At 43.7% G+C, this 142,500-nt stretch overlaps 1 protein-coding gene across 5 annotated transcripts; it reads right to left on the bottom strand.

Annotated features, from left to right (window-relative positions):
- Positions 1–39,112: 39,112 nt before the first annotated feature.
- Positions 39,113–97,512, bottom strand: LOC143300441 (retinoblastoma-like protein 1). Of its 5 annotated transcripts, XR_013057652.1 has the most exons (25): positions 97,034–97,512; positions 96,730–96,863; positions 89,538–89,738; positions 88,191–88,255; positions 87,233–87,358; positions 84,673–84,833; positions 83,853–83,917; positions 82,105–82,276; positions 79,103–79,272; positions 75,697–75,778; positions 73,345–73,503; positions 72,538–72,620; positions 71,146–71,266; positions 70,186–70,281; positions 68,708–68,843; positions 67,656–67,906; positions 65,737–65,865; positions 58,486–58,737; positions 55,776–55,902; positions 53,627–53,784; positions 53,206–53,265; positions 52,769–52,930; positions 42,290–49,965; positions 41,653–41,703; positions 39,113–41,597 (listed from the first exon to the last, which is right to left on the bottom strand). XR_013057652.1 is itself a non-coding variant. In XM_076614101.1 (23 exons), exons 1-23 carry the CDS (start codon positions 97,169–97,171, stop codon positions 49,771–49,773), a joined length of 3,243 nt encoding a protein of 1,080 aa, XP_076470216.1. In that variant the 5' UTR covers positions 97,172–97,512; the 3' UTR covers positions 39,113–49,770. The 5 variants fall into 5 exon arrangements, 1 of the variants encoding a protein (XP_076470216.1); XR_013057651.1 differs by having other exon boundaries at positions 41,653–49,965; XR_013057649.1 differs by having other exon boundaries at positions 39,113–41,703.
- Positions 97,513–142,500: the final 44,988 nt, after the last annotated feature.

Genomic DNA, 142,500 nt, shown 5'->3' with positions numbered 1-142,500 from the left:
CAGATGGCAAACTTTTTAACTTGTGGCGACTCCATCCCAGGTCCAGGGTGTTTGAGGCACTGTTGAGAGAGTTCCTCTTCGCTAATGACTGCGCGCTTGCTGCACACACCCATGAAGACATGCAGTTCATTATGGACAGGTTCTCAACCTCCTGCAGGCGCTTTGGACTCACCATCAGCCTCAGCAAGACCGAGTCCGTGTACCAACCAGCTAGCTCACAGAACGCCAGTGCCTCCCCCCGCCCCCCCCCCTCGCCCCCCCTCCCCCACCAGAGATGCCTACGAAAGATAAAGTGGCAAGACAGGGTCTCCAACTTCCAGGTCCTAGAGAGGAGCAGCCTGCCCAGCATCGAAAGCCTACTGATCCAGTGCCAGCTACGCTTGACATGACACGTTGTCCGCATGACAGACAGCAGGATCCCGAAGATCCTTTTGCATAGCCAGCTGAAGGAAGGCCACCGTGAATTTGGAAGACGCCGCTTCAAGGACACCTTGAAGACAAACCTCAAAGACTGTGACATAGAAAGCGCTTCCTGGGAAACTGATGCCTTTTACCGCTGTCGCTGGAGGATGCTGTGCTCTAGTGGCATAAAGACGTTTGAAAACAAGAGAACGTTGGCCATTAAGGAGAAGCGTGAGCGAAGGAAGCAGGGCGCAACTTCTGGAGACGTTTTCCTTTGCAACACCTGTGGGAAGCGCCTCCCATCCAGAATTGGCCTCTTCTCCCATATGAGGACACACACCGACAGATAAGCCTGCCTGCCTACTCATCCGTCGGACCGACGGGAGACTCCATCGGGGGCGTAGGGGGCAGGGGGGTTAACGCGCGCGCGCATGTGTGTGTGTGTGTGTGTGTGTGTGTGTGTGTGTGCACGGTTTCGCGTACCTGAATGCGCGCGTGCGCATACATATGCCCGTGCGTGACTTTACCTGTCTTCCTACAATATGGACTTCATAATTCAAAACCCACTGAGTGAACTAAGGCAACAACAACGACCAACAAAAAAAAAAAAAAAAATCGCGTATTGTTCATAACCCCTCCAACCTCCCTCCTCCCCTTCTCTACATGGAAGAAACCAATCTTCTTACCTGCGTGAATTTTTCCCATCCTTTCTAAGCTTCCTGGATGTAAAGACATACATAATGGATAATAAAAGATATATATATATATATATATATATATATATATATATATATTAAAAACCCGAAGAAACAACAATGAAAAGGACTGGTTTATTTCAAAATACATATTTTTACCAAATTAGCCTATCCCACCTTATCTTGCTTTACCCTACCCTGCCTCATCCTGCCCTGCCTTACCAAGCCATTCCCTACCCTTCCCTGCCTTGTCCTGCCCTGCCTTACCAAGCCATTCCCTACCCTTCCTTGCCTTGTCCTGCCCTGCCTTACCAAGCCATTCCTTATCCTACCCTGCCTTGTCCTGCCCTGCCTTACCAAGCCATTCCCTACCCTTCCCTGCCTTACCAAGCCATTCCCTACCCTACCCTGCCTTACCAAGCCATTCCTTATCCTACCCTGCCTTGTCCTGCCCTGCCTTACCAAGCCATTCCCTACCTTACCCTGCCCTGTCATGCATTACCCTGTCTTGCATTTCCCTGCTTTTGTCATACATTACCAGCCCCATCTACCCTGCCCTGTCATACATTACCCTTCCTCGTCATATATTACCCTGCCCCGTCGTTCATTACGGTGATTATCCTCCTTGTCGTATATCAAACCTGCCCTGTCTTCCCCTACCCTGTCAATCACTACCCTGTCCTGTCTGGTCCTGTACTTTGCTCTCCGAATGGCACTATCTTTTTGATAAATGTTTTGAACGGACCGGAAGTATGAAGTGTTTCCATGCTGGAAACTGCCCACAGGTCGACTGGGCAAAATACAGCATGGTCTGAACTGCGTAAAGGCAACTGGAGGAGGAGGAGGAGGAGGAGGAGAGGAAGAACGAGGAGGAGGTCGACAACAACGATAAAGACAATGATGAGGATTATCACGGTGATGACGACGATGTCAGGAACCATGATGCTGATGATGGTGATGATGATGACATCGTGTTTTATTTATTTATTTTAAAAAGAAAATGGACTGTCACAAATTCCTTGCTGATATTTGTGACTTTGGATGTTTTGCGAATCTATATGTGCGTGTGTAGCATGCCATCTCTCTCTCTCTCTCTCTCTCTCTCTCTCCCCCAAAATATTCAAAATTACAATGCCTTTCCCTGTTACTCCCTGCCTCTTTCTCTCAGTCACTCACGCGATCAATGCACACACTGGTGCACATAAACGCACACACACACACACACACACACACACACGCACGCACACACACACACACACACACACACACACACACACACACACACACACACACACAAACACACACACCTGCCTCTCAGTGTATGAACTAATCTCTCTGTCTGTCTGCCTGTCTGCTTGTCCTCTCTCTCCTTGTCTCTCTAAAAAAAAGACATTTTGAGTGTCAGGTTTGAGTTTCCTCAAGGCGGGCTCTGCAATGCTGAGTCCATGTTCAAATCCATTTTCCATATTTCCGCTTGCAAATGGCGCTATCCGCTTTAAATGCAACGTTTCGTTACTTTTTAATGAATCAGTAATATAATTCTTACTGCTTTACTTTCTTTCTTCTTCTATTTATGTGCAGAAAGATCTGCTTAAGGCTTTTTTTCATTTAAACACACACACACACACACACACACACACACACACACACACACGCACACACACACACACACACACACACACACACGCACACACACACACACACACACACACACACACACACAGCTGACAGACAAACAGAGACAGACAGACAGACAGAGACAGAGACCTAAACAGAGAGAGAGAGAGAGTTTGCATGTTAATGAGGGAGTTAGAGGGAGACAGCGAGAGACAGAGAGACAGACAGACAGACAGGCAGACAATATAGCGAAAGTCGGTGTGCTTTGTGATTTCATCACTGCGTTCTCCTTTCCGTTCAGCACTCTGCAGTAATTCGAAAGCTGTGTCCAAAACTAAAAGACACAAAAGGGACCGAAATGGAAGCCACAAACCTCCTCCACACTCCAGCAAACACGCATCAACGCAATGCGCAGAAGGTACAGAAGAGAAAGAGGACAGCTTTTGGTGTGACCAGAGATCGCTCTTCCAGAGAAAAACCAGTTCGATTAGTCCGCGCCACCCATGGCCTTCGTGAAATTCTCACAAGGGGAACGAGAGGAACGGGGAGACACACTGGGAACCTGTCAACTGGAAGCGACCATGACGGTGCTTTATAGTCTCCGACATTTCAAACAAAACAGCAGGCCTACTGTACTCGTTTAACTGAGGGGAATACGAACATGGGTTACAGCACAAAGCGATATGTGACGTCAGGCGTTCCAACATGTAGGGTCTTCTAGAAACACACAAACTCTCTCTCTCTCTCTCTCACACACACACACAACAACAACAACAACAACAACAACAAAATTTCTCGAACGTTTTCTCACTCACTACTGCATTCAACTTTTGTCCTTAAGGAGGAAAACAAACACAGAAGGAACAAGAGAAGGATGAGCAGGACGGGTAAGAAGACGGTTTAACAACCAGTGGACGGTCCAGAGACGACGTTCTGAAGACAGACAGATGAAGGACAGACAGACAGACGAAGTACAGACAGACAGACGGACAGACACAAAAACAGACAGACAGACAGAAGGACAAACAGACAGACGAAGGACAGACAGCTAGACAGACAGTCAGACAGGCGAAGGACAGACAGGCAGACAGACAGCGGGACATCATACAGCTAAACAGACAGACAGACTGAAGAAGGACAGACAGACAAAGGTCAGACAGACTGACAGACAGACAGACAGACAGACAGACAGACAGAAAAGCATTCACGAACTGCGTTGTTCTCTGGTCAGGTAATCAGCAGACATTCGAGAGAAAGCTGAGCTACGTCATTCACCGTCTTCAAAGGGTGGACATGGCATTCTTACAAACTGTGATGCCGACGTTTTTAATCAAGAACTTCAACTACCTGCCTGACTAGGGGTGGAAATCAAGAGGGACCTCAGCAGCGCATTGTTAGCTTTGCGTTAGGAATTGCCCTAAACACATTGAATTAGCACAGACTTAGACAAAGCGCAAGCGCTTAACAAACTTAGCATCTTAGCAGCGCAGTGTTTACTTAGCGTTAGGAATTGCCCTACATGTATGAAAGCAGCACAGGCTTCGAAAAAATTGTTAGTGCTTAACAAACTTAGCATTTTAGCAGCGCAGCGTTAGCTTTGCGTAAGGAATTGCCCTACATAAATGGAATCAGCACAGGCTTTGAAAAACTGTTAGCACTAAACAAACTTAGCATCTCAGCAGCGCAGCGTTAGCTTAGCGTTAGGAATTGCCCTACATCTATGGAATCAGCACATGTTTAGAAAACTTGTTAGCGCTTAGCAGACTTAGCACCTTAAGAGCGAAGGAAAACTGTTAGCGCTTAACAAACTTAGCATCTTAGCAGCGCATTATTAGCTCAGCGTCAATAATTGCACTAAATCCATGGAATTAGCACAGACTTAGTAAACCTGTTAGCGCTAAGCAAACTTCGCAATGCTAAAATCGCTCGTGCAACCCTGCCCAGGTCATGTGTGAGTCACCCCAGCCACGGATGAATTTTTCCCTCTCTTTATTTCTTTCTTTCATTACAATCATAGCATATTCTATTCCCATAGTTCTGCCCCACAGTGATTTCCAAGCCCTTCCCCCGCCCCCACGCGCCCGCCCCCCACCCCAACACCCTCTCCCTTCCACCCCTCGCTTTCTTTGATCTTGTGGTGATGTCAGCAAGTCTGGCAACGTGTTCACAGCACGACCCCGTCTCTCGAGGTATCCCCCTCGCTTCCTCTTACATCACGCAAAGGCTCTGGCAAATCTCAAACGAAGATGTAAAAAGAAAGTACCGAGAGATCTTGGCACAGATGTCTGGATTATACTGTCATTATTTTGTGCACATACCCCGCCAACACTGCGGGATCTGATGGCGTCGTTCATTCGTCAAAGCACTTCCGGGACAGTTTACGAGAATGGGGAATAAATAGCGTGTTGTGATAATGCGGCAGACTGTGGTCTTTAAACTCATATTACATGGACGCTCGCACACATGCAAATCCATCTGCAAACGCGCACGCGCGCGCGTTCACAGTAAAAAGCGCGCGCGTGCGCACACACACACACACACACCGCATAAATGCTTACTTTACATACACACATGCCCATGTGTACATAGTCTGCTTTGCTTTTTCCTCTCTAATTGTGTGAGTCAGTGTGTCTGTGCATTTGTGTATGCGCGCGCGCTGTGTGTGTGCGTGCGTGTGTGTGTGCGCGTGAGTATGTGTGTGTGTATCTGTGTCTCTGTGCATGTGTGTGTGTGTGTGTGTGTGTGTGTGTGTGTGTGTGTGTGTGTCTGTCTGTCTGTCTTTGTCTGTGAGGGACGGTGTGTGTCTGTGTCTGTGTCATTGTGTGTGTGCGCGCGCGCGTGAGGGGGTGGGGGGGTGTGGAGGGGTGGGATGGGGGGTGCTTGCAAACCGTTGCTGCAAGCTGGGTCTCATTAATATCTTAATACATTGCTGTTTGAAGTTCAACTGCTTTTTATAAAAGGATTCCGATTTCTGGAATTGGAACAGATACGCTATAGGAACACACAATACTGCATGATGAAAACGTTAAATCTGATTTCTTAGTCAACTCTATCACACCAGCTATTTATCGACGAACTGTTGACTAAAACATCATTGCACACTCTATGTTCTAAAACTGAAAATCAAAGGATCCGGAAAAGATACTGACAGTATGAATATCGGTGAACATTTTCACTTGCTTCTTGAAAATCTCAAATGATTCAATCTTTTTTCTTCTTTTTTGAAGTGATCATAAAAGCACGGAAATATATAACGCATAACAGAAAAGAAAATGTGAGACCTGGATGATAAAAGGCGAGAAAATCACAAAGACTATTTGTGCGGATTAGCGAAAATACATTCTGTATGCAAGAAAATAGCTATAAAAGACAAAGATGACAATGCACATACAAATGTCAAACATATACATTAAGGAAGTGATTCTTTACAAGCAGTAGTTTTAGGATCGAAGAAAAAAAAAGTGCCGTGAAATATATGGAATAAATAATTGATCTTCCATTACTCTAAGCAGAAGTTTCAATGTGTTTAGAAGAAAAACAAATGTTACCATTGAAAAAAAAATAGTACAAAAACTTGGCTGGGCGGCTTTATCTACGACATTATCTTAGTGAACAAAAAGGGTGTTGTTTGATCACTAAGACAAAGAGGTGTCATACATCAGACAACGATGAGAGGATAATATGTACCTCTCTCTCTCTCTCTCTCTCTCTCTCTCTCTCTCACCCTCTATCTCTCTCATTCTCCTCCGCCCCCCTGTCTCTTTCCCTCCCCCTTCTCTCACCCTCTCTCTCTCTCTCCCTTCTCTCCCTCTCTCATTCTCCTCTGCTCCCCCCTCCTCCCATCTCTCTCTCTCTCTCGTTTGCTCTCTCTCCCTCTATCTGTCCTTCTCCTCACATTCTCTCTCTCCCCCTCTCTCTCCCTCCCCCTTTTACTATCTCCCTTCCCCTCTTACGTCCGCATCAACCCCGCCTTCTTCTCCCCTTGCCCCCCCCCCCCCTTCCTCTGTGTCAGGGAGGAGGTATCGCCCCTAAGACATAGGGATGAAAGAGATCAGTGACCTCCTAAAGGGAAGGGAAGGCAGCTGCAGTCTCGAGCCAAGTCCTAGCCAAGAGACTGACGCCATATCTGGATAACATAAGGCGAGAAAATCACACAGATTATTTGAGATTATTATAGAATATATTAATAATAGGAGTGATGACCTAGAGGTAACGCGTCCGCCTAGGTAGCTGGAGAATCTAAGCGCGCTGGTTCGAGTCACGCCCCAGCCGCCGATATTTTCTCCCCCTCCACTAGACCTTCAGTGGTGGTCTGGACGCTAGTCATTCGGATGAGACGATAAACCGAGGTCCCGTGTGCAGCATGCACTTAGCGAACGTAAAAGAACCCACGGCAACAAAAGGGTTGTTCCTGGCAAAATTCTGTAGAAAAACCCACTTTGATAGGAAAAACAAATAAAACTACATGCAGAAAAAAATACAAAAAAATGGGTGGCGCTGTAGTGTAGCGAAGCGCTCTCTCTGGGGAGAGCAGCCCGAATTTCACATCGAGAAATCTGTTGTGATAAAAAGAAATACAAATACAAAATGCAAATATATTTTCTGTGCAAGTAAATACTACAAGCATCTACTACTATTACTACTACTACACCTTCTCACACATGTTTCGTCAGGTGTTTTGTTGTTGTGGTTGTTGTTTTTTGTTTGCTACTGCTGTTGTAACATGTTGCTGTTGTTTTGTTGTTGTTTTCTTGCTTCGTTTTTACTTCTCATTCGCAGAAAGAGAGCAGTGTTAGACACACAAAGCTATGCAGGCAGACAGAGCGTTAGAGACAGAGGGTGGGGGGGGGGGGAGGCGGCGGGAGGCAAAAGAAATGACTGACAGACACACCCCAAAAAAAAAATTCAGCAGGGACAAGAGAGAGACCAGAGAAACACTGAACACTGAACTGTTTCGTTAGAGACAGAGGGGAGGGAGGGGGAGCGGGGGACGGTGGAGGGGGGGCAAAAGAAAAGACTGACAGATACACACAAAGTCAGCAAGGACAAAAGAAAGACCAGAGAAACACTGATCTGTTTTATTGTACATCGACCACAGGCCCTTACAGAAACAATGGGAGGGGGATGGGAATGGAATGGGTGTAGCAGCAATATTTGAATCATAAATATTTCAAATGTCGTCTCTTCTGTGTTTTTTCTTCTTCTTCTTCCGCTGCGACACCCATGTTCACTTATATACACGAGTGGGTTTTTACGTGTATGACCGTTTTTATCCCCTGCCAACATGGCAGTCATACTCCGTTTCGGGGGTGGGGTGGGGGTACGTGCCGGGTATGCTGCTTCCATAATCTACCGAACGCTGACATGGATTTCGGGATCTTTAACATGCGTATTTGATCTTCGAAATGCGCATTCACACGACGGAGGTTCAAGCACTAGCAGGCCTGCACATCTGTTGACCTGGGAGATGGAAAAAATCTCCACCCTTTCACCCACCTCGCGCCATGACCTGGGTTCGAACCCGGGATTCGCAAATTAAAAGTCCAACGCCTTAACCACTCAGCTGTCCCGCCCGTGAACTGTTGTCTATGAAACGTTTCCTTCTGTTCCTTGCATGAAAGAGAAATTTCGAAAAATAGTGGTAATGCTTTTCGTTTTTTCTTTTATTTGAGACTATCTCCACAGCAAGTTTGTGCAACGTATCTCTGCACTGTTCTCCTGTAATAACTGTAGTGAATAAACCATTGAAAGCGCTTCCGTTTTCATATGCTTCTGCCTGCACGGGAACCTGCTATCTTCTACTACTCCTAATCCCTCATTCCATTCCTACACCCTTATCCCCTATCCTACCTATCCCTACTCCACTCCACTCCAACACTACCCTCACCCCGACACCATCACATGAGTATAATGAGAGAAGAGAAAAAGGGACAGAGACACTGCAGGACGAACCTGCGGACACAGGGAGTCGCTCAAACAGAAATCTTCCAGCACGCGGACGTCCCTCATTTCTTTCATCACCACAACTAATATCTCCTCGGGAATGAGATGTCTCCAAGGAAATAAGGTCAACGTTCTGTTTCTCAGCACCAATGTCCGTGGAAATAACTGACCTTGTTTCCATGGTACTGGTCGTTTCCTTTGAGGGCTGGGTTTACAAAAAAAAAAAAAAAAAAAAAAAAAAAAAGAAAGAAAGAAAGAAAGAAGAAAAGACGAATAAATAAAAAAAGAAAAGCAGTTGAAACAACTCCAATGCCCTCGTGAAACAATCATTCGTTTCAATTCCCTGCACTCTCTCTCTCTCTCTGAGGAAATAAAACGAACATGCTTGCCTCTTCTTCCAGTATCACGTGCGTGAAATAATTTACCCAACAGAACGCTTTCGAAATGGACACACCAGACAATTACTGGACGAGGAAAAGAAAACGGAATTAAAACTTGATTGCTTTTCATGGAATGAGTGATCAGCCGCGCCCGCAGAGGGAAGAAACAAACACACACACACACACACACACTATATTTGTCTTTAAGCTTTAACTCACTCAGTACGGCCAGTCCTCTCTTCTCCTCTACACAGACCCCTCGGATGTCCAGTGGGTGTCTGAATGACCCAACCTTTAGCTTCCGTCGTCAGAATTGTGGTATTCTTTGTCAACATTCACCTCTTCAGTATAAGAGCCTTCCGTCTGCAATATTTTGATGATGGTAATTGGGGTGAAACGCTGTTAACGTCGTCTCTCGTCGTATGGAGAGAGTTAAGGCAGTACACTGTTGTAAATCTACGGTCCAATGCTTAATATCAAACGGCTACTGCTCAGCAACTATTCAATTTTTTTTCTATTTTCAAATGCCAGATCAGTTTGATTTCCTCTCAGCTGTCAAAGTAGTGTGCTTATTTCCGTTAATTTTTACTATTTGCGTGTTTGGTATCTACATCTGAAGAAAGGCTGTTATTGAAAAGAGCATAACTGTCAACTGAAAGCGAGCGACCTTTACCCACAGTGGAAGCGATCTCGATGTTGTCAGTGCTCACTATCTCTCTAACACATATGTGATCATTTCACGATAATGTTCTGTGATTAAGACTATGACGGAGGTTTTTTTTGTTGTTGTTGTTGTTTTTCGACTGGTTGATTCACAATCGTGAAATAATTTATCTGTGTATTCAAAACATGAAGTAAAAACTTTATTATACAGACGAATAAAAAATGTCTTCAATGGACATAAATTCTTTGTAAACTCACGTTCTGGCGAATCAAAGAATATATTTTTCTTAATTGATCTCTCCCTCTCTCCCCTTTCTGTCAGATTCTCTCATTTTCTGTCTCTCTGTCAAAGCGTCTCTGTCTCTCTCTCTCTCTCTCTCTTTCTTTAACCACGCCACCCTCTGGGTGCAGATGTGTCTCCCTCTCTCTTTGTCCAAGTTATTATCCAAATATATGTATGTATATCTTCTCTATCTACCTAGTTATCTGTAATATATATATACATACATATATTTTCTCTGTCTACCGAATTATCTGTTTTATATGTATGTACATATATATATATATATATATATGTGTGTGTGTGTGTGTGTGTGTGTGTGTGTGTGTGTGTGTGTGCGCGCGCGCGCGCGAAAGAGAGAGAGCGCTTCAGCTCTTCCATTTGCGTTTTCCGAGACATCCTAGGTATGTCATGGTTAAGATAAGGTTCCGGAAACAGAGGCATTCAAGAGCACCAGGTCCACATGTCTGGTTGTCAGTCCACAGTCAGCGACATCTCGGATCGCCAGGGGAAGGCAGGAATCCCCAAAGACCCCCTCTTCCGCCAACCTGACACTTGGTCTAGTGCTATCGGACGTCCATGCCTCCGCTACAAAGACGCGTGCAAAAGAGACAAGATCTCTTAGAAAGGGGGCGGAAGCAACAGCGAAGGTGAGAGAGAGGGTGAGAGGGACAGACAGACAGACAGACAGACAGACATAATTACAGACAGAGACAGGGACGGAAAGATTATTCCCACTCTCACGTGACAGGGGCTGAGTCACCCACCTAATACAGGGAGACATAGATACCGAGGAAACAGACACAAAAAAAACCTCATCAGAAAAGAGACTGGATGGAAAGAGAACATTTTTCATTTTTTGATATATCTTTTTCAAGTCGGCGCAGAATCCTAAAACGCGGAGATACCAAATGACCCGACCAAACGTGGTAGAAAAAAAAATGCAGCAAACACCAAAAACTCCCATCCAATCAAAACCTCTCACTCTCAGTTCATCCAACCCGACACGTTCCATTTGTGCAAACAAAGAGAACAAATAACGTTTTCCTGCTCTGTGTATATCCATTACCGTATCCGGGATCCGGAATGACGTTTTTTCGCACATGACATTCATGAAGTAAATACTGAACATTATCAACAACAGAGACAAAACAGGAGGGGAAAAAACACCACATTAATTGAATAGGTGTTCAGAACTAGAAATGAGGGAAGGGTTGATTGGAAGGTGATGATAACTGCTGAGCACCAGTGAGGCAAAGAGAGAGAGAGAGAGAGATTGGGGCAGACTTCTGCAAACAGATCAGTCTCTTTCAGAGTGATGAAGATCATAGGAGCGTACAGGTGCAAACCTAATATCCAGGAGCCAGTTGCATTGCTCGAACGGAAGAGCCTGGTATGGTCGTAACCCGCTACTAACTGTGTGTAGTATGGAACTGACCAATGGCGTAGTTCGGTCAACGTAGGCATTTAGTCACGTGTAACTGTTAAAAAGTTAGAACCAAACAATGCAACTGACTCCTGGAGAGGGAGATGTTGACCTCGTTAGCGACCCCTTAATTAAAAAACAAGTTTTGCTGGTGTGTGGTGCCTGGAGATTGGGCTGTTCGGCTGTGTCCGGTCTGTATGTCTGTGCAGTGTTGGTGGTGAATACATGCACACATGATGACACACACGCGCTCGCAAACACACAAACACACACACACACTCTCTCTGTCTCTCCCCTCTTCTTCTTCTTCTCCTCCATCTGACCATCTGAACAGCAGAGGAGGCAACTGCTGTTCCGACTATTTCGGCTAGAATTTGATTATAGTGGAGAGTGTCTTGCCCAAGTACATCCCCACTCTCTCGACCAAGAGGGTTTTAGGACAGTCGGCGTTGGGATGGTTCCCAAAGGCCAACTAGCACACAAGGCTGCAGCACTAAGAGCCAGTGCAATTTTGCCTCCTAGTTTGAGAGTCATAGTCCTTCACAAGAGACTAAGCTGTAAATGGTTTCCCATTGACTGGAGAAACCATTGATGATACAGCATACAGCTCTCACTTTGCTGTTGGCCCAAATGTAAACTTCTGTCAATCTGTGATATGAGCCGAGTGTTCGCTCGAACCCTGATCGCTGGTGAACACAGGATCAGAAGTCCAACGACAAACCGATTCTGTCACGGCGCTTTATAAAACTGTAGATAGTGGTGACTATCAATACAGAATCAAACAGAATGATGTGGGGCAGTGGAAGGGTGTAGCAGTCTTTGTTATGACCGAAACAACTGATGTGTTGTATCCAAGAGTCAAAAACCGAGATCAAGTCATGTCACACTTAACTATAATACTTGCTTCAAAGGACGCCCAGTTTCTGACACTGAAAAATTTGTTTACTGCGTTTATTTTTATTTTTTAACAAACTTAAACAAACCTATGTGGAGTGATGGCCTAGAGGAACAAAACCTAACAAACCTATGTGGAGTGATGGCCTAGAGGAAACGCATCCGCCTAGGAAGCGAGAGAATTTGAGCGTGCTGGTTCGAATCACGGCTCAGCCGCCGATATTTTCTCCCCCTTCACTAGACCTTCAGTGGTGGTCTGGACGCTAGTCATTCGGATGAGACGATAAACCGAGGTCCCGTGTGCAGCATGCACTTAGCGCACGTAAAAGAACCCACGGCAACAAAAGGGTTGTTCCTGGCAAAATTCTGAAGGAAAATCCACTTCCATAGGAAAAACAAATAAAAGTGCACGCAGGAAAAAATACAAAAAAATGGGTGGCGCTGTAATATAGCGACGCGCTCTCCCTGGGGAGAGCAGCCCGAATTTCACACAGAGAAATCTGTTGTGATAATAAGAAATACAAATACAAATAAACTAGGCTCTCAAGGCCTGAAGAGCGCATAGGGTTTATGATGGAACTGTTCCAGGACCTTACCCACAGATGGATGACCGGGACCCACACCCTGGATGAATTCAAACCCTAACGGACATCACACACATACCAACAACCAGGACTTCACCCCTTTACAGACGAACAAGACTTCCCCCTTCCAACGCTAGAACGACCAGGACTTCACCCCTTTACAGACCAACAAGACTTCCCCCTTCCAACGCTAGAAGAACGACCAGGACTTCACCCCTTTACAGACCAACAAGACTTCCCCCTTCCAACGCTAGAAGAACGACCAGGACTTCATCCCTTTACAGACCAACAAGACTTCCCCCTTCCAACGCTAGAAGAACGACCAGGACTTCACCCCTTTACAGACCAACAAGACTTCCCCCTTCCAACGCTAGAAGAACGACCAGGACTTCATCCCTTTACAGACCAACAAGACTTCCCCCTTCCAACGCTAGAAGAACAACCAGGACTCACCCCTTTACAGACCAACAAGACTTCCCCCTTCCAACGCTAGAAGAACAACCAGGACTTCACCCCTTTACAGACCAACAAGACTTCCCCCTTCCAACGCTAGAAGAACGACCAGGACTTCACCCCTTTACAGACCAGCAAGACTTCCCCCTTCCAACGCTAGAAGAACGACCAGGACTTCACCCCTTTACAGACCAACAAGACTTCCCCCTTCCAACGCTAAAAGAACCACCAGGACTTCATCCCTTTACAGACCAACAAGACTTCCCCCTTCCAACGCTAGAAGAACAACCAGGACTTCACCCCTTTACAGACCAGCAAGACTTCCCCCTTCCAACGCTAAAAGAACCACCAGGACTTCACCCCTCTTCAGACAACGAGGACTTAGCCCCTCTTCCGACAGCCAGGACTTCAGACAGCTAGGATTTCCCCTTGGAACGCCAGAAGAACAGCCAGGAATTCACCTCTCTTCAGACAGCTTGGATTTCCCCTTGGAACGCCAGAAGAACAGTCAGGAATTCACCTCTCTTCAGACAGCTTGGATTTCCCCTTGGAACGCTAGAAGAACAGCCAGGATTTCACCTCTCTTCAGACAGCTTGGATTTTCCCTTGGAACGCTAGAAGAACAGTCAGGATTTCACCTCTCTTCAGACAGCTAGGATTTCCCCTTGGAACGCCAGAAGAACAGTCAGGAATTCACCTCTCTTCAGACAGCTTGGATTTCCCCTTGGAACGCCAGAAGAACAGCCAGGAATTCACCTCTCTTCAGACAGCTTGGATTTCCCCTTGGAACGCCAGAAGAACAGCCAGGAATTCACCCCTCTTTGGACAGCTTGGATTTCCCCTTGGAACGCCAGAAGATCAGCCAGGATTTCACCCCTCTTTGGACAGCCACGAATACTCCCTATGAACACCAGAACATAGACGACTTCATACCTCTACAGACAACCATGGCTTCACCCCACACACACCCCCAGGTACGCCACACAAAAAAAAACAGCCATGACCTCAACCCTCTTCAGACAGCCATAACTCCCCACCCCCAACCCTCCTCCACCCCACCCCACGCCACCCCGCACCCCCCCCTCTCCCCCCCGGCACCCCTAGGAACGCTAGAAGGACCTCCCACCCGGACAGCCACCCAAGACTCCACCACCTCGAACAATGACATTCTCTCCAAACCAGACCGAAACCCGAGCCCCGAACAGCATGGCCTTTAGGGCGAAAACCAATTGATCGTTAACTCTTTCCATACGAACGGCGAAAGAGACGACGTTAACAGCGTTTCACCCCAGTTACCATCATCAAAATATTGCAAGCGGAAGGCTCTTATACTGAAGACGTGAATGTTGACAAAGAATACCACAAGTCTGACGACGGAAGCTAAAGGCTGGGTCATTCAGACACCCACTGGACATCCGAGGGGTCTGTGTAGAGAAGAGAGGACAGGCCGTACTGAGTGAGTTAAACTTGTCACAGGAACTGTTCAAATCCATCAGTGTGCAGTCTCTCTGCGGCAGCTGCCTGCAAACTGAAAAAGGAGTCGGATCCGAGTAAATAAATAGATAAATGAATAAATAAAGTACCCATACATACACACTTATTCATTCGGGATTTGATAATCGGATCAGGGTGATAAGAATAAAATTTTAAAAACTTACGCATACATATATTCCTTCGGGATGGATTTTTGTGAATACGGAGAGGGAGCTGCATTCTGATGAAGACTCCGTTAAAACCCGAAGAAATCTTATGTTTCCAGCAGACCATCAAACACCCCCCCCCCCCCCCCCCCCATCCCCCCTCCTCTCTCTCTCTCTCTCTCTCTCTGTGTGTGTGTGTCTCTCTCTCATAGTATATTACGCATTATTTGAAGACAGCCTTGATTTTGATTTTATCTTGCTTTCTTTAGACTCTACATGTGATACTTCCTGAGCGCAGGACAATTCGGATATTTTGTTTTATCAATTCTTGTTTTACCATTGTACTTAGACATTGTCGCAAATTGTTGTACCCTCTTATCAAAAAAAAACCTTCTAATGCAATGACAGCAAGATATCAAACTCCTCTCTCTCTCTCTCTCTCTCTCTCTCTCTATATATATATATATATATATATATATATATATATATATTATATATATATATATTATCATCACCATGCATTTGACTTTATTTAGTATTGTGTAGCGTAGACCCTATTCAGGGCGGGGACTGGATGTAAAAAAGCACATCAGTGTTTATCATCCTCGAAAATAATAATTCTTTCTAGTCTTGTCTTGCCTTGTCTCTTTCTTTCTATACATGTCTGTCTCTTTCTCAGTCCCCAGGGACCTGTTTTCTCCTTCTTTTATATAAACCTTTCTCTGAATTCTAGACCTTTGTTGTTGTTTTTTTAAATCCACAAATAGACACAATTTTTCTCGGGATCTTTTTAACATCATCCAAAATTCAAAAAAATAATTATCCTACTTTAAACGGTGTACTAACATTCAAATCGTCCTTCATTATGGGACCGTGCATTATGGCATATGTAACATTTATATTAACAGTTTCCACAAACAGGCATATTCAACACTTGCATTAACAGTTACCACGTTTATATTCAAAACGATTACAAAACGAACAGAAGGGGAACAGACATACCCGAGGAAAGCTAGCCATAGTACACCACGATACACGCAACAGTGGAAATTTCTCCTGGCGGTCTCAGGTGCCACCAAATCTTGAACCCATGGAATGTTAACTAAATAAACAGTTTCTGTCCAAAATTCTAAACTGACATCATATCACGTTTCCATGGAAAACGTTCTCCAAAACGACCAAACAAACTTCTCTTTTGCAGAAGGGGGGGGGGGGTGGATGCGGGGGAGGGGGACTTGGGGGAGCAGAGCCTGAATGAAGAGCCGTTACAAAGTGGAGGATGAGGTGGGGGGAGGGGGCACAGGGGAGGGGGGAGGGGGTCACACAACAGACCAGAAATGCATATGGCAAAAACACGGCTGAAAAAAACAAAAAAAAAAAAAAACACGTCAAGCAGCGAGTGCGGAAGAGGTAGCCTGATGTATTGAACGTGGAAATGAGACACAAAAGGAATCCTTTCAGAGGGTTCAGCTGCCTTGTGGTTCTGGGGGCTGCACATCTCGTGCCCCCCCACCCCCACCCCCCCACCCCCCGACCCCCCATCCCCTCCCATCCTCCACTTCCCCAAGCCCAGAGGTGGTTCTTGTGGTCAGACGAGCTTTAAACAGCATCAGATTGTAATGGTTCGCGTCCCAGAGCCGGAAGTCGCGGCTGTGGAAGAGGTTGGTCCAAAAGTTCTGTTCTTCCTGTTTGTGTTTTTTGATTCCGTCTAATTTGTCAAACGTGTCCAGCTCGCTGTGTGTGTCCGTGCGTGTGTGTGTGTGTGTGTGCGTGTGCGTGCGTGCGTGTGTGTGTGCGTGCGTGCGTGTGTGTGTGCGTGTGTGTGTGTGGGTGTCTCTGTGTGTGTGTGTGTGTGCGTGTGTGTGTGTGTGTGTGTGCGTGTGTGTGAGTAGTGTGTATGTGTGTGTATATGTCTGTGTGCAGTGGTTTGTGGGTATGTGTTCTCGCGTGCATGTGTGTGTGTGTGTGTGTGTGTGTGTGTGTGTGTGTGTGTTTGTAAGAGGAGGACAGAGAGAAGTAGACCCAATGCTCCACAAAAAAATGACACGCTGTAAAAACAAAAGATGTGAAAAAAAAATCACGTCCTTCCCTGACAAACGCACGCAGCGAAACAGCTTAGGAACGCGTTCCAGACAACACGCTACTCAGAAAGCATCGAACACATCTCAAGACCTTGTTTCAGATCCGAAACGGGTTTCGAATGCCCGGTGCATGGACACAACCAACTGGTGACTTTGCCCGGTGTTACATTAGCCTTGACTTCGCTATTTCCCAGACATGAGAGTGCAAAGAAGGGAGCTAACACACCGGAACAGGTGTCTAGACGGGCGAGCAATAAAAGCAATAAACCCGACTGGAACGGCTCTGAGTCCCCGAGTGTGTGTCTCCTCAAAGGGACCTCCCTGGTCATGAATGTTCCATTCCAGTCACGAAGAAAACTTTCTGTCCTGGTTAGGCGCGAAGCTGTCAGATATGTATCTTTCTTGCTACACACGTGTGTGTGCACGCGTGACCACACACACACACACACACACACACACACACACACAACGTGATGTGTTCGTGTGTGTTCATAATTTTAAGTAGAAATGTGTCCACATATGAGAGAGACAGAGAGAGAGAGGCGGGGAGAGAACAGACGGAAAACCAGAGGCATTAAGACACAAAACAGACATACTGACATAATAATGACTGAGGTGCAGACTACATAAAGACATGTCATATCTGTGCGTATCAGTGAACGGCGAGTTCGAACAAACGGATGTAATTTCCAGTAACTACAGTACCCATTTTTGTCTATCAGCATAGCACACGTGTAAACATAATTCTTAGCATGACAAGCTGCCCACACCTACAACTGGGAATGGTGTCGTAACTGTGGTTTTCAATGGACTGTTCTGGAACGCTATCGTACAGTAGAATAGTTCTAGAACTGACCAGTGCGAATTTCTGCAGTTAGTTCCGGACGATTAAATTTAAATATTGTGTCTGTCTGTCTGTGTGTGCGTACCTAAAGTGAGTCGCTGTGTGTGTTGGTCTGTCTTTGTCTGCATGCTTAAGTGTCAGCATGTGTGTGTGTGTGTGTGTGTGTCTGCGTGTGTGCCTGTCTCTGTGTATCTATCTATCTCAGTGTGCATGCCTTAGTGTCAACGTGTGTGTGCACACGCGCGCGATTTAGTATGTACGTGTGTATTCATATAGTACGTCTCTATGCCCCAAAAAGAAAAAGATGTGTGGAAATACAGACCAACACTGAAGCTACTTGGGGTTTTTCGGGTTGTCGCTCACTCCGACAGTCGCCATTCAAAGTAGGTGTTTCCTGTAACACCGAGGATTTTCTAAGGACATCACTGTCACATGCCCTCTCGCCAGAACCAACCCCTGTCTTCGTTAGTCGCAAAGGACACCACACACACTTGTACCTCATTCTAGTCTCCCAGAGCTACCGCTTTAAAGAATGATAATACTTCTACCACCACCGTCAACACCGTAACAGTTCGATGGATTTGCAGCCATTCTGATGTCTGATTCACTCTGAATATTGTCCTAGATTATGGTCATTCACACGTCATTGCAGTTGTAGAAATCCATTCCATTCATATGGCACAACCGGGTAAGTTGCGTGTTGTTTCTGTCCTTGACTGTCAATCTCAGGCGCCATGAAGCCACCACCCAGCGGAGACTCTTCACTGCTACGTAGTCGCTTCGATGGTGTCCATTGGTGCAGTATGCATTCACAGAGTACAACGGAATCTGTGTTCGAGTACAAATGAGGGAGTCCGACCCTCAAAAGCAATTGCGGTTCCCCGTGTATTGTAACGTTGCCACAATGTAAAAGCAGACGGGCAGTTAACAAGCCCTCGATTAATTTCCTCTAACTCGTTGCTGAACCCCTTGGGTGCAATTTCGGTTTTCGTTATTCATGACTTCATGCTGTTCGTAGGCAGGCCCGGCCGCTATGTGTTGCTGTGAAACAATGGCAATGTTTTCACTTCACCATAGCAAGCGCAATACTGCATGCATTGTGTGTCTGTATCCTACCTACTGCACTGGTGGTAGATGTAATTTTCTTTATTCTTTTATCAACAAACTTTCACTGCAATGTTCATGTACAGCAATGCCTCTCAAGGCCTGATTAAGCGCGTTGGGTTTCGCTGCTGGTCAGGCATCTGCTTAGCAGATGTGGTGTAGCGTATATGATTTGTCCGAACGCAGTGACGCTTCCTTGAATAACTGAACTGAACTGTACTGCACACAGGATAAAGAAACAACTAAAAGATTGTATGCAGTTTCGTGCTTCTGAATTTCAAATGTTTTCAGTTACTTGAATGAGGAGAAAGAGAAAAAAGAAAAAACTAATCAAAATAACACTACATGGGGTACCTTTTGATGCTGATATTGTGAGACTGTTGTTTCCATTCAACATTTCATACTTCAGCACTGATATGGACCATGCATAATTTCAATTGGATCTCTGTGCTTTAGAATTGGCATGATCAGCTGTACTGATTAATAGTTAACAAGGAAGTGCAAAAAAGGTAGCATGCACGTAAAGTGATAAATACATATTGATTTTGACTTAAATGTGGAAAAGAGACTAAAATTTAAAAAAAAAAAAATTCTAACATTATTGGAGCACATTATCTCCGATCGTCTTGAATCAAGCATATTTTTCTCATATAATCATGTTAAAGCTGTCATTTATCAAGATTTATGATTCATATCTGCTGTCTTGTATGTCTACCGTCTTTCCTGAACCTGAAAATATCTGAAATGTTTATGTAGATGGAATAGTTTTTTTTAGTTCAGTCATTTTAGTAACACTACGATCAAATCTGCAGGATCTGACATGCAGAAAACAAACATTTCCCCCAGATTTTATGACACTGGCATTCAGCCAATACGTGAATAACATAAACAGCCAACTTTTTTTTTTTTAAAGCTGAGGTATTCCGTGTATTATGCAGATCATATATGAAGAGTTTCGACTCCGGTAATCTGTTAGCTGCAATTCTACGCGGGTTCTAAAATGCCTTTTTGTGAGATTCGCTAAAATCGCGATTCTTTTTTTTTTTCCAATTCAAAAATCAATATCTCAAAACCTGTTTGAGGTATTGCTTTGAAATTTGGTGAGGCTTCTTACTTTTATTGCACTCTTTCATGCATATAAATATGAGGCTTCTGCTATGAGTTTGAAAGTTTGGCCGGACCTACCCAACATTCGCCTCTTTGAGTCATAAACGTCAGCAGCCGTAGTTACCAAGGACTAATGAAAGCGAGTGTGTAAGCGCAAAACCCTAGCCTCAGTCGCTTAAATGTCACAGGGCTTTTTTTTATCCATAACAGGATCATATGAAATGCTAACCCATTTTCCTGTGCCATTATAGGAACCTGAGAGGCTTTTAAACACCTGTTCTAACACTTTTTTTTTCTGGGCACAAATTTGCTAAGTTTGCTAATAATACTGAAAAATCCCCGCAAAATAAAATAAAACAGAATAAAATCAGATAAAATATTTAAAAAATCGTAACCACAGACACGGAGTCGGCGCAAAAAGACATTACGAAACCCCTCACCACTAAGACAGCATGAGAAAGAGAGGCAGAGACATACAGACATACATTCAGATAGACAACTAAGATAACACAAAACCAGATGGCCAGAGACAGGACATGAAGACAAGAGACACAGACACAGGAAAACCGAGAAAAAGAAGAAGAAAAAAATCGGCAGATATACACCACAACAGAGACGCCGGTAGACCTAAACGACATGCACTATCGTTGTATGAAACAGCTACACAGCTTTAGTGTTTTTACATCAGTGTTTTTGTTAGGGGGGCGGGGGGGGATTGTTGTTTTCTGGGTAGGCGTGGGGGGTGGGGGGTTCTGTGTGTGTGTGTGTGGGGGGGGGGGGGGGTTATTGTTGTTGTTGTCTTGGGGTTTTTTGTTTGTTTTTTGTTCTTGTTTGTCTACAGTAATATCAGACGCGGGAGACGAATGTAAACAGAATTTTGAGAGTTCAAGTGCGTGTGAGCGCGTGTAATTGTGTTTGTGTGTGTGTGTGTGTGTGTGTGTGTGTGTGTGTGTGTGTGTGTGTGTGTGTGCCGTATGCGTGCGTCAGTGCGTGCGTGTGTGTGTGCGTGCGTGCATGCGTGCGTATGTGTGCATGCGTGTGGTGTGTGTGTTTACGTGAGTGTGTGCGCGCGTGCGTGTGTGCGAACGTACGGTTGTGTTGTACAAGCAGGCTTTACACAAAAAATGAAAAGAAAGAAAGAAATGTGCTTACAGTCGGCATCACACCTTTTGGAAAGGCCTCGAAACGATCACGTACTCTGCCAAAGTAACACTATCTTCATGAAGTTCACAATTGAAACAAACAATAACAATATTGGATGTATTCACTCTCTCTCTCTCTCTCTCTCTCTCTCTCTCTCTCTCTCTCAGCTTCATGGACGGATAATGTACTTTATAAATCAAGAACCTAAGTTATGTAAGGTGAAAGAACGCTATTTTCTTGTTTGTCGTCCACATACTCTTTGACATTAAATTATCTTCTTCTTCTTCTTCTTCTTCTCTCTCTCTCTCTCTCTCTCTCTCTCACACACACACACACACACACATACACACACACTCCCTTCCCAAACTCTCCTTTTGTGTATCACTGCTAGTTAACATGAGTGAAAGCATAGCCGGCAACGCCCTACAGGGAAACAATGGTCCCGCAGGGTCGATTCACGCAAAAATCGGGATTTACACTCACTCTCCCCGGCATCCCGGGCCCCCTCCCCCCGCACCCCCCCCCCCCCCCCCCTCCACACCCACCCAATCCCAATAGGCTTTGATTCGTGATACGGGTGCTCAACTTCTGAATGATACAATAAACCATGGTCCCGCGTCAGTGCAGCATTTACGCAGCGCACCTAACAGAACCCATGGAAACAAGGGACTGGGTTGTCCCTGGGGAAAATTATGTAGAGAAACCCGCTTTGATAGGGAAACAGCATCATGCATGCAGGGAGAAGAAAAGGGTGTATGGCTCTGAACTATGGAAACGCGCACGTCCCGTGGAAAGCAGTCCGAATTTCATAATATATGATAGTCAATCGTGTCCGACTATGACCATCAGAACAGCAGAGGAGGCAACTGCTGCTCCGACTATTTGGGATAGAATTTGATTATAGTGGAGTGTGTCTTGCCCAAGTTACACTCCCACTCTCTCAGCCAAGAGGGTTTTAGGACAGTCGGCGTTGGGATGGTTCCCGAAGACCAACTAGCCCACAACGCTGCAGCACTAAGAGCCAGTGCAATTTTGCCTCCTAGTTTGAGAGTCATAGTCCTTCACAAAAGACTAAGCTGTAAATGATTTCCCATTGACTGGAGAAACCATTGATAATACAGCTCTCACTTTGCTGTTAGCCCAAATGTAAACTGAATTTCATAAACAGACATGTATATAGACAGACAAGCATACAGACAATCAGACAGGCATACAGGTAGATAGATTGATAGATAGGTTGATAGATAGATATAGAAAATGTCTATACAGTGACTGTTCAACGACTGGAGATATTGATCATGCGAAAAATATACATTCAGAATGTGTCAGTATCCCGGCTACGTTCACTGAACCTCTGTGCTGGATAGTTCACAAAGATCAAATATCGAGTTGTGACCTGATGTAGCTATTCGCTTTCTTCAATACACACTGCTTTACAGGTAATGAATGATTTGACCTATCAATGGCGTAAAGAAGATTTGAAATTAGTTTTCCTTATTTTTCAACTTCCCCCACCTCCCCCACCGCTCATTCTCACAGTGTCTCTTTTGACAAACTATTGACCAACCGATTTCAGTCTATACGAGTGAGTATTGTGGTAATGTTCAACTTTAGAATACTAAACTCAGGGGGGCTGTTTAGACGAAAAACAAAGGGTGTCTTAGGCTCACCTCGATGCGCTAAGTTGAATGGAACCCTCAGCTAAGCTGTACGACCACTACTTTCCCATGAAACTGCGACAATTTTATACACAGTAAGCTGAAGACTACCCACACAGAGATTGATGACGCGACCACCCGCGTGATTCGCAGTCAAAATGGCTTGCAGGTGGTTGCTCTGGCTGTGATCGGCTGAGCTTACTGTGGATAAAATTGTCGCAGTTTCATGGGCAAGTAGTGGTCGTACAGCTTAGCTGAGGGTTCCATTCAACTTAGCGCATCGAGGTGAGCCTAAGACACCCTTTGTTTCTCGTCTAAACAGCCCCCCTGAGTTTAGTATTCTAAAGTTGAACATTACCGAGTATTGTAATACTGTCAAACTATTGAACAGAACTTAGTGCACACGTGTGAGTATTGTAAATAGTCAAACTATTGACCAACTGAATTGAGTGCATACGAGTCAGTGGTGTATCTCTTTTCGACCGTGACCAGCCTCAGCACTTATGAAAAGATGTTAAAATCTTTGCTTTTTTTAAACAACTAAAAACTACTGAATTGAAAAGGATGCGTGTTCGTATTGTGATTAGCCGGAGGTTTTTTTGTTTTTTGTTTTGTTTTGTTTTTAAGAAGATAAATAAATAAACAAACAATAGCAGACGATCGAAACACAAAAGCCGCCTTCGAGTTTTTATACACACCACAAAAATGAAACCAAATGAAACAAATAACCCACTCACCAAATAGCCCTATAAATTCCCGATGATTCGTTCGAGCGCGTCCAGACTCCAACAAAACAATGTAGTACTCCTCGAAGCAACAGCGGTGCTGGATATTTCCATCCATGGCAGATGCGAATTTGGGAAAACGAACTGAGCGCCAAACGCCCGGATGTCGTTTGGCCTGTGGGGAAGCAGACGAGACTCCGAGGCGGAGAGGCGGTCGTGACACACACGTGCTCACCAGAAGCGCGTGAAACCGGCACGCGCGTGCAACCTGACTGGCGTTCTGAAAATAACATTTACGGGGTGGGGGGTTTTTGGACCGGGGGTAAAGAGGGGGAGGGGGGTAAATACAAGTAGTGAAAGTAAGTACAAGGCAAGCTGAGGATCTCCATTTTCTCGGTGGTAAAGAATAAGGGACGGAGTGGGTGAAGGGGAATGTTACGTGTGTGTGTGCGTGCGTGTGTGTGTGTGTGTGTGTGTGTGTGTGTGCTTCTGCGCGCGCGCGCGTTCGTTGCTGTCAGCAGTAAGGAAATATAAACTGTGATTTTTTTTTTTCATTGTGGGCTGCTTCTCAAGAATTTTCTACTGAGTTGAACGCATTATGTCATACAAAAAGAAAAAGAAAGATGCAGAAATTCGATCCCCTTTCTGTGAAAAAAACCCAATCGTTTCAGCGGGGACTACAGATAAGACAGAGATAACTTGGCGAGTGTGCCACGTGCGCGCAAGCGTGTTTTTAACATGCGTGTGTGTTTGTGTGTGTGAAGGGAGGCAGGTTGTGCTCTTGTGCATGTATACCCAGGTATTTACTTCTCTAGTAATAAAGAGTATCGTGTGTGATGCGATGCGTTGCATTCTGTTGTGTTGCGCTGTACTGCTTTTTTTTTTTTTTAATCACTTTCTTGCCAAAATAGATTTCCCCATGTGTAAATCGAGTTTTTCTCACTGAAGAATGTGAATCGCCACAGTACAACGACACGTTTTTTTAAATACACACACACACACACACACACACACACATACACACTGTCTGCGTGTTTTTTCACTGATTGATGAGGACGTTATAACAGATGTCCAAGGACAACTCCCTTGTTGCCATAGGATCCTCTAATGCACGAAATGCATGATGCACTCCTGACTTCCGTCCGACCATTAATTTCAAAAGACTAGCACCCAGGTCTTGAAGAAAGGGGAAAAGAGTAATGGAGAAAACGGTCTTTATATGACCTGACCCATTTTACCTGTATCAGACGTTAACACTATGTTTCAGTGACTTAAATCCAGGCATGATCCGCACGATGGGTTTATGCGCATGTCTGGCATCAGCCCCCCTCATCCCCACCCCAATCTTTTATCTCTTTCTTTTTTCAGGGGGTATGAATGGCAACTTGGTGCAGCGTGTATGGATCAGTCTGCACGCCTTTTGACGTCTGTTTCAGCTTGGCACTGAAACGAAACACAGAACTCTGGCCTAGCTCTTAGTCACGTCGTCTCCTCACACAGCTAACACCACGGCGCTTTATCTCCACGGTACCCTTATCTGCAAGGTGGGGTCACTCCCAGTTTGCCAAATCGATCAGATGCTGACGAACTAGGTGGCCTGCATACCTCAGTTTTTGAGTGAAACATCAATGAAACGGGCGGGCACTCCAGTCGGTGAAAACATTAATTATAAAAAAATAAAAGGCAGAGCCAATTATCAGGCACAAAGCCTCTACATCAGACAAAAACATTACTGAAGGTTTGGAAGCATGCACACCCCCGAAAACGGAGTATGGCTGCCTACATGGCGGGGTAAAAACGGTCATACACGTAAAAGCCCACTCGTGTGCATACGAGTGAACGCAGAAGAAGAAAAAGAATGAAGGTTTGGAAACTCCGCTTAGATTGAATGACCCAGAGGCGAAGGTTCCCTACCGGTGCGCGTGTTACCAGGTTGAGGGAGTCGCCCACTTCAGTGCTACCGGCCGCCTATCGATCAACCTGATTGCATTCTCTGGTCCCACCAAACCGCGCGGATTGCTGTCCCACACACGGCGACTGTCAGTTCAGCTGTTTGAAGGTATCGCAGGTAATGGCTGTCAGGCCGTTTACATCAAACAGGGATCAGACAGACACGGCGACAGAGAATGACGTGACCATGTTGTATCAAGACAGAGAGGGAGTATAGAGGGGTGGGGAGGTTGGGGGCTGGGGGGGTGGGGGGGGGGGGGGGCGAGACGGTTATGCCATGTGAAGTTTTTCCCAGCTTTTAGCTCAGTTCTCCCATTACCATGTTAGTGTGTCCAGTGGGACGATGACTGGATTTAGGTATTAAGGGCCGAAAACACTTCCCTGAGGGGGGCTTCTCTGAAGACCTTGTCTTGTCCAGCTCTCCCTAGAGTTTCTTATCCCCAGGAAAAGAAAATCTGGCTAAGTTACGGCCGTACTGAAACACCGTGGCGTTTACAATCCCATCTGATCCATCCTTAGATGACTGGAAAAAAACACAATCATATAACAATTCGAAAAGATGTAAACGAATGTCATGTCTACCTTTTTTGTTCATTTTTCAGTTGGTGAAAGTAGAGAATATTCGAAAAAGTCATCGACGTCAGAAACTTTAATCAATCAGAAACACAAAAAGAACGACAGAAAAGAAGAAATTCCAAGCACAGGAAAAAGAATTAGTCCAGAAGAAAAGGGGTATATCATATTGTAACTGAAAAAAGTTTTCTCCCCATATATCCCCACGGGGGTTAGACACAGACTTGTAGGGTTAATTTAACTCACTCAGTACGGCCAGTCCTCTCTTCTCCTCTACACAGACCCCTCGGATGTCCAGTGGGTGTCTCAATGACCCAACCTTTAGCTTCCGTCGTCAGAATTGTGGTATTCTTTGTCAACATTCACCTCTTCAGTATAAGAGCATTCCGCTTGCAATATTTTGACGATGGTAATTGGGGTGAAACGCTGTTAACGTCGTCTCTTTCGCCGTTCGTATGGAAAGAGTTAAACTACATCCACATTAAGCTCAGCCAGTTGCATTCGGCAGCTGACGGAAGGGTGGGCGAGAATTGTGCGCACGTCATTTTGCGCTTTCTCACCGAGTATGCCGGCGGTAAGTGTTCACGCTGGCCACCAGCCAGACAGATTTTTTATTTGTCGCGAGCACACAAATGACGTTTATATGTATTTGACTGTGCTTTCATACCTGTGAAACTGCATGTTTGGTGCATATCTGTTATGCATGTGTAGGTGTATGTGTGAATGTGTGTCTTCATGTTTTACATTTATTTGCTTATTTATCATCATTGTTGTCTTATTTATTTATTTATCTATTCTTTTTTTTAAAAATTATTATTTTATTATTATTCATTATTACTACTACTACCTTTTTCTATATTAGAATTATTATTTATTTATGTAAGCTTATCTATTATTTATTCCCCCTTTTTTTCTTCTCAAGGCCTGACTAAGCGCGTTGGGTTACGCTGCTGGTCAGGCATCTGCTTGGCAGATGTGGTGTAGCGTATATGGTTTTGTCCGAACGCAGTGACGCCTCCTTGAACTACTGAAACTGAAACACAAATGAGACGGATGGCTGGTCCTGGGGGCGGAACTCTTCAATAATTCTACTATCCCGATAACATTCGTTCCTTTCGTCTGAAAAGCACCTTAGCTGACGGAAACTGGTTGGGCTTAGTGTCAATACAGCCTTAGGATGATTTAGACACTGCAGGTCAGGTCGTTGGCATCTCTCTGCGAGGTGCCATGGACGAACAGTCACATTCATTGTCGTGACTTGTGATCAGCTTTCTCTGTGGGTCGAAACTGGAGTCGGTAGAACACAGAAGAGAAATCCTCTCCAAGAGGATATGTGTGAATCCCACTGTCAGCGCTCAGGCGAGCAGTGTTTAAATCTCTTCTCTTCATCCATCCCGGCCCTGAATTTCTCGGCCTCTTTTCTATCCTGTAGGGCTTTCTGTCTCACTCTTGTCTACGTGTGTGTGCGTGTATATATATATATATATATATATATATATGTGTGTGTGTGTGTGTGTGTGTGTTTTATTCCGATGCGTGCTTTCTATTGCGATGTGTGTGTTATTGCTTTGCGTATGTATGTATGTATGTATCATTGAAATGTGTGTGTGTGTGTGTGTGTGTACATGTGTATGTGTGTGTACACGTGTGTGTGTGTGTGTGCCCGCGTGTGTGTATGCGTGCGCGCGCGTGCCGGCGAATGTTATTGCGACGTGTGGTAGCATTGGAGACATTGGTGGCAGAACAATCACCAACCTGTGTTTTGTCAAATGACAATGATGGATTAGCAGGGGATGAACAAGAGCTCGTGAACCTGGTGGGATGCCATGACAAAACATCTGCAGTTTATGGCATGGAGATCAGCGCAAAGAAGATCAAACTGATGACCAACAACTCCGACGGCATCAGCACCGATTTTAGAATCAACGGTGAAAAACTGGAAACCGTCCGAAACTTCAAGTATCTCAAAGCTATTGTTTCGGACGAAGGATCCAAGCCAGAAACATTCTTCAGGATAACTAAGACAAAAACAGCGCTGACAAAACTGAGGCCCATCTGGAATGACAGCAACATCACGACCAGCCCAAAGATCAGGCCGATGAGCTCCTTTGTCATTTCCATGTTTCTGATTGCCTGCGAGACATGGACCATGACAGCCGAACTAGAAAATAAGATGCAGGCCACAGTTGCTTCCGAAAGATCCTTGGCATCACATACAGGGATCACGTCACAAACGATGAAGTGCATATTAAAAGTGTCAAGCAAACTATAGGGCCACATGATGATCTACTGACCACCGTAAATAAAAGGAATTTAAAGTGACAGGGCAACGTCTCGCTTCACAGGATTGACCAATACCTTTCTGCAGGGAAAAGTGCAGGAAGCAAGGAGAAGAGGCAGGCAGAAGAGACGGGATGACAACATCTCAAGAGTGGACAGGTCAAACCCTGAGAAAGACAGTCAGGACAGACAACCGCGAGGGAAGAAGGAAGCTGGTTTCCAATTGTGTGGTGCCCCAACTGTCTACGAGATAGGTGTGTGTGTATGTGTGTGTGTGTGTGTGGGGGGGGGGGTGATGTGTATGATAGCGATGTATGTGTGTGTGTGTGTGAAGTGTGCTTCTGCGTGTAAGGGCCCACTCGTATCCGTGTGTTTGAGCATCAATCAGCTCTGATACCACACACGTTGTTGGACTTGAATTGGTCCTGCACGTGATAAGACATGCCAAGTTCCAGTGTTTATGAAGACCCTTTCGAGCGGTAATCGTGATCTGTGATGAAAAAAAAATCACTCTCTGCCCCTCACAAATGTTGAAGTGAATCTTATGACTGCATTCTGTGGTAGTTACAGACTGTAGTTACGATAATTTCTTTACGTAACCCTCTGTAAGGATTTCTCAAGAAAACAAAAACAAAAAAAACACGTTGTTACAGTTATTCGACTAAAACTATTGCTGTTGTTTTTTTTCTATTGTTAATCTTTGTTTTCCATTTCATTTGACGACACCTTTCTTGACAATAGAAAAAGAAAAAAAACGCTGCAAATCCGTAAAACGATTTCTTAAAGAAATAAAATCGGTAAATGTACAGATACATAGACAAAAGCAAAGGGCGTGGGGACAGGGCCTTCTAACATTTAATTCAGATAAATGAACAGATAAACAGAACAAAAAAAACCCACAAAAACCACGAAAGGTACTTATTTCAGGGAGAGAGAAAAAAAAAGCTTACAAAAACTTTTTTCTTTCCGAGTTCTTGTTCTTTGATCTTCCTTTCTCTTTTCCTCTGGTCTCTCTCTCTACTTCCCCCCTTAACCCCCTCCCCACCCTAACCCTGCCCCCCAGGGGGTAGGTAATGGAGAGGAAAAAAGAGGCCTTTGCATAATTGCTTACCTCATTTCGCTGGTAAAATGAAATTTCGTTTCCTTACTCTGTCTCCCCCCCCCCTCTCTCTCTCTCTCCCCGTCTCTCCCCCTGTCCCTCTCTCTCTCTTCCCCTGTCTCTCTCTCTCTCTCCCCCTCTCTCTCTCTCTATGTCTCTCTCCAAACATTAAAGTGGGCCCCCCGCTGGACGAACGGAGGACGAAGGAGAGTGACAGCGGGGGGAGGAGAGAAGAGAAGAGGAGAGGAGGGGGGGGGGAGGAGGTGGAAGTCAAAGACAGGAGAAGAAAGGGAAGGAACCCGGGCACACAAAAAAAAGGAACTGGAACCAAAGGGGTGGACAACGTCTGACATTTTTTCACCATTACGACATCAAATGATTCGGGAGCACGCGAGAGCTTCCTCCTTTCACACGCACATGGATCGGGGTGGTACGAAGTTTCTGCAGAAAACTGTTTTTTCTCCCTTCACCCCCCCTCCCCCCCCCCCCCCTGCCCCCCCCCTCTCTCTCTCTCTCCGGACGCCTCGTGTTGAAACCCGGGCCAGATTTCCTGCCTACCCTCTCCACATCTTTCTCCGTCTGAGAACTGGTTTTGTTTGTTTTTTTGTTCCCCCCCCCCCCCCCCCCCCCGAATTTAATGGAAACCTGCTGGCGTGTATGTTACCCCGATATTTGCAGAGCATTCTCCACATTTAATATAACTGAACTGATTTTGATTTCTGGCTGAACAACACGGGGATTAAACTGTGTATGGAGGGAGTGGGGGAGATGATGCGTCTAGTGTTGGTCACACGGACTTCTAGATAGAATTGAAAACAGACTTAGAAACAGAATCAATAAGTCTGTATGGTGATCAGGAACGGAGATCAGATTTGGAAACTGATTATAGGACAACGGCAACATCGGAATCTAAGAAGCAGTCCGTAGTTCTGGTGGTGGTGGTATTGAATGCTAGTATCACAACAGTTTCAGTTTCTCAAGGAGGCGTCACTGCGCTCGAACCTACGGCAGATACCTGACCAGCAGCATACCCCAACGCGCTTTGTTAGACCTTGAGTACATGCATATATATATATATATATATATATATATATATATATGTACCTGTCCGAGTGGATTTTTTATACAGAATTTTGCCAGAGAATAGCACTCCCGTTGCCATGGGTCTTCTTCAGTGTGCTGAGTGCGCGCTGCACACGGGACCTCGGTTTATCGTTTCATCCGAACGACTAGACGCTCAGTTCGATTTTCCAGTCAAACGTGAGAGAAAGGGCGAGAGCGGGATTCGAACCCAGACCCTCACGGACACTGTATTGGCAAACGAGGGTTTTAACCAGTCTGCCACCTTCCTTCCCTCGTCACAACAGCGGAAAAAAATTACAGCAGCAGTAGTTGCTGTTGTAGAAATTGGTAGTAATGGTTGCTGTGATGCTATCATTGAATCGTCGTGTGTATGGCATTCCTGCTGACAACCACCACCACCCCACCCCCACCCCAAAAAAAAGAGAGAGAGAGGGAGAGAGAGATATATAGGGAGAGAAAGAGAGAGAGAGAAGCCTACACAGGATCGGACCGGTTGGAGTGCACTGATAAAGCAAACACACAACAGCTTTGAGAAGAACCGCCGCAGCAGCATCGCCGAGGCAAGCGAGAAGAGGACAGCAGAAGCAGAAGCGAGGAAGGCAACAGCAGCAGTGTCCAAAGCGCCCGGACAGTTTCCCTGTCCTCACTGAGGACGCACGTGCAGATCCAGACTGTGGCCACATGCGAGTCCACATGAGAACTAAACGGAAAACACCGATAAGATGTCGTCGGACGCGACAGACTACCGAAGGACGCGACGCGACTGACGCGACAGACCACCGAAGGACACGACAGACCACCGAAGGACTGACGCGACAGACTACCGAAGGACGCGACGCGACAGACTACCGAAGGACGCGACGCGACAGACTACCGAAGGACGCGACGCAACTGACGCGACAGACAACCGAAGGACACGACAGACCACCGAAGGACGCGACGCGACAGACTACCGAAGGACGCGACGCGACTGACGCAATAGACAACCGAAGGACGCGACGCGACAGACAACCGAAGAACGCGACGCAATAGACAACCGAAGGACGCGACGCGACAGACTACCGAAGGACGCGACGCGATTGACGCGACAGACTACCGAAGAACGCGAGGCGACAGACTACCGAAGGACGCGACGCGACAGACTACCGAAGAACGCGACGCGACAGACTACCGAAGGACTGACGCGACAGACTACCGAAGGACTGACGCGACAGACTACCGAAGGACGCGACGCGACAGACTACCGAAGGACGCGACAGACTACCGAAGGACGCGACTGACGCGACAGACTACCGAAAGACGCGACTGACGCGACAGACTACCGAAGGACTGACGCGACAGACTACCGAAGGACGCGACGCGACTGACGCGACAGACAACCGAAGATCGCGACGCGACAAACTACCGAAGGACGCGACGCGACTGACTACCGAAAGACGCGACGCGACAGACTACCGAAGGACGCGACGAGACAGACTACGGAAGGACTGACGCGACAGACTACCGAAGAACGCGACGCAACAGACTACCGAAGGACGCGACGCGACAGACTACCGAAGGACGCGACGCGACTGACGCGACAGACTACCGAAGAACGCGACGCGACAGACTACCGAAGGACGCGACTGACGCGACAGACTACCGAAGGACGCGACGCGACAGACTACCGAAGGACGCGACAGACTACCGAAGGACGCGACAGACTACCGAAGGGTTAGATGTCTGTACCCGCAGTTCTCCTTCCATGTGCCTCCCATTCGTTCACGTTAAAAACACGGACAAGATTAACAAACATCGTTGTCTCACTTCCGCTGAGAAAAACAACCCACTAAATGTGACAGTAAGAATGTACATGTTTTATCTTTCACTGAAATCAGTACACGAGTATTTAAATGGGTTTGAAAAGAAACCACGCTAAGGACGGCGATCTTTCCAGCATCAACCGACGGCCCGGCCCGCTGACAACGTCATTCATATAGACGAGTCACGTATGCCCACTGACAGCGTCTCTTCGGCGCACATTCCAATGGGCATAGAAGCCGAGATGGACCAAAGAAGATGTACAAGGGCTGTCTCAAGGAGAATGAACCACAAGTACTGTGGCACAGCCCCTAAAGACACTCTTGAGCCATCGCCAGCAATACACAAGACTAGCGTGCAGCACACACACACACACACACACACAGACACACAGCAGACCAAGCCTCGAGTCTGAACTCCGAAGCCGTCTCGATAATGGCAGAGCAATGGTAGGTACGGACCTGCATATCCCTATCTAGACACTCTTCTGTCGCCACCACAATGCTCTGCAAGTGCCAAGAGAACGCCATAGTCTGGGTGTTTTCAACACATCAATATTTGATAGTAAGAAGCTTCTAACGGAAGAAGATTAGGGAGGAACAGGGTGTGCAAAAGGGATTCTCTATCACCATCCCAAATGCTTTTGGTCTATTCTTGTGGCGTGAAAGGATAAAAACTTTGATTCGTGGACTGTGTCTTCTGTACAGCAAATTAAGTACTGTCACAGAGAGAGAGAGAGAGAGAGAGAGAGAGAGCAGGGGTGGGAGGGAGGAATGAGGAAGAGAGAATGGCATTCTGCAGATAACTGGGTTTGGGGAAAGCAAATGCAGGAGCTGACAAACGTTTTCCTTCAATGTCAAACTGAAGGCAGTAAATTAACTGATGCATTCATTCATCAATAACTGAGTGAACTCATTTTAACTGTGCAAACATGACATTCGGAAGAGAAGAGCGCCGGCCACGGACGGAATTATCGGTAAACTGATGATGGTCGTGTTTGAAAAAAAAAAAAGAAGAACAGACAAGATCAAGATACAACCACGTACGCGCGCGCGCGCGCACACATACACACACACACACGCACACACACACACACACAAAGGTGTGATGAAAACGGGAAAGAAGCAAGCAGAAGAAACACGAGAGAACAGATCAAAGAGAAGGGCTTGGGGGCTGTGAAGAGAGCGGCACCCACAGCTGACTGAAAGCTGTTCAAAGGACGACAATGAGGCAGAAAGTGAAACACAATGAGGAAACTGCTTTCAAGCGGAAGATGCAAGACAGGAGACAAACCAGCCCCCAGCCCCTTCAGCCCCGCCCCCTCCCCCCCACATCAAAACACAGACAACATATCAACCAATGGCTTTGAAAATACAACAGGACCAGAATCTTCTCAGTTGTTCAGGTCAACCTCTCCTGCACATAAAAAAAACACACAACAAAAACAAATAATAATAATAATAAATATATACATAAATAAAAGCAAAGACAACCCCAGGTTGAAACTGTGTATTGATCAATGTAGTGTACGGGTATCCATTTCAACACATGGACGTATAACTATGCTCTGTGTGTTTCCTATGAACGTACCCCAACACTACACAACGGAATGACGGCTGAATGCAGGCTTCAGCTTCCAACGTGTGTTCAACACTGACCATCCCCCGGGCCCCAGGTCAACAAACGGATTATATATCCAAACAGAACACTGCACAACAGGATTCGTGAACCTTCCGGTTTATAGAAACAACACGACGATTTGTATCGGAAGTGTCCCTGGTACTGCCGGGGAAATTATCATCAACTCACTCAGTACGGCCAGTCCTCTCTTCTCCTCTACACAGACCCCTCGGATGTCCAGTGGGTGTCTGAATGACCCAACCTTTAGCTTCCGTCGTCAGAATTGTGGTATTCTTTGTCACATTCACGTCTTCAGTATAAGAGCCTTCCGCTTGCAATATTTTGATGATGGTAATTGGGGTGAAACGCTGTCAACGTCGTCTCTTTCGCCGTTCGTATGGAGAGAGTTAATCTGACGTGTCAACACGCTAACAGAAACACTTGACTTCTGCGATGCCAAAACTCAATAAAAAAAAAAAATAATTAAAAAGATAAAAAGCTTAGTACGGCTAATGATGTCTTTTGACTCCGTCAAAAACAGACTGGTACGGCTAATGACTTACTTGGCTCTTCTAACGGACTGTTGCCTGGCAGACCAATCACAGTGGTACACCGGAGACTTACATCACAATATTTTACATAATATGCTTAATGGGCGAAGCTAACCGTGGTACCACTGAAGGTTTTATGTGAGCTGTGAACACAAGACGAAAGCTGTACAACACAAATACCTTAAGAGTGAGACAAAACTACCTGCAAATACGTGTGGCTGCCCTCTCCATGAACACAACCAATGATCAACGAAATATTCGAACTACTACACCCTAAGAAATTCTTAAGGATATAGAAGCTAAAACACTCACGAGGCGCCAACATTTCGTTTTGTTCATTACCTCCTATTGAATGCTTGCTTGTGCGTTTTCAGAATAAAGCGCGGTTTCAGTTGTTGTTAGTGGGGTTTTTTTTCCTGCATGTATGTTATTCACGAAATGTGGGGATCAAGCAAAACTGGTCTGCATGTGATGACTTCGGAGAAAAATACACTCTGAACAACTAAGAACCAGGCACTGAGGCGAAGATTCGAATGGTCAGTGTACGAACATTGAAGTCCAGTCCCAAAGCCTATAATCTACCTGTCCATCGTGTTGTACAACAATGCGAATATTCGTAACAAAAACATATCTTAAAAAGAAAAAGATGATCCCGTTAATGTCACATACAATAAAAAGTTATATCTGGTCTTATTTCTTTTTGCAGACTCGCCACCGACATGAAAAAGTACAGCAATCCAGCAAGCATCAAGGATTACAAAATTAACGAGGCCTTCCAGAAGTCAGACTGATGATATTGCATAACTATGATATCAGACTATTCTGACGCAGATTTGCTTGACGGGCGCAATAGCCGAGTGGTTAAAGCGTTGGACTTTCAATCTGAGGGTCCCGGGTTCGAATCTCGGTAACAGTGCCTGGTGGGTAAAGGGTGGAGATTTTTCCGATCTCCCAGGTCAACATATGTGCAGACCTGCTAGTGCCTGATCCCCCTTCGTGTGTATACGCACGCAGAAAATCAAATACGCACGTTAAAGATCCTGTAATCCATGTCAGTGTTCGGTGGGTTATGGAGACACGAAAATACCCAGCATGCATGAACCACGACAGAGTCATGGGCAAGTCAATGTTGGTCGTGTAACGGAAAGAAGAAAAAAAGGAGAAATCTCCGAAACGTCCCAGCCCTGAAGCAAGTAAAAGTCAAGTGCAGGGAATGCTTTAAAGAGACCTGCCACCCTCATCCAGCGACTCCTTCTGCCTTCTATCCCTGTTCTCATTCCACCACGAACCTTGGGTAAAAAGGCCACACACAACACAGTGACTTGGGATAAATTGAAAACGTGCGGTAGACACCGCAGAGCCGATCAACGTGGACGTGTGACGAAGAGGGTCCAAGACAAGTCTGCCTGAGAAAGGCAGAGCGAGACGGGAAAGGGTGGTGACCGCCAGATAACGTGGAACACAAGGTACAGATGGGCAGGGGAGACGAGTCGGAAGACAGAACTCAGAACTCGAAACCCATGTACATCTCCTTCTTTTTTTTTTTTTTTTTATTTCACAAGTATACAGATTTCAGGCAAGGCCTTTTAAAAAAAAATTATCTTTTACCAATATTTCTATTTTACAACATGGTCTTGTGATGTATTTCCGTGGAAGTTTACCAGACTGAATTAACCTGCTTCCCGGTCTGTCAGATCCATACTTCGCGTTTCTGTCTACAATTAACAGTGCCCCATACGGCAGATGCCACAAGGTCCCAGCCACACCCACCACACCACTTTCTTCCCTCCTTCCCTTTGGTCAGCTTTAATCTAATAGCTCTCAAGCCTGACCGCCTTGCGCAAAAAGAACAAAACGTTTGTGTTATGAGAGAGAGAGAGAGAGAGAGAGAGAGAGAGAGAGAAAACAAAGAAAAAAAGACCAAGTAATCTTCCACGTTTCCCAGAAGGGGTAAACAGCAAAACCTAGCCTGTGGTAGTGACAATCTCTCTGTCTCTTTAATCTCCTGCTTACACTGAGGCCAGTGCCTGAAGGTGTTTAATTAAAGTACAGTCATGCACGACGATGGAACTCCCAAACCAAACGTCAAACTCATCTGGACCCACCCCACTGTAGAGGAATGACTTTTCCCAAACAAGTGTCCCGGGAAATACGGCGACAGTTCTCCGCAGGTTACACGCCATGTTGGGCACTGCTGTCATACCTGTTCCATTCAATCTGACTCCACGAAGTATTCACTGTTGTTTTCTACCCAGCAAACTGCACAGGGACTTACCAGGTCTGAGTGCATTGTCACCACACACACACACACACACAATGTGTTGTTGTACATACATCATGACAACCCTCCCAAAAAAGCTGGCAATGAACTCAAACTATATGAATGAAGTGAAAAATGCAATATGCAACCCAAACCAAGTAGGCACCCCCCCATGCCCCCCCCCCCCCCCCACGCTCCACCCTCTCCCCCTCCCCCACACATACACCCCGCCTACTTCAAAATACAACCCAATAAAACTCCAATGTCCTTTGACAGACATACACCAAAAAATCCTTCCCAACATCCAATATGACAAGGGAAGAAGCTCCATGATGTGAGCCTCATAAAAATCCTATCTGCACAGGGACCTCCACATTGATCAGATTCACGTATTATCAGCCACAAACAGGACGATCCCTTTCCGCTATGTTTCACTGTGAAATAAGTTTCCACCATGTCCTGTCTTAAGTCCAAAGACAACAGCATGTCTGGTTCTACCCCTGAAATGGTCAACATCCTTCACTCGCTTACGATGGGTTATTAAAATATGCTTCTGATAACACTCTCGAAGTTGGGAAACCAAAAGTCATCTTTACCTTTTTGCCCTGTCAGCCATGATTGGGTTTTGAATCCAAAAGAAATCTAGTGCACTGATCACTCCACCTTTTTTCCCCTCACTCTCTGTCAAAGTTGAAAGGTTGTCTATGTCGTGAAGGTAGCATACAAAAACTTCAATAATGCACTTATAAGATCCCACAACATCAACAATCATCCCTCGCCAATTTTGTTTGAAAATCCACTGTGAGCAAACACTATCACAGACAACTAAAACCCAACCAACTAGCCATACACACGACGGCAACTAGCACCGCAAAGCGGGGACAGTATTCAGGCCAAATGTCACACTAAGAAATTTCTAGTGATCAGAAATCTATAAAATGCAATACCTACACAAACTGAAACGGCTAAGAAATGGAACAGTATGGCGAGACTACAAAGTACCTCTTCAAAACAGTGGCTGGAAAAGTTTGATTCCATCTGATTTCACAAGGAAGTGAGACGTGTTTTGGTTGCACCGCCTCCTTTCTGAATGCCATACAAATTGCATCCTGAACTTCATCATGGCCAGATGAGCGTCATCTAAACTTGCATATACAAACAAATGCACAAAGGACTAAAAACAAACATTTTTTTTTCTTTTTTAAAACACACCCAAACCAAAAATAAGCTCTCATGATACACTGGATCGCGCTGAATAAAAACATTCGATCTCATATCCAGACATCCAAGGACAACAAATTGATGAAAAACAGACAGATGACTGGACAGAAAGGAAGTCAAAGAATGGGAAAAGAATGACAGCAATAGGAAGACAACACACACACACACACACAAAGGAACTAGTTACTACAGATTCTTTGGATGGAAGGAATAATGGTACCAGCTGAAAGAAATACTCCAAGCATCCCAAATGAAGATTCACAGCATTCTTCACAGCGCTGAAAACTTAGTTGCAGCACACCAGCCACGTCAACAGAAACCAGTCAGACTTCACTACAGACAGCATACAGCCACCGCTTACCATACGCAGCCATCTCACAAAACACAAATCAAGGAAAGAATTTTTCATCATCATTTCTTTTCTTTTTTTCCATCCCCCTTTTTTCTTTTTTTAAAATTTGATTAAGATTGCTGTGCAGTAACATGGACTCCTAATTCATACTCTACTGTAATTATGTACACAAAGAACCTTCCTGTTTTTTGTTTTTGTTTTGTTTTTTTAATTATTAAACCTGTACAGATTATATTCATGATTTTCTCACATAAGTGGAGCACATGCATACATGAAACATTTCAACATAAATTATGTACTCTGTACAAATGCATGCATTATAATATGGCCGTGTCCAGAAAAGAAATGACAGATTCAGGAAACTTATCATAATCATTTCCCCCCATATACACAAAACTAAGAAATTGCACGTTCACACAAGCACTTCAGCAATATTGTCCAACTGAAAAGAAAAAAGAATGAGAAAAAAACAAAAACAAAAAAAAACCTGCATTTCCTGTGTTCTTATCTTTGAAAAGAAAAAAATAATAAAAAGAAACAATCTCCTGCCTTCTTTCTCGATCCATAATCACATTTCTTTGAAGAATTAAATGGCAATGTCTGTCTGCAAGACTGTAGTTTTTTCTTCTAATTTGTTTTAATCAACAAACTGGCAAACAGTTTTAATATGGCTAACATGTTGGCTTTTCTTTTCTTTCCCTTTTCTTTTTTCAATCTGAGCATGAGAAGAGTGTGAGTATCAATATATGTGAGAGAGAGAGAGAGAGAGAGAGAGAGAGAGAGAGAGAGAGAGAGAGAGAGAGAGCATGTGTACATGAAAAAACACTTCACTAATTGTAACACACTTCTGAAAGACATAATATAAATCTAATGAACAGCATATTGTTTGTAACCTTTACCGCCCTTGATAGGGACCCAAACCAACCAGAACACAACCTGTAAACTTAACTGCAAGTCACTGATCAGATCGTATGGGCATCTTCAACTATGATGACAGTAAGTCTGAACTGAATGCTCATTAACGGCTGTTCTGTGCACGTGATTGCAGAGGACACAAGAAGTCTGCACAACCACTTCTCTTCAAGCAACATCCTGGAATCTGCAGCGTTATATTCCCTGTCCAATGTGTTGATGCTTGTTACAGGAAAGGTTTTGTCACAAACAGGTTTTGTCCACACACAAAACACTCTCGACAGGTTTTGTCCACACATGAAACAATCTGTAGGAATGGGAAGATCCCTGTCAACGGAAGAGCACATAAACATAAGGCAAGGAAGCACAGTCAACCAATCATACATCAACAAACAGTAAAGAGTGGTAACTCTCTCCATTCACAAAGTACACAACTTCAAGTCAGTGCTGCTTACATTAACGATTCAGCTAGCACACAAGTAAATAAAAGGTACACTGAACAAACCCAGACACTTCCCCATTTCCCCTTTTATTTACCTGTGTGCTAGCTGAATCGGTAGCATAAGCAGCACTGACTTGAAGTTGTGTACCTTGTGAATGGAGAGAGTTACCACTCTTTACTGTTTGCTGATCGTTTCATCTCCGGCTTCATTGTTTGTTAATTAACAATCATACATCATGTTGTTTTCAGCCCAGCCATCCATAAAAACCATCTTATAACCATCAAATGTCAATACAGCACAACTTAGGAAACCACCTTCCTATCACTGAAATCAGACAGAAAACAGTCAAGAAGTAAACTATCATCTTCTGAAAGAAAAAAAAAAGTATTCAAGCCTCAAGACAGGTAAGAAAGGAAACAACAAAAGAGGAAGAAAGGAAGAAAATGAGAACTTTCTGGAAAATATACAACTGACTGCATCAGAAGATAGGAGAGAAGAAATGCAGAGAGAAGGCGACAGAAAATCAAGAAAACACTGGTAAATAAGGAAATGACCACCACAGAATCTTAAGGCCAGCTAACACATTTAACTGTGAATGCAAAAACCACTGCCAACAAATAGTCAACATTCAGGCTTGCACACAAACATGAACAAGACACAAATATTTAAACATTCCCACACTATTAAAGTATACAGAAAGACAAAAATAATTCCCATTTCTTTCAAAACACACACATACAAACAAATACGTGAAAGAACAAGATCAAATTAAGATAACCTTTCTCAATCTGCCTGGGTTTAACATTTCCAAATTTTCAATCTTCAGGTCTTCATTACTAAAACAATAAACTGAAAGACATTCAGAACAGGGACAATCTTTTTTTGGAAGAGGTGGACGCAGGTGCTAGTTCAGGTACGTTCTCATGTGACAGAACATATGATCAGTCCCAGACTATTCAATCCTGCGCTATTTCCACCATCCGACAGGTTCATTCATTCATCTTTCAAATGCAGCTGTAAATAGAGTGTAACACATCTGATGAATGTTCCTTTCACAAGCCGACACAGCACACACAGAATTCCCCTGATTACTTAAAAAAAATTGTAACCCTTCAAGGGTCTGAGATCAGAAGCACACATCTATGTCCAATAACATGCTGGAGGTGGGGGGTCTTAATTAGGAGAAGCACACCCTTTTTCAGTTTTGTCACAATCAATATTGGAAGTGATGCCATTTCTTTCACTCCTGAGTTCCCTGGTTCAGAGTTCATTCTCCATTCTGGTGACAACAGTAATCACTGAGCTCTCTCACATTACTGCCACTCTCTCCAGAAACAGGTAAAGGTACTAAGCATGTCATCTTCCTGACACTATTTCAACAAATGAATAGCTGTAAGCGGTTTACCTCTGCATTACAATAGACAGCTTGCAGGAAGCATGTACCTGTATCAACTTTTTACAGTAAGAAGCATACAAATATAGCTGTTTTATGATTTTAAAGCAATTCCAACACCAGTCTGCAGCAAATACTAAGCATCCTCATCAACTGCAATCTCAACAAATAATGGGTAACTAAGCGCCAAGCTTGGTCATCATTCTGCAGCAGTCTCATGAAGTAACTGGCTGTGATACGTTCTGCAACCTAACTGCTGCCATCTCAATAGATACACTGCTGCTAGCCATGCCTTCTTTCTGCCACGGATGACTGGGGGCAGAACCTAGGTCACCTTCCTACAAGGACAGAACTGCCAAACCCCAGACCTGCCGGTAACCACACACACACACCAGGAGGGCGGAACCACCAAACTCCTGACCTGTCAGTCATCACACACACACACACCAGGAGGGCGGAACCACCAAACTCCAGACCTGTCAGTCATCACACACACACCAGGAGGGCGGAACCACCAAACTCCTGACCTGTCAGTCATCACACACACACACACCAGGAGGGCGGAACCACCAAACTCCTGACCTGCCAGTCATCACACACACACACACACACCAGGAGGGAGGAACCACCAAACTCCTGACCTGCCAGTCATCACACACACACACACACACCAGGAGGGAGGAACCACCAAACTCCTGACCTGCCAGTCATCACACACACACACACACACACCAGGAGGGCGGAACCACCAAACTCCTGACCTGCCAGTCATCACACACACACACACACACCAGGAGGGCGGAACCACCAAACTCCTGACCTGCCAGTCATCACACACACACACACACACACCAGGAGGGCGGAACCACCAAACTCCTGACCTGCCAGTCATCACACACACACACACACCAGGAGGGCGGAACCACCAAACTCCTGACCTGCCAGTCATCACACACACACACACACCAGGAGGGCGGAACCACCAAACTCCTGACCTGCCAGTCATCACTAACACGCACACACCAGGAGGGCGGAACCACCAAACTCCTGACCTGCCAGTCATCACACACACACACACACACACCAGGAGAGCGGAACCACCAAACTCCTGACCTGCCAGTCATCACACACACACACACACACACACACCAGGAGGGCGGAACCACCAAACTCCTGACCTGCCAGTCATCACGCACACACACACACACCAGGAGGGCGGAACCACCAAACTCCTGACCTGTTAGTCACAGACCTGAAGGCGGCACTCATCTGTATGACCCCACACAGCTGGCAGAGTCTTTCAAGATATGACACTACGTCAACAACTGTACTGTCATCAACTCTGACCTAAGTTCAAGTCCACAGTAGCAAAGCCATACTTCAACTTAGCATGGTTTGAACACCATAATCTCTTCAGTTAAGCCATTCATGGACCTAATCTCCAACAACACTGAGGGCAGCATGTCCAACTTGTATCCACTGTGGGAGGATCAGTTTGCTGCTGCTGGTTCGGACTGTACTGCCCACCAACCCACATCTGTGACCCCCACTCTCTTCCCTTCTTCTCCCCCTCCCCCACAATGACACGACAAAGTGATTCTGACACTATGTCTCCCATGCTGCCCAGTTTCAGTGTCTCAGATGCCATCTCCCCTTCTGCTTTCTGTGGTATCATTCTAGAAGCATTCATCTTCACTTCCAACCCTTATCACAAACACCTGGCTTCCCCAGTCACAACCAGTTTCAGGTTTCTTGGTCCAGTACATGCACTGAAATTCCTTGAGTAATCATCAATAACAAGCCGTCACCATGGCCACTCACCTGACACCTCACAATACTGACTCAAAAGGTGCCAAGTCTGCCCCGTATCTTTCTGTTCCATTGTCCACATACACATGAACATAGTGACAGCATGAAGGTCACTTCCTCTCAGCTCCAGTCGCACACACTCTCCTCCCTCAACTCTCTCTCTCTCCCAGGTCCTGACAAAAATGACTTGAGGAAGGAATCCTACACCATCACAGAAGTGAACATGGTCAATATGAAGTTATAATCAACTGAAGGAAATAGGGTCAGAACTTTTAAGAACTTTCACAGCAATAATATGTAGAAAGACCCATTTGGAGTGCCAGTATACTTTGGGGATGTTTGTTGAGAAAAAACACACACAAAGACATGCGTGTCAAGCCTCTTGATATGGCACACTGTTCCGTGTTGTTGTGTTGGTTTCTTTGGGCAATGCACCAGTGTAGTATTAAGAGGAATAGCGTGAACAGAGAAGAAGCAGCAGTGTTTTGACTTATCCTTTCTTCTGGGTCACTCAGTGCAACCAACCTCCCCTATCTGGAGTCTTACAACCCTCTGTGTCTGACCAGTTCCCTCACTAACCCTGAAGCTCTTCCTTCTCAAATCATCTTCAATCCTGCCAGACACTTTCCTTCCCTTTCTGTCGTGACGAAGCCATCATGACCAGTATTACAAATCATAGGCTGCCAACCATTTGAATCATGTCAGAAGCGCACAAATGTTAGGACAAAAAAGTTGTCAAGGCCTTAAACTAACTCAGCTGCCAGATTTCATTTTTCACACTTGGAACTCGGCACACAAAACACACACAAACACCATTATACACTGGATAAGACAAGATATGGCCTGCTTTTAAATCTTGCTCACATCTCTACACACAAAGCTGTGGTCTCTTGGTCAACATATCCAGATCACAACCCCCAGCTACAAACCTAACATGGACAAGCATTTTCTCCCCCGTGTCACTCCCTACACACAAAATTCACATTACTCTTATTTCCAAGTACAAAAAATGCCACAGCATTAAAAAAGAAAACACCTCTTGCTAAAAAAAACAAAAAACAACCCAACAACTGTATATATGCTGCATACATTTGATAAGCTTAATTGTTTAATCTGGACGGCATCGAGTGCAATCCTCTAATTATTCACAACGATGATGAAGATGGAGAAACACCAAATGTCAAATACATGAATGGAATTTTTAAATGGTGGAGAGGTACAATCAAAAACTGCAAGCCAAAGTGACAGAAATAATGCAGGCTGAAGTGAATAATGGAGGGTTGAAAGGCTAAAGTTGAGAGAAAGCAGATGACTGAATTAATCATGTTGACTACACCAGCCATCTGCAAGGGAAGTGGGCGAGTTGCTTGTCAAGTGTGTGAGCTGGTACTGTGCACTGGCCAAATCTTGGATCACAGAAATGGACACTGTGCTTACACTGATTTGCCACTGAGTCAAATTTGGATTATTACTTTTTTATTTCTTTTTTTGTAAGTTGTTGCTTACAGGCTGGAAATTGTCACTTCACATTGATGTACAATGCAGGGGGGAAAAACATGACAGATGAGTTCACTGTCGCATTCTGCAACACTGTCTCATGAGAAAAACTTCAAAAAGCAACATGAATTCACAAAGAAACTGGTTGAGAAACAAGTGATGTAGTGCACAATAATCCATACATTCCAATCTTGCTGTCAACTACAAAAAGATGATCATGTCATTGTAAAGACACAGCATGCAGAGCAATGACCATCCCTGTCAGTGGAAGTCTAAAGACATCCAGTGTGATATTTTTCAGTGCACAGCATCAAACTGCACTTTCAAGCATTAGATCAGTGTTAAAAATATTTGTCCTTGGCTATTACTTCTAAAGGATGGTAGCATCATGCATGATGTATTTTACCAACTTAAAGCATGTCTTTCTCTCTCTCTCTCTCACCTATTTCATCACAGGTCATGCTCTACTTAAATACAATGATGATGCTCTTCAACATAATGAGAATGTGTCAATCTTACCAAAACTACTGCTAAATTTTCTGATTTGCCAGTACATGCATGCTCTCTCTATCACTGACACTGTTCTTAAAATCTGACTGGCTCTCTTTACATAGTTGAGGATTAACTCTGCCTGCCAACAGTCACAAATCAACCACTCTTCTACCCAGTCCCGTTCACAACAATCTTCATATATCATGTACTCTTGTCCAACAGGGATTGAGGGATTCCTTTCTTTCTTTAACATTTCCAAAGCCAGTTGTGTAACAAAGAAAGAAAGAAAGATAAAAAAAAAAGTCATAACCTTTCCTAGTCATTCATGTCTGGTGCAAACAGTTCTGAGGTTAGTTTTCATTACCCTAGCAATGTGAATAGTCCATGCAAGCAATTAAGTCTGCTTTCTGTGTGCAAGCCATGTTATAGAATCAGTTTCACAGAGCAAAAAAAACACATCTCCTGTGAAGACTGTTGTAGTCATATAGAACTGTTCTATTAATGAAGTCTTTCACACATCAAAAGAAAACTAGTTTGTCTAATCAAGTTTGACAGAATCAGGAAATGTAATCCTGCTTTTTTTCTTCACACTTCGTTGTTCATTAGTTATGTAAAATTGGTTGCTAATGATGTCGTTCCCAAATCTGAAGGAACATTCTGACCTGCCTCTAAATTAAAACCAGGCCTCTATAACAATAGAGAGAACTCGGCAGAGACACTGAACACAAAATGTGTGTTGAAGGTTTGCTGTAAGGTTTTGTGTGCAGGCTTAGCATTCCACACTTGTGATGTCTGGTATTTGAGACAACACTCCAACTTCTCTGACAGCACTGTAAAAGGGTGAGTCGGGGCACCAAGTCTCTCTGAACAAAGTGCACATCGCCCCTCTACTACCAAACCCAACTGCCTCTTTATATCAGTTGGATTCTTCACAATCCAAGCTGGACTGTGCAAGATTTTTTTTTTTTTTTTTTTTATTCTGACTTTTTTTTCTTTTTCTTTTTTTACCCATGTCACTTAAACATCTACCCTTTTTGTTAACATTTCACAGGATGAATGCATGCTGGGTGTGTCTGCATTTCTGCAATCAACAAAACTGATCTATGCATGCGCTAAAACTGATCTATGCATGTGCTTGTTCCATCACATCATTTTGAAAAGTAATATCAGTTCAATATCATCTTGTCATTATCTGATCTGTTCAAATCTATTCAGTTTCAATATATGTTCTTCGTAACTGAAATGCTGGAAATGTCTGTAAAACATTCTTGATCTACAGCAAAAAATTAAAAATTTTAAAAAATAAAAAAGAGACAAGCTTAAAAAGAAGCTAATATAATAAATTGTTTTTCCTGCACTTGCAATAACTGGATAAGGCAACAAACCATTTGTGATTCTATCCTATTTCCATCAATCCACTGCACAAAGGTATATGCCACCAAAGTGATCTTCATAACAAGAAATCTGCACTGGTTTTAACTGACAGCTTCCAGTTGTCCAGTCAGTGCAGCTTTATAACAGTTATGCTATTTGCACTCCACAGAAAAGTATGATGATGATGGCAGTTTCTTCGTATCCGAAGATCACTGGGAAGAAGGTCTAGTCCGGGTGAGGCAAGCCTTCTGGTGGCTGTACAGGCCAATCCTGGATTTGCATTGTCGGGAACAGCTGGCGCACGTGAAGGTTGGCTGGTCGCTGGAGGGGTAAACTTGAGATGATGCCTCCTTTCTCCGCTCGCGTTTTTCCCTGGCTGTCTGTGTCCTTTCCTTTTCAAATTTCCTGACAGCTTTCCTGGTGGAAGTTTTCCAGGCAGATCTGTTTGCTGCCAGTGTCTCCCAGCTGTGGTGGTCAATTTCGCTACGTGACATCTGCTGCTTCAGTTGGTCCTTGTAGCGTCTGCGTGGAGCTCCAACGCTGCGTTTACCTTCACGCAGTTCGCCGTAGAAGACGGCCTTTGGCATTCTGGAGTTGTCCATATGCGCTACATGACCTGCCCAGCGCAGCTGTCGAAGCATCAGCATTGACTCGATGCTTGGGAGATCAGCTTTCTCCAGGGCTTCGATGCTGGTGGTATAGTCCTGCCAATTGATGCCCATGATAAGCGTAGGCATCTCTGGTGGAAACGCTCCAGCAGCTTTATGTGTCTCCTGTAGAGGACCCAAGCTTCAGATCCATACAGCAGAGTATACACTAAACCTCCAATAAATTCTACATTTAACTCATTCTACTCTGAGTTAACTTGTACCATGATTACTTCCCCTGTGGACCAGGTACGAGTATTCTCGTATCAACACGCTATTCTAATTTCATTTATTCTTGCTTGGTACAGTTGGCATTCTCAGTTGAAGCGTTGACAGATTCTGGAAGCATGAAAACAAAGCTTTGTTCAACTGATTCTTTCAACAATTCTCCATCGATTTTCGCCGTTTTCATGAACCACCCTGTTTTTTTGTACAGTAGTCTCACACAGTGCCGATCCAAAGAAATTGTAGCAGGTATGTAGCTGTGCGGTAGAATCAGTTTAGAGCTACCATAAAATGTGTGATCTAAAATTAAAAAAAAAAAAACAACTTTGCTGTTGCACTATTGTTTTGATGTTAGTCTTAAAAGTAGTGTTTTTGATGTTTATCTTAAATACACAGGATGCAGGTTTGAAAAATTCTCCGCATAGGCGGATAGTAGTTTGCACAGGACAGGATTGTCAGACCCCTGCCAGAGTCTCCACTAGTTGGGTCACGGTTAAGTATGTTTAATTAAAGTAGTGTTTTTGATGTTTATCTTAAATACACAGGATCCAGGTTTGAATGCATCATATTTTCCAACGTTCTCATCAATCTAGTGTCTCCAAGCAAACTAAAAGCAGACAGTGAAAACACTACTTTGATCAGTCAGGTGGTCCTGAACTCAACATCACTAGTTGTTTTTCCCACTAAGAAACTTAATCAAATTATTTCCACAGACACCTCTTATCAGAAGACAGTATCACTGGACTTCTAATTATTTGCATGTTGAATTCCTTGATTTCTTGTTGATCTGAATTAAAATTTTCACATCGCACATGTCCATGCTTAAATGTATATACATCATTATCACAATGTGGTTTCATCATGCAGTCTGACAATCTGAAATTTTACAGCAATAAGAAGTCCAGTTCGAAAACATTTATCAGAGCCAGTTGTGTGTGTAAACAGAAAAGTAAGTGGTTTAATGAGTGTTTAAACATCCAGTGAGAAACGCAACAAAGTGATTCAATCAGAATCTCAAGTGACCGACCTATTTCTTTGCAGATCTTTCGCATTTTCTCATTTAGATCAAGCCGCTGATACTTGCCGCACCAGTGAATTCCATCATGGTGATACTATTCTGGAAAAAAATTCTCACTAATCAAAGATCTCTTTATATACCATGTTGTTCAAGGATATTCATCTTTGTTGCAATTCACCACACACACTCCCCACCACAAATATTACTTTTACCAAACTTTCTGACTAAAAATCACTGAAATTCCTTATCATTTCCTTGTCATTTTTAAAATTATTATTTATCTATGTTATAAGAAATCACTGACTCAAAAAGGTGCAAGGTTAGTCAAATTAGAAACATCACTGTACTTTATACTTGGTGCTGTCTGTGTCTGAATTCAACTATTCTCTGTATGCAGAGCTAAGACTGTGAACTAAAAATGTACCAACCTGTCTTTGGGGACAGCAGGTATGTTAAGCATTCTTAACATTAAATGATTATTTGGCTGTCAATAACTCACTGTTCATACTTCACCTTTCAAGCAGAATTCTTCACAGTGTGTCACTGTACCAAACTAAAATGATGAACTAACCAAAATACTTTTCAGCTCCAACAATAAGGGGAGTGAAGGCTCTATGCCAATATACTGCAATGCCTATTCCCTGGCAAGCAATAAGAAACACATCTTTTTGATTCGCACAAGTTGTTTTCCTTTCTTCACAAAGAGCAATCCTTTGTTTCCATTCAACTTTTCCAATTTTTGACAGGAGAACTGAACAATACCAAACATGAAAACACAGACAAGTCCAGTTCATTCATTCCAGGTTAAGCATATGACGCTTTATTTCTCTTTCTCTCTCTCGCTCTCTTGCATTTCAGCTGTCTCATCAACGAACATTGCACAATCACGTCAACCTTGTCTCCCACTCCCTCCTGCACCCAGCCACACACTCAAAACAGATAGAAGACATTCTGATTAAAAACACTCACAGACTATCTGAAAGACCACCAGGGGCATAGGACTTCATTCTAACTCTTATTTTCAAAAAAGGTGTTGTGATAATGATTTATAGGATAAGAGTGGCAGAGAGATACACTGGGTATATTTTTGTTACACATCATACAGCAACTTTGCTGTGAAATATTGCATCTGTGTCAAAAGTGTAGGTTCCCGCTACAGTTGTGAAGCAAAGCGGAGGACACTGAGACTCATGCTCAGAAAACTCACTGCCAATTTCACACGTATCTCCCCTTCCCCAAACACACACACTCTCCACTCTCGTCACTTCCACACTGTCAACCCAAAGTGCGGACACATCTCACATCTTCCAGCAGCAACTTTTTTCTCTCTCTCCCTTTCTTTTTTGTCTTCTTCTTCTTTTTTTTTTGTCCCTCAATCCCATATGCTGTGTGCGACTATGTACAAGTGTGCTCAAATTTCATTCATTCGTCCCCGACGATAAAGAACCCCACAAACCCCCCCCAAACTATCAGAACCAGCGTGGACAGGTGAAGAGGATTAGGGGTCAAGGGGGGGAGTGTGGGGGTGAGATTCAGGTCAGAAGGTTCTTGGCCTCCTCCCTGTCCTGGCTGAAGTCCTGCAGGCGGCGCATGAGGTGTCCTGACAGGCAGGGCGACTTGGCGGGGCTCTCCAGGGAATCCTCGTCACGGTCCACCTCCAGAGTGCGCTTCAGCGGCGTCATCTTGGGACCCCCGCTGCGGATCATCTTGTTGATGGCCAGTAGGTCCTGCCACACATACCAGGTTCCAGGTTAACTCAGCACTGTACTGCCAGCTAGCTCCCCAGACTTTCCCCATTGACGACCCATTTGTACGGGTAAGAAATAAAATTGCCAAAAAAAACACAACAAATGTTAATTTATGAACTGACAACTTCCATACTGATCAGTAACATAACAAGTTAGTTGGGGACAATATATATAACTTCCTCCCTTATTAAGCTATCATATAGTGAGATGATGAAAGTATCCATATTTTTTGCTCGAAATTTGCACAGACTGATAGAATTGTAAACGAATCCAGGAAAGCAGAGTTTGAAACTGATTAAATTCAGAACATTATATAGCTACGATAGGGCCCCTTCATCTAATTCTGTTGTCTGCCTTGTGACTGAAAAGTAACTGGGTCAGGCACCACTATTAACACACACTGTTCACATGAACCAGTCACAGCGAAAATAACTCGACTGCTCGCAAGCACAGCAACACCCTGCATTTACTGGTCGCAATGGAGAGTGGAAAGATCAGTAAAGATATTCTTAGCTAATGACATCATTATGTGAATTAGGTGCCAATCCAAAAACTCAGAACTATCAAAAGCCCCGATTGTGCTCCTTTGTCTGAAACAGAAGTGAACAGGAGGGCCTCGATCGGGGCCTTTCATCTGGAGCAAGTTAAAGGTCCAACAGCCTTCATCTGGAGCAAGTTAAAGGTCCAATAGCCTTCATCTGGAGCAAGTTAAAGGTCCAACAGCCTTCATCTGGAGCAAGTTAAAGGTCCAACAGCCTTCATCTGGAGCAAGTTAAAGGTCCAACAGCCTTCATCTGGAGCAAGTTAAAGGTCCAATAGCCTTCATCTGGAGCAAGTTAAAGGTCCAATAGCCTTCATCTGGAGCAAGTTAAAGGTCCAATAGCCTTTTACGACTTTCGGGACAGTGAGCTCTTATCCACCATGGCTATGGAACAGGAAGCCTAGGCCTAATCCTCTCAATCTGCTATTTAAACCTCTCCCGACCCAAGTCTGGTATCTGGGAGGAGTGAGGAAAATCGATGTCAAGAGCTTTTCCCATGGACACAACCACTATGCTGAAAAAAAGGCCTTTGTACCCTCATTACTGGTGATCACTGTATCAAAAGTCCAACACCTGACCGAATCTGTCATGTCTCCTCCTGCAAGGATGGGGGAAGGTCAACCATTTGGTCTCACACAACACATGGCTTCAATACAGTTCTGTGCAAGAAGTCACCATCATGTCTGACTTCATGTTTCATTGCCAAGTTAACAAGAAGTTATCATGTCCTCCAAGATTGTAATGTATTCTGGTAAGAAGAAATTGTTTGATTATAAATGCGTATTGGTTGGTGGGAAGTGGGAACCTACGGGATTGATTAAATAACTGAAAGCAGAACAGATGGTGCCTCTTGTACACTTTACATGACTGAATGTGAACAAGTGCAACGGTAAATCATGGAACAAACACAACATAGTTTTTGTTTTTATTTATCTCAAGTTATGTTCATTTCTGAAGTTCTAATAACTTAACTTTTTCACACCCAAAGGCGACTTCAGTCAAGTAGATAGTGTATCGCCACAGGCGACTTTAGTGGACATCAAGGGGTCCTGTTAACTCTTTCCATACGAACGGCGAAAGAGACGACGTTAACAGCGTTTCACCCCAATTACCATCATCAAAATATTGCAAGCGGAAGGCTCTTATACTGAAGACGTGAATGTTGACAAAGAATACCACAATTCTGACGACGGAAGCTATGGAAGCTAAAGGTTGGGTCATTCAGACACCCACTGGACATCCGAGGGGTCTGTGTAGAGGAGAAGAGAGGACTGGCCGTACTGAGTGAGTTAAAAGGACCATCTTTCACATCATAACAAAAGTTGACAGCTGAAGCCAGTTTCCCATGCAAGAGAACAATGACAAAACTTCCATCTCCTGACCCAGTTTGAAGGGAACAAGTCTACTGTGTTGTTTTCACCTGAACCGAAGCCAGTGACTGTGAGCTTCAAGTCTAAAATATTCGGCACTGGGGAGTGTTTTTCACAAAGAAACTTGGTGGTGACAGAGTTAATTCAAGTTAACATTTCTGTGGTTTTCCCATCCATCTTGTCCACCTCTCAATGACTGATAGCTCTTTTTTTTCTTTTTTTTTCCTCCCTTGTATACAAGGTTATATTTGACATTTCACGACATCAGTGTGATTCAACATTCACATAGCAAAACATTTGGTCCATCAATGATCATTAAAAAAAAATCATTAATTTGTTGAGATACAAGGGCTATTTTTCAATATGATAATACTTATAATAGTAATAATAAGATGAAGAACAATAACAAATAATAAAGAACAAGATAAACAAGATACCAAATGTCACATCATGGCATGTATTCATGTTGACATAGCTTCAAGAAGCACCAGTTTGTTGTTGTTGTTGTTTTTGTTGTTGTTTTTTATAAAGTGTTATTAAAGGATTAATATAATTATGTTATCCATTACCTGTGGCAGCTTACTTCTTTTATCAAAATTAATGTACAAACATGACTGATAGCTCTTCTCTAAAACAATATAAAAAAAAAATTTAAAAATACTTTGCAAAATTAGAACAAAATAACATTCAACTGATATGTCCACCTTTCCAGCAAAATTATAACTTCACTTGAACTTTGGCCAAAAGCAGCCACATCTCCAAACCAGTGACAGGCGTCACTCAATAGCCACAAGCCACACCCCCACACTATAGTGAAAGGTGTCACTCATCCACAAGCCTCACCCCAACCGCACTGACAGGTGCTACTCACCCTGGCTGGGGACTTGTTGATGCAGTAGGACAGCCCCTTGGGTGTGGTTTTGGTGACGGCTGTCCTGTGCGGGGAGATATACACCTCGTGGTTGTGCGACACTCGCCGCGGCGATGCTTTCTGGGAGCGAAGCTGGGGCAAGGGGGACAACTTGGGCTGGTCCTGGAAATCATTTCCCCTCACTGTCAGTACCATCAATGATAGTGTGGAAACTAATGTCACTGTCAGTACCAGTAAATAATGTGGAAACTAAAATCATGGTCAGTACCATCAGTAAATAATGTGGAAATTCACGTCACTGTCAACACCATCCGTAAATAGCATGGAAACTAACTTTACAGCCAAACAACTGTTGGCTCTGAAACTGGCAATATTCTGCACAGCTTCTTCAAAATACAAAATCATTCTAAAACCAAGGAGAAATCCAAGACACTTACCCCGGATACATTTTGCGTAGAAAATTTCATGGCAAATTTGCGCATCTGGGCTGTAAAAATCTGAAGCAGAAAAAATGTCAAGACTTGAAAAGTACAGTAGTAGGGAAGGCTGAAAACAAAAGTGACACCCACAGCTACACTGAACGTCATTACATTTCACACAAAAATATGATCCTCAACTTTATTATTTCATTCTTCAACTAATTACATCCGAAGCACACAAAAAGATGTAAACATCCATTATTTACATGCCTTCCCAAAACACACACACACTTATCTTCCTAATGAAAACAGTTCATACAAAAGCTTCCTTGCTGCCCTACATTCCTGACAGCATAAAAAGCAGTAGGTAAGTAAAGTAAAAGCTGTCAACATTTATGCAGAAGTACACACACACAACACACCAAGAAAGTCCACGTACCAAGTTATAGAACTGGATGAGATCTCCCCTTTCCTCAGGGCTGAAGTCGAAGGCTCTGCCGTTGCCCCCCAGACGTGTGGGGGTGGGCGGTTGACTGTTGGGGCATGGGACTGGGAGGGTGGAAGAGGACCTCACGTTGGCCAGGCTCTCTGTCCTCTCTGTGCACACACACACACACACACATGCACACGTCATGTTGCTGCTTTTGTTGACACATTATTTATTCACTTTCTATTTATGCAAACTGGTGATTTTCTTCAGACTTTCAGTTAGTCCCATAGCCTTTATGGTCGTTAGGGCTGTGTTCATATCCACTGTGTTGAGGGCTCAGCATAGGAAGGAGTTTCAGAGTTTGTTTATTCCCATTAACTCTTTTGAGTCATAGAGAAACAAGGAAACATGACAATAACAGGATGACGGCCACAGAGGAAGAGCGAAGATAATTTAAAAAGAAGAAACAAAAGGGGGGATAATACAAATGGGGGGAAAATAAAATGAAATATAAGGCCAAATGTAATCATCAGTCTGGTACAATGCAATAGGAATAGACAAATGCACAGATCACAACTTAGATTTACAATACGGCTCTGTATCTGACTAGTTGAGCCTGAACTGGGAACTGGGGGGTTAGGTGGAGCATAGCATTAATAATGACATGGTGTAACAAAATAAAATACACAATAATTTGCATGTTATTTTAGCACCCATTTGCCAGTAATACTGGGATTGGTTTGATATATACAAGAGAAAAAAAGACATAAATATATATCAAAGCAATCCCAGGGAGGGCCAAATCCTCTCCTGCCGTTTTAACCTTCCCTAATCAATTCTGCAACGGCAGCGATGGCCAGACTGAACAGGGTATGAAAGAGTAACATCAGATTCCACACAAAATTCCTGCTCTACAAGTCACTGGTGGTCTCCATCCTCTTATATGGATGTGAGACATGGACACTGATGGCAGAAACAGAAAGAAGAATCCAAGCATTCGAAACCAAGTGCTTGAGGAGACTACTACACATCTCCTACAAGGAGCACAAGACCAATGACTATGTGTGGAACCTGGTCAGCAACCTTGTTGGGCCCCAAGAACCACTGCTGGCGACTGTCAAACGATGGAAGATGGCATGGTTTGGTCACGTCATACGACATAACACCCTCTCCAAAACCATCCTCCAAGGGACTGTAGAGGGAGGGCGCAGACGGGGGCGGCAGAAAAAAAGCTGGTCTGACAACGTCAAGGAATGGACCAAAATGACGATGCCAGAACTCCTCACGACAGCTGCCAACAGAACGGCGTGGCGAGCTATGACATCTTCCTCATGTCCCCCCAACGACCCCAGCGGTCGAGGGAATGAGTGAGTGAGTGAGTGAATCAAGTCAAGTATCCATTCACAGCTGGGCAGAGTGCGGGTAACTGCAGTAAAATGCCTTTCCTAGGGACACAACACCATGCCCAAGGGGGCCCCTCAAACCCCGATCCCTGTTGTACACTGGATCACACAGTGGCTTCATACTTTTAAAAATTAACAAATCCAAACGCTATACTCAGCTTTTGATCTGTAAACTAAAAAATTTAGACCCAATTAAAAAAACCAAAAAAAGTAATTCCATCAGTGTAAAACTTACAGACAGATAAACCTAGACAAGGGCTGGGAAGCAAAGTATGAACTGGTTAATTCAAACCGCACAGCCAGATTCACCTTAAAGCCCGAGCTCAAGTCAGAAGGGCAAGTCACTGACATGTCATCAGAGTACCATAAACTATGCAAGTTAAACAAAAGAACATCCCCACATATACCTATGTTAATAATCACACAACTTTGGAAGAGAAAAAAAAAGTTGAAGAAGACTCACTGCCCACGCACTGCTTGCTATTCCTATTCTTGGGGTTTACAAAGAATGACTGCCTTCCTGCTGCCTGCTATTTCTTTTTCTTCACTTTAAGAAGACTGTTTACACTTCTGTTCCTTGCTTTCTCTTTCTCCTGGGTTTATGAAAACTCACTACCTGCCTTCCTACTGCTGTTTCTTATTCCCTGTTTTATGAACACTTATCACTTCCCCATTTCTTGCTATTTCTTATTCCTTGGGTTCACTGACTTTTCCACTGTTTGCTATTCCTGATCCCTCAGTTCACAAAGACTTACTGCGTTCGCGTTCCCCTTTGCTCTCCTCTTTGTCGTTGGTGGGGGATGATGAGCGACTAGTGGCACTTTCATTACTGCTGCCGGATGTATGCCGGCGACGTCCATCCAGTAGTACACTGCGATACACCTGTCAGCAACATGGAGATAGCACACCTGTCAGTAACATGGAGACAGGACACCTGTCAGCAACATGGAGACAGCACACCTGTCAGTAACATGGAGACAGGACACCTGTCAGCAACATGGAGACAGGACACCTGTCAGTAACATGGAGATAGCACACCTGTCAGTAACATGGAGACAGGACACCTGTCAGCAACATGGAGACAGGACACCTGTCAGTAACATGGAGATAGCACACCTGTCAGTAACATGGAGACAGGACACCTGTCAGCAACATGGAGACAGGACACCTGTCAGTAACATGGAGATAGCACACCTGTCAGTAACATGGAGACAGGACACCTGTCAGCAACATGGAGACAGGACACCTGTCAGTAACATGGAGATAGCACACCTGTCAGTAACATGGAGACAGGACACCTGTCAGCAACATGGAGACAGCACACCTGTCAGTAACATGGAGATAGCACACCTGTCAGTAACATGGAGACAGGACACATGTCAGCAACATGGAGACAGGACACCTGTCAGTAACATGGAGATAGCACACCTGTCAGTAACATGGAGACAGGACACCTGTCAGTAACATGGAGACAGGACACCTGTCAGTAACATGGAGATAGCACACCTGTCAGTAACATGGAGATAGCACACCTGTCAGTAACATGGAGACAGGACACCTGTCAGCAACATGGAGACAGGACACCTGTCAGTAACATCAGCAACATGGAGACAGGACACCTGTCAGCAACATGGAGACAGGACACCTGTCAGTAACATGGAGATAGCACACCTGTCAGCAACATGGAGACAGGACACCTGTCAGTAACATGGAGATAGCACACCTGTCAGTAACATGGAGACAGGACACCTGTCAGCAACATGGAGATAGCACACCTGTCAGTAACATGGAGACAGGACACCTGTCAGTAACATGGAGACAGGACACCTGTCAGCAACATGGAGACAGGACACCTGTCAGTAACATGGAGACAGGACACCTGTCAGCAACATGGAGACAGGACACCTGTCAGCAACATGGAGACAGGACACCTGTCAGTAACATGGAGATAGTACACCTGTCAGCAATGGGGAGGTGGTTCACCCATCAGTAACAGGGAGATAGTACACCTGTCAGTAACAGGGAGACAGTACACCTGTCAGAAACAGGGAGATAGTACACCCATCAGTAACAGGGAGATAGTACACCCGTCAGTAACCGGGAGACAGTTCACCTGTCAGAAACGGAGATAGTACACCTATCAGTAACAGGGAGACAGTTCACCCATCAGTAACAGGGAGACAGTTCACCCCTCTGAAACAGGGAGATAGTACACCCGTCAGAAACAGGGAGATAGTACACCTATCACCAACAGGGAGATAGTACACCTGTCCACAGATAATAAACCAACGAGAGGAAGAAACACGCATTTTACTGGTGCACTGAACCAAGTCAGAATTCTGCACTTCCTGCATGTTTTCACGTCACTGAGAAAGGAATAAAAAAAATAATGCAGCAAATAACTTTCAAATTTCTTACAAACTGCTGCAGTGCAGCAAACATACCACTGGACACAACCGTTCACTGCATGTCTACTGATATCTCACTGTTACGTTCCAAAAGAAAAAAGAAAGAGAAAAAAAAAAAAAACTACAAAGAGAAAAAAAAGAAACTTAAAAAAACTGCCAAATACCAGTTTGGAAATACTCACATCCATGATTGCAACTCAACAGATATCTGTTTACTCCCCTTTCATGAGACGAACACAACCAAGCAAAACAGCCCCCCAACCCCCCCAACTCCAGACCTACATGACCTTGTCCTGAGGCTGGAGGCAGCAGCACTTCAAGATTGCTGCACCTGTGTGCGTAGACAGTCCACTCCTTTTCTCAAACCGACACAACAAAACATATACCCACACACACACACTCACGACACAAAACATGCACTCCGGCACAAGACACCAACATGGCTTTGTGCCTGTGGCTAGACTAGAAGCAGCAGCATTTCATGACTGAAACTGTACAGTTTATTATTCCCCTGTTCTCAAACCGACACAACCAAACAAAACAGACACTCTCCCCCACCACTCCCCAACACAGACACCTACATGGCTCCGTGCCTCAGGCTGGAAGCAGCAGCACTTCATGATTGCAACTGTACAGACAATTTACTCCCCTGTTCTCAAACCAACACAACGAAACAAAACAGCACCCCCCCCCCCCCACCTCCCCCGACACAGACACCTACATGGCTCTGCGTCTGAGGCTGAAAGCGGTAGCACTTCAAGACTGCAACTGTAGTTTATTCCCCTGTTCTCAAACCAACACAACCAAACAAAACAGAATCCCCAAAAACACACTCTTCCTCCCCCCCACCAACACAGTCACCTACATGGCTCTGTGCCCGAGGCTGGAAGCAGCAGCACTTCATGACTGCAACTGTACAGACAATTTACTCCCCTGTTCTCAAAGTGACACAACCAAACAAAGCAGACAGACCCCCCGAACAGGGAGATAGTACGCCTGTCAGAAACAGGGAGACAGTACACCCCTCCCCACCCCACCCCTCGACAGAGACACCTACATGGCTCTGTGCCTGAGGCTGGAAGCGGTAGCACTTCATGATGTCCTGGAAGTTGAGGGGCTTCTCGGTGACCTTGGCCATGATGTAGACGGAGCACATAAGCAGCTGGTCCAGGTGTCGGTCACACATCAGGTGGCAGTCCTGGGTCAGGGCGTGCTCAAAACACGTCCACATCTTGCTGCGCAGCTCCTCGTCCACCACCTGCAGCTGGTCGCACAGCTCTCGCAGCCGTACGCTGGCCAGGTGGTACACCTGTCACACACACCACACACCTGTTGTCCTACACACGAAGTCGAACTATGCTGCTCATAGCACACCCAACTGAAAGGGAGGCATTTCAGGGCTGAATACCTGTCTGTTTTTAAAACCACTTAAAAATACAAAATAATATCAAGAGGACAACAAAAGATGGATAAACCCATTCAACTCTGTGGTTTACAGCCTTGGCAGTCTTCCTAGCCATACTGATGCAGGAAAAAACGCAGAAAATATACGGTTCTCCAAGTTACATCCAGAAATTCTGTAGAGGTTAGTTCTATTTTTTTTTCAGTTTATGCATATGTATGAACCATTTCAACTCTCTCCAGACAACACATAAAATGTATTTGGATTCGAACGACGGAATGGAATAGCATTTTCAAAATATATAAATCCATCACGCGCTGTACACGTGATTTTGTGATTAGCCAAGCAGAGTGCGCTATTCTCGGTCACTCCACAACCGAATGGTATGATTGGCCAGCCTGTCATGTGTGGCCTGTCTCGCACACATGCTGACAAAGTCACTGACCGGTCGCCTGCTTGCATGGCAGCCTGTTAACAAATGGCGTCTGAAGCAGGTTCTTCTCAAAATGTTGCAGAGTGAACAAAGCAGTGATGGCAACGTTTTAGTGTTGCAGAAGTACTTGAAATGCTACAAGCTGAAGGGTCGGACATCAAAGAGGTGGATGATGACGAAGGAGAAAGCGAATTAAGTGCAGAAAGCGAGCATGAATATGGTGATTCGTGGTGAAAATTTGATATCATTTTCTACATAATGACAAAACTGTAAAAATAAGATGAGAAATTTGATTTTATATATATATATATGTATATGTATATATATGTAATAGCCCCACACATAATAAACCAGTTCTGAAAGTTTCATGTTCTTTTTCAGTGTTTAGTATTTTTTGTACTTTTTTCCCAAACCCTTACAAATGGACCGTCTGTGGGGAAAAGCAAGGAAGAAAACTTGCCGTCCCGAGTGAGTTAATGAGATGAATGTTTACACCAGAGTAATGCTCAAACGCAGGGTTCAGTGAGTTAATGTTAGACCTATTCGCCTACGTCCTGCTCAGTCCAGGTAAAATAATGTACAGTAAAGAGACCATTCACCTACACGTTTCTGTCCGCTGAAGCGTTACACACTGGTCACATGGACTATGGTACAACTGTCACACAGCACATACACATCCACACACCTTGGTCACATGGTACAACTGTCACACACCACATACACATCCACACACCTTGGTCACATGGTACAACTGTCACACACCACATACACATCCACACACCTTGGTCACATGGTACAACTGTCACACACCACATACACACACCTTGGTCACATGGTACAACTGTCACACACCACATACACATCCACACACCTTGGTCACATGGTACAACTGTCACACACCACATACACATCCACACACCTTGGTCACATGGTACAACTGTCACACACCACATACACATCCACACACCTTGGTCACATGGTACAACTGTCACACACCACATACACATCCACACACCATGGTCACATGGTACAACTGTCACACATCACATACACATCCACACACCTTGGTCACATGGTACAACTGTCACACACCACATACACATCCACACACCTTGGTCACATGGTACAACTGTCACACACCACATACACATCCACACACCTTGGTCACATGGTACAACTGTCACACACCACATACACATCCACACACCTTGGTCACATGGTACAACTGTCACACACCACATACACATCCACACACCTTGGTCACATGGTACAACTGTCACACACCACATACACATCCACACACCTTGGTCACATGGTACAACTGTCACACACCACATACACATCCACACCTTGGTCACATGGTACAACTGTCACACACCACATACACATCCACACACCTTGGTCACATGGTACAACTGTCACACACCACATACACATCCACACACCTTGGTCACATGGTACAACTGTCACACACCACATACACATCCACACCTTGGTCACATGGTACAACTGTCACACACCACATACACACACCATGGTCACATGGTACAACTGTCACACACCACATACACATCCACACACTTTGATCACATGGTACAACTGTCACACACCACATACACATCCACACACCTTGATCACATGGTACAACTGTCACACACCACATACACATCCACACACCTTGGTCACATGGTACAACTGTCACACACCACATACACATCCACACACCTTGGTCACATGGTACAACTGTCACACACCACATACACATCCACACACTTTGATCACATGGTACAACTGTCACACACCACATACACATCCACACACCTTGGTCACATGGTACAACTGTCACACACCACATACACATCCACACACCTTGATCACATGGTACAACTGTCACACACCACATACACATCCACACACCTTGGTCACATGGTACAACTGTCACACACCACATACACATCCACACACCTTGGTCACATGGTACAACTGTCACACACCACATACACACACCTTGGTCACATGGTACAACTGTCACACACCACATACACATCCACACACCTTGGTCACATGGTACAACTGTCACACACCACATACACATCCACACCTTGGTCACATGGTACAACTGTCACACACCACATACACATCCACACACCTTGGTCACATGGTACAACTGTCACACACCACATACACATCCACACACCTTGGTCACATGGTACAACTCACATACCACATACACATCCACACCTTGGTCACATGGTACAACTGTCACACACCACATACACATCCACACACCTTGGTCATATGGTACAACTGTCACACACCACATACACATCCACACACCTTGGTCACATGGTACAACTGTCACACACCACATACACATCCACACACCTTGGTCACATGGTACAACTGTCACACACCACATACACATCCACACACCATGGTCACATGGTACAACTGTCACACATCACATACACATCCACACACCTTGGTCACATGGTACAACTGTCACACACCACATACACATCCACACACCTTGGTCACATGGTACAACTGTCACACACCACATACACATCCACACACCTTGGTCACATGGTACAACTGTCACACACCACATACACATCCACACACCTTGGTCACATGGTACAACTGTCACACACCACATACACATCCACACACCTTGGTCACATGGTACAACTGTCACACACCACATACACATCCACACACCTTGGTCACATGGTACAACTGTCACACACCACATACACATCCACACCTTGGTCACATGGTACAACTGTCACACACCACATACACATCCACACACCTTGGTCACATGGTACAACTGTCACACACCACATACACATCCACACACCTTGGTCACATGGTACAACTGTCACACACCACATACACATCCACACCTTGGTCACATGGTACAACTGTCACACACCACATACACACACCATGGTCACATGGTACAACTGTCACACACCACATACACATCCACACACTTTGATCACATGGTACAACTGTCACACACCACATACACATCCACACACCTTGGTCACATGGTACAACTGTCACACACCACATACACATCCACACACTTTGATCACATGGTACAACTGTCACACACCACATACACATCCACACACCTTGGTCACATGGTACAACTGTCACACACCACATACACATCCACACACCTTGATCACATGGTACAACTGTCACACACCACATACACATCCACACACCTTGGTCACATGGTACAACTGTCACACACCACATACACATCCACACACCTTGGTCACATGGTACAACTGTCACACACCACATACACACACCTTGGTCACATGGTACAACTGTCACACACCACATACACATCCACACACCTTGGTCACATGGTACAACTGTCACACACCACATACACATCCACACACCTTGGTCACATGGTACAACTCACATACCACATACACATCCACACCTTGGTCACATGGTACAACTGTCACACACCACATACACATCCACACACCTTGGTCATATGGTACAACTGTCACACACCACATACACATCCACACACCTTGGTCACATGGTACAACTGTCACACACCACATACACATCCACACACCTTGGTCACATGGTACAACTGTCACACACCACATACACATCCACACACCTTGGTCACATGGTACAACTGTCACACAGCACATACACACACCTTGGTCACATGGTACAACTGTCACACACCACATACACATCCACACACCTTGGTCACATGGTACAACTGTCACACACCACATACACATCCACACACCTTGGTCACATGGTACAACTGTCACACACCACATAAACATCCACACACCTTGGTCACATGGTACAACTGTCACACACCACATACACATCCACACACCTTGGTCACATGGTACAACTCACATACCACATACACATCCACACCTTGGTCACATGGTACAACTGTCACACACCACATACACATCCACACACCTTGGTCATATGGTACAACTGTCACACACCACATACACATCCACACACCTTGGTCACATGGTACAACTGTCACACACCACATACACATCCACACACCTTGGTCACATGGTACAACTGTCACACACCACATACACATCCACACACCTTGGTCACATGGTACAACTGTCACACACCACATACACATCCACACACCTTGGTCACATGGTACAACTGTCACACACCACATACACATCCACACACCTTGGTCACATGGTACAACTGTCACACACCACATACACATCCACACACCTTGGTCACATGGTACAACTGTCACACACCACATACACATCCACACACCTTGGTCACATGGTACAACTCACATACCACATACACATCCACACGCCTTGGTCACATGGTACAACTGTCACATACCAATACACATCCACACACCTTCTGTGACACTGTTGTGTAAAAAAAAAAAAATCACTAATCTTTTAAAACATTATTTCAAAGCTTTGAAAACACCTATCACCTAACTTATTCAACTACTGTGTCTGGAACCCAGATTAAAGGCTCAGTATCAACTTATGCCCTTTGCTTCAACTGCCTTCTGTCCTCAGCTTCACACAGATATAAATGAAGATTCCAGTCAAAAAATCCTTACATGATCAAGGTTGGTTTTTTTTTACTGGCTTTTTTTCCAGTTTACTCTTAAAAGGAAATTTTCTATCTAAAATTACGTTTAAATAACACACTTACCGTGACCCAACTAGTGCAGACTCCAGCAGGGGTCTGACATTCCTGTCCTGTGCAAACTACTATCCGCCTATGCGGAGAAAACGAAAGTACTACGGCCGATAACCTCCCGGAAGTAGGTAACCTCCCCTTTGTCCTGCTGGCTAGCGCCCTCTTTTTCCGGCAGCCATCATGACTCCTGTTCCTGTGCTCTTCATACGGCTAAGTTTTTTTTCGTATTTTCTGCCTGTCTGTCAATTCTCTGGCGTTCTTGTTTGTTGTCAAATTATGTCTCCAACCAGGTCACATGATTATGTAGCTCGATTGGGCAATCGCACTAAAATTAAGGCGCGATCGCAATCTATTCGCTGACACTCTGGGCCCTCTACTCCTGGCCCTCTCAAACTCAAATTCATGTGTGGGTTTTTTCCCCCACAAATTCTTAAAACATGAATGAACCCCGAAGGTGTGACATGGCTAATAATACAGCAGGGAACATGCGATAGAACAACATGTTGAAAATAGACTGGCTCACAATACCTATCCCACAGTTTCAGTTTCTAGGTGTCTAAACACACAGATATATGCTATATCACAACTGCTGTATTTTTAAAAAAACAACAACTTTAATTCAAATTTCAAAATAACTTATAAGTCTACAATGTGGGGACAGTGTCCTGATGAGAGGCCAAGGTGAGAAAAAAAAAATTGCCAAAACTGATCAGCATATTTTCAATTATGCTGAAGACCTCAACAGAGAATACTTTTAACTAAGTCTTATTTCAACATTAACCGCATGTGCACTTGTAACGCAATTCAAATCTGATGAAATAACTGCCATACACAGGTATATTTGTCAACTGAATTTTAGATCCGTTGCAAGCTCTACACATTTTTCACTCATACCACACATCTACTAAATACTCTTTAAGATTTAAGTGCTCTTTAAGATTATATACAAGTATCTGGCATTTGGTTATCATGTTTCTCCAAGATCTGCTTTTGCCTGTGTGCTAGACCATATACATACTGACTATTCCTGACATTTATCGGGAAGCCTAGTCTGCGGAAACAGCTAATACTTATCCATGTCAGCTTTCTATGTTGTGCTTGCAAAGAAAGTAAAGTAAGAACGCCACAGTTCTTGACCCACAACCCCTGGGCTGAGTGTAACAATGACGCTATGCAGCAGCACAAACTTCAAACACATACCATTCATTCTGCCCTGGAAACATGTCAAGCAGTACTAATGAAGAGTTCACTGTGAAGCAAAACACAAAATATTCAAAATAAATGACTGTACAATGTGTGACTGTTTTTTGGGTTGTTTCTTTCTTTCTGTAACACACACACACACAAAGATGGTACTATGTTTTTTCCTCCTATGACAAAATATACAAAATAAATGACCATACAATGTGATTTTTCTCCCTCCTATGACAAAACAAATAACTATGAACAATTTTTTTCCTCCAATGACAAAATATTCAAAATAAATGACCATACAATATGATTTTTTTTCCTCCTGTGACAAAAATAACTGTGAACAATGTTTTTTTCCTCCAATGACAAAATATTCAAAATAAATGACCATACAATATGATTTTTTTTCCTCCTATGACAAAACAAATAACTGTGCACAATGTTTTTTCCTCCCATGACAAAATATTCAAAATAAATGACCATACAGTGATTTTTTTCCCTCACACGCCAAAAAAACAAACGACTGTGCACAATGTTTTTTTCCCCTCCCACACAGAAGCCATACAGACCTTTCTGAAGAACAGGGCCAGAGATCCCGTTTTCCTGGGTTTGATGGACCTTTTGGGGGAATGTGTGACAGTGGCGGTGATGTTGGTCACTCCCCCTGTGCTCTGCAGCACGTTCATAGGGATGAGGATCTGCAACACACTTCTCCCTTTGTACATCAGCACAGGCAGCAAAGCGCACAACCAGCAGTCTGCTAACATCATGGAATATCTTTAGTATTTTGTGCTGCAAAGTATGAAAAGAGCAGTCTGCTAACATCATGAATATCTTTAGTATTTTGTGCTGCAAAGTATGAAATGAGTAGTCTGCTAACATCATGGAATATCTTTAGTATTTTGTGCTGCAAAGTAAGAAGTGAGTAGTCTGCTAACATCATGGAATATCTTTAGTATTTTGTGCTGCGAAGTATGAAATAAGCAGTCTGCTAACATCATGGAATATCTTTAGTATTTTGTGCTGCAAAGTATGAAATAAGCAGTCTGCTAACATCATGGAATATCTTTAGTGTTTTGTGCTGCAAAGTATGAAATAAGCAGTCTGCTAACATCATGGAATATCTTTAGTATTTTGTGCTGCAAAGTATGAAGTGAGTAGTCTGCTAACATCATGGAATATCTTTAGTATTTTGTGCTGCACAGTATGAAATGAGTCATCTGCTAACATCATGGAATATCTTTAGTATTTTGTGCTGCAAAGTATGAAATAAGCAGTCTGCTAACATCATGGAATATCTTTAGTATTTTGTGCTGCAAAGTATGAAGTGAGTAGTCTGCTAACATCATGGAATATCTTTAGTATTTTGTGCTGCACAGTATGAAATGAGTCGTCTGCTAACATCATGGAATATCTTAGTATTTTGTGCTGCAAAGTAGGAAGTGATTAGTCTGCTAACATCATGGAATATCTTTAGTATTTTGTGCTGCAAAGTATGAAATAAGCAGTCTGCTAACATCATGGCATATTTATAGTATACCGTGCTGCAAAGTATGAAAAGAGTAATCTGCTAACATCATGGCATATTCATAGTATACTGTGCTGCTAAAATCATGGCATATCTAAAGCATATTGTGCTGCCAACACCATGGAATATCTATAGTACACTGTGCTGCTAACATCATAGCATATTTATAGTGTATTGTGCTGCTAACATCATGGCATATTTATAGTGTACCATGCCTCAAATTAACAGGAGTCTGCTAACATCGTGGCATATCTATACTATATTCTGCTGCAAAGTACCAGAAGTCCGATTACATCATAGCATATATATAGTATATTGCGTTTCAAAGCACCAGCAGTCTGATAACATCATGGCATACCTATAATATATTGTGCTGCAAAGTACACAATGAGTAGTCAGATCATATGGCATATTTTTGTCTATTTTCATTCTGAACCCCACCCTATCCTTTTACCTGTAAACCATTTATTTCTATCATTACAGCACATTTGAAGCTACTAGTGGGTCACAGTTAAGTATGTGTTGTTTATCTGTTTTCCAACAAGAAATAAGAAAGGTTGATCAGTGTTTTTTGGGGGTTTTATTTTTGAGAGCAGCCTACAGACACATTCATCACTAATGGACCTTGATAACACATAAAATGTTTCTGACATGAAAATATTTACATCAATTTTCTTTCTTAAGTGATATGACCACTCTTCTTTGGCAGTCAATAGACATATCTGCATAACTGACAAACCTTTTGTTACCCATGAAACGTCTTTGACAACAAAGTATTTTACATTGATTTTCTTGCAACAGTGATACGATCAAGTAAGAGAGAGAGGAAAAAAAAGAGAAAAAAAAAAGAGATTAATTCAAAAAAAGTCATGAAATGTAGTTTTCTTTTTCTCTCTCATTTCCAGCAGCTGACTTGATGAGTCATGATGGACAGCTGTCAAAACCAACAGCCCTACTGACCTGCCGTCCGTCGCTGGTGACGGCCATGATGGTCTGGGTGGTGCTGGGAGGTCCCTGCTGAGCAGCGCTGCGGGTTGCCGTGGCAACAGTGTCCCCCACCCCTGTGTTGAGCTGCTTGATGAGCACGGACTCTCCGGAGGTGGGGGGCTTGGAAACAGCTGCAGTCTGGAACAGTCGTCGCTTGGCACTTCCAGGTTGAGGGGAACTAAAAATGTCAGCAGCGGAGGGTCCAGTGGGCGAAGCCAGGGGGTCTGTTGGTGAACACAGTCCTTTGCAGCTCAGGTTAATTTCATGGTCATAGGGCCCTTTTTTCTTTCATTCCCCCACCCCAACCCCACCCCCTCCATGGTCATGGGTGTACACACAATACACACGCCCACAAGTCCAAGCTCACAAGCACATACACACATACCCCACCCCCACCCCCCCTTCACCCCCCTGCTTCCTCCCCCTCCACCCTCCCCCCCTTTCCCCACTCTTCTTTTTAGGGAAAAGAAAAAAATTCCCCCTCTAAAACTATTTTTAAGAAAATTCACCTGAACAGATTTCGTCAAAAATGACTGCATAAACACACACCCACAAAAAAAAAAAAAAGAAAAAAGAAAAAAAAAAGAAAGAAAAAAAGAGGGAAAGCACTTACTGTTGAAATCATGCTCCCCCCCTCAGCAACCCAACTCAATCTCTTCACAAAACCGTGGGAAAAAATCAACAAATAAAAAACTTGCACACTAAAAGTAGACACAGTCAATGGACAGGGGCAAAAACCAGGAGTGCCTCCCGGTTTGAACATACCCAAGTCCTCCTCAAGAAAAAAGCCACCAAGACAAGTGCATGCGCACAGCTATGGTAAATGTTATCAACACCCTTCAGATAAATCACTGGACATCATCAGTTTTCATGTCAAAAAACAAGCGAACATAGCAAGACTTCTCGCTTTCATCTACCTAAATTTAGAATTTACTCTGCTGCCTTTTTACATAGTGGTGAAGACATCTTCCACGCACACACACTGTTGTGAGAAAACTCTGTGCAAGTCGAGTTTCTGTTCCTACCTTTTGGCAGAATGGAGCGTGCCTGTGGCCGAGCGGTCATACCCTCACTGACCAAGGAACGAACCCGTGGATGCTGGGCGGGAGACGTAGTCACCCTGGTCACCCGGGCCTCCGGCGGCTGGGTCAAGGGGGTCACCTGGGTAACAGCATGCGCCTTGATGCTTTGGTTCTGCTGTGCTGTGCTGTGCTGTGTGTGTGTTGTATTGTGTTGTGCTGTGCTGTGTATTTTAATGTGCTGTCCTGTGTGCTGTGCTGTGCTGTGTGTTGTGTGTTGTATTGTGTTCTGTTGTGCTGTGCTGTGTGTTGTGCTGTGTGTTGTGTTGTGCTGTGCTGTGTATTTTAATGTGCTGTCCTGTGCTGTGTGTTGTGCTGTGCTGTGCTATGCTGTGTGTTGTGCTGTGCTGTGCGTTGTATTGTGCTGTGCTATGCTGTGTGTTGTGCTGTGCTGTGCTGTGCTGTGTTGTACTATGCTGTGTATTGTGCTGTGCTGTGCTGTGTGTTGTGTTGTGCTGTGTCCTGTGTTGTGCTGTGTTGTGTTGTACTATGCTGTGTATTGTGCTGTGCTGTGCTGTGCTGTGCTGTGTGTTGTGTTGTGCTGTGTCCTGTGTGTTGTGTTGTGCTGTGTTGTACTATGCTGTGTATTGTGCTGTGCTGTGCTGTGTGTTGTGTTGTGCTGTGTCCTGTGTTGTGCTGTGTTGTGTTGTACTATGCTGTGTATTGTGCTGTGCTGTGCTGTGTTGTGCTGTGTCCTGTGTGTTGTGTTGTGCTGTGCTGTGCTGTGTTGTACTATGCTGTGTATTGTGCTGTGCTGTGCTGTGCTGTGTGTTGTGTTGTGCTGTGTCCTGTGTTGTGCTGTGCTGTGCTGTGTGTTGTGCTGAGCTGTTACTCTTTGTCACAACAGAGTTCTCTGTGTGAAATTCAAGCTATTCTCCCCAGGCAGTGCTCATCACTACAGCGCAATGCCGTCTTTTTTTTTCCTCCTTGTTAGTGTATTTGTTTTCCAACGAAAGTGGATTTTTCTACAAATTTTTTGCCTTGAACAATCCTTTTGTTGCTGTGGGTTTCTATATGTGCACAAAGTGCATGCAACACACAGGACCTTATTGTCTCATCAAAATTACTAGCACCCAGACCACCACTCAAGATCAAGTGGATGGGCAATTCAATCCCATGCACTCAAGATCCTCTCACTTCTGAAAGCGGAATGCACCATGCAGACCCATCCTCACAGGCACTGTGTCAAGACAAGTCAACACATCAGACACACTTCCTCAGACAATATGTCAACACACACACACACTTATATGAACAGATCCTCCTTTCACACACACACACACACACTTATATGAACAGATCCCCCTTTCACACCAGTTTTCTTCCCCTTCTTCTAGACCAACACTACTGACGGTGAAAAGACATGAAAGTAAAGAAAGCTGGAACCATGTCAACACAGGTGAACACATAAGGGACAGACTCACGTCTTCACAGGAAGGGACAGAGGTGCTTTCCTTGATAGCGTCCCACAGAGGGGAAGTACTGCGCCATGCCAAGCACTCCAGTATGCTCTCCTCAATCTGCACACACACACACACACACGCACACACACACACACATCACGCACACATACTCACACACACACACGCACACACACACAAAAACAATTACTTAAACCTCCGCGTCCCAGTTGGAGCATAATGCACCAACCAATCTTCTTGTCGTAATATCTGTTCCATGTAAACGACTTTATACTTTCGTTTCGCTGGTTTCCCATTTCACTGGTTTCCGGTTTTCACAGTTTTGTCACTTCCTGTCAATGGTGGACATCTTATTTAGCCGGTTCAAGGCTAAGACAGTTCCAAAACATGACACTTCTCAAATCATTTTGGTCTTGAGCGAGCCAGATCAATCTGCTCCAGGTCTTGCCTGCTGTTTTCATCTGTTCCATAGTTCTTCTCCGTACACACAAGCCACAATGTTCTACTCCATCCAAGCTGATACGGTTTTCTCCAGTTACTTCATGTAATTTTACTGCTATAAATCTCTCTCACAGCACTCAAAACTGCAGCACATACCTGACACTATAAATTTACTGTATTTTGCACACACACACACACTCATTTACACACACACATTTTTTTTCCCAGTAAAAAAACATTTTAGATTTTTCTCATCTTATGTGACAGTCTCACTTTCTACATCACATGATAAAAACATATTTTTCGAATTTTCTTTTCTTTTACCTTGCTTAACTAATGTGCTAAACCCATTTTCTTCCACTTTCCTGATCAAACTACGTTCCCTCAACTGCTGTATTTGCCTCTCTAAAAGGAGTAAAACTGCAATATTCCCAAATGAACATCATCAAGAAAAACCGCTAAAAACATTTCAAAAGAGAAAGACATAAACAAACAAAAAAACAAAAAAGCATGTGTGTTTACATGGTTGAGGTGTTTGACGACATCACGTGACAGCCCCTCCTCTGCCCGGATGATGATCTCCACCACCTTGTAGAAGTGGTAGGGAGCCAGCTCAAAGATGTCCACAATCCAGGGAAACACCCTGAAACCACAGCACACAGTCACCACCACCACCACCTGTAACCACTGTCCTTCTTGCCACTCACTTCAGCTGACTGTGACTGTTGACACAAGAGTTGTCAACTGTCCAACACTGAAACCCCCACTACACTAACATGTTATTCACTGCAGTCAAGTGTCCATCTTATCTAGATCATAACAGCAAGGATGATATTCATGATGATAAAATACACAAAGTGACAAACATCACAAGTGGAGACACTATTCATAATGAAGAAAAAAAAAAAAAAAGTGATCAATGTTGCAAGCGGAGACATTATTCAAAATGAAACAAGAGAGGCAAGGCCTTCAAGACTCACTTGTGATACACTTAAAAAAAAGATCCAAGCTTTTTATGTATTGAGCATAATTTCAAAATGTAATGTTTAAGATGAGAAAGATGAGTTTAAAGCAAATTAACTCCCCTAGCATTAATTACAGAGTAATTTCCCTTTTTTACTTATCTGCACCAATTACGTTTGCAAAATAAATAAAACTTCTATGCTTAGCAAAAGAAGTTCCTGTTTGAACAAAAAATGATAATAATGACTGCTCTTGTTGTTGGGTCAGAATATCAGATCAAAGTGCCAAGTTTAGAGAATACAAAAAATATAAATAAAACAGTAAATGCAGTTTGCATATAATTAGGCTTCATTTTTTATTTTTTTGTGCCCATCCCAGAGGTGCAATATTGTTTTAAACAAGATGACTGGAAAGAACTGAATTTTTCCTATTTTTATGCCTAATTTGGTGTCAACTGACACAGCATTTGCAGAGAAAATGTCAATGTTAAAGTTTACCACATACACACAGACACACACACACACACACAGACAACCGAACACCAGGTTAAAACATAGACTCACTTTGTTTACACAAGTGAGTCAAAAAATCAACAACAAAGTGAGAAACGCCTCAAGCTGAGACGCAACTCATGATAAAAATTTTTTTTTTAAAAACAACCAACAAAGTAACAAATGTCCCAACTTGAGAGGCTATTCATAATGAAAAAAAACACGAAAGAACACTGACAAACATCCCAAGTGGAGATGCTATTCATAATGATAAAAAAATAAATTAAAAAAACAACAACAGAGACTAATGTCCAAAGTTGAGACACTATTCGTAATGATAATGTTTTAATTTTTTTTTTTTTTAAACAGAGATAAACGTTGCAATCAAAGACACTGATGTAGTGCCAGAATCTACAGCGTGGAAGTGTGAAGACAAGAGAGGCAGAAGGGCAGCACCAACCTCTGTGAGTTGTAGGAAAAGATGACGATTTCCAGACAGCAGGCCAGCAAGGACCGGTGGAACAGGTCATGGCTCAACAATCCCTGCAACACACACACACGTCAACACTACACTGACAGAGAACATGACTTCAATGTTCAATTTTCATCACTTTTTGTTTGTTCTTTTTCTTTTTATCATGCATTATACCTTTTTTCTTGAATAGCACTGGTCAGTAGTTTCAACAGAATTCCAAACTTTTCCAGACTCTGAAAGTCAAAAATTGTTTTTCCTAGACTTTTCCAGCTCTGAAAATGGTTCTCTCATTTTTTCAAGACTTTTCTGAACTTCCGTGAGTCTGTACGAACCCTGTAATACATCCACCAATGATCATGGCAGTGCTGTGATCAATGATGCCATTTTTCAAACGTCATATACAAACAGGTCACTGTGTATCATAAAGTATACCTTGTACTGAACAGACTACATCACAGCCAACAGTTTCCCAAAAACCATTTTTTAGGTCACAGATATACATGAAATTTTGTGTGCGTGTGGTGAACACCATACCACAAACACAAATCTTATTCACCTCAATACCCAAGCAACCAATACACCACCCATCCACAAGAACTTCTACAAAAGCAAGTTCACACATACACACACACCCACACATATTCAAAAACACAAACAAAATCACAAGCACAGGAACTCACACCCACACACACGCACTCACGATACATATACTCATTCCAAATCGCTATGTCAAAGGCACAAACATTCCAACAGCAACAGCACCACCACCACAACCCCTCCACACACACATACTGTGAGGTCCACTTTCTCAGCGGAGTCTTTCCCTGAGGCCCCCAGGCGTTTCTTCTCTCCCAGCACAATGGACTCCAGCATCTTGAAGTAGAGGCTCTCCCCCAGCTGTAGTCTCTTGCGGGCAAAGTCAATGTGAGCTCCAGGATGCGAACCCAGGGGCTGCAAAGTCATGGGTAACACTGATACATGGGTCCTCTGCTGTCTGTGTCTTTTACAGGTGTGCCCCAGGGGAAAACACTGATACATGGGTCCTCTGCTGTCTGTGTCTTTTACAGGTGTGCCCCAGGGAAAACACTGATACATGGGTCCTCTGCTGTCTGTGTCTTTTACAGGTGTGCCCCAGGGGAAAACACTGATACATGGGTCCTCTGCTGTCTGTGTCTGTTACAGGTGTGCCCCAGGGGAAAACACTGATACATGGGTCCTCTGCTGTCTGTGTCTTTTACAGGTGTGCCCCAGGGGAAAACACTGATACATGGGTCTTCTGCTGTCTGTCTTTTACAGGTGTGCCCCAGGGGAAAACACTGATACATGGGTCCTCTGCTGTATGTGTCTTTTACAGGTGTGCCCCAGGGGAAAACACTGATACATGGGTCCTCTGCTGTCTGTGTCTGTTACAGGTGTGCCCCAGGGGAAAACACTGATACATGGGTCTTCTGCTGACTGTCTTTTACAGGTGTGCCCCAGGGGAAAACACTGATACATGGGTCCTCTGCTGTCTGTGTCTGTTACAGGTGTGCCCCAGGGAAAAACACTGATACATGGGTCCTCTGCTGTCTGTGTCTGTTACAGGTGTGCCCCAGGGGAAAACACTGATACATGGGTCCTCTGCTGTCTGTGTCTTTTACAGGTGTGCCCCAGGGGAAAACACTGATACATGGGTCCTCTGCTGTCTATGTCTTTTACAGGTGTGCCCCAGGGGAAAACACTGATACATGGGTCTTCTGCTGTCTGTGTCTTTTACAGGTGTGCCCCAGGGAAAACACTGATACATGGGTCCTCTGCTGTCTGTGTCTTTTACAGGTGTGCCCCAGGGGAAAACACTGATACATGGGTCCTCTGCTGTCTGTGTCTTTTACAGGTGTGCCCCAGGGAAAAACACTGATACATGGGTCCTCTGCTGTCTCTGTCTGTTACAGGTGTGCCCCAGGGGAAAACACGGATACATGGGTCCTCTGCTGTCTGTGTCTTTTACAGGTGTGCCCCAGGGGAAAACACTGATACATGGGTCCTCTGCTGTCTCTGTCTGTTACAGGTGTGCCCCAGGGGAAAACACGGATACATGGGTCCTCTGCTGTCTGTGTCTTTTACAGGTGTGCCCCAGGGGAAAACACTGATACATGGGTCCTCTACCATATGTATCATTTGTCAGGTTAACTTTAGTCAATGGGTAGATAGGTGGTATGCAAGGGCAAACGTGTGTGTGTATGTTTATGTCTCGATACAACCTTGCTTGAACAGGTATGCACATATGAGGGTGTCCGTGTATAATCAAGGGTTCTGCTTGGTTGTATGCAAGGATATGTGTACGGGTATATGGTATGTGGTTGAGAATATGAGAGTGCGTGCGAATATGTGTGCATGTGTGTGTGCAAGTGCTTGAAAGAGTGTGCTCGTGCGTCAACTGTGTGCATGCACATGCCTGCATGCATGTGCTTGCATGTGTTTTCATGTTCCGAGCTCCTTTAACTGTGAAGAACATGTTCCATTCATACACACACATATTCATGTTTTCACATTTCTGCTCATGAAAACAAATACTAACACGCAGCTGAATTTCCCATCACTGCTGATAAAGGAAAGAGAAACTGACACTCGCTGGTAGAAGCAAACCAATATATAATTCACAAAAATCCTAAGCAACTATTATTATACAAAAGCCTCTTCATCTGAGGATTTATCAGTCACTGAAACAAAGACGTAGACGGAGGAAGAATGAAATCCAAATTTAAAAAAAACAGTAACACTACCAAGATCAGAAATCTGAAATCAAGTCTCCTACACAAAATGCATCATTTTCAAACAAACAACAGAAAGTAAACAGAAAAGCACCACACTGCATAGACTGCCAATGTGGAAGCTGACAGGGTTTTGCTGTTTTTCAGCAGGATTTGTGGTAAATAATTATTTGATTTCATATACATATACTGTTATTCAGGCCTACTTTTTCTGCAGGCTTGATGCTTTTACTGAGAGTCTTGAGTGATGTGTAGTGGCGTGCAAGGATGAGTGAATGAACAGCATCACAACTATTGGTGCAATCAAGTCTCGCTGTGTGTTGTGAAGATGACCACAACAGGGCAGCTCTCCAGGTGGACCACTGACAGGGAGTAGTGGTGACCAGTCACTTACCTGTACATAGTGGCTGCAGAACGTTTTGCCCATCTCCTTCACCCGCCCCATGACGTCGTCCAGAGGGTTTTTGCTGCACGCCCTGTGCCACACACACACAGTGTTTTATGCATGGCTGGTTGTAGGGGAATGGTGTCTGTACACTGTGTGAACATGTACGCAACAGTCACACGTACCTAACACACCTGCCCACAGTGTGAAAATACATACAGTCACACATACCTAACACATCCTACACATTGTGTCAACATGTACACTAGTCACACTGACACACCTGTACACAACAGTCACACATACCTAACACACCTGCACACTGTCAACATGTACACTTCAGTCACACTGACACACCTGCACACTGCATGAACAAGTACACAGCAGTTATACATACCTAACACACCTACACACTGTGTCAACATGTATGCTACAGTCACAATGACACACCTGTACACTGTGTGAACATGTACACTACAGTCACACATACCTAACACACCTACACACTGTGTCAACATGTACGCTACAGTCACAATGACACACCTGTACACTGCGTGAACATGTACACTACAGTCACACATACCTAACACACCTACACACTGTGTCAACATGTACACTAGTCACACTGGCACACCTGTACACTGAGTGAACATGTACACAACAGTCGCACATTCCTAACACACCTACACACTGCGTGAACATGTATACAGTGACACATAACTAACACACCTGCTAACAGTGTGAACATGTACACCACAGTCACAATGACACACCTGTACACTGCGTGAACATGTACACTACAGTCACAATGACACACCTGCACACTGTGTCAACATGTACACTAGTCACAATGACACACCTGCACACTACGTAAACATGTACACTACAGTCACACAAACCTAACACACCTGCACACTGTGTCAACATGTACACTAGTCACAATGACACACCTGCACACAGCATGAACATGTACACAATAGTCACAATGACACCTGAACACTGCGTGAACATGTACACTACAGTCACACAAACCTAACACACCTGCACACTGCATGAACATGTACACTAGTCACAATGACACACCTGCACACTGTGTCAACATGTACACTACAGTCACACAAACCTAACACACCTGCACACTGCATGAACATGTACACTACAATCACATTGACACACCTGAACACTTCGTGAACAGGTACACTACAGTCACACAAACACACCTGCACACTGCGTAAACATGTACACTACAGTCACAATGACACACCTGCACACTGAGAGAAAATGTTCACTGCAGTCACAATGACACACCTGCACACTGACAGAAAATGTTCACTACAGACACAATTACACACCTGAACACTTCATGAACAGGTACACTACAGTCACAATGACACACCTGCACACTGCATGAACATGTTCACTATAGTCACAATAACACACCTGCACACTGAGAGACAATGTTCACTACAGTCACAATGACACACCTGAACACTTCATGAACAGGTACACTACAGTCACAATGACACACCTGCACACTGCATGAACATGTAAACTACAGACATAATTACACACCTGCACACTGCAGGAACATCTACACTACAGTCACAATGACACCTGCACACTGCATGAACATGTTCACTACAGTCACAATGACACACCTGCACACTGCATGAACATGTTCACTATAGTCACAATGACACACCTGCACACCCGCGTGAACAGGTACACTATAGTCACAATGACACACCTGCACACAGGGTGAACATGTTCACTATAGTCACAATGACACACCTGCACACAGCAGGAACATGTACACTACAGTCACAATGACACACCCGCACTGTGTGAACATGTACACTACAGTCACAATGACACACCTGCACACTGAGAGAAAATGTTCACTACAGTCACAATGACACACCTGCACACTGTGTCAACAAGTACACTACAGTCACAATGACACACCTGCACACAGAGAAAATGTTCACAACAGTCACAATGACACACCTGTACACTGTGTGAACATGTACACTATAGTCACAATGACACACCTGCACACTGCGTGAACATGTACACTACAGTTAAAATGACACACCTGCACTGTGTGAACATGTACACTACAGTCACAATGACACACCTGCACACTGTGTCAACATGTACACTATAGTCACAATGACACACCTGCACACTGCGTGAACATGTACACTACAGTTAAAATGACACACCTGCACACTGCGTAAACAAGTAGACCACAGTCACAATGACACACCTGTACATTGTGGGAACATGCAAACTAGTCACTAACTTGCACATTGTGTGAACATGTACACTATAGTCACAATGACACACCTGCTCACTGTGTGAACATGTACACTACAGTCACAATGACACACCTGCACACTGAGAAAATGTTCACTAGTCATAATGACACACCTGCACACTGTGAACATGCACACTACAGTCACAATGACACACCTGCACACTGTGTGAACATGTACACTATAGTGACAATGACACACCTGCACACTGCGTGAACATGTACACTACAGTTAAAATGACACACCTGCACTGTGTCAACATGTACACTACAGTCACAATGACACACCTGCACACTGTGTCAACATGTACACTATAGTCACAATGACACACCTGCACACTGCGTGAACATGTACACTACAGTTAAAATGACACACCTGCACACTGCGTAAACAAGTAGACCACAGTCACAATGACACACCTGTACATTGTGGGAACATGCAAACTAGTCACTAACTTGCACACTGTGTGAACATGTACACTATAGTCACAATGACACACCTGCTCACTGTGTGAACATGTACACTACAGTCACAATGACACACCTGCACACTGAGAAAATGTTCACTACAGTCATAATGACACACCTGCACTGTGTGAACATGTACACTACAGTCACAATGACACACCTGCACACTGTGTCAACATGTACACTACAGTCACAATGACACACCTGCACACTGCGTGAACATGTACACTACAGTTAAAATGACACACCTGCACACTGCGTAAACAAGTACCCCACAGTCACAATGACACACCTGCACATTGTGGGAACATGTAAACTACAGTCACTAACTTGACCATTCTTCAGTTCAGGCAGGAAATCATGAGTGATCTTAGCAGAGCTAAATTTGCTTTATACTAAGTATGTTTCTTTTTCTCGGGAATTAAGAGCAGATTTGGGAAAACTGTTAACGCAAAGCAACATTAACACTGTAAAGACTGCTTATGCAACTGATCCCGGGACTCTTTAAATTCAGTGACTCGTATTTTGGGAAATGATCGGTGCAAATCAATCTCAGTTCCACAAATGGCTACAAACATCTGAACTAAAAGAACATTCTCACTCCAACCCTCTTCACCCCCCCTCACGCACTTGAATTCTTCGATGAGGAAGTCCGAGGGTGAGGTCTTCCGTCCTGACAGCAGAGCCTGCAGCCGACTGACACTCTGGGTTGCCGTGGAGACAGGAGTCACATGACACTGGTCCTTGTCCTTGAGGTAGCGACGCCCTGTCAGCGGGGTCGCTGGCGCCAGACTGCGTGTCTACCGCACAACACGTCCAATCACACATGGTTAGCTGCCACTGTCCAATTTGTGTGTGGCTGAGTAATGGGGGACTTTTGAATATGCAGCATGGGAATAATGCCACTGAAATGGTGCACAATGAAAAGACTAGTGTGTGGCTGTGTAATGGGGTCTTTAAATATGTGGCAGCAGAGTAATGCCACTGAAATGGTGCAGATGAAATGACTTGTGTGTGTGTGACTGTGTAATGGGGAAGAAAAAAAAAACGTAAGTCAGCGTCTGACCTGTATTATATTATAAGGTATTGTGTTACTTTTTCTCACAAGATTCCTCTGTGAAATTTGGGCTGCTCTCCCCAGGCAGTTTGAATCACCACAGTGATGGCTCCCCCCTTTTTTTTCCTGCCTGCAATTTGCGCAAGTGCATTGGTAGTGGATTTTTCTATAGCATGTTGCCAGGAACCACAGCCATGGTTTCTTTTCTGTGCGCTAAATGCAAGCTCTTCATGGGACCTCAGTTTATTTTCTCATCCGAAAGAAAACACCCAGACAACCACTCCAGGTCTGGTGGAGACGGGATAGTGAAAATCCTGGTCCAGTGCAGGACACGAACCCCTGGACACTGGCTTCCTAGTCAGGCACATTACCACCAGGCCACCACTCCACGTCTTAGGATAATGTGTGCTACTGGATGTGTACACAATGCTAAGAGCGACTGTCTGGGTCTGGGCACAGGGCACAGTTTGCGAACAATTGCTTTAAAAGTACCACTGATTTTACCATACTCCTTCACAGCCAACAGACCAATGTTATCAAACTAAACGTTCATCCACTTTATGAATGTTTTGGTTCAGAGTTGTGGGAGGGGTAGTGACTCCAGTTCAGGTGCACATGCACACACACACACACATATACACACACACACTAACACACACAGTGTCACAGTCACACACACACACACATATCAAATACATTCTTTCACATTCCTGATTGACCTGGGGAAAAAATATTGCACAATCTTTTTCATTAATCAACATTTTTTCGACAATGGAAGAGATAACATGGCATTATCTAACACTTTTTTTTTTAAACTTCTTTCCTACAGCTCAGGTAAGAAGTCACTATCTAAAGCATCCCATCACACTGGAGACCTTCATCGCTGCAAGGACTACAGCTTTCACTGGCTGGGATGCTTGTGAAGTACCACTTTTAATACAGAGGCAGCGCTCACACTTGTTACATGTTTTTCATCCAGTGTCTGTGCTTGGTTCACAACACTTACATTATGCTACTCTGCGTGTGTGTGTGCTTGTGTGTGTGTGTGTGTGTGTGCTTTTGTGTATGTGTGCGTGGGTGCACTTGTGTGTGTGTGTGTGTGTGTGTGTGTGTGCATGTGTTGTCCATTCTTCCCACACCTACACCAATGCTCTTCACTCACCACATCATCACCAGGATTCAGACTATACCCTCCAGTCAACAAAATGACTGCCCCATCTTCTCTCTCTCTCCAAGCAACATCATATAATAATAATAATAAAAAATTTTAAAAAGAATAATCTTCTTTTTTTTTAAACCCACCTTCACTTACTCTCAGGATAAAATTTCACCATAAATCTTTCGCCCTATCAAACCATCTCCAGAGTCCACCACAACCACCACTACAACCCACCCTCCTACTGCTCTTCATAACCACAGCCCATCTTCCTCCAGCCTCCCTCCTGGCCCTCCCCTTCCTACACCCCCCCCCACCCCCCCAGCTCACTTTATCACCCCTCTATTGCTCAGTATCACCAGCACAAACGCCACTGAAGCCTCTAGTTCCTGTTTGCCCTGCTGATAACATCAGTTCAGTTCAGGGAGTGTGACTGATGTGTGTCAAGTGGGAAGGGGGTTGGGGAGCTGGGAGAGAGGGGAGGGAAGTGGGAGGGTGTTTGCATGGGGAGAGGGGGCGGGGGGGGAGAGGGGGTGCCCCGCTGAGGTGAGGTGGAAGGCAGTTTGTGGTGTGCCTGTGTGGACGGGAGGGATAGTGGAGGAGGGACGGTGCTTGTGTGTAATGTACCATGGTACATAGGGATGTTTGGTGTGGTGTGGTGTGGTGTTTGTAAATGTGAGTGTGTGTGTATCTGTGTGTGTGTGTGTGTGTTGTAAGAATTCCAGGATGAAGTGAGAAAAGGTTTGTGTTGTGTGTGCCTGTGGGGGTGGTAAGGTAGGTGTTTGAGAGTGTGTGTGTGTGTAACACAAGAGGAGTGGGGTGGTTTGTTACAGCACGCACACACACACGCACTTGCAGTAGTGCTTGTGCATGTGAACATGTCTGTTCATCTGTCTTGCCATCTTTTGCACAATAATTCAATTCTACATGTCTCTGTGTACATGGTCAGAGAACAGTAAGCACACACACACACACATCCAAACAGAAATATTTCAAAAAGCAGATAAAAATAATGGATGTTTCTATGCCTCCACATGGTGCTTATCTTCCTCTGACAGCACAGCCAGCCAGCCACCACTGATACCACCCCCTCTCCTCACTGTCACTCTGTGGCTGCCTGCTGGCTTCTTCACTTTCATCACACCAACCACCGCAAAAAAAAAAAAAAAAAAAAAAAAAAAGAAGGAAAAAAGGAGACATAGAGGATTGTGACTAAAGTGGGAAGAGAGATTAAACTAACTAAAATTCCACCCTAGCATTTGGTAAACTCTCAAGGCCAGACCAGAGCACTGGGTCACTGTGCAGGTTACTAATATGCAACTCCACCAAGTTCCTTTTTTTTTTTTTTTCCCAATGTATTTGCCGATAAGCGTCTTAACCATTCAACCACCTTCTTCAACACGCACAGCTATCCCTCACCTCCTCCACATGCTGTTTCAAGGAGCGTCGCTGCATCTCGTCTGACAGACTGGCCACCCTCTGTCCCCCCGGTGTCCCTATCTCCTCCTCTGCATCGTCCCCCAGAAAAATACGCTCGTCAAAGTCCCCTACACTCAGCACGTACTCCTCGTAGGCGTTGTTGATGCCCTTCCTGTGAGACAGCATGCCCTTTACCACCTCTTTTGTGAGAAACGTGAAGTGCTGCCTTTGTTGTACCTGCTCTACAAAATATACACCAGGGACCTGGTACTGCATCAGTGATCTTAGCAACACCAAGTTTGCTTTGCATTGACGTTTTTCCTGAGTCCATAGAAGTATATTGTATTGCACTGTTTTGTTTTGTATTGTATCCTATTGTTTCACATTGTTTTGTATTGCATCACTCTTTGCCACAACAGATTTCTAAATGTGAGACTTGGGGCACTGTCCCCAGGGACAGCATGTCCCTACAGAGCAGTGCCACCCTTATTTCTACCTGCTAGTGTATTTGTTTTCCTGTCAAAGTGAATTCTTCTACATATTATTGCCAGGGGCTACACTTCTGTTACAGCAAGTTATTTCACACACACTAAATGCATTCATGATATGGATTTGTCCGAACGCAGTGACGCCTCCTTGAGCTACTGAAACTGAAACTAAATGCATTCAACACATAGGACCTCCGCTATCATCTCATCCCAACAACTAGCATCCAGACCCCCACAAAAGGTCTAGTGGAGGGGTAGAAAATATTTACTAGTGTGGGATTCGATCCCGCGTGCTCAGATTCTCCCACTTCCTTGGCAGATGCGTTACCACTACGCCACCACTCCACCTGGCAAAGACTTTGGAAAATTTGTAAATTTAGCACTGTGATGGTTGCTCATGCAATCCAGCTCAGGTCCAACCAGCCAAGTTGTTTTGTTTTGTTTTCCTTAACTCACTCGGGACGACAAGTTTTCTCCCTTGCTTTTCTCCATAGACGGCCCATTTGTAAGGGTTTGGAAAAAAATTACAAAAAATACAAAATACTGTGTAAGAAAATGAAACTTTCAGAACTGGTTTATTACGTGTTGAGCTATTACATACAAAAAAAATCAAATTTCTCATCTTATTTTTACAGTTTTGCCATATGTAGAAAATACTGCCAATTTTTCACCCCGAATCACCATACCCATGCTCGCTTTCTGCATTAAATTCGCTTTCTTCTTCGTCATCATCCACCTCTTCAATGTCCGACCCTTCAGTTTGTAGCATTTCAAGTACTTTGGCAACCCTAAAACGTTGTCGTCACTGCCTTGTTCTCTTCACAACATTCTGAGAAGAGCCCGCTTTGCTAACAGGCTGGCACGCGAGCAGACGACCGGTCAGTGACTTTGTCAGCGTGTGTGCGAGACAGGCCACACATCCCAGGCTGACCAATCATACTGTACGATTGTGGAGTGACCCAGAATAGCGCACGCTGCTTGGCTAATCACAAAATCATGTGTACAGCGCATGATGGAATTTTACTTTCGGAGAATGCTATTCCATTCCTTCGTCCGAATCTGAATATGTTTTGTGTAGGAACGCGTGTGCATTCCTTCGTCCGGAGAGAGTTAAATGCTGGTTACATGATAGAAAAGTACCGATACATTCAATTCATAATGAGAAAGGAATGCTGAATAAATCCAGAAAACTGAACATAAATGTCATAAAAATAAGACAGAGAAAAGAGAGAGAGAAAAAAAAAAGAACCCCACACTTACACATTTGCTTCAAAGTTTCCGATTTCGAGGACAGCGGACAGGGTTTCTATCTTCCCTTTCAGCATCTGTTGATAGAAAGAAGTGAGGTGTCACTCACCGCCATCAAGCTGGTCAGTTTCTTATCAACAACACTTTGCAGGACACACACTCTCGCATACATATACAGATACACGTAAGCAACACACACAAACATTCATGTATGCATGCACACACAAACATATTAATGTGCTTGTACACTCATACACACACACATATACAAACACATGCACATACACAAGCAAAACGCTAACACAAACACACACCTGTCCCTCCCTCACCCATGACAACAAACCTGAACATTATGACACGGACCTTTTTCTCTCAAAGTCTATTGATGTCAGGTTTACACCACTATTCTTTGATGGTCTTGGCCTCCACCACACACACACACACATGCACAACACACACAACATAACACACATACAGAATCCAACGACAACACAGACCTTTCTCTCAAACAGTCTCTTGATGTGAGGCCTCCACCAATGCTCTTTGATGTCTTGGCCTCCACCACACACACACATACACACACACACACGCACAACACACACACACACACACACACAACATACACACACACAGCACACGTACACACATAGAACTCCCTGACGACACAGACCTTTCTCTCAAACAGTTTATTCAATTACTGATGTGGGGTTTCCACCATTGTTCTTTGATCTTGGCCTCCACCACACACACATGCACAACACACACACACAACACAACACAACACACACACACAACACAACACACACACACAGAACCCTATGACAACATCGACCTTTCTCTCAAACAGTCTCTTGATGTGAGGCTTCCACCAGTGCTCTTTGATGGTCTTGGCCTCTACCACCAGCCCGTCATGTTTCTCACAGAGAAGGTCCATCAGGCACGGCGCTTCCCCAGGCGCCTTCCAATCCCGACTGTTGTAGTTCTCTGGCAGACCTATACCATGCCATCATAACACTGATATATGTGTCATCATCATCATCCTGAACCATGCCATCAAAACACTGATCCATGTCATCATCATCATCCTGAACCATGCCATCATAACACTGATCCATGTCATCATCATCCTGAACCATGCCATCATTACACTGATCCATGTCATCATCATCATCATCCTGAACCATGCCATCATAACACTGATCCATGTCATCATCATCATCCTGAACCATGCCATCATAACACTGATCCATGTCATCATCATCATCATCCTGAACCATGCCATCATTACACTGATCCATGTCATCTTCATCATTCTGAACCATGCCATCATTACACTGATACATGTCATCATCATCATCATCCTGAACCATGCCATCATAACACTGATCCATGTCATCATCATCATCCTGAACCATGCCATCATAACACTGATCCGTGTCATCATCATCATCCTGAACCATGCCATCATAACACTGATCCGTGTCATCATCATCATCCTGAACCATGCCATCATAACACTGATCCATGTCATCATCATCATCCTGAACCATGCCATCATAACACTGATCCGTGTCATCATCATCATCCTGAACCATGCCATCATAACACTGATCCGTGTCATCATCATCATCCTGAACCATGCCATCATAACACTGATCCATGTCATCATCATCATCCTGAACCATGCCATCATAACACTGATCCATGTCATCATCATCATCCTGAACCATGCCATCATAACACTGATACATGTCATCATCATCATCATCCTGAACCATGCCATCATAACACTGATACATGTCATCATCATCATCATCCTGAAACACACCATCATAACACTGATACATGTCATCATCATCACCATCCTGAACCATGCCACCATAACACTGATACATGTCATCACCATCATCATCCTGAACCATGCCATCATAACACTGATCCATGTCATCATCATCCTGAACCATGCCATCATAACATTGATACATGTCATCATCATCATCATCATCATCCTGAACCATGCCATCTTAACACTGATACATGTCATCATCATCCTGAACCATGCCTTAACACTGATACATGTCATCATATCATCATCATAAAGGTACTTATTTAGTGCTAAATCATATGCGCAGACAAATCCTTTCACTACCCAACTTTACCATGCATGCAGAACTCTGAGACAAAGGGCTGGAAGACAAAACTTATAAATACATGTAGAGAAGGCTAGCGAATTATCCATCATCACCACCATCAAAATATCCAGAGTGGTGTAAGAGTGTGTAAGATGTACTTCCATGTTCTGCCCTCCTGTAATACCACAGGTCTGGGTGGGAAAAAAAACACACATATATTTGTTTATAATCTCATTACCCTGATGAAGTAAAATTTCATTTCGTTTGGTCTGTCTGTGACATCAACTCTCATCCCAAAGCTCAACGCCTTTGGGGTAGGATAAAGTGATATGTCCGCTTTTTGATAATCTATCCACAAGAAGTCCAACTTCTGCATAGTGATCATTTTCCCTGAAATCTCTGCAGGTATGAGTTGACCTGTTTTGTTTATCTGCACCCAAGAGAAATGTTTCCTTCCCACAGTTGTAGTATTTTCCATTTTCCATGAATGTTTATTAGTCACAGTTTATACCGAGACCTAAAACAAAAATGTATTAAACTATTTGAGGTACTAACAGAACAAGCCACAAACAAAACATAATATGCACATCATAACATCAGGGTAAAAAGCAGTCCCCTAACTGATGTAATATATATGCTGATCGGATGTTTTTTCTTTTTTTTTGTCTCGCATTATAGATGAGAGTTTGACGGGTAACAAATGGACAGAGGAGGGGTGTATTTTTTCCAACACACACACGCGTCCTCCCAATTCAATGTCAAAGTCAAACAAGCTTCCTTCCATTTTACAGAAATGCATAAAGTCAAGATGGAATTGAGCACACCCACACAATACCAGGGCTTCTGACCAGTTAAAATTCCTGGGGACCCAGGAACTCTTTCACCATAACTCTGGGGTCCTAGACTATCTTCAGATGGTCGCTCTAGTCCAGCACTCCCATCAATTCTCCATCGCTTTACACATTCAAAGACAGCAACACCTTCTGGTCCATCTAGGTTTCTGGACCAGGAAGTGGTTATCGGAAAGAACTCTTCCTTCTAGCACACAATCCTCGAGTCAAACTGAATCTCCCATACAGGATTTTCACACTTTTTATGTGTTCACTCTTGAAGTTTCTAAAACATACTAATGACCTAGATTCAAAGCACCCTGGAACATACCTGTGCATCATCAAAGGCCCTGCAGGCTGTATATATATATATATATATATATATATATATATATATATATATATATAAATCAATGTTTCAGACACTAACCAGCAAAGTCCGGTTTGAGCAGATCCCTGCGAGCCCCCAGAAGAGCGTTAGCAAAGAACCAGTCCACACAGCACAACAAAAGATGGTAGGAGTTGACCAGGTCATCGCTGATGGCCGGGAAGTTGCCTGCAACAAACACTCACACTGCCTCATCCTGTAGTAACTCTTTTGAGAATGATAGGCTGAGATCCTGTCTGCTGCTTGCATGTAAAAGAACCCATGGCAACGAAAGGGTTGTCCCTGGCAAAATTATGGTAGAAAAATCCAGTTTTTATTTTTAGCATATACATAACAAATACACTTGCAAACAGGAGAGAGAAAGAAAAAAAAAGAGGAAGAACAGAAAAAAAGTGGCCCTGTACTGAGGCTACACTCTCTCCTCAGGGAAAAACAGTCCAAATTCAACAAAGGAATATGTTGTGACATAAACAGGTAAAATATAATACTATCTGATCAACTTCCACCATAGCAAATGACAGTGGATTTCTATCCTCATAATTTGCATTAAAAAGTGTTTCAGTACTGCAATGTTTTGTTTTTAAATTATATATTTGAACAACTCCAACTAAACCACAATAAAAGAAACTGCTAAATAATGCTTCACTATGAATAATCTGCACAGACTTTTAAGTTCAGTGTTTCTGTCACACACATACACAACACACACACACACACACACACACACACAAGGCATCAGCTGAACATTTCAACTTTGTTATTTCTGTAACACAGATCAGGTAAGAGCTGAACTTCATATCAGAAGAAACCAAGCAAGTGGAAAAGAACACTACCAAGACAAAAGTTTCCTGTCAAAACATTTTGCTCTCCTTTTCTTCAAGATTTAGCATATGTTAAATAAGTACACCTTTTCAATTAACACTTTCTGGGAATCTTAAAAAAAAAAAAAAAAAAAAAAAATAAATTAAATTTATTATATAAAAAAAAGTTGAGCACCTACCTTTGACTTGCACAAACATGGTCCAGGCAAAACTGAAGACATCGCTGACTGTACAGGGCAAACGTCTGGAACCAGAACCACTACACCCCTCAGGTCAATCCAACAGTACATAGTTTGTTTTGTTCTATTTTGTTGTTGTTTGTTTTTTTTAATGGTACCAAATACATCACAGCATAACAATTACATCAAAACATAATTTAATCACCATCATTTTTCAGCTCACAGTGACAAGGTCACATCTGTCAGAACACTAGGACTAGTAGAAGTAATTTGAAAAGATAAAAAAAAGTGAATAAGAATAAATTAACAAATAAGCAGAAAGAAAAATTGAAAGAATAAAAAACAGAAAGAAAGAAAGAATAACACTAGAAAGATACCGATCATGTTTCTCCCTTTCCTCTCTCCATTTCTTTTCATGTTGTGACCTAGATGGGCTTCCCCCTTCCCCCCTTTCTTTTTTTAAAGTAAAAAATTAGTTTCAAATTTAGTTTTGTTCTAAAAATAACTTCAGGGGATCAAAGTTAAAAGGCAGGATTGACTGTTTTTTCCACTGCCATACTTGTCATACTCTTCTACGAACCAGGAGGTTTCTTCTCCCAGTCCCAGACACTTTGCTGTGTTAACGCCAGGGCTTCTGATAACACATGAAATGATGAATACAAGTCCTGAATTCTCTGACGCTTTGAAAATGGAAAAGGACACACTGCATTGCATTTTCATGAAGTGGGTCCATTATATCTATGATTGAGATGCTTCAGAATTTTCTAAAATAGACATACTGGGTGGAATGCTGTATGGAAGCTTCAGTCTTGACCCAACTATTGTCTGCTAGCTACAGGGAAGAGTTTTTTCCCTTCCCACTTTGCCAAGAAATCTCGACTATGAAAAGCAGGTATGCCTGTCTTTGTAGTTTGTATGCTGTGTGACGTGTAACAATGTATGTTCCATTAGAATGTGCAGCAATGGACTCTCATTTGGAGTGACCTTCAGAAGGAAGTCTTGGACTCTCTAGAAATAGAATTCAGGTAAAAGAATCCCTGGGACCCTCCAAGATTATTAATTCATCAGAAACCTTCTTTAGGCCTATCCCACATAATTCAGCAGACCACCAAAACACAAGGCTAAATGACTCCACTCCGACCCTTATCCTGCAATGATTTAGTAAATCACCACATGGTTTCCCTCCTCCAACCACAGAAACACACTCACACACATGGATTGGAATTAAGAGGATGGGAGGGGTGAGGTAAGGCTAAGACCCTTGCATTAGCACACACACACAAACACAAACAAAACATACACACTTACACACACACTTAACACAAAACACACACACAGAGTCCTGACCTCTGTTTCTTGTTGCGCTGTTGCCTAGGCACGTCAGTGGCAGGGTCACGGAAGATGTCCAGGAAGATGGGTTCGAACTTCTTGAAGATGACAGTGGAGACGGCAAAGTTGCGCTCTAGTCGGTCCACCTTGTCACGGAAATCCTGGTTGAGGTTGGCCATGTCAGACCACTTGCGCATCTTGTTAAAGAACTGGATCAGGCTGTCACCACCGCCACACACATAAACACAAAGATGAAGACAACAACAACAATAAAAATAAATTGGATCAGGCTGTGATCACCACCACACACCACAGTGGCAACAACAACAACGAAAAGAAAAGAAAAACTGGATCAGGTCTGTCACCACCACACACACCACATACACAATGACATCGGCAACAACAACAAAAAAGAACTGGATCAGGTCTGTCAGTGTCACCACCACACACCATACACACAATGACGGAAGCAACAACAACAACACCAACAAAGAACAAGATCAGGACTGTCACCACCTCACACACCACAAACACAATGATGAAGACAACGACAACAACAAAAAAAGGAACTACATCAGGTCTAGTGTCACCACCACACACCACATAATAGTATTATTAATGCACACTGACAAAGACAGCGACAATAAGAATAAAAAGAACTGGATTAGGTCTGTCACCACCACCACACACAATGAGGAAGACAAGAAAAAGAACTGGATCAGGTCTGTCACCACCACCACACACAATGAGGAAGACAAGAAAAAGAACTGGATCAGGTCTGTCACCACCACCACACACAATGAGGAAGACAAGAAAAAGAACTGGATCAGGTCTGTCACCACCACCACACACAATGAGGAAGACAAGAAAAAGAACTGGATCAGGTCTGTCACCACCATACACACAATGAGGAAGACAAGAAAAAGAACTGGATCAGGTCTGTCACCACCACCACACATAATGAGGAAGACAAGAAAAAGAACTGGATCAGGTCTGTCACCACCACACATAATGAGAAAGACAAGAAAAAGAACTGAATCAGGTCACCACCACACACACAATGAGGAAGACAAGAAAAAGAACTGGATCAGGTCTGTCACCACCATACACACAATGAGGAAGACAAAAAGAACTGGATCAGGTCTGTCACCACCACCACACACAATGAGGAAGACAAGAAAAAGAACTGGATCAGGTCTGCCACCACCATACACACAATGAGGAAGACAAGAAAAAGAACTGGATCAGGTCTGTCACCACCACACACACAGGGAGGAAGACAAGAAAAAGAACTGGATCAGGTCTGTCACCACCACCACACATAATGAGGAAGACAAGAAAAAGAACTGGATTAGGTCTGTCACCACCATACACACAATGAGGAAGACAAGAAAAAGAACTGGATTAGGTCTGTCACCACCACCACACATAATGAGGAAGACAAGAAAAAGAACTTGATTAGGTCTGTCACCACCACACATAATGAGGAAGACAAGAAAAAGAACTGGATTAGGTCTGTCACCACCATACACACAATGAGGAAGACAAGAAAAAGAACTGGATCAGGTCTGTCACCACCACCACACATAATGAGGAAGACAAGAAAAAGAACTGGATTAGGTCTGTCACCACCATACACACAATGAGGAAGACAAGAAAAAGAACTGGATTAGGTCTGTCACCACCACCACACATAATGAGGAAGACAAGAAAAAGAACTGGATCAGGTCTGTCACCACCACCACACATAATGAGGAAGACAAGAAAAAGAACTGGATTAGGTCTGTCACCACCATACACACAATGAGGAAGACAAGAAAAAGAACTGGATCAGGTCTGTCACCACCATACACACAATGAGGAAGACAAGAAAAAGAACTGGATCAGGTCTGTCACCACCACCACACATAATGAGGAAGACAAGAAAAAGAACTGGATCAGGTCTGTCACCACCACCACACATAATGAGGAAGACAAGAAAAAGAACTGGATTAGGTCTGTCACCACCATACACACAATGAGGAAGACAAGAAAAAGAACTGGATTAGGTCTGTCACCACCATACACACAATGAGGAAGACAAGAAAAAGAACTGGATTAGGTCTGTCACCACCACCACACATAATGAGGAAGACAAGAAAAAGAACTTGATTAGGTCTGTCACCACCACACATAATGAGGAAGACAAGAAAAAGAACTGGATTAGGTCTGTCACCACCATACACACAATGAGGAAGACAAGAAAAAGAACTGGATCAGGTCTGTCACCACCACCACACACAATGAGGAAGACAAGAAAAAGAACTGGATCAGGTCTGTCACCACCACACACACAATGAGGAAGACAAGAAAAAGAACTGGATCAGGTCTGTCACCACCACACATAATGAGAAAGACAAGAAAAAGAACTGAATCAGGTCACCACCACACACACAATGAGGAAGACAAGAAAAAGAACTGGATCAGGTCTGCCACCACCATACACACAATGAGGAAGACAAGAAAAAGAACTGGATCAGGTCTGCCACCACCATACACACAATGAGGAAGACAAGAAAAAGAACTGGATCAGGTCTGTCACCACCACCACACACAATGAGGAAGACAAGAAAAAGAACTGGATCAGGTCTGTCACCACCACACACACAATGAGGAAGACAAGAAAAAGAACTGGATCAGGTCTGTCACCACCACACATAATGAGAAAGACAAGAAAAAGAACTGAATCAGGTCACCACCACACACACAATGAGGAAGACAAGAAAAAGAACTGGATCAGGTCTGCCACCACCACACACACAATGAGGAAGACAAGAAAAAGAACTGGATCAGGTCTGCCACCACCATACACACAATGAGGAAGACAAGAAAAAGAACTGGATCAGGTCTGTCACCACCACACACACAGGGAGGCAGACAAGAAAAAGAACTGGATCAGGTCTGTCACCACCACACACACAATGAGGAAGACAAGAAAAAGAACTGGATCAGGTCTGTCACCACCACACACACAATGAGGAAGACAAGAAAAAGAACTGGGTCAGGTCTGTCACCACCACACACAATGACAGGGGCAACAACAACAAAAAGAAGAAAAAGATCTGGATCAGGCCTGTCACCATTGGTGAGCATTACAATTTACAGTGACACACACTATGATAATAAGACAATAATAATAACATGATGATGATGCAAACTGATATAAACTGATGCTCAACACTTCACAGGCAAGGAGCTCCTGACATTTAAAATAAAAAGTTGTGATATAATTATAATACATCTTGAAACATAATACTTATATTAATGTTATAATGACTTCTTTTTTTTTAAACAGTAATACGCAGCATGCAAGACTACCATCCTAATAGGCCAGTCAAGCCACAACTGATACTGCACCACAAACATCACCCAAATCAACTACATTACTGTACTCCATAGTCTCCCAAGACTGCAGGATGTGCAATTTATCATGCATCTAGTACAACACACAAGTGACACAAACATGTGAACACACACAGAAACACAGACACAGACACACACATACACCTTCACACACATGACCAATTGACGCTGAGGAAGCACAATGGTCAAAAAGATTGTTACAATGTTTGGCAGAATAAAGAGGAGCTGGCAAAATGGGTGCTGGCCAAGAGATCAGCCTGCCTGCCTAGGAAGTAACACATCACTGTGGCTTTTGGCTTGCATAAAAACTCATCCCTGACACTTGAAAAATGGAAAGACTGTACTGAATTTTCACCAGTCCAGGCAAGTCTATGGGGCATTCTAAAAATTTCCAAAACAAACATGTAAAAGGAGTAGAGAGAAAAAAAAACACCCTACTTTCTAGTATATATCACACCTTCTGTCTTGTATGTGTGCTGATCAATGCTGATTTGATTAGAATGTACAACATCAGTGACACTCAGAAGGCAGTCTGGGACCCCTTTTTGATTAGGGTGGAGTCCATGAACCCCTCAAGATTTGTAATCAAATTTATGAGGAACTCTGATCCCCAACTCCTCCCCCAAACACATGTGCACAAGCTGCTTCAAACCTTCTTGTGGTACTAACAGATTCCCAAGGTGGTAGTGTTCTCATATGGAAGGACTAAAGACTAAACAAAATGCGGTCTGCTCCATCCATCAAATGATAATAAAAGAATGTAACATAGTTGTGTAATAAAACGGGGTTCTCAATCAGTCAATGGCCAAAAATCTTTGCTCAAAGAAGAATTTTTAATAATATGGATGGTGATGCATTGCAGCACAATAATCTCCACAAAACAGCAGTTCTGTCTGTATTCCGCCAAAGGAAATCTGAAAAACTAAAACTGAAATAAAGCATAATACTCCATGTATCATTGTATGTTTGCTACACGTGTATGCATGTCCAGAACATTCCTGTTTCAGTCTAGACACAAAATAATGCCGGTCTTCAAGCTTATCTCACTCTCCAATTTGTCAAAAGCGGTGTCAAACTTAACATCTGCTTTCTACTATTCTAGTGTGATATTAACACTAACAACAGTAACAATAACCAGGAACATAAATGTCAGAGATAATTTCCTTTCCTGTTATTCTTCCTTATTTGTTTTTGCCTGTCTGCCTAGCGGCTTTATGCATGCTATGAACTCAACAATCAGGACTTTTTTCTTTTAGTTTTACTCTGTGTGTGCCTTTTTCCAATAATCTGTATCAGTACAAAACTAGTACTGTAGTAATAAATAAGAATAGTGTGTACTATGTGTTTGCTAGCCTGCTTGCCTGCGTAAACATTGGCTCATCATTAAAAATCAGAGGAATATTTTTTTTCTTGTTTTTTTTTCTACAAATGTCGACATGGCAGTGCAAACAACACAGACAACAGAAAGAGTTGAGGGTATGGCAATGAGAGTGGGGAGCTAAAAATTTGAGAAGCAGGGAAGGGGAGGGGGTTGTAGCTGCAATGTAGAACCTGGTGCACTTACTATTATAAAGCAGGCAAGACTAAGATCCTGATAATATCACATAACTGTAACAACACCAACAAAAGTAATAGTGACAAAAATCATAGCCCATTCCCTCAGGTACTCAAACTGAAAGTTGCTCACAAAATTACATAATGATCAACACACTTCCTGCTGCTCAGTTACTAAAAGTGAAAAAGACATTTTGGTTACACTGTTCACTTTTTTTTTCTTTTTTTTAGCAAATGTATCATGAATCATTTTCCCCAACCTACATAAATGTATTGATCATGCATATAATATTATTATATATGTACACATCTACTCCAAATATTCATAAAATAAAAAAATATATATTTATACTAATTTATAGGACACAGTGTTTGTGTGTGTGTGTGTGTGTGTGAGTGTGTGTGTGTGCATTGTGTCTGTGTGTACTTAATAGATGGTGTTTGTGTATATCATAGCAGTAATATATCCATTGCATGCATACAATCCTCATGTAATGATATTATATATATATATACATGTTTTGCACATACTTGTGCACGCCTTTGTCACTACCACTATATATCATTATATGTGTATACACATCTCACATTCTCAGTGAAATGTTTATCAGGAGTTTAAGAAGAATAGGGATCAAACCTATTGTGGGGGAAAAAAAATTTAACCCCAAGAGACTAACACTGTTAAAAGCAGTAAATAAAAAAAATATTTCATGAGAAACTGAATCACCATAGGAACCTGTCATTAAGTTTGAAAATCTTAACAGACAAAAATAATAACCCCCAAAATTTGTATGCACAGTGATACACACATCTATAATACTGTGTATGCAGCCTGGCACACAGTGACATACAAACATGCATGCACACACAAGCATACACATGCACTGATGGGCGCAATAGCCAAGTGGTTAAAGCGTTGGACTTTCAATCTGAGGGTACCGGGTTTGAATCTCAGTAACGGCGCCTGGTAGCTAAAGGGCGGAGATTTTTCCAATCTCCAAGCTCAACATATGTGCAGACCTGCTTGTGCCTGAACCCCCTTTGTGTGTATACGCATGCAGTAGATCAAATACGCACATTAAAGATCCTGTAATCCATGTTAGCATTCAGCGGGTTACGGAAACAAGAACATACCAAGCATGCACACCCCGAAAACAGAGTATTATAGCTGCCTACATGGCAGGGTAAAAATGGTCATACACGTAAAGGCCCACTCGTGTACATAAGAGTGAACATGTAAGTTGCAGCCCACAAACGACGAAGAAGATACACATGTAGTATGTAGTGAAAACACACAAACACACTGTATTCTAAATTAACTTAAATTAGACAGAAGTGGTTACATTCATCACACAGAATGGATACTGTAAACCTGTCATCAAGTTTGTGCATTCCAACTGAAACTTTTGATATGCCAACATGAGGGTTCTGCAAATTTGAAAATTTTACTTCAACTACCTTCATTTATCCACCCTATTTATTGCTGCTTGGGACTCACTATTTCCAACTTATATTTATCACCAGATAAACTTCTCCATCTCTCATTCTGGAAAATTACGTTTTTACTTTTCTAGTTTATACAGGTCCATGTTTGAAAATAACCCTGAGCAATGAGCTACATACCCACAAATCAAATCACAAAACCGAGTCAGTCACTTAGAGCTGCTCTTCAAACAGCCCCCACACCCCCCACGATCAATGGGTGTAATAGCAGTGCTTGATGACAAATCAATAACTTGCAGCACTTGGGCAAGTATCATTTAGTTAATGACCAATCACTGATTTCTGATGGTACTTAATCATTAATCAATAATGCTTTCCACACAATGGCGAACTGCTGTGGCCATGGTTTCTAAGTGTATTGGTGTGGAGCTTTCTTTACAAGTTCTTTGTTGTTCTGTTGTGGTTTGTTGTCGACAATGTGTTCTGACATGCACTGGCTGAGAAAAAACCTCAATCAGTCAATGACAAGTATGGAAAAGTGAAAGATGATTTTGAGATGAAAAGATTAGGGGAGTATATATATCACTATATAGTGATCCTGTTTGTTGACATGAATATGCTGTCAACACACACACACATGTATGCAAAGTGAAACTGACAATGTGCTCATTGATCACTGACTGCACCAAGCTATGATCATCGATTCTAGCCGCCCCCCTCCCCTACCCCCCTCCACACACATCCACTGTCCACAGCCCCCAGTGACAGGTTGACGTCATCCCAGATCACCCCAAAAATACAGGCTGCTCACCTAAATTTTGCTGATCGCAGCAATCGTGTGAGAGAGACGCAGTTGCCTTCCAAAGTCCCTCTTCCCACTGTGGGCACCATGCTTCGGCGGCACGCCTCGTAGAGCGCACAGGCCAGCCAGTGAAGCTGATCCCCCTAAAACACGGAAAACCACCACCCTCACCTATCTGTCCATGCAAAAATCATCAACTCACAACCACAAAGACGATCGGTAGCGGTCAGCGAAACCCGCGGAAATCGGGTCAAAATAGGGCGATTTAATTTCCAACATGGCTGCGTCCATAAGGAAAAAGGAAACAGTTTACCTCCAGGGTAAAGTTGGTCTGGATCCTCTGGTAGTTTTGCAGCGCCTCCTCCTTAGCGTTAGTATCCATGTTCAAGTCGAGACATAACTCTTCAAATCGGTGGAGGATACTCTCCTCGCCCTCCTCCGACAGCCCCATGTTGAAGTGTCGATTGTGAAGTGGAGGGGAAGTTGACTATACAGTGTGACCAATGGCTGCCGCTACGCCAGCCTCGTGCGTGCCCCACTTGGTACACACACAAACACAGCACTGATTGAACGGGACCCGTGGCGGGAAAACGGCTGTAACATGTTCCGAGGAGCTGGCTACAGAGGCGGTTTCGCTGCACCACCCACCCTCCCCTGCCGCATTTTCCCGGTGTGTAGTGCACTGCAGTCAGAGTGCTGTGGGTGCTGTGTCGGACTGCTGCAGCGCTGTGGATGAGGGCCGGGGAAGAGGCCACAGCGATGACCTCTTCGTGACCCCGCCGCGCCCCAACGCTCTTTTTTCGCCTGCGGTCAGTTTTTTGTCACGAACTCGTCGGAAACTGGATTTTGCAAAAATAATTAAATGAAATAATTAATGCGTTGGGTTTGAAGGGGGAAAAAAAGGCAATGCACTGGTTTGGTTTTGGTGATGTTTGAATATAAAGTGTTAGCCCAGGCTTAATAGACGGATTACTTGTAAACTTTTTTTCATGGCCTGCTTACCAGTGCGCCGGCCGGGGGTGCACACTGCCTTCAGCACTGAATAATTGAGTCAGTTGCACTTCAACCCTTACAATATTGGCCTTGCAACTCGCAGTTCGTGATGTCTTTCTGAGTAAGCACAGCATTATCCTAAACACAGCACTGCAAGTATCGGTCCAGATTTCAGTTCACGGCGTCAGACCCAGATCGAGAATGTGCGCGAATGTGTCATCAATATAGTTGCACACACGCACATACATAGTATATGCGCGTTGCACTCGCTGTGTGTATCCCCGCTGTATTTGTCAGTGTCACCATGCGTGTCAGTACACATTATATGATAACGACGAATCATTATCCAATACACTGACGAGTAGCCCGCCGCCTTTGCGTCAGTCTCCAGATGCATGTGCACTGTCAGACGGGGAGAGACGGGGCGAAGAGAGAAACAGAGATAGTGTGTGCACCATTGGTCAAGAAAAAGTTGAAGTTGACTACTTTTTTGCCCGGGCTGTTTGCCCGGCGGCGTTGAAGTGTGCGTCATCATGTGTGTGTGTCAGTGTGTGTGTGTGTGTGAGGGAGAGTGTGTGCAGTGTTCCAAGTATCACGGTGTGTGTCGAAACTCAGTGATGGCGGCTTATCAGTCGCCCGGCCGGCGATCGTGCGCCCGGGCAATGATAGTCCAGGACTGATAAAAAATGGTCAAAATGTCTGCAACAAAACTGTGTTCTTTTCACGATAAAATAGAATAAATCATACTGATCACGCTGATATAAACTTGACCGCTGTAGGTGGGCGGGAACATGATTAGATTTTGATTTTTAATAATTATTTCTCACACATTAGTTTGGCCATGAGAGAGCGCCTTACAAAGATCCGCAAGGCATGAGCAAGCCACGGTTACGCAAGCGCGTTATAAGGGGTCGCCAAGGAAAGCGTTTAGCGCGGTACAGTACTTGTGGCTGACTGCTGCCGCGCTGATGCTATCCTATACCTCCGTTAGTAGGTCACAGCGGCAAATGACAGATACCATACAGAAAATAAGAGAAATCTTTGGGGTCAAAAGGAAACAATTTTTTTTAATTTCATCTATTACATAATAAATCTGTAGAAAACGCAAGTTTGCTTTTATGAATGTTTTACAGTTTCTTACCAGTCCTGACATTTCATAAAGAATGAAATCGGTATTATAACGACTGCAAAGGTGAATTTACGAAGGCAGCACGGGATCATTTAGTTCGCAGGAACAATTATGTTGACATTTTACGCAATGCACAACTGGGAAATACTTCATGCTCTGCTTATTAACGTGTAGTATATGAATATCTCAATACCTGTTAACTAGGTTAGTTTCAATGAACATTGTCGGAGCACTGTCCAGACAATTAATTCAGAAAGCATGGAAGGCAGATGGTGGCAAAATCGACCAACATCATGTCTCATGTCTTGATGTAAAAAAGAACGGTATGAATTTTTTTTTCTTTGGAAATGAAGCGGTATTTGCTAATGTGGCTCACGAACCCTGCCGCAGTAGACACGTCGGTTTAGCATGGGAAAGAAAATGTATCTGGCTGGAGTATGAAGGTGGCAAAATGAAGTGCAACAGATAGTCATGAAGAGCAAAGACTGCCTGGAAAATGAAAATGGGTCAGTCTCCAGAACTTTGTTGGAAATGGGGGTCTCTCAGTCTGATTCAGTATAAACATGTGTTTACAATGATTATTCAACTATTTAAATGCAATCGACGTCGCACATTACTTTTCAGCTCCGCTTTTCTGTGTTACTTCTGTGCATGTAAACGACCCAATAAAAATATACATGTAAACAAATTTAGAACTGTTTCCACATAAATCATGCGGATTCATCGCGGGAAAGCGTAAATCGGTTTGACAAACACCCTTCAATCGTGTGTGTTTGAACACAGATTCAGAGAATGTGCTGTTTCCGACAGTGTGTGAGATGTACATATGTTACACGGAAATCTCCGATATGTTCATTCGCACCCCGTGGTTGCTATATTAAAAAAAACAAAAAACAACAACAACAAAACTGTGTATGTTAATTTCGTCGTTGTTATGGTTTGTTTGTACATTTATCTCTGATCCGATTAAGTTTAGACACAATCACTGTTTCTGACACATGGCGAGATGCGGTAATATACGGATACTGGCGTAAGATTTTGAACCAAGTCAACGCATGTAGTTCAGTAAGGCTGTTTTCAGTTGAAGACTTGTTGCATCAAAAGCACCAAACAAGAAAGTTCAAAGTAGAAAATCACCCCCTTAAATTACCTTGATTTTGGCTTTTGCTGTCTGGTGAAGTTTTATCATGAAATGATGTAGTTTATCAGTTCACAAGACAGACGAAGTGTGGAACGAAACACTGGGGAGAATTGATGTGAAAATGGAGTGCCTGCAGTGTTCCTGAAAAATAAAATCATCCAGGGTGGGGGAGTTAGTTTAGGTATTTTGGGTTCCATGTTACATATGTTCTAATGTTTTAGGTAATCATTAATAAAATACATAATTTTGCACAAGCTTTGTTTGAATGCATTGCACTGGCTGAGGATCGCGTGATAGATTCATTACTATCATTATTATAAATCCAGTAATTCAAACATCTGCGTCGGGAAAGTTAGTTTAGGTAACTTGGATTCAATGTTACACGTGTTACAAGAAAGCTTTACATAATCATTAATAAGATTTATGATCCATTGTTATCATTATGATTATTATTAATATCCCACGCTAAATCGACGTCTACTGCGCCAGGGTTCGTGAGTCACATTTGCAAATACCGGTTCATTTCCAAAGAAAAATATGTATTTCATACCGTTCTTTTCACATCAAGACGTGATGTTCAACTTTGCCATCATCTGCCCTCCATAGTTTCCCAATTTATTGTCTGTACATAGCGCCGATAATGTTCACTGAAACCGAAACGGTTTAACACATATTTAGATATTTATATTCTACACGTTAATAAGCGGAGCATGGAGTATATCCAAGTTGTGCATTGCGTAAAATATCAACAAAATTGTACTTACGAACTAAATGATCCCGTGCTGCCTTCGTAAATTCACCTTTGCAGTCGGTATGATACTGATTTCATTCTTTATGATATGTCATGAATGGTAGGAAACTGGAAAACATTCATAAAAACGGATTTGCGTCTTCTACCACTTTAGTATAAAATACATGAAATTGAAAATGTTTGTTTCCTTTTGACCCGAAAGAGCTCTGTTCCTAGCTTACTGCTCAGATTCAGTGACCTGCTCACAGATCAGCATCAGCGCGGCAGCAGTCAGTCACATGTACTGTACCGCGCTGAACGCTTTCCTCTGGCGACCCCTTATACCGCGTAACCTTCGCCTGTGCTTGCCTTGCGACTCTGTAAGGCGCTCTCGCACAGGCAGAAGCAATAAAAATATTCGATTCTGGACATTAAAAATCAAAATCTACCTATGTTCCCGCCCCCCAATAGTGGCCAACTTTATATCAGTGTGATCAGTATGATTTTTTCTATTTTATCGTAAAAAGAACGGTTTTGTTGCAGACATTTTGACCTAACGCAAATTTTAATCTAAATTTCCTGGCCTATGATGTTTACCTCAATTTTTAACTGATGTACGTCCGTGTGTGTGTGACTGTGTGTGTCAGTGTGTGTGTGTGTTTCGGCCAAGCCGGCAGTTCCGTGACTTATCAAGTTCATTATCAAAACTTTTGAACTCATCTGTTGAGACATGCTCGCACAGCCGCGTCCGTCCGTCACGTCCGAGTCCGGTCACCTGAGCGCCGGACTCGTGCATGGCCCGACATTCTTTCCTGATCACACACACACACACACACACACACACACACACACACACACACACACACACACACACCTCCCCTACACCTCAGTTGATCTTGACTGAGGGCAGTCTGGGTGCTAGTCTCTGAGTTTCAGAGGAAGCGATAAAGTGACGTACCGTGCTTACTGTGCGGAAACCGACTCGAAGGGCGCACCGGCGGCAGTAACGAGACTGTTTTTCCTTGAAAAAATACTGTACAGAGGAAGGTCCACCTTCACAAGACAACAAACAGCATATGATCATCATAATAATAGTATGCAGACATGAAAAGCCAGCATGTATATGAATGCAGTTCCACGGTGGGGGACGGAGGAGGGGGCGCCCTCTCTCGTACAAACTCATGGACTTTCAATTGAACACCGACAACTGAAGAATTTTCCTCGTTGTGACAAGAATGTGAAACAGTACAAAAATCTAGATGGAGTCAGTGTGACTTAAAGCTTAAATTCTTGTAGGTAATCGTCAAACTAAACTTGCAGCATTATGATCATGACTGAACAGCCAGAAAGAACAGTCCACTTAGGACACCACGGAAGAGGTCCAAACATGTCTCTTTACACACACACACACACACACACACACACACAGAGAGAGAGAGAGAGAGACTGGAGTGCGCGCACGTGCGTCAGTGCACGAGAAGACAATGCATGAGGGGTAATGGGTTGCTATCGTTATTGCTGCAGTTGCAGGCCTGTTTTCAAGTTCTGAAAGGGCGTTGAGACAGAACTGAAAGCCATACATACAGCTGTCTCTTGTTAGTGAAAAGGACCCGCGACAAACTCTGAAGATATCTAAGGAAACTGTGCTCATTCGACTGTTATGCAACTAATGAAGTTGTTATTGTCTGCGTTTTTGAACAAGACACTGACGGGCGCAATAGCCGAGTGGTTGAAGCGTTGGACTGTCAATCTGAGGGTCCCGGGTTCGAATCACGGTGACGGCGCCTGGTGGGTAAAGAGTGGAGATTTTTACGATCTCCCAGGTCAACATATGCGCAGACCTGCTAGTGCCTGAACCCCCTTCGTGTGTATATGCATGCAGAAGATCAAATACGCACGTTAAAGATCCTGTAATCTATGTCAGCGTTCGGTGGGTTATGGAAACTAGAACATACCCAGCATGCACACCCCCGAAAACGGAGTATGGCTGCCTACATGGCGGGGTAAAAACGGTCATACACGTAAAAGCCCACTCGTGTGCATACGAGTGAACGCAGAAGAAGAAAAAGAACAAGACACTGCATGTTGTGGAATCGCCCGGTGTCTGCACCTTGAGAAGCGAAAGTGAGGTCAGTGAGTGCATATCTCTGGAGAGAGTAAGTTTGTAAAGATCTGCTTTCACAGATACGCAGTTTTTATTACCTCGTCACCGCCGGGGTACGCTCCGGTTAACTACAATGTTATCTTCTTAATGTGCAGTGTTATGATTTAGGGGCTTACCGTGGCTACAGACAACCCCCCATATAACTCTGCATGATGTCAAGATCTGGGCCTCAACGCTTGGCTGATATCAGAGACTGACAGTTGGGCCAACACCAAAGTGAGAGCTGTGTGATCAATGGTTTTTCCACCGCAATGGGAATTCAGTTACAACTTTGTCTTTTGCGAGGGACTTTAACTCTCAAACTAGTAAGAGGCAAGACAATGCACTGGCTTATAGTGCTGCAGCCTTGGGGGCGAGTTGGTCTTCGGGGACCAACGTCGACTGTCCTGAAGCCCCCTTGACCGATAGTCATATGCCGTCAGCTGATCTGCTGCATCCTTAATCCCCAAAGTTAATTGTAGTAAGACAATAATCATTGGCACGGCCTCTTTTGCTGGCTCAGTCCCCTTCGGGGAAAACAGTATGTACACCTCCAACCCCGGTCCCCGTTATCTGAACTTGAGCGATGAAAACACGAAGACAGAATGAGACGACATATCTGATTTCGTACCTGTTGTGTGAGGAGGTTTACATTTCTTCTCCCCCCCCCCCCCCCCCAACCCCCCTCTGTCTGTCTGTCTGTCTGTCTCTATCTCTCTCAGATACACAGCCAGTCCCCAACTCCACCGCCCACCGTACCACTCTCTCTCTCTCTCTCTCTCTCTCTCTCTCTCTCTCTCTCACTCACTAATATGGCTGCACTGAAGAGGAAAACAGAGACTGGACTGTGGAGCAACACATGGAAGTATTGTATGCATTGATTCTTCGTGACATTTGACAGAAAGGTCTTAATCACTGCCATCTCTAATGTGAAACTGCCATTACGTAGAACGTACACGCATACGGATAGACAAACAGCAAGCTATGAAAGCCTATCTGACAGAATGATTGATAAATATGACGCAGTTCGTCAAGTTCATGAATATATATATATATGTGTGTGTGTGTGTGTGTATGTGTGTGTGTGTGTGTGTGTGTGTGTGTGTGTGTGTGTGTGTGTGTGTGTGTGTGAAGCTCTGTATTTGGTTAAATTGAACAAATACTTTATTTTAATTGTTCTCTTGGCTTTGAAGAATTTGTGTGGGTTTTGTTTCAGTTGAAAATACTGATGTGTAAATAGTTTTCCTTGATATATCAGTCATAGTGTGGCCGTTACGTCTAAACACTCGTCAGTTGCATTGACTATGCCTGTTGAAACCTGTTGGGGAAGAAAGAAAGGAAGTGACTGAGGAAGGAAAGAATGCTCTGCGAGGAAAGCCACTTTCCGAATATAGTAGAACCTTTTAGGTTCCTTTGGATGATGTATTTCCAGATGGAAACTAGTCCCGTCACATCACTAGGAGACTGTGACGGTGCATGGGTGCGTTCCTTGGCTGAAACTGAAACCGTTCATTCCATTTGGTAGGCTACCTTGCAGTTTGACTTTGTCATCAAGTTTCAACGAGAAACACACCGGCTTAGATATTATGGAAGCGAAAGAAAACTAATAATCAAAGGAATTATTAACATTTTAGGCTTTCATCCTCAACCAGATTGTCTTTTTTTTTTCATGATGCAAAGATAGGCAGGGTGATTCACTGCATTCCTAATTTCAACCACGGCAGCTTGGTTCTGGAGGGCGTTGACTGCTGCTGCTGCAGCACGTCAGAAGCACAGAATGACCACATGACATATATACTGCTTGTAACCTCATCACTGGTGATAATTTCACGGCTGATTGTGACCACATACTATGCATTCCATTTAAGAATGAAATAAAATAAAATAGCTAAAATAAAATATACACTTTAACCACATCTGGATGCTGCGTGTAATTGACCTTCACATGCAAGCTACAAAACGACATAAAATGCATATCATTACCAGGAATATACATTCTGTAGCCACAAAACACTGGGCATGCACACTGGAAGATGACAGTGTACTGAGTTACGATTTCAAACAAATAGCACAAACGTTTGACATGGCAATGTATGCCGCGCGAATTAAGCAAGCACGTTTGCATGCATATCAAGTGTTTACGTGCGTTCGTGTATGTGCGCGTCCGCTGTGAGACTAAGACAGAAAGGCGGAGAGAGTGGATAGCCTGCTAAATACGAAAACGAGAGAATACTGTGCTGCCGTGTTATCTGCTGAGGTCAGAGCTGCGAAGACGGTCCTTCACTGATTCGCAAAGCGGGACAAGAACAGAGGTATACAACAGATCATGAACAGATTACATGGTGTTTACACAGACCTTGCAGGATCATCGCAGATAACGGTAAACCGTTTGGCTTGCCAGAGCAGACCTTTTGAGATCAGTTTGAACACGAAACAGTGGCTGGTCTTGATTTTTGGAAAGGTGTCCGCGATGTTAGTTCGTGTCCAAATTGCATTGGAGTGAATAGACAATAAACCGATGAGATAGAAAAGGAAAAAAAAAGGTGTTATTTAACGGAAAGGTGTGCAAATCATCTAACAGATGTTGTGTCTGACATGACTGACCCTAACACTGAATCCCCATTCCCCCTTATTTGCCACTACCACTCCCTCCTCCCATTCACTCTACTCCCCCCCCCCCTCCGCATCCCGGCACTCCCCCCCTCCCATCACACACACACACACACACACACCCTCTCTATCTCTCTGTCTACACACCGACATGCGCATGCATATCAATTTAGAGAGGTAAACTATGGTGATTTTGGCTGTTAAATATGTTTCGTTCAGAGAGAGTGAGAGGAAGCTAAACATTTGCAAATTACAATTACCAAATAAGTAAGTAAAATAAGTAAACAAGCAACATTTTGAATATATTACGTGAGTTGACAGAAGTGTCAAAAGTTCGTGTGTTCCTGGCCCTCATTCAGCAAGATTGCAATAACCTGGAACTATGTTCATTACAACACTGACGTCAGTTCTCTGTCTGTCTGTCTGTCTGTCTCTCTCTCTCTCTACACACACACACACACACACACACACACACACACACTCACACACACACACACACGAGGTTTTCGACCTTTACAGGAGCTGAAGATGGCCCAAAGAAAAATACTGATTTACTCTCTTTACCACAGGTGACGGGTAGACGCAGACACAATCGGAGACTGATGGTCCATGAGGGTGGTCGGGGATATATGTCAAATACCCAGACAGGTTGTGAAGAGACAGAGCCAGGTTTTTCTGCAGACTTCACACACAGCCAGCCAGAGGGGAGAATAGCAGGTCGTTATGTTTGCCAAAAGGGGCCAGTACTGATCTTTTGAAAACATTCTACTCCAATACCAAAAACCGTGAGTCAAAACGAACTACTAAAAACGACTATAGACAGACCACACGTACTAACCTCACACACTGGAACTTGAACTTGTTACACTCAGCGGTTTCTTGTTGCTGGCTTTTGTTTGTTTGATGTTGTTGTGTGTTGCTGCTTTGATTGAAAAGGGCTCATCGCCATCTTCTGAACGACTTTTCTTGCTCTTTTTAACGATTTTGCCGACTCATCTGTATTACCCCTTAGTTTGGAGCACAAACACCTCGTGAAAATATGGAAAGTATGTGAGAAGAATATGGTACTTCAGGGTTAGCGAAGAATTGTCATACCGAATACCTACCAACTGAAGATATATATTGAGGATGCAGCTCTATAAAGGTATTTATCACTCTTTCTTCTGAGCTCTGGTTACCGTATGGCAAAGTAGTATTCGTAATATTCCAAAGTATGTATGAAAGAAAATACAGAGTGTTTACTTGAAGGCATTTCGATAAGTTTTCGAAGTACCATTTTGGGCGTTATGTGCAGGTATGTGCATTCAGAAAATCGATATGAAAATATTACCTTTACATAGATATAAACAACTTGTTCTTTTGAAGTGTTTCCGTCATGAAGTGACAGTACCATTGAAAACTAAATGAAGTCAGTTTACTGTTGTTGCTTGTTTTTGTTTATTTTTTACCGAGTGAACAAAACCCATTGCTTCGGCAAACCTCAGTTGCTCTCTCTCTCTCTCTCTCTCTCTCACACACACACACACACACACACACACACACACACACACACACACACACACACACACACACACACACACACGGTATCGGAGAATGTGGAAGAACATATTACATATGTTTTGGTGCTTTTGATTTCCTCTTTCCCCCCTCCGCTGATATGAACAAAGGCTTAAGTCAATAAACCATTTGTCTTGTCTTGTCTTCTCTCTCACACACACACACACACACACACACACACACACACACACACACACACACACACATTGTAACACACTGGAAAGTCGCAGTTTAGTTCAAATATTAAACAACAGTGCCTGTCCCTCTCCTTCAGAACCAAATGCACTATTAAAGAACTAAAAGGTCTATGTTGATGGTACCAAAACGCATTTATGTCAACATGGCTCTTATACCGACTACAGTTCTGATGGGCACGGAACACAGTAAAATACATGTACCAAAATATGTTTGTGTCAACGTAGTTCGTATACTGATTACAATTCTAACGGCTATTTAACAGGCACATAAACGCGTGTGCCAAAACGCTCTTGTGACAGTGTGGCAGTAATGGCCATGTAACAGTCATATAGAAGTATTATCGTTGTAACATTCTCTTCTTCTCTCAGACATCATAGCGTTTCCAGAGGGGAATACACAGGAGTGAACGATGATAAAATTCTGTTTACACATTGACGTGAAAATCGCTGGTGATGTTTGGTTTGGGAGAAATGGTCGAAACAGGCCATTAACATATCAATGACAAGGTGTTTATGCAGACCACACACAGATTGGGACACGAGCGACATATAAACCGTCAAACGCTGTATAGGCTGTTTGCCATTGGAGTCTAGTATTATGTACGTATAGGGTGAGTTGTCAGTATAACAGGGAAACGATCTGATGACTTTGGGCTTGTGCGGGTACTTTGAGATTTGTATCTAGCGGGTCATCAAGGTTGAATATTTCGTTTTCGAACAAATTTCATTTCAGTACTTTAATTTTTCATGACTTAACATCCACCCTTTTCTTTCATGGCTTGCCATCGACTTCAGCGGCGCAATGGGGCGAGGCAGAGAGACAGACGGAGGGATGGATGGAAGGAGACTGGAAGAGGGGGAGACACACAGACGGACAGAATCAGTGAGAAAGAAAAATAGGGGGCGAGAAACGGGGAAGCTAAGACAGAGAGAGACACAAAAATGAAGAAGCCTGCAGACTCAGCCGGACATCGTATGGTTTGTACATACATAATAATAATAATAATGGATACTTATATAGCACACTATCCAGAAATCTGCTCTAGGTGCTTTACAAAAACGCTTTTGTTAACATAAAACATCATATCTATGTTACATACACACACCAAAATGTGACTACACACACACACACACACACACACACACACACACACACACACACACGCTGCATACATACATTTTAATATACATGTACTCGTATATCTAACAGCTACCCTAACACATACGCACACATAGGCAGGCATAAACTTACATAAACACACGCACACGCACACACAATACACATTCATATACATGCATGTAGTTATGTACACATACATATGTATACACACATATATACGACAACAGCCAAATTCGCTGTGAGATACACTTCAATGACAAAAAATTTCATTGCTGATGAACTGACAGTAAGATCTGACACTGATTTTCCTAAAAGAGCTAAAGCCATTTCCTCACAAGAAACAGTTGCAACTTACGTTTCAAATTTGTTAAGAGAATCTGATGTTAACATGAAAGAGTTAGCTGCAAAACCACATGATACCCCTGTTCCTTTTTGGGAAATATTGAAAGCAGATTTTGATATCAGTTATTCTGAAACAAAAAAGGAAGAAAACATCAATATCACGACAAGTACTGTCAGAATTCATATAACAGAAAAATATCAGAATCATCTCCACATACTTACAGATGGATCTGTTCTTGACGACAAAAATGCCGGTGCGGCTTTCTATGTTCCTGCCTTTAAAGTTGAAAAATCTCACTTTATTGGAAAATATCTTTCCATATTCAAAGCTGAGCTAATTGCTATTATACAAGCTCTGAATTACTTAGTGAGTCATCAAATAGTTTTCTCGAATATAGCATTCTTTGTTGATTCCAAATCAGTACTTTATGCTCTAGAATTATTTAGCCTTGAAACAAGACCTGACTTAGTTATTGAGGCAAATCATTTGGTACATTGTTTGAAGATTAAAGTGACTGAGGTCAGTTTTTGTTGGGTGCCTTCTCATGTGGGCATTCTTGGCAATGAAACTGCTGATAAAGCAGCTAAAAGAGGAGCACAAGATTCGGAAAAATCGACAAAAATACATGTCCGTCTTTCCGTAAAAGAGGCATACACTTTGTTAGAAAAATCAGCATGGGGTCGATTTCATAACCGATGGAAGGAAAAGTTTTTAAAATATAAAGGGACATTATTCCCCGAGAATATTATTAAAGAAAAGATACCGAATCTATCAGCGTGCTATACAAGATTAATAACCTCTACTTTCTTTCGTATAAAACTTGATGCGCTGAAGACAAAGTATAGTAAAAATGTTACATGCATCTGTGGCAAGCAGTTCAGCTTGCATCATTGTTTGTTTCAATGTCAGCAGTTACGTACCTTCTTGCCCAAGTATTTCGAAGAGAACAACTAGTCTGCAGATGATTTTTCGAAAGTTATTTCTGACGAGGTTCTTATGGTCGAACTTTCACAGGCATTAGTTCATAGCCCTGTTTCTACATTCCTTTAATGTTCTTCAAAATTGTGTTAATGGTTTCTGATTATTATCATTATTGAACTGTTACTGTCAAATGTCATTGCATGTTAGGTATGCATTTTTTGGTAGATTTCTACCTTTTCTGTTTTCCTCTTCTTTCCGCCCCCTATCCCCTGTTTTTTGTGCGTTTTTTTGTTTGTTTGTTGTTGTTGTTTTAATCATCTAATATCACTGATAGTGAAAAGACGCTAAACTAAAGAACGAACATACATACGCATATGTGCTCGCGAGAGAACACACACACACACACACACACACACACACACACACACACACACACACACACACACCACACCACACCACACCACACCACACCAACCACACCACACCACACACTTCGCTCTTCTTTCGTGGGAAAAGATCGTTGCACAAACCGGCACACAGAATATTGAAAGGTCAGTTCATTTGAACCCTTCCCTTCCAGACTTTTCTCTTCAAAACGATTACCGTCAGCATAACAAAAGCCACTGTACCCATATTCAACCACACAACACACAGTGTAGGTTTCAGTCTATCGGTTTGTTTCCCGCTTCACTGACCTCTAAATGAGAAATCAATCAATCGTTGCTTCTGCCTTTCAGTTAATCTGTTTCACCGCCGTGAATTCCCATAGGAAGCTCAAGCTTACCTATGTATTATTTAGTATCAATGATACCACTTTTGTGCTGACGCTTTACTGCCGCTTCGACGCTTTAATTAACAGATATTTCTTTGAGCAGGAATATTTTCAATAGCTCTGCGTGTGTCTATTAGCTGGTAATATAAAATGGTGGAGCCATAAGCCCGTGCTGTATATTGTTCGTATTTTTTACTATAGACCTACACGAGTTATTATATAAAAAAAAAAATACAGACAGGTGAACAGATTCGTGTCTGCACACACACAATGCTCGGCTAAAATAAATAATATATAGGCTTGCAGTTGGTACAACAGCAAAGTGAAAGCTGTGTAATCAACGGTTTCTCCATTGCATTGGGAAATCATTTACAGTTGAGTCTTCCGTGGAGGACTATGACTCTCAAACTTGGAGGCAAGACTGCGCTGGGTCTTAGTGCTGCAGCCTTGGGGGCTGGTCGTTGACCTTTGGGGAACAAACACCCCAACCCCGACTGTCCTAAAATCCTCTTGGCCGAGAGAGTGGGAATGTAACTTGGGCAAGACACGTTTCACAATAATCAAATTCTAACCGACGGGCGCTATAGCCGAGTGGTTAAAGCGTTGGACTTTCAATCTGAGGGTACCGGGTTCGAATCTCGGTAACGGCGCCTGGTTGGTAAAGGGTGAAGTTTTTTTCCGATCTCCCAGGTCAACGTATGTGCAGACCTGCTAGTGCCTGAACCCCCTTCGTGTGTATACGCAAGCAGCATATCAAATACGCACGTTAAAGATCCTGTAATCCATGTCAGCCTTCGATGGGTTATGGAAGCAAGAACATACCCAGCATGCACACCCCCGAAAACGGAGTATGGCTGCCTACATAACGGGGTAAAAACGGCCATACATGTAAAAGCCCACTCGTGTAATGTACGAGTGAACGTGGGAGTTGCAACCCACGAACGAAGAAGAAGAAGAAGAGAAGAAGAAGAAATCCTAGCCCAGATAATAAGGACAGCAGTTGCCTCCTCTGTTGTTTTGATGATCATTGTCGCACACGACTGTCATACATACGTAGATACAAGGACAGAAAGGACGCCTTAGCTTGTGCTGATGCAGTGCGCACTACTGTGGGCGATAGACACACCGGATTGTTCAGAACAGTCCCGCTTCAAAATAGGTCTTTAAATAGACATATTGTGCTTTTTTCCCCCTCCACAGAGCTAATCCTAATGTTTAATCCTTTGATACAGACAGAAACCCAATATCCAAAGACGGCGAAGAACTGTTTACAGCCAGTAAATGAACCTGTTGTGTGGATAGCACCTCGACTCAGATGGCGCGTCGTTGGACAGTTGAGACACTGCTAAGGATTACCGCTGAGCTAAGTCAGACGGAGAACCTCTGCGAGCGGTTTACGTTACAAAAATAGCGAAACAGTCTCTCATCATTTCATGGGAAAAGAATTCATGACCAATCCTAAGGGTAAGATATATTTTCAGCACCTTTTTCTTTTTCTTTTTTTAAAGAACGATTTTTTAGGACTAATCGGTCTGTAATGTTGCATATATCAAAGCCAACAGCTACAGCTAACAACCTGCTTTTCATTTGTGAATAACCCCCCAAAACAGATTATTCATACATATTTGTGTAAGCTTATGGTTTCGTGGACAAAAGAAGTATAACATGTAAACCCCACATCTGAGCACAGGTCTTTTTTTTTCATCTTTAGAATTCACCCACACAATATCCCCATGAAAACATACAGAACCTGGTACAGATATTCAACACGAATAAATTGATAATCAGAACTACAAGTCAGACCCAAGGACAAAGCAATAACACACACACTCACACACGCACGCACACACACACACACACACACACACACACACACACACACACACCTTCAGCAGCTAACCTGCAAACTGCATTCATTATTAAACAGGACAATGGCTACGCTGGTACACAGATAGGAAGAAAGAACAGACCGACCGGCCGACGGGCAGACCGACCGACAGACAGACAGACAGAGAGAAAAGTATGAAGGGTTGAAAGGAAAAAAGCAAGCAAGAAAAAAGACAAACTGACACACTGCTCTAACAGACAGAAACAAAGCAAGGACACTGTAATTTTCTGGTTGCTAAGCACCCCAAATTTGTTTACATATAACAGAAGTTTGTTTACACTCTATATGGCTGAGAAAAAGAAAAGGAACAAACAAAAATCGGAAAGTATCAGTTACTGGCTATTGACACCCGACGGTGCTTCGTTGACCGCGATCAATGGGTAACTGGAGAAGATAAGTATCCCCATTTCCATGTCCCTGGCAGGAGAAACATCACCAGCGCCCCAGTTTATGCTGATACATATCTATTATAAAGTGTCCATTTGACAATAATGTGTCGTGGTACTTGTGTGTGTGTGTGTGTGTGTGTGTGTGTGTGTGTGTGTGTGTGCGTGCGTGCGTGCGTGCGTGCGTGTGTGTGTGTGTGTGTGTGTGTGTGTGTGTGTGTGTGTGGCGCGCACTCCTCTCTCTCTCTGAACTGGGCGTATTTCTTTGAATATAGGTTTGGTTTTGTTTCAATGAGTTAATGAGCTAGAAATATAATGAAATGTTTTCTCGCCAGCGACTGATTGATTGCAGATAGCAAAGGTAGTCTGATCACATCAAAATTTGCGAACTGTTTGACTTTATGGGAATTGGTATGACATTGCTTGAAACCATCTTTGATTTTGGACATTCACAGACACCTAGAATATGTAACGACAAAGTACAGATAAGGGATATCAGAATTAACAATTCATCGTTGCAGACAATGAAAATTATTTTTACTTTAACGTTGTCCCTTACCCGGAGAGTCATAGGAAAATATATGCATTCTGTTCTTTGCTGTCCCGTCCTCGGAAGTACCAGGGGGAAACTTTATTTACGAAAATACTACAGACGGCCTTATGTGTCTGTTGTTGTCATCAGCTTTTAGAAATGTTTCTTTGTATCTGAACAATTAGGTACAGGGAAATCGCTGTGTCGAAAGAATAATTACATCGGTGCGGATTTTAATCTGTACTGTGACATGTAGTATGTATTGATTCATTTATACTTTTGTTATAGGTGTTTACATGTTTACACACGCTTTACCCTCCAGGTGTCGCTACCGAGATTCGAACCCAGTACCTTCAGAATGAAAATCCAACGCTCTAATCACTCAGCTATCGTACCATCAGCCTATTATATCATGTCCTCACCCTTCACCCTCCTGGTGTCGCTACCGAGATTCGAACCCAGTACCTTCAGAATGAATATCCAACGCTCTAATCACTCAGCTATCGTACCCACAAACCCATTATAAAATGTCTTCCCTCCCCCATCTCTCTCTCTCCCTCTCTCTCTATTGTGTTGATCATGTGCCCCCTTCACTAGGAAAAATGGCCTTTTTTATTAACCATCTCTCTCTCTCTCCCTCTCATGTTGTTCATATAGATCCCCATTCATTAGGGACCATGGCTTATTCATGAATAAACCAGCTCTCTCTCTCTCTCTCTCTCTCTGTTTCTCTCTCTTTCTCCGTCCCCCCTCTCTCTCCCTCCACCCTCTCCCCTCTGCCTCCCCCCCCCCCACCTCCCAGCCCGCCCGACTTCAGGCCACTCACCTCCCATTGTATCAGGGGAAAATGATTCTGTCACATTCTTGTTTTTCTTGTCTTTATCTGTTTTTCTTCTTCTTCTTCTTTCTTTCCATCCCCCCCTCCCCCCTCTCCTTTCCTTCTTTCTGGCGGAACTGATCTCCCGAGGCCGTGTGTTTGAAATTGTATCGGTCCGATCCGGACCAGGCAGAGATCAGATGAAAGGCAGGATTTCTATCACGCAGTTGTTTTGTTGTTGTTTTGTTTGTTTTGTTTTTTTCAAGCCGTTTTGCTCTCTACGCCCCCCCCCCCCCCCTCCCGCCCCCCCCCCTCTCTCTCTCTCTCTTCTGTCCCCCACGATGGTGGCAGCTGTTTGCTCACGGTTGAAAGAGACCCCAGCGCCAAAAGACTTTTCTTCACAGTCCATTAACTCCTTGACTGTCAGCGCCTGCCCGTGGGAACGTGGCGGACTAAAAACCCAGTGGGTGGCGCAGGCTGGATCAATGGTTTGATCATTCATCACCTTTCCGATAACATGGGCCCTGAACGAGGCTACAGCAACCTGTTGGTCGTTGTTTTACATTGGTATTAACTATATGATTTCAGTTAACAGTTCGCTGCCGGTGTATAGTTTGTATTAACTCACTCAGTACGGCCAGTCCTCTCTTCTCCTCTACACAGACCCCTCGGATGTCCAGTGGGTGTCTGAATGACCCAACCTTTAGCTTCCGTCGTCAGAATTGTGGTATTCTTTGTCCACATTCACGTCTTCAGTATAAGAGCCTTCCGCTTGCAATATTTTGATGATGGTAATTGGGGTGAAACGCTGTTAACGTCGTCTCTTTCGCCGTTCGTATGGAAAGAGTTAAAAATAAAACGATGAAAAGGTCGAAGAAGAAAAAAAAAAAAAGCTCTGGTGGCATGGCGACAGTACTACATGATTAAAGTTGACAGTACGCCGTCGGTGTCCAGACTGTATTAAAAATACACTAATAAAAAGATCGATGAAGAAAGGGTCTCCTACCAGGGCCTGATCTCAAATGTCAACACAATGTGGCCGTTTCATTTCTGGTTTGTAGCTGGATGACACTCAGGTGAATGATGGCGTGATTTTTTTTTTCCGTGTCAAATTCGGGTTGCTCTCTCTGGACTCAGAGATTGTAACCCACAGAAAATTTTTACAAGAGACATACATTTCGCAGTAATACGTTCTCTTAGATCGGATTCATAATAACTAGTCAAGATTCTTAAAGTTTTATTTTGCCTGAAGTCGATTTTAAGTGAAAGCAAACGAGATTAACTCTCTCCGTACGAACGATAAAACAGGCGAGATGACAGCGGTTCACCGCTGCTGGCATCATCAATTAACATGTTACAAGCGGAAGGTTCTCACACCAATGAGGTGGACGATGAAAAAGAATAGGCTACCACATTTCTAACGACGAAAGCTGACACAGAATAGGCTACCGCATATCTTAACGACGAAATAATAGGCTACAGCATTTCTAACGACGAAAGCTGACAGAGAATAGGCTATCACATTTCCAACGACGAAAACTACAGGCTTGGCCATACTGACACCCACAGGACATCAGAAGGGTTTTTTTGTGGGTGAAAGAAAGGGAGAAGACTGGCCGTCCCGAATGAGTTAAGTTTAAGAAAGAAAGGTGTGCCCACGTCTAGACTTTCAGAGAAAACCCGCAGTCTACACAACTCTTCATTCCTGTGCCAAATTGAACACTTCATTGATGGAAATAATTACTGCTTAGACTTTTTTTTCCTGTCGTCAATTACAATTCTTTATTCAAGCAACCGATAATGTCTAAACATTCCTTGAAGTCAGAGAGCCAGATTTCAGCTCTAGCGGTTAGGAAATGTCTTGACAAAGACAGCTGGACATAGCGAAAGCAATGCATTTTCCACCTATTTTTTTAAAATGAAAGTCGTTGACTTTTATGAAGCGAATATTGTCAGCAAATCTGACTAAACTGAAAACGAGGTGTCAGATTAGGGACAAACCAACCAACCAACACCCCCGACTCTCTCTCTCTCTCTCTCTCTCTTCTCAAATGTTGTATGCTTATAATGTAACTCACACTACACACTCTTTTGATTCTGATAATAATGATTCTCTTTTACAGCGAATCGAATATATATATGATGGAGTCTCCCGTCGATCCGACGGATGAGTAGGCAGGCAGGCTTATCTGTCAGTGTGTGTCCTCATATGGGAGAAGAGGCCGATTCTGGATGCGCAGCACTTCCCACAGATGTTGCATGGGAAAACGTCCCCAGAAGTTGAGCCCTGCTTCCTTCACTCACGCTTCTCCTTAATGGCCAGCATTCTCTTGTTTTCAAACGTCTTTATGCCACTAGAGCACAGCATCCTCCAGCGACAGCGGTCAAGGGCATCAGTTTCCCAGGAAACGATGTCTATGTCACAGGCTTTGAGGTTTGTCTTCAAGGTGTCCTTGAAGCGCTTGCAGGATCTTCCAAGTTCACGGTGGCCTTCCTTCAGCTGGCCATACAAAAGCATCTTTGGGATTCTGCTGTCTGTCATGCTGACAACGTGTCCTGTCCAGCGTAGCTGGCACTGGATCAGCAGGCTTTCGATGCTGGGCAGGCCGCTCCTCTCTAGGACCTGGAGGTTGGAGACCCTGTCTTGCCACTTTATGCCCAGGATCTTTCGTGTGTAGGCATCTCTGGTGAAACTGCTCAAGTTGTTGAATGTGACGGCGATACGTCGTCCATGTTTCACAGCAGTACAACAAGGTGGTCAGTACAACAGCTCTGTAGGTTTTCATCTTGGTGCTAAGCCTGATGCCTTTGTTGTTCCACAGCCTGTTGTTGAGTCTGCCAAAGACGAAGCTGGCCTTGGCGATGCGCAGCGTCACTTCTGCATCAAGGGCTCCGTTGCTGCATAGGGTGCTGCCCAGGTAACAAAACTTGTCGACTGATTTGATCTCTGTGCCACTGATCTTGACTGCAGGTGGGGGGGAAGCACTGGCGTTCTGTGAGCTAGCTGGTTGATACATGGACTCGGTCTTGCTGAGGCTGATGGTGAGTCCAAAGCGCCTGCAGGAGGCTGAGAACCTGTCCATAATGAACTGCATGTCCTCATGGGTGTGTGCAGCAAGTGCTGTCATCAGCGAAGAGGAACTCTCTCATCAGTGCCTCAAACACCCTGGACCTGGCATGGAGTCACCACAAGTTGAAAAGTTTGCTATCTGTGCGAAACTGAATGTAGATGCCCCGGTCACAGTCTTGGAAGGCGTCAATCAGCATGGCAGAGAAGAGAATGGAGAGCAGTGTGGGTGCCAAGACGCAGCCCTGCTTCACTCCATTTACCACAGGGAACGGATCCGACATGTCAGTATTTTCCTGTACTCTCACTTGCATGCCATCGTGGAAAGACGAAATCAGCTGGATTAGGCTCTCTGGGCAGCCGAACTTTAGGAGGATCTTCCACAGACCACGGCGGTTCACCGTGTCAAAGGCCTTAGTCAGGTCTACAAAGACCATGTGGAGCTCCTTGTTCTGCTCACGGCACTTCTCTTGCATCTGGCGTACAGCAAACACCATGTCACATGTTCCCCTGCCTGAGCGGAAGCCACACTGTGCTTCAGGGATGACTGTGTTGGAGACATGGTCAACCAGTCTATTCAGTATGATGCGGGCGAAGATCTTGCCGGCGATGCAGAGGAGAGAGATTCCACGGTGGTTATCGCAGGATATTTTGTCTCCCTTCCGTTTGTAAATGTGGACAATAGAAGCATCCTTGAAATCCTGGGGGACCTCCCCTCTCTCCCAGATGGACTGGAACAGGGCGGTCAGCTTGTCTGTCAACACCTCGCCTCCATACTTGTAGATGTCAGCCTGGATTCCATCCGCTCCTGGTGCTTTTCCTGACGTTGTCAGCTTCAGGGCCTTCTGGGTCTCGACCTTGGTGGGAGGGGCAGCTAGCGAGTCACTGACTGGTAGCTGTGGGAGGGCTGCAATTGCCTCGTCAGATACGGACGAGTCCCTGTTGAGAAGGGTGTTGAAGTGCTCTGCCCAGCGGGCAAGGATGTCTTTCTTGTCTGTCAGGAGGGTGGTCTGGTCCAAGGCTCGGACAGGGGTTGATCCTGTGACTCTCGGCCCATACACAGCTCGGAGACCATCACAGAAGGTCTTCATGTCGTGAGCATCAGCAGTGGACTGAAGCTCTTCAGACTTTCTATCCCACCAGGTGTTCTTCATCTCATGCAGCCTCTTCTGTACGAGTTGCTTGGTTTGCAAGAACTGGTTCTCCTTCCTCTGGCAGTCTTTATCGGAAATGTGATCCTGATGCCGTATATACAGTGTGTTCAGGAGCTTGGAGATTCCAGAGTCGTTCTCGTCAAACCAGTCTTTTGGCTCCTCTGTACAAAGCCGAGTGTGTCAGCTGCTGCTGTGTACACATCATCTCTAAAGGTGCTCTATACCTCTTCTAATTCAGTCGATGCAGGAATTTCTTGGAGAGCTACTTGGATTTGCTGCTGCAGCGCGTCCTTGGTGATAGGGAGGCGCTGGATGTTCAGCTTCCGAGGGGGTTTCTGCCTGGCTGGTTGGAGCTTGCAGCGTGTAGTGGAAACATCACCTCTGTCCCTCTGCCGGACAATCACATAGTCCAGCATGTGCCATTGCTTGGAGCGCGGGTGCATGCATGTGTTCTTGTACTTGTCCGCTTGTTGGAAGAGGGTGTTGGTGATGGTCAGTCCATGCTGCGCACAGAACGAGAGCAAAAACAGTCCGTTGGAGTTGCACTTGCCAGTGTCGTGCTGTCCTAGGACTTTTGGCCACGAGGAGAAGTCCACGCCGACGCGGGCATTGAAATCCCCAAAGATCAGCCTGTACTTTCTGTCTACCGCTGAAATGGCGCGGCTGAGCTCCTCGTAGAAAGCTTCTTTGATGTCATCGGGGTTGGTCATCGTCGGGGCATAGCAGCTGATGACTGTGGCGAAGCGATCCTTGGACAGCTTCAGACGCAGGGTCATCAACCTGTCGTTTATCTTATGTGGAAGGCTGTCAAGCTGTCGTGCAAGTTTGGTTCGTATGGCAAAACCCACGCCTGAGGTTCTTGGGGTGCCATCTGGCTTCCCGATGCAGTAGAAGGTGTAGCCCCCTCCAACTTCCTCCAGCTGGGTTTCACCCGCAAACCTGGTTTCGCTCAGGGCTGCTATGTCCACCTGGTAGCGATCAAGCATTCTAGCAATGAGCGCTGTGCGTCTTTCTGGTCTGTCGTCTCTGTCTAAGAGGGTGCGAACATTCCAGGCATCCAGAGTCAGGGCATGACTCTGGTTCTTTTCTTTTGTTGTTTTCGACCGCTATTGTTGGATGTCCAAGCAGGTGCGGTTTCCTACTAGGTACTAGGTGAGGCAGGCTTTGTTTGGGGATCTTTTTATCTCCCCTTTCCCATGTGGGGAGAGCAGTGCTGTCCCTAAAAAGGGCTGCTCTGACACTGTGGGAGGATACGGGCGCCGCATCTGCCCCAGTCTACGGCGGACGACCATCACCCCACAGCCGCCTGCGTGCAGAGTCGTGACTAGGAACTGCCAGCAGCATCCTCTGCCTGTCCCCGTTACCACTTCTCCATCGCCGCAGGGCTTGAGAAAGCTGGGTGTTGAAGGGCTAGCTCGTCGTTCCGACATTAGCCTGGCTGCCTGACCAGCACAGGTGACTTTTTTTTTAGTGAGGAGGAGTTGTGCAGTCCCTTCCCCACTCTCTCGCCTACGGACGCTCACAGTCCCACAGGTGCAGATACTGCCACGTGTAGGACGGCCTCGGCAGGTGCAGGTTTTTTCTTCGGAGCTCCGTCTCCTAGGGGAACTTCCAGCCAAGGATAAGAGCTCCCCCTGCCCTTTGGTCATCCTCTTCCGTCTTCACAGCCGTTGGGAAAGGTTTCCTCCTCCGCCTGGTCTGTCGTTGGGAGACTTCACATGCGGCAGGTAGTACTGGGTTACATGGTACCAGTAGCAAGGGCTATGCCCCTGACCTGACACCTAACACACACACACACCACACACACACACACACACACACACACACACACACACACACACATATATATATATATATATATATATGCTACCTACATATTCAAACATACAACATAAAAAGCGAAGATGAATTCTGCCTTGCACTTCGAAAAGTTGTGATTTATGCTCAGTATTACGGGGGAGAAAGAAGAAAGAAAGACAAAAAAAAACTGGCATAAAATGTGCATATAAAACTGCAATGAAACGTTCGGTAAGCAATTCGACACAGATACCAATACAGACACCAAAGTGTAGGAAGTACTTGAAACCCGATTTTGAAGTCTCAGGCGGTAAGCTTTAATTCTTGTTGAAGTCAGTAGGGGTTGAAGAATCCAAGACAGATGGTTCTGGATTTGGTGGGGACTCGAACCGAATCCCCATTTCCCCAGTTTCAGTTTCAATGAGGTGTCAAAACGTATTCACATATTTACTGACAGAACCATTTCATTCTGTTCAAACCATACATAATAAAAGGTTGGAGGTGGGGGGGGGGGGGGGGGAGGGGGGGGGGGGGTAGGGGAGGGGGCGAAGCAAAAACAAACGTTGCTATAAAAAGAAAGCCAAGCAAAAAAAAATTCGGGTCATGAACTCTTCCTCAAGTGCATTGCGGTGGTGGTGTGAAGTGTGGCAGCCCTGCTGAACAGAAGAGTGGTTTTTTGTTGCTGTTGTTTTTTTATCAGCATTTTGTTTGAGCATTAACTTCGTAGGACAAGAATCCTCCTGTTTTTCGTTTTTTGCTTTTGTTGTTGTTGTTGTAATTGTTGTTGTTTTGTTATGTTTGTTTGTTTGTTGTTGTTTTTTGTTGTCGGTTTTTGTTGGTTGTTGTTGTTGTTGTTTTGTTGTTGTTGTTTTTTGCTGTTGTTGTTTTGTTGTTGTTGTTGTTGTTGTTGTTGTGTGTGTGTGTGTGTGTGTGTGTGTCTGTCTGTCTGTCTGCATGAGTGTGTGTGCTTGCGTGCGTGTGTGTCTGTGTGTGTGTGACTGAGTCTGTGTGTCTGTGTGCATGTGTGCGCTTTTTTCCGTGCGTCCATGGTTATGTGTGTGTCTGATGGGTAAAGAGAGAGAAATATATAGACTGGTGGACAGACAGACAGGTAGACAGAACGCTAGAACTGCACAGCCGGCGCACAAGCATGCGACTTTCTTCCACCGCTCAGAGAAACAACTTGACCCAAGGGGCCAATCTCAATAGACCGTCATCTGTCATCCACTTATAACAGACAGCTTCCAATTGAAATACTACTGTCTCGGATACCTCCAAACGATGTCTCTGAAGATAAGATTTGAATAAAGGAAGAAATGGATGAATGAAACGAAGAAGAAAAAGAATCAAAAAAGGAATGTAAATGAAGGAGAACGGTGTTCACGTCGAAGACGACTGGACGTGTTTGTGTGCGCTCTCTGTTACAGTTTACGGACTTTTTTGACTCACTTGTGTAAACAAAGTGAGTCTATGTTTTAACCCGGTGTTCGGTTGTCTGTGTGTGTGTGTGTGTGTCCGTGTGTCTGTGTGTCCGTAGTAAACCTTAACATTGACATTTTCTCTGCAAATACTTTGTCAGTTGACACCAAATTAGGCATGAAAATAGGAAAAATTAAGTTCTTTCCAGTCATCTTGTTTAAAACAATATTGCACCTCTGGGATGGGCACAAAAAAATAAAAAAATGAAGCCGAATTATATGTGATATTCTGACCAAACAACAAGAGCAGTCATTATTATCATTTTTTTGTTCAAACAGGAACTTCTTTTGCTAAGCATGGAAGTTTTAATTATTTTGCAAACGTTTTGGTGCAGATAGTATAAAAGGGAAATTACTCTGTAATTAATGCTAGGGGAGTTAATTTGCTTTAAGCTGATCTTTCTCATCTTAAACATTACATTTTGAAATTATACTCAATACACAAAAAGCTTGGATTTTCTTCTTCTTTTTTTTCTTAAGTGTATCACAAGTGAGTCTTAAAGGCCTTGCCTCTCTTGTTTTTTGGTTGTTGTTTTGTTTGTTTTTTTTTGTTTTTTTTTGGGGGGGGGGGTTACCTCCTTTCCAGTAGCCGTTGACGGTTTACTGTTGTGTTTTGGTTTCTTTTGTCCTGGTGTTTCTGTGTCTGGTGATTTATCCTGTGCCTTTTTTCTGTTTTGTTTTTTGTCTTCCCTCTTCTTTTCTATTGATTTGTTCACCGTGACGACTGATATCGACTTGGGAGGTGTGCGTACTTTACCTGTTTTTGTTGTAAACAGTGAACTGCCGGGGTTTGATAAAAAGCATGAACTGCAATGGAAGATCCTCCACAGCATATACCCAACAAATATTCTGCTACGTAAAATGAATGTGACTGATGACAATAAATGCACGACTTGCAAAGATGTGGTAGATTTTATTGAACACTTCTTTTTTGAATGCCCAAATGTCAATAATTTTTGGAAAGCAGTTGAACGTTATATAAGCAGTAACATTGGGGGAAAAAAAGTACAATTGACAGTAAACAAAGTCTTGTTTGGTTTTCAAAACAAAGAAATTAAAAACTGCACGGTAAATACTATAAACAGAATAATACTTATTGGAAAGATGTGCATAAGTATTGGCAAGAAATCTAAAACAACATCTCCAATCTTAGTAACTTTTGAACAGCAAGTCTCACGTCGAAAAATACAGTTCATGTAGGTACGGAATAAACATAATGCTTGACAACATTGACAATTGTCTGCATATACATGGCACATATCTAAATGTATATGAAAACTGCAATGACGTTGTTGACTAAGGTAGTAACAGCAATAATTATGCATCTAATTAATATCATTATCATTCCTCTTCAGCTCCTCCTCTGAGTACCTATCGTTATTATCATCATCATTATTGCTATTTTGATTATTATTATTGTTGTTGTCGTCATCATTATCTTTTTAAAAAGAATTGGGTGAAAATGTCACATATAATGCACACTAATGCATAAAGAAACCCAGACATACGTATGCATTTGCAGAATATTAAAGCACGCAACAAATGTCCATCATTAGAAAATCCACACACAAAAGCAGCATGAATGGGACTATTCCTATCTCCTTTTTCTTTATCACACAATGTGTTCTTTTCTATTTGAATATTTCGCTTTGCTACCATCAGTATTACTATCATTATTAGTATGATTAGTATGATTATTTATTTTATTTATTTACTTATTTTTCATATTTGTTGTTGTTGTTGTTGCTGTTGCTGTTTTTGTTTTGTTTGTTTCTTTTTCGGTCAATGAAGAAAGCCACGTGCAGAGCACAAAGAAAAAAGTATTTTAAAGGAAAAGAAAAAAAGGGGACCCCCCTCCCCAAAACACACACACACACACCGCCCCCATCCCCCCCCAAAAAAAACAACAAAAAACAAACAACAACAAAAAACCAAACAAACAAAAAAAACTCACACAAAAAAACCCTAACGGTAACGATAATAACAAATAACTACATATGAATAGGGGAGAGAACACAAGTTTTCCTTACCGGTAGAAATTAGTCAAAAGACCAATGTGTATTCGAGGGTCTTTTTTGCTTTAATTTGATCTACACGATGTGCGTCTTCAAGTAAGGCGCGTCGCAAGCAAAATGACGACAATTTTATGTGAGTTCACACATGTCTCTTTGTGAAGGTCAAGGTATTCGTGTCAGGGTTGTGTGTCTCATCCGGGCCGTAACTCTCCGTTTTCACGTGCTCATGTTGAGCTGTGCAAGTTGTCAAATGATGTGTCCACCTCCATGTCTTCTTCGTTTCGCAGACTATTTTTTTTATGACCTACATTTTTGTTTTGTTAAACCTTATATTGCCTTGCTTGTTCAGAGTCTATAAATACGACTCACTTTGTTGGAAAAAAAAAAGAGCTGCATAGTTTAAAAAATGAATAGAGGCTAAAAAAAGTTGTTGTTTTTTAATCAAAAAAATCAGTAATACATTGATATAGCATTTCTTTAAAAAGAATGTGAAGACATCCGTCACATAATTTATCCGTACTGTCTCCAGAAATGTTTATTTATTTACTTATTTGTTTATGTATTTATTCAGAAGTTTTACTATAGCGCATATTCTTGAAGCTCTATGCATTTTACAACATCATGTCATTGCCAACATTGTTGCATGTTTCCATGACATTTTCATTTCTCTTTTCCTGTCCATTTGCAGGTAACCCCGTATAACGACCACAGCAGACAGATGTTCATGAATGAATGTAAGATTTGTGGAATGGATGGGTGAATGATGGGGAATTTTAAAAAAATTGTTGAAAAAAGTTTTTAAGTTTCTGAATGAAAATGTGTATTTTAAAAAACTATACCAAAAAAAAAAAAAAAAAAGATACTGAATTTTTTTTTTTTTTTTTAAGAAAAAAAAAGTGTATCAATAGTCCAGAAAAGTCATGCTCTTCGTTTCAAGATCTGAGAATAGGAGAAAAAAAATGCTATAAAGTTTACCGGGCCGTGGCTCTGAATGGTTATCACGTTATGTCAGTTTCAGTATAAAATATAGTCATGTGCTCAGTCAGTTGACATCACCGTGCCAACACTGGAAAGATGTCAAAACTGAATACAGGTTAACGGCGTTTTTATTCCCCATAACTTTCCCCGACATAACTGACAGTTTCATTGACACTTGATATAATGCATAACTGTTCCAATAAATGAAGAAAAAGACAACAACAAAAAAGAAAAGAAAAGACAGAGACATATAGTTTTATTTCAGTCAGCCAGTGTAATATCCTAAACCATCACCCCGCCCCCTCCTTTCATAGGAAGTGCTTTGTTCTTCTTCTCCACTGCGTTAATATAAATACTCAAGGCATCTGCCTATCTTGTTTCCCTTGAAATATTGAACTGAACCCACATTAACAGGGATCTCACCAACTCAAAATAACTGGAGACATTGAACACGTTGCACCTGCATTTCCCTATTAAAAAAATAATAATAATAAAAAAAGAGAAAAAAAAAAGAGAGAGAATAAAAGTCAAAGAAGAGAGAACTAGGATCTGAAAGTATGTGTGTTTGTTTTGAAACCACTTCCCTTCATATTTGATTACAAATTTTATTTCGTACCAGGTAGTTTAGTTCACACTTTCATAAAACTTTTACTGAAATAAAAGTTTGGGTGGAAATAAAAAACAAAAAAAAAGGAAAGTAAATGAAGAAAAAAAGAAGAAGATAAAGAGAGATAAGAACGAAAGAAAAGAAAGGAAGACAAAAAGATATGAAAGAAAGAAAGTAGGAAAGGGAGATGGTGAGAGAGAGAGAGAGAGAGAGAGAGAGAGAGAGAGAGAGAGAGAGAGAGATGACGAGGAGGAGAAGGAGGAAGAAGAAGAGGAAGAAGAAGAAAATCGCAAATTTCTTCATTCCATCACACAAAAGGTAGTCCACTAACACAGCGACCGACTCTCACCGCTACCACCACCATCAACAACATCAATATCAGCAACAACAAAAACAACAACGCAATATCACTCCAATGAGGGAGCAACGACAACTCAATCACTCAATAGTTAAACGGCAGTAACTACGCGAACGCGCGAGAAGCCCCGTTGCCAAAACAAAGCAACAACATCAACATCGGAGGAGTGGGGTGTGGGAGGGGGTTAAGAAAAAGTTCGTTCATAAAAAGAGAAGAAACAGAAGGAAGAAAAAGCAGCAACGCTCTCACTGTGGTCGTGTTGGGCCGGTGTCTTATCCCAGAATGACCCCACCCACAAATTAACTCCATGGAATCATTCTGAAGAAGGCCAGGAATGATTTTGGTGGAGTGTCAGCCCATGAAGACTCCACCCATTGTCCCGAAATGACTCCACACTCTTAAGATAAGCATTTTACCAATATATTAGAAATCTTAAGTCAGTATATTCCTGGTGAAAAACAAAACAAAACAAAACAAACAAACAAACAAACAAAAAAAACCAGGCTGGGGTCAATTTTGGGCAGCACCCCCAACACACTCCAGTCCTGGTCCCAAAGAATTTTGTTATGTGTCTGGTATCTTTTCGACTCCAATAATCATTCACAGGCAATACAAGCTTAACTCCACAAGAACACGGGTGGGGTGTGTATTCAGGCCCAGATCAGTCCACGGGGAGTCCTTTCAGGACAACAGTCGTGCAAATGACTCTCTGTAAAGCGCTTAGAGCTTGGTCCTAAGCAAGGACAGGCGCTATATAAGTATCAATATCATCAGCATCATCATCATTATCAACATCATCAATTCTTCTGGCTAGAACCCCATTGGAATCCTTGGGTCATAGGATGGAGTTACACGAGTCCTGTCCCAAAATGACACCCTTGATTAAAAAAGTAATAATAGCAAAACAAAATAAAGAATAACAATAATAATAATGATGGTGATGATGATGATGATGGTAATGATGATGAATGAATAGATTCGCGTTGGAATACACATTTTTGGAGAAAAATACAGATAATTATTTTAATGGGAAAAGTTGGCTCATGGAGTTGACATGGTGCACTGGATGGAATAAAACAAAAATGGCCCGCAGTGATATAACACCAAGGGGAATGTTTCTGGGCCGACTCCAGCGGAATAAAAACTGTGCTGTACAAGCAGATCTTTGTGCTGAGGGCCAGTGCAGTGCACACACAGAAAGCTGACACCGCCGTTGCCCTGTCTGAAGAGAGAGGCAAATAATGGGGCAGGTAAGGTCCTCTGAACGGCCGACCTTGGTCTGACGTTACCTGAGCTGGGGAAGTCGGAGTTCGAAACCGGGTTGTCCCACCCGTGCCGTGAACTTGATTTTTCGCCCGCTCTTGTTTTCTGCTCTCCCTTTTCAACTTTTTTCTAAGCCCCCATCACCCCCCACCCCGCCCCTCCCCCTCCTCTCCGCTGACCCTCTAGCTGTCTGTCATATCTCTTCCCCTTCCCCCCTCACTCTCTCTCCCTCATCCTTCTGTCAAACTGTGATGTGTGTGTGTGTGTGTGTGTGTGTGTGTGTGTGTGTGTGTGTGTGTGTGTGTGTTCTTTATCATATTCTTTCTGCAGGACTTTTTAAAATTTTAATTCTCTCTTTCTCCCCTTTTCATTAAACATATGTGTGCTATTGCAACTGATGTAGATTAGAAAGGACAGGTCGGAAGAATGGGCCACGCCCAAAATCTTAATCCTTGAATAATAATAAAAATTAAAAAAAAACCGTTCTGAGTTATGAGTTCTGTGTCTGCCTTTCTTCTCCCTCTTTTACCACACAGAATGATGAACGCATGGGCTCAGCGTTTGAAACTGTTTAACTCTTTCACTGCATTTGCGACATTCACGTACCTGAAAAGATTTTTTTTTAGATGCGTATACTGCGACTTGAGCAGGGCACTTCGATCAGTGAGAGGCGTTACAAACTCTGCTTCAGTATTCAGGTGAATGTCAACGGTGCGTCAAGTTTTACCTTCGCGAGTTTCTCCTATGCGCGTTTTGCTTTCGCGCGTTTCGCCTGCGGACTGTCTAGTTGGCTACCTTCGTTTCACCTTCACTTTGAGCACCAGAGTGTAATACTATGAACATCCAACTGCATAGTGGTTCATTTTATTGATGGTATCAACACACGTAATGATTTAAGGACAGTGAAACAGGTTTGTCGTTGCTCTCCCCCGTCCTTCCCCCCGCCCCCGGCCTCTCCTCCTCCCCCCCCCCTCTCTCTCTCTCTCTCTCTCTCTCTCTGTGACGTGTGACAAGCGCATTCTAAATGTGAAATGAACACGAGATTGCGTCCAGCATTTCCATAAGTCTTTTGCCCATTTACAAAGGAACCTTTAATCAATTGTTAATCTTTTCCATGCATTCGTTTTTTGTTGTTGTTGTTTTCATCTTGGTTTTCTTCGTGTTCACAAACAGCCGCTTCAGGGATCAGAGATCGGCAGATTCAGATTCAATTTCTATTTTCTTATCACCAGTTGTTCATCCCTATATTCGTAGTATGTTCAATTGTACAATCCGTGCAAAATGCGTGCGTGGCCTGATTCTGTTTTAGCAGTTGAAAAGGGCTTCTATCAGGAAATGTGAACATGACCTCACACTGGCGAAACCAACGATGAATATTTGTATTTGTATTTTGTATTTGTATTTCTTTTTATCACAAAATATTTCTCTGTATGAAATTCGGGCTGCTCTCCCCAGGGAAAGCGCGTCGCTACACTACAGCGCCACCCTTTTTTTGTATTTTTTCCTGCGTGCAGTTTTATTTCTTTTTCCTATCGAAGTGGATTTTTCTTACAGAATTTTGCCAGGAACAACCCTTTTGTTGCCGTGGGTTCTTTCGTTGTTGTTAGTTTGTTTTTTCGCCACTTTTGTTACTTCAGCTCTACAGCTAATGAAATTAAGTGTTCAATGTCCCCCCCCCCACACACACACACACACCCAGCCCCCCCCCCCCCCCTCTCTCTCTCTCTCTCTTTCTCCCGATCTTTTAATCTACATCTTTCTCTCTCAATAATAACTGTTTTCACTTCCATTTCATTTCTATCACCGACAGGCAGACAGACACACACACACACACACACACACGCACACACGCACACACACACACACACACACCACTAAAGAGAGAGAGTATGCAAGTATGCAAGTATACAGACAGAAAGAAGAAAGAAGACAAGCAAAAACGTGCGTGTTGTAAGACATTTTCCAACACCAAGGTTCTACCAATGTATTCCCCGCTCACTATCGTGCTTGTGGCGACTCGTCTGGTTATGAATAATTGATGCTGGTTGTGTCCACACCCCAGGATTCGGCAACACACGTCGCTGGCTGATAGGTCATTGGATGAATATTGAAAATCGATGCTCTCATTGTGTTCAGCATTTGAGACAGGACACCCAAGTCGGGAAACAGAACAGGACACACAGAGAGGTGGTGGGGGGGTTGGGGTGGGGGGGGGGGGGGGGGAAGGGAGGAACTCCGTATCGTTCATCCGGCTTCATTACAAACAGTTCGGGTTTAACGTTAATACCCACCTCAGGTGATATGACCCTGAAAGGTTTGGGTGTGTGTGCTGGGGTGGGATATCAGGAGGCTGTTTACGAAGCCAGGATACTATAGAACCTATCTATTACTACGCCGACACCACTAGAACGAAGCGTTACGACTCGCGATCCACCAGAATAGAAATTTCCCATTGCAGTGATTGTGATATTGACAGTTTCATGGTGATCGTAATGAGATGTTTATTTGTTACCAGTTATTTACGATACCAAGTGGTGTGTGTGTGTGTGTGTGTGCGCGCGCTGTGTGTATTTGTGTGTGTGTGTGTGTGTGTGTGTGTGTGTGTGTGTGTGTGTGTGTCTTTCAGTCAGTGTCTCTGTCTGCGAAGATGTAAGAAACACTGGTTTCTAAATTGATAGTGGATGGATTTTACCCACATTTAGTCATGCACACATGCACGCACGTTCGCACACTATGATACACACGTGCGCGCTCACAAGAACTTGAATACACACGTGCGCGCACACAACAAGAACTCGAATACACACGTGCGCGCACACAACAAGAACTTGAATACACACGTGCGCGCACACAACAAGAACTTAAATACATACAGAAATGTCAATACAGATCTTTTCATATTGGATATAATAAGCCGAATGCCATTTTTGAGGCCCTTATCAAGGCACTTACAATATATTCAGAGTGCATCGCTCAGCTTTTTTCACAGATTGACATAATCATACAATTGGGCCAACAGCAAATTGTGGGCTGTATGATATATGGTTTCTCCAGGAAATTGGGAAGTCATTTACAGCTTAGTCTTTTGTGAAGGACTATGACCGAAATCAGGAGGCAAGATTACACTGGCTCTTAGTGCTGCAGCCTTTGGGGCTAGTCGGTCTTTGGGAACCATCCCATCGCCGACTGTCCTAAAACCCCTTGGCCGTGAGAGTGGGGATGCAACTTGGGCAAGACACTCCGCAAAATCAAGTTCCAGGCCAGATAGTCAGGACAGCAGTTGCCTCCTATGCTGTTCTGGTGGTCATAGACGAACACAACTGACTATCATGCTGCACTTCTCTACCCTGTCATTTTCTTCTTTCTTTTTTTTTTTTTTTTAAATATTCCTTCGATGGGAGAGGGGGTCTTGGTATTAACAGTCATGGATTCCATTTATTTTTTCTATTTTTTTAATTTTTTTTAAATGAGCTAGACTTGATTCACTGCTGCACGTTTACTTCAAAACAGTGCGTAAAGCAAATTCTCTGCTTAACAGTCCGCAGCTTTGCAGTCCCCGGACTCCGCAGGAAAATCAATCGAAGTGGGGTTTCTAAGCCTTATCCCAATAAAAACCTCTCAGCCCCAAGTGGCTTGTTGCCAAAGTCGGAAAACTCACCTGCTGACCTTTCCATTTGGATTCATTCGATCCGTGAGCGTGACCGATCAGCCAGCCACAAGATAATAGATCGAAAATCATTCGATCGATATTCAGAGAGGAACTCGTCCCAGGGTGAATGAAATCGGCAATTAAAGAGAGAGAGAGAGAACTTTGGGTGCAGACGACAGCCAACAATGGAAAGAGGGAGAAGTCGTTGACGTAGGCGGAATATCGCGTTTCCTTTACAAATGAGCAGTCAAACTTTCACAGATCGGAATCAACCATGGTCAGAACAGCTGTTACTGACTGTTCATGCCTTTCGTTTCCAACCCAGAATTAATCGAATTCGTAGGGTACAAAAGAACTTGGCGAGTTTACCTGAGTGGTGCACTGAAATGACACACTTTCAATGTTCAAACGTGCATTGTGCGCGCTAACTCGATTGTGGGTGAGAGGAAACATTGTGTGCACGCACGTGCGCTATCGCTATATTACTTCCAAGGAAGAGTGAAAGTGTGAGTGCGGGCTGAGAGATGCACTGATAGAGACATGCAGCCGGTGACAGACGGGCAGATACAGACTATGGACATCCACTTAGCGCCCATCCTGGTGCTTTATAAAGTGACGAAAGTGAATACCGTGAGAAAGAAAAAGTGATAATAATTATGATAATGATTAGCGTCTATGCACGTGTACAGTCTGCAAAACAAACATAGCTGCACGCCAACCCACTCATACACATCAAACATATTTGGCGCACCGCGAGCGAACACTACACACACACACACACACACACACACACACACACACACACACACACACACACAAACACACACACACAGACGCACGCACAAAAACGCGCGCGCGCGCCGACATGCCTCAGTTACAATCTGAGTGTTCGTATGTATGTGCAAGCGTCTGCAGGCACGTAAGCGCATATCGCAATATATTAATACACTGTCTGTCTGTCTGTCTGTCTGTCTGACTGACTCTCTGTTGCATGTGTCTCTCGTGTCTCTCTCTCAGCGCAGCAGATGCTGTCATAAAAGCACAGAACGAACGTGAATTTATGTGCATAGATCTATACATAGGCTTATTATCACACTTGATTGCCTACTGCCCATTACGCCCTCTGACATGCAGGGCAGCCAAGTGACGAAGAACCACTACACTTGTCTGTTTTGGGGCCAGTCTGTGAATGGTACCCCAGGTGTGTTTCATGGTCCTGAGTTCTCCTTCCACTGTTCTGCGACAGGTGGTCTTTGGTTATTTGTATTTGTATTTCTTTTTATCGCAACAGATTTCTCTGTGTGAAATTCGGGCTGCTCTCCCCAGGGAGAGCGCGTCGCTACACTACAGCGCCACCTATTTTTTGTTGTTGTATTTTTCCTGCGTGCAGTTTTATTTTGTTTTTCCTATCGCAGTGGATTTTTCTACAGAATTTTGCCAGGAACAACCCTTTTGTTGCCGTGGGTTCTTTTACGTGCGCTAAGTGCATGCTGCACACAGGACCTCGGTTTATCGTCTCATCCGAATGACTAGCGTCCAGACCACCACTCAAGGTCTAGTGGAGGGGGAGAAAATATCGGCGGCTGAGCCGTGATTCGAACCAGCGCGCTCAGATTCTCTCGCTTCCTAAGCGGACGCGTTACCTCTAGGCCATCACTCCACTAATACATAATCATACAGTGTCCATATGTCTGTGCATAAGGCACAAGGACGCTAGACGAAAACTGTTTATTTTCACCATCTGACAGCAGGCTGGCGGCATAGAATGCAACAAACTCGCGCTGAAAAGATAACAAACTAGATAGCGACGGGATCTTCTTAACATTATTCTTCTACTGCGTCCGTCCCAGAACTGTAACTCCCACGTTCACTCCCTTCTCCAAGTGGGTTTTTACCCTGTCAATCAGGCAGCCACGTTGTTTTCGGGGGTGGGGGGGTGCACACAGGGTCGTTTGAGTTTCCATAGCTTATCGAACGGTGACAGGAAGAAAGGAAAGACACGCGGGCGACAGACTGACGAGCAATACAATGAACAGACCGTAAAATGAGATCGGAAAGTTAACTTCATACACACACGCGCGCGCGCGCGCACGCAGACACACACACCAAGAACGCACGAACACATTAACACAAACACACAAATTCTCTCTCTCTCTCTCTCTCTCTCTCTCTCTCTCGTCTCTCTCCGTCTCTCTCTCTCATCAAACATGCTGTAGAGATAAGCATAATCTACGTGACAGCTTTATGTGTGCAAAATCAATCACCTTGCGTGTAGGCTACAATGTAAAATGCAAATGCCAGAAACGTAATCCGGCACATGTCTAAGTGAGCCACGCACTTTTACAGCTTCATACAAGTGCAGTGTGCACAGCTGAAATCCAGATCATTTCTCTTTGCGTTTACAATTCTGTGAACACACACACACACACACACACGCACACACACACACACGCACACAAACACACACACGCACACGCACACACACACACACACACACACGCACGCACACACACTCACCGTGGCATACACATGCACGCATGCATGCTCACGCAACTATACAAACGCTTACGTGCCTGCACACACACACATGAACACATAATCACGCATGCACGCACGCACACGCGCGCGCGATCTCTCTCTCTCAAACACACACACGCACACAAAACACACACGCACGCGCACACACACACACACACACACACACACGCACGCACGCACGCACGCACGCACGCACGTATGAACTAGAGGAGTCTGAACGAACTGAGTCTCTTCCAAAAACAAGCCCCCAACCCAAGTTACGATAAGATCCCAGTCCGAGAAACAAACAGAAAGACAGAAGAACAGAGAATACGGAGAGAAGAAACAGACTCTGAGACAGACAGGGAGACAGACAGAAGACAGACGTGAGACTATTCTCTCGTGCTCTTCATTTCTATTTGTTTGTTTGTTGTTGTTGTTGTTGTTTTTAGTTTTTCACAACACGATCAACATCGACTTACTGACGATTCTGTCGTGGTTGATGCATGTTGGGTATTTCCGCGTGTCTTTAACCACTAGATCAGTGGTCCTTAACCCACCGAACGCTGACATGAGTTATAGGTTCTATTTCATGCGTATTTGATCTTCTGTATGTGCATACGCACGAAGGGGGTTCAGGCACTAGCACTTCTGCACATATGTTGACCTGGGAGTTTGGGGAAACGAATCTTCACCCACCATGTGTGTCGAAACCGGGATCGAACTCCGAAAGCCCGGGTGAGAAACCAGCGCACCAAATATACCCGGCCACCAAACGTCATGAGATCCTTCCCCCTAATTTTCGCCTGATCTCCCTCAGTACATTCTCCCTCTTGTAGGAGATGGTGGGCTGATTATTAGTACAGCATTAATGTTGCAACAGGGACGATATATTATATCAACATTAGCTGCCCACCCTGAAACTCGCTCCGCAACGACTGTGGAACATACGCAACCTGTACAAGAGGGCTGTAGCGCTACTGCAGTCAACAGAGGAGAAACATTCAAATACGCTCGAAACACGCACTCCAAAATCGCACACCCTGAGAACCAGTACTTGATACTCGTTCTCAGGCCCACATGAAATCCACCCACCAAACTCGCCCAGTCTGAGAATAAGTGTGCCCCTCAGTATCACTCGTTCTCATAATCGGCGTTGACATAACCTTCGAAAGCGAGCGCAGATCTCGTCAAAGCAGTGTCCCATGCCCACTCTCGATCACGTTATGACGAAAGATACCTATCACATACTGCATAACAGTCTAGGTCTGCATACATACGGTACCATTGTTCTGTTGACACGTCCCGCCGTCCCCGTGTGTAAAATAATCTTGACTGTCAATATTACAGTTACCCCTCACTGAGCGTCTCCAAGACTTGTTTGAATTGAACAAGAATCGTAGATCTGCTGATAAGCTGCGGCGTGCTGTTTTTGTGGTGGAGCCGTTTTTGTTGTTCTTGTTGCTTCTGTTTTTTTGGTGTTGTCTTTTAGAGAGAGAGACAGAGACTGAGAGAGAAACAGAGAGACAGAGAGTGGGAGAGAATAGGAAATGTTTTTGTCATATTCTGGCTAAGTCCCTATTCTTGAATGGGAAAAATCATCACCCAGATAAACTTTTCAATGGTAGGTATACAAAGTATAACATTTCAGTCTAAGATAATAATGATTAGATTTAGTTCATACAGATAATTAAAAAAAATCATGCTCTAAGTTGTACCGTACGCAACCGTTCTGAAGATTCAGTCAGTGTTTACAGCTTTGTAAACGTAGAATGCCACACTACACAATACAGCCTCGCTCTTGTATGATACAAGCAAGTTAAATCCAAAGCGGCATGGGCAGTTATGATATCCAGGCTGAATATATTTCATCATCAAGTCAAGAAGACCAGGACAACAAAACATAAAATAAATTTCATCTGATTCTGAATCATGGCGTGAACGACGCAGGATATTCTTAACACTTCTTTCACTGGGTTTGAAATGATAGCACCCCTCCACCCCCCCAAGGCCCCTTGCCACAGCAACACCTGAACTTCATCAGCAGACGAGTGCATGGGAGCAGACATTATGCGTGCATGTGGGACTGAGCGGGTGAGCACGGGCAAACATTTCTGTGTGTGTGTGATCGGAAGTAATTTTTAAATATTTTCTTATTTTACTTGGATTTCATGTATCTTAATGTTAATGTACTAATTTTATTGACGTGACATATGTTGTGTGCATGCATACGTTGTATGTGTGTGTGTGAGTGTGTGTGTGAATGAGTGTGTGTGAGTGTGTGTGTGTGTGCGTGCGTGTGTGTGTGTGTGTGTGTGTGTGTGTGTGTGTGTGTGTGTGTGTGTGTGCATTTTACTTATATATGCGATCTATTCCCTTGATGTTTTTATTTATGTATTGTTGTACAATACCTTATGGTCTTAACGTGTGTGTGCGTGTGTATGTGTGTGTGTGTGTGTGTGTGTGTGTGTGTGCGCGTGCGTGCGCGCAGGTCATTTTTAGTAATCTACACCCTTTTTTGTTGGATGTTTTCATTTGTTAATATTGTCGTGCAATACCCTATTGTCTTAACATGAGTATGTGTGTGTGTGTGTGTAGGGGGGGGGGGGGGATTAGTATATCGTCAGCTATTGGGAATTCTTATTTGACTAGTTTTAATGTCTTCTTATGTTGGGCAAGATGATTTTATGCCAGTGTTTACAACGAGCCTGTGATTGCACAACTTAATTTCCATGTGGATTAATAAAGTGTTTTTGATTTGATTTGATTTGATTTGTCTGCCAAAACTTAGTTTGGTTGAAACGCAATACACGTATCTGTTAATTTTAATTCCAGTGTATCATTGGGCATTATTTCTCAACTTAAACGTCCTACCCATATTATGCAATCAGAATGTAGCCATACCAATCGTATCATATGCAGTCAAAAGATTAAATAAACCATGTAACATTTTTTACACCCTCATCTATACACCTGTATCCCATGCCTTCTCGTTAATGTTAACAAGTAACTGATATATCTTACATAGAATTTAGGTACATTGACCACCTGCCAGGTTTCCCAAAATGTTCGCCCGTTGACATCGAGAAAGCGTAATGGCTAACAAGCCAAGTCTTTCAATTTCACCACTACTGTCAAACGCCCATATTTCAGCACCACACTGCTAAATAGAATATACCTGACATGTGTTCAACTATGTGTGTGTATAGCATGAAACATAAAACCATAATGGTCCTCTTTGCTTTGTATGCTAGATCCAGACACACAGAAATAAAAACGGAGTCTGGCTGAAATGAAATATTCCAAAAACAAACTTTTACAGCTTTATTTCAAAGGGCTCATTGTTCACTTCTACTTCGTCTTTCGGATCAAACGATCGATCGATCGAGATCTAGTGTACATCATCATTGAATTTAGCGTACGTAAAAGAACACATGGCAACAAAAAGGTTGTCTCCGGCCATTTTTTTTCCTTTTTTTCCCAATAAAAAAGCCACTTTGATTGTAAAACAGAATACACTTGCGGACAGAAAAGTAAATGGGTGGCGCTGTACAATGGAGACGCGCTCTCTCCGCGGAGAGCAGCCCAAATTGCTGACAGAGGAATCTCTTCTGACAAAAACTGAAGAGTAATACAACAGAAACAATACTACAATACAACAGAAACAGTACAATACGATACAATACAATACAATATCCACCTTTTGAGAGAGAGAAAGGTATATATACTCACTTGTTCAACTGAAAGACGACTTGGAATGGAACTTTCTGCCAGGAACGGTTTTACTGAGGCTGTGACAGAAGAGTAACACGAAAAGAGAATATAATCATGTCAGTGAATACGAAAATACGCAGGCTGATAAGTATGTGTAATTCTTTTACGTCTGATTCCTTTTTTTCCGCACTGTTTCCAAACCGTCATTGTAAGAAAACACAAACAAACACGCGAACAAAAAAACAACAACAAAAAACAACAACTTGGAAGACGAAAGAGAAACAGCTGAGCTTTGAGCCACATGAAGTTGATGAGCGTGCTTTGTAAACTTTATATATATATATACATACATATATATATATATATATATATATATATATATATATATATATATATATATATATATATATATATATTATTCATTAATGATGAATGATTACCTATTGATCCAGACCACAAGCCCTCTTTGTTATTCTTTTCTCTAGGTTAACTTAAGATTGGGTTTTTCGTTTTCCATTTTTTTCAGGTTGGGGTAAGAGGGAGGGGCAGTAGGGTTTTGTCAAACTTCAGTCATGCGATAAAAAGTATATATAATTTTCTTTGAATCTGCGATTTTTCGTCAGTATGGGTTTCATTTCAGGGAGCGTTCCAGTAATGGCTTGCACTTACAGCTGCATTCAGTGTCATAGAACTTATATTATTTCCTTGCGTTTGAATTCCGAAATACGTTATCTATACCCCCAAATAGTGGACGTGCGTGCGTGTGTAAGAGAGAGAGAGAGAGAGAGAGTGCGTGTGTGTGCGTGTGTGTCTGCGTTAGTGTTTGCGTGGTGTTGATTTTCTTTTTTTGCGTACGCGTTCATGCGTGCGCGCACACACCCAGCTGAATTTCTATAGGCACGTACGTATGTTCGCGTGGGTAGATAATCTACATGCATGCACAGGAGTGCACGATTCTATTCTCCTTCTCTAATCCAGGGGAATTATGCTCCAGTGCCCTGGCAGGGGCATAAAAACGTATCCAGTCCCAAGGGGGGGAGAAACATAAAAACATTCCCGTTGGCGATTTCAGGACACCTTCCCGTCGCTAACACAGCGTGAAGTTATACCTGCTGCTAATCGACATCTGATCAGCATTAATTACTTCAAACGAACTGGTTGCCACCTATTGAACAGGTGCTGAAATAAAATAAAAAGAAAAGAAAACGAAGAGAAAAAAGATGAAGAAAGGAAGAAAACCCGCTTGAGTAAATCTCGGCAAAAATGATTAATTCTGTCCTCTTTTGTGGCATGACTGTTCAGGTTTCAATTCAGATTCTTGTGTCAGTATGCGGAGTCACGCATTGTCAGCCACTTATTTGTATTTATTTTGTCAAATAATAATTGCACTTCATTCCACTTGATTAACTGACGCTTGATTTCAGCTGACAAATTTCATATTGCTCCAGCTGAAATAGGTTTGCTGAGTTAACTGAAGGCTAAGACCTGTAAGTTCGTTTCGTTGTTCTGTTTTATTTTATCATAATCATTTTACTATTGTACTTTATCGAATTATCATTTTCTGTTTACCAAATCAAATAGGCTCAGAACAAAAGTTAAAGTAAGGGAGTTGTTAAATGTTCTCACTGTCATTGTTGTTGACGTCGGTGCATGTGTGTGTGTGTGTGTGTGTGTGTGTGTGTGTGTCTGTCTGTCTGTCTGTCTGTGTGTCTGTGTTTTTGCATGTGTGTATGTATATGGGGATGTGGGGGAAGGGGGATGCGGGGGCTTGGGGGGCGTGGAGGGGGAACAGGGGGGGGGGGCGCATGCTTGGTGTGTGTGCGTGTGTGTGTGTGTGTGTGTGTGTGTTTCCGTGTGTTTCCGTGTGAATCTTTGCCCACGGACAATGATCATTTGCACAAGACTGATCCGATTTTAACACGACCTGCGAGCCAGTGCTACATAAAATCATTGAAGCATTGCTCAATATCGTCCACAATGTCTTGAAGTTAACTTCGTGTAATACTTCAAATTCACGGGGTGAAAGAATCTATTTTAATAATCATGCTCGTGTTTTTACCCCGGAGTGCTGGGCTGGCTATGAATTATCTTTACAGGTTACACGTTAATCGATTAAAGACTCTCTCTCTCTCTCTCTCTCTCTCTCTCTCTCTCTTTCCTTTCTACATTCATTACACTGTAACACACTTTTACCCCCGTCAATCTTTCGCTAAACTTAGTACACAGATGAGTTGTGAAAAGAATGGAAATTGCTAACAAAAAAGACAGATATGGGCTATAAGCAGTGTTGATTCAAAAGATGGCATTACAGTTTACTCTGTCACAAAGCTGAATCAGAAGATGAACAGAACTTTGTCAGACAGACATGCAGTCTGGGACATAGCCGTAGAGAGAGAGAGGAGAGGGGTTTAAGGGAGGGAGAGAATGCTTAATCATTGAAATAAAAACAAGAAAGAATGATAACACCATCACTGTAAACAAACTGGGCCCCGAGGAAGTTTCTAAGATCGGCCCTAGACTTCGCTGATTGTCCTTTGGCCAAGGGCAAAACATCAAATAAACAGTGAACAAGACAAATAATTTCCTTAAAAACGAATACGAACACGTTAACCACATTCAAAATTATATGCATGTTGTTACCTTCAGAACATGTCCTCGGGTTAATGGTGAAAGTTTTTTTTTTTTTTTTTTTTTTTTTTTTTTTTTTTTTTTTCTTCCAAGCACACCAAAGGGTTTCTTTCATTATCATCATTATTATCATCATCATCCGATTACCTTACGGCATCTCTCTCTCTCTCTCTCTCTCTCTCTCTCTTGTGGGAGCAGGGGGGTGGGATGTATGGTGATTGCAGGTGCATTGTGTGTTTGAAGACGAGTGATGACTATCGCTTTTACATACCAAACAATAATTTCTCCGACTGACACAATCAGCAATCAGAGCCTGCATGTTATTGTTAATAATCAACATGTAGATTTGCGGCTAACGAAGACTAAATTCATGCAAAGCTGTTAAGCTGGAACAAACAAATAAAAGAAAGAAAGAAAAAGCCTACATGTAAATTGTTAACCAGGACTCACTTTAATTTCGAGCACTGCTTCATAAAACTGATTTAATCCTTCGATTACGCAATGACCGATGATGAGCACATGTGAGTACACCACTATATCTCTAAGTACATATCAAAATTAGCCTTTTCTAAGAAACTAACCAGAAATAACCAGGCATCTTACATGAGCGTGTCTCATCCAGATAAGTGTTCACTTTATACCAGGTCAGGTCAGGTCATTAGATCTGCTACTGGTAACCTGTAATCCAGTACAACCTGTTCAGGGTCGGGTTGCCGGCAACTAAACCGGCACTCCCACCGCTCCCTTACGGGACTGGTGAGGCGGGTGGCTAGACACCCTTATGGAGATCCATAAAAGGGCGTTGGCTCAGGAGAGCCACCGACGGCCATCTAGCTCCACTGTGCTGTGTGCATGCCACACGCAGTTGGCCCCCGGGGTGTGTCTACCCATGCATGCGAAGTCTGGATCCGGCAGAATCTGCGGAAGAAACCTATCGGTTCAACGGAGAGGAAGGCGGTTACAGCAACGCACTGTGGAGTGCAGAGAGCAAGATGAGACACCGAAAGGATATCTTGGTCATCCACTGCATCCGTGCTCATCCTCCAGTCGTCTCGACTTAGTCTTGCCACTGGAAATTGGTGGACCCGGACGAGAGAGTGAGGTTGACGTTGCGCGACTCCTCTTCACTTTAAACAAACTCATCGCGCAAGTCATCAGTCATCCAAAATGACCTTTCATCCTTCATCATTTCATCACCCCCAAGTCCTGTGGCGACAGGCGAGCGACGAAACGACAGGTGTGGGTACACTGGCAGTCGCAGTCACAGACCTGCACGCAGGCGGCTCAGGCCATAGGGTCGTTCTTCGTCGACAGGAGCAGCGATGGAGCTCGGCAGCCGTCTGAGCGTCTGAGCAGCCCTCTTTAGGAATGCACTGCTCACCTCCCTGGCATGAGGAAGGGGCTAGAAAAGGTGCCCTAAAAATTGCCTGCTCCATATCACCCTGGCCAGCATACCGCGGCTGGCGGGGACCCTACATCAGCGGTCGAAACAACAAGAAAGAAAAGAAAAAAACAAGGATCGTTCCTCTCACCATTGGTGCTTGGAACATAAGGACTCTCCTGGACAGAGATAACGCGGACAGACCCCAAAGGAGAACGGCACTAGTTGCATCCGAACTCGCCAGATACAACATTGACATCGCAGCCTTGAGTGAGACTCGGCTTGCAGGTGAAGGCGAGCTCTGTGAACGGGGATCTGGTTACACCTTCTTCTGGAGTGGACGAGGAAGCGAAGAGCGACGTGAGGCTGGCGTTGGTTTTGCAGTAAAAACAGCACTTGTCAGCAAGCTAGCTGGAATCCCAAAGGGAGTCAACGATAGGCTTATGACCATGAAACTCCCACTGGCATCTGGCCAGAAGCACCTCACCATTGTCAGTGCCTACGCCCCAACCATGACCAACCCGGATGAAGTGAAGGCGAAGTTCTACGAGGACCTTCACTCTGTCATTGCTGCTATCCCTAAAGCAGACAAGCTCATCATTCTTGGGGACTTCAATGCTAGAGTTGGCTCTGACTACATCTCCTGGGATGGAGTGATTGGAAAGCACGGTGTGGGCCACTGCAACCCAAATGGATTGCTTTTGCTTCAGACCTGTGCAGAGCACGAACTGCTGATAACCAACACAGTTTTCTGCCTCCCTACCCGTAACAGGACGTCATGGATGCACCCTCGCTCAAAGCATTGGCATCTCATCGATTATGTCATCGTCAGGAAAAGGGATAGGCAAGATGTACGTGTAACAAAGACCATGTGCGGCGCCGAGTGTTGGACAGACCATCGCCTTGTAGTCTCGAAGCTGAATATTCGAATCCAGCCCAAGAGACGCCCCCAAGGCCAGAAGGCTCCAAAACGGCTCAACATCGCTAAGCTGAAAAACATCACCATCAAACAGTCCTTTGTGGAGCTGCTGGAAGATCGTCTGGAATCCGCCTCTCTGGACAACCAGAATGTGGAGTCTGACTGGAGGACCCTGCGTGAGCTGATCTATAGTACAGCTTCAGAGACCCTGGGGCCCATGTCCAGAAAGCACAAAGACTGGTTTGATGAAAACTGTGATGAAATCAAGCAGCTTCTGGATGAGAAACGCCGTCTGCATCAAGCCTACCTGAGCAACCCAAAGTCCACATCAAAAAAGGATGTGTACGATGCCATCCGCAGGACTGTTCAGCAAAAGTTACGCCAGATGCAGGATAAGTGGCTGAGTGACAAAGCTGATGAGATCCAGGGATATGCTGACAGGCACGATATGAAGAGGTTCTATGATGCCTTAAAAGAAGTCTACGGCCCCACATCCTCAGGATCATCCCCCCTCCTCAATGCAGATGGGAATACCTTGATCACCGAGAAGGAGACAATTCTCGAACGCTGGGCTGAGCACTTCAACAGTGTCTTAAATCGCCCTTCCTCGATAAATGATGAAGCCATAGACCGTCTCCCACAAGTCCCCATCAACGAAGCACTGGACGATCCGCCAACACCTCTTGAGACCCAGAAAGCAATTCGTCTGCTATCCAGTGGCAAAGCACCTGGCTCAGACTCCATACCAGCAGAGGTCTACAAGGTTGGAGGCACTGTGCTAACTGAGAAGCTCCATCAGCTGTACTCACTCATGTGGAAAGAAGAGACGATCCCCCAGGATTTCAAAGATGCATCTATCATTCACTTGTACAAGCGAAAGGGGAACCGGCAAGCCTGTGATAACCATCGGGGCATTTCCTTGCTCTCCATCGCAGGCAAGATACTTGCCAGGATCCTACTAAACCGCCTCACAGCA

This window comes from Babylonia areolata, chromosome 26, assembly GCF_041734735.1.
Source record: "Babylonia areolata isolate BAREFJ2019XMU chromosome 26, ASM4173473v1, whole genome shotgun sequence".
Lineage (NCBI taxonomy): Eukaryota > Metazoa > Mollusca > Gastropoda > Neogastropoda > Buccinidae > Babylonia > Babylonia areolata.
Note: the sequence above shows the minus strand (reverse complement) of the source record. Positions and strands in the feature narration are given on the sequence as shown.

Bases quoted from the DNA above. Each gene is read 5' to 3' on its own strand.
- LOC143300441 (XM_076614101.1), bottom strand. From the start codon at position 97,171: ATGGGGCTGTCGGAGGAGGGCGAGGAGAGTATCCTCCACCGATTTGAA. The intron at 73,504-75,696 runs GTAAGTGACTGG...ATGACTTTGCAG, and splicing joins TCTGCAGCCACTATGTACAG to CCCCTGGGTTCGCATCCTGG. The intron at 55,903-58,485 runs GTAGGTGTCTCT...TGTTGCTGACAG, and splicing joins AGCCTCAGGCACAGAGCCAT to GTGTATCGCAGTGTACTACT.